Source organism: Aptenodytes patagonicus, chromosome 1, assembly GCF_965638725.1.
Source record: "Aptenodytes patagonicus chromosome 1, bAptPat1.pri.cur, whole genome shotgun sequence".
NCBI classification, from domain to species: domain Eukaryota; kingdom Metazoa; phylum Chordata; class Aves; order Sphenisciformes; family Spheniscidae; genus Aptenodytes; species Aptenodytes patagonicus.
Window position 1 is genome coordinate 127,191,654 of NC_134949.1, and position 141,670 is coordinate 127,333,323.

General features: G+C 47.7%; 4 protein-coding genes across 12 annotated transcripts; 1 reads left to right on the top strand and 3 right to left on the bottom strand.

Annotated features, from left to right (window-relative positions):
- Positions 1-345: 345 nt before the first annotated feature.
- LOC143155903 (cystathionine beta-synthase-like) lies at positions 346-25,048 on the bottom strand. The gene is made up of 16 exons (XM_076328879.1): positions 24,948-25,048; positions 23,040-23,194; positions 19,106-19,212; positions 16,474-16,608; positions 14,939-15,018; positions 13,562-13,693; positions 12,203-12,272; positions 10,820-10,911; positions 9,565-9,690; positions 8,453-8,537; positions 6,724-6,829; positions 6,066-6,137; positions 4,667-4,801; positions 3,997-4,105; positions 3,164-3,248; positions 346-633 (listed from the first exon to the last, which is right to left on the bottom strand). Exons 1-16 carry the CDS (start codon positions 24,957-24,959, stop codon positions 536-538), a joined length of 1,599 nt encoding a protein of 532 aa, XP_076184994.1. The 5' UTR covers positions 24,960-25,048; the 3' UTR covers positions 346-535.
- A 13,231-nt stretch (positions 25,049-38,279) lies between these two features.
- Positions 38,280-70,189, bottom strand: LOC143168322 (cystathionine beta-synthase-like protein). Of its 7 annotated transcripts, XM_076354687.1 has the most exons (19): positions 68,638-68,730; positions 62,065-62,195; positions 60,924-61,021; positions 59,634-59,845; positions 58,928-59,034; positions 57,821-57,955; positions 55,129-55,208; positions 53,657-53,791; positions 53,037-53,106; positions 50,520-50,611; positions 49,522-49,647; positions 48,781-48,865; positions 48,475-48,580; positions 47,552-47,626; positions 46,697-46,831; positions 45,617-45,725; positions 43,201-43,230; positions 40,463-40,577; positions 38,280-38,802 (listed from the first exon to the last, which is right to left on the bottom strand). In XM_076354687.1, the coding sequence occupies exons 4-19, from the start codon at positions 59,837-59,839 to the stop codon at positions 38,693-38,695; spliced, it is 1,716 nt and encodes a 571-aa protein (XP_076210802.1). In that variant the 5' UTR covers positions 59,840-59,845; positions 60,924-61,021; positions 62,065-62,195; positions 68,638-68,730; the 3' UTR covers positions 38,280-38,692. The 7 variants fall into 7 exon arrangements, with proteins under 7 accessions (XP_076210802.1, XP_076210773.1, XP_076210764.1 ...); XM_076354658.1 differs by lacking the exons at positions 60,924-61,021; positions 68,638-68,730 and adding an exon at positions 70,139-70,189; XM_076354649.1 differs by lacking the exon at positions 60,924-61,021 and having other exon boundaries at positions 68,638-68,731.
- A 9,577-nt stretch (positions 70,190-79,766) lies between these two features.
- On the bottom strand, positions 79,767-94,782 carry U2AF1 (U2 small nuclear RNA auxiliary factor 1). Of its 3 annotated transcripts, none has more exons than XM_076354717.1 (8): positions 94,698-94,782; positions 92,102-92,189; positions 88,362-88,428; positions 84,967-85,016; positions 84,274-84,372; positions 82,945-83,078; positions 82,512-82,604; positions 79,767-80,022 (listed from the first exon to the last, which is right to left on the bottom strand). In XM_076354717.1, the coding sequence occupies exons 1-8, from the start codon at positions 94,739-94,741 to the stop codon at positions 79,884-79,886; spliced, it is 714 nt and encodes a 237-aa protein (XP_076210832.1). In that variant the 5' UTR covers positions 94,742-94,782; the 3' UTR covers positions 79,767-79,883. The 3 variants fall into 3 exon arrangements, with proteins under 3 accessions (XP_076210832.1, XP_076210842.1, XP_076210851.1); XM_076354727.1 differs by lacking the exon at positions 88,362-88,428 and adding an exon at positions 89,251-89,317; XM_076354736.1 differs by lacking the exon at positions 94,698-94,782 and adding an exon at positions 93,281-93,434.
- A 24,987-nt stretch (positions 94,783-119,769) lies between these two features.
- CRYAA (crystallin alpha A) lies at positions 119,770-122,287 on the top strand. Its single transcript, XM_076328880.1, has 3 exons — positions 119,770-119,958; positions 120,877-120,999; positions 122,078-122,287. The coding sequence occupies exons 1-3, from the start codon at positions 119,770-119,772 to the stop codon at positions 122,285-122,287; spliced, it is 522 nt and encodes a 173-aa protein (XP_076184995.1).
- The last annotated feature ends 19,383 nt before the right edge of the window (positions 122,288-141,670 follow it).

Below are 141,670 nucleotides of genomic sequence, written 5' to 3' on the forward strand. Positions count from 1 at the left end.
CCAAACAGAGCCGGGGTGAGAAGGAGGGTCTCCCAGGGGTGCCTGCAGCCCTCCCCGCGAGGGGTGGAGAGGGGCAGGAGGGTGCAGCCGCAATGTGGCTTGCCCCCAGTCCTGCTTCTCTCGCAGCGGAGATGGGCTCCGGCCCCGGTGGGACCAGGGTGACTCACAGCAGCTGCAATACCAGCACTGCGTAGGTAGCTACTGCTAGCAAACACACACAAACCCCCGCCTGCTAAAATCTGGGCAATAACAACCCTTCCCGTCCCTCCCCCACACGTTAGCTCTCCAGCCCTGGGAAGCTCCGTGTAACCACACATGGCTATTAAACGCAATTTCTTTAGTTATCTTCTCTTTAGTGATATTCTGGGTGGCATTTAGCAGACAAATGGTTACTACATTACAATTTTCACCTAGTCATTTTGAGAAACTGTCAGCTGGATTAGACCAGAAAGCACCTTCGGCCGGGTGGTTCAGGCTCGGGGGGAGCAGCTGGCCCTGCCGGAGGAGCGGAGGTGGGTGCAGCCAAGCTGCTGTGCTACATCTTGTCGTTTCTGCTGACAAAGGTGAGGAGGTCCATCGCTGTGACCACACCAAACACCATCTGCTTCATGAAGGAACTGCCGTTTCCATTGACTGTAAGCACAGAAAATGCCAGTTTAGTGGAAGGAAAAAAAAAAGAAGAAAAAAACCCCCACAGCTGTGCAGAGGCTGCTATTTGTTTATTAAGAGAAAACCTGAACGGGGACAGCAGCTGTCTCTGCTCTGCCTCAACAGAAATGACTGATGCAGCCTCGGTCGGGTTACTGGGAGCACGTCAGGGAGGTTTTAGCTGCGAATAATGCACCCTTTACCAGAGCAGGAAACAATTTCCCAGTTGTTTTTACCCAACCTCTGTTCCAGTCCCGTTTCTGTCACCACAAAACTGTTCAGGCCAAATTAATGAGACTCTTCAAGAGCAGCAGTGAGACACTTTCTGCTCTGTTCTCATAAGGTCCTACATCACCATTCACAAAACAGCATTGCAACAATTGCTTTAACTATCTGATAAATGTTTTCTTAAATAAAAATAAAACTAACCACCAGAGTCCAAACACGAGATAAAACGCAACCTCCGAAGGTGTGGGAAGAAAGTAATAAATAAAGGGTAACTGTGACAGCATTAAAACAGGAGCTCTGGAAAAGAGAACGGGTGTTATTTAAAAACCAGAGCAAGAGGCACTGCATACAGCTGGCTGGTATTTTTTGGTGGGTACCATTTAATTTGCAGATACTGTTCAATTTATATTGAAATGTGATACAAAATAGATTTTCATTGTTTTATGACAACACAGCTGAGAAAGGAAATTCTGCCTAGCATTATTTTTGGTGAGAGAATTGGAAATGTGCATCAAAGACAGTTTTGAATGAGAGACTTTCGTTTGCAACGTTTTGTGGGAACACGGCTGGACTCGCAAGCCAGCTTTAGAGCTGATGGGGCTTCAGGGCGGCAGGCCAGGGAGATACAAGCAGAGGGGTTGGGGTGTTCGTGCACGGTGGGTTTCGGAGGCCCCGAGTTCAGCAGGCAGCCCTTTGCTGGCAGTCAATACAGCACAATGTTGTGTGTTGCTCACCACAGGAATGCATTGCATGTTCAATGTGTAATCCCATCACATCAGCATAATTACACCCTTCAGCTCTAATTTAGAAGACCTAAACATGGGTCTTCTGACTGCTTTTTCATGTTGCTAACATTTTAAACAAAGCAACTCCCTCGAGATAAGGTCAAATTTGTACTTCTAGAAGTTTTACGGTATAATTTTACTGGAAAGGTGTGTTAGATAAGATTTGCAGAATGGCACTTGCCACCATACCTGTTTTGGTCAGAGGAACAACAAGGTGTGGTCCCTGCTGCCATCAGGGATGGCAACCCTCATGTGTCAGCAACCCTCACGCTAACGTGGTCCTACTGCACCGTGACTCTACTGAGCTGGTTTGCTTCACCAGCGAGGCGGGTGGCTGTACAGTGGTTTGAGAATAAACCAAAGCTGCTGGTACGGCTGCTTTATTGGACTAGTCTAACGGTGCTCCCAAATTGGCAGAGCATCCCTTTATCCAGCCACGGCCCAGGTAAGGCTCATACACGGATGCCTCAGGCTGCACACATCAGTGTGCGTTGTGCCTCCTGACTCCCGACTCATGTGCCCCTGCCACAGGGGCTTGCTCACGGTCCAACACATTTGTTTTTGGCTTTCTCAACTTACCCTGGACCTCCAGGGTAGGTGTCTGATAGCACCCAGTGTGAGAGGTCCCTTAGCATATCAGTGTACCCAGCCCCCTTGGGGTGCACAGGCAAAAGGACATCTCTTGGCTGCATCTCCAGGGGTGGCGAGTGGGAACAGTGGTGTTCAGAGAAGATGGCACAGCCTCTGGGCATGCACAGCAGAAAGTCTTTAAGCAGTGGGATGCAGACTGTGTAGTTTGTTCCCTTGCACTTACATGCCTGAATTCCACCTAAGCTTTATATGATGTGCCCAAATATTCCTTTTGACCTTGCCTTTGGGCTACTAAGTCTATGGAGATCCCTAACTTCCCCCTTGTTTCCTCTGCTGCCCACAACCAGTAAGGTAGTGATTTGAATTCAAGGTCAAGAGGCTAAATGAGTACTAGAGGCCTGAGCCTACAGCTGTGCAGCAAAGGCACTGTGCCCCAAGCTGCTGCCTACAGTCCACCTTGGCTGTCAGAGGGGACCAAATGAAATCCCGTAATGAATATCTTCCCATCCCCAAAAGTGAGTTTCCATGGGAAACCATGAGATGAGGGGAGGGGATGGAGCTGATGGGTGCTTCAGCATCACTCCTGCGTGGGGGGACAACACAGCTCCCATGTCCAGGATGTGGGAAGTGCTCCTGCAGGACACACACCAGTAGCGTACTGGTCCCAGGCTCCTGTAGTTACGGTTTTCCCCCTCTCCCCTCATCCCTGTGGTGTCAGGAAAGGAAAAGGGTGAACAGTTGGCAGTTCCAGGGCTTTACGGAGCCACGGGGCAGAAATCCTTCCTGCAAAGGCTCAGGGACTGCATATGTGGAGCAGCTGTGCTGACAGCTACCAAGCTCAGTTTGAGAATTTCCCTCTCACCTCTCAAACATTCATGGAAAGCCCGTACAGTGCTTCTGCAGATACCTACACTGCATTTGCTTGTGTACAACGATAGCAAAATGGTCGTTCTCTAGGATGCAGGAAAGCTTCCCGAGGCTATCCTCCAGGCCAATCTAAACAGAACAAAAAGAGACATTTTATGTTTCACTTTACATTTAAAGAACAGTGGTGCAGAGCCTGACTCCTGCCTCTGACTGTAGCCATGAGAGGGCAGGGTGGCACCCAGCTGGACCAGGATCAGGTGCACCTCACCCACCCGCACCCTTTTGGGGAGATGGGAGGGGATGCAGGCAACCTGCAAACCTGGCTTTGCTGTAGCTGGAATACAGCGCTGTCTCCCCCCAGCCCAAAGGGCCTCCATGGGCCAGCATGAGGTGATGGCTCCAGCTCCCCTAAAACACCATCCATTTACCTCACTCCATCTCTGGACCATTGATGGCCATCCGACCCAGGCATCCCTCCCCTGCACACCCACAGGAGCTGCCCTGTGTCCCGTCAGAGCCCATGCCTGTTGCCCCAGCTGAGCCCTGGCAATGGCTGGGCTCTGATTTCAGAGGGTGCTCATCCCCCAGCTGGACGAAATCCTCTGACAATGTACGATTGGGGGTGGACATTCATGTACTTTGCTCCTTGCGTGAAAGCTCCCATGTCTGAACCCCACAGGCTCAGCAGCATTTTTGCAGGTGCCTGTCCTTACTCTCATCTCCATGTTGTCTCCACTGCCCTCCCCACCTCTCTCTACCTTCACCTCTCTGTCTTTTCATTGACCTTTTCTCCCAGCTCCTCTCACACCTCAGGGCGGTGGTGCACCCCTCCCCATCCCTGGACAGTGGTTGACACCAGCCACACCCTTAGCGGTACCTTTGAGAACTGGTCGTAGATGACCTTCGTAACGGGGTCCGAGAACTGTGCGTTTCCAGCCAGCACCGAGGTGAGGGTGTTGCTGAGGGTCACCATTCCCAAAATAAGTCTGTAAGGGAACAGGGAGTTTTCCAAAAGGTCAGACCTGAGGTAGGGCACACGTTTCATGTAGGGGCTGAACTGCTCCCTTTGAAGTCAGTGACTAAACTGCTGCTGCCAGCAGTGGGAGGCACCAGCTTTCTCCTCATCTGAGCAGGACAAGAAGATCCTTGTCCTCACCAAGCTGTTGGTTTAACAGTAAAGTCTGCTGTTGCGGTCCAGGACTTAGCAGCTGGGAGAAGAAAATCTTGTGGGCTCTCCAGCTGCCTGTTTGTGTGGGTTTCCCACCCAGCCCTCACCTCTCCTCTGGCCTCCCCTTGCCTGTGCACTGATCCAGCCTCCGCTGAGTGTGGTGGGCACTGGATTTGGCTTTGACTTTAACTAGCTCATATACAGGGAGTTTTTTTGACGAATCTTCACAAAGAGGCAGATGATATTTTAAAAATATGCATCACAGAATCTAACACAAGAGCCCCGTCACTGGAGCAGTAAATGGGACGTTCTCTTTAGCTTCATCATGGCTGCTTTTCCTATGTGAATGGCCATCTCTGTAACGAGTAAAAATAGTTACCCTGATTCAGCAACAACAGGAGCTTGGTCGTATCCCTTCTCCTGGAGGATCTCAATTGCCTTTTGACAGCTGACTTCTGGGAGGAGAATGAGAGGGGCTGAGAGATTCAGTTTCTGCACCTTGATGTTCCACCACCTGTTGAAAGACAAATGGCAGCACCAAGCTGTTACTCTCTGCTGCACGGCTGTGGGCCTTGCTCAGGGAGGAAAGGCCAGTAGAGATGAGACCAACCACACAGAGATATTCTGCCTGCCTGCAAATTCAACCCACTCCTATCCCCAAAGCAGTAACGCTACAAGTCCACCATGGCCAGGTCTTGTTGAAGCCAAGCTTTCCCTATGCCCGGTGTTCACACAACTCCAGAGGCAGGGCTGAGGCCAGCAGTCAGCAAGGTGCTGAGCTGTCCCGAATCCAAGGAAGCTACTGAGGGCTTCACTTCAAGCTCATGAGTGGAGGCCTACCAGTTTTGCTTCTTTGGTTTGTATCCTTGGTCCTCAAAATGCAGTGTTTGCAGCTCCTTCAGGAGAGAGCCTGGCAGAGATGCTCGTGTGACTTATGAGGGACAAGATACGCTTGTTTGCTGGGAACCACATGCAACTCCCAACTCATCTCAGCCCTTCATCCTTGCAGAAAAGGCAGGGCGATGCTAGAGGTTGGAAGGGCCTAAGAGCAGTTCTAACCAGGCATGAGTGGCCTTGGAAATGTATTAAGTTTTTAGGAAATATTTTGCAATAACCTTTGGTAATAGTAATCCAAAGGAGCAGGTGACACCAATAATACCTGCTGTCTTTAAAGTGAGACTAGGCACTTTCTAAACAACCAGCATTTGCCCAGCCACATGTCAGCTGGCACCAGCAGTTTGTCTGTGATTCCCTGCCTTGAGGGGACTCTTTTCCCATGGTGTGCAAAAGACAGCTGAGTTGGTCATCTTTTCTGGCCCGCAGCTCTGGAAAGTGGAAATTTACTGTTCCCTGCCTGAAAAGACCTCCAGAGCTTTTTGAAAGGGTGCTTGCTACAGGAGGGACCCACCTCCCTGCCAGCCCGATGTTCCTTTGAACATCAGCAGTGGAGTAGAGAGAGGAGGTTTTGAGTGGAGCTAGATGTTTACCTCAGCTGTTCTGCTTGGCAGGGTTTAGATGACTTGGACAATGACTGCCACGTGGGAGGGGATAGGCAACTTCGAGACAGAAATGGCTCCTTTATAGACTTTGATTGAAGAACTGGGATATCTAACCACTCAAAAGAGAGGAGCTGACATTACAGCCTCCCCAGAGGGATCCGGACTTAACTGCGTTTTTTCTACATACTAAAAGATAATACTTTCCTTTGAAGATAATAATTCCCAGACTCAGAAAGCTGATTCCCTTAGCACCGTTTATACTGGCGGAAGTTGTCTTACCAAGGCTTGTGCTCCTGGACGTCATTTAGGAAACCATTTTTTATCATCCACTTATCATTCAAAAATTTGGACCTAGAAATCACCAACAAAGAGCGAGTCTGTGAGCCTTCCAGAAGAAGTCGTGCTTTGTTTCATGCACTAGACCACAGCACTGCCCCAGGGCTCCCATGATTTTTGCAGCTGGCTGCTCTTAGCCCCTTTTAAGGTCAACGGGAGCTGCGGGTGCTCAGTAACTCTTAGAAGCATGCCAGCTATTTGCCTTCCTAACTTTAGGCATGCAAGTTCAAAAACTGTAGCTTGACTGATTCCTGCTCCGTGCAGTAAGTCAGTGACAAGAGGAAATAAAACCCAAGTGTCCCAACACCCAGCCCCTGGTGCTTGCCACTGTAGTACGCTATTTCTCTCTGTTGTTTATTTATTTATTTTCCTGGGAGCTGCTCGAGGGAGACTCCCAGCTCTGGCTCACTCCGAGTGCCATGCTATCACTTATTGGGGTGGCTCTCCAGCAACCCACATCACCTGGGCTCAGCAGTGCTACGCTCATGTCACCGAAGGGCCCCATGGCCCCAACCTGGGCCATATGCAGAGAGGGTGGGGAGGAGGCTATGGGAGCTCACACCCCGCTACTGGAAAGCAGGCAAGGAAGCGAGAAACTCACATGTAGTTCCTGACGGAGTCGGGCAGGATGACGACGCAGCGCTGACCTTCCTTCAGGTCCTTGGCAGCCCGCACGGCGATGGACATGGCACTGCCCGAGCTGCCACCTGGATGGGTACCAAGAAGAGAGAGACAAGTGTTGGGGCTGCCCAGGGTGTAGGGCCACAGTCCTGGTGCGCGGGGCACAGTGCTGCCCTGTCTAATGCTACCAGGGGCACTGAGACCAAGCAGTAGCAGAGGTGGCGCCTCATACACCAGGGCAGCTCAAGACACTGGGAGTGGGAAGACAATCGTCCCCAGTAGGTTTTAGGGTCAGGAAGAGGTAGGGACTGAAGGCATGTGTTCATATGGTGGCTCTTGGCAATGGGCTTATGAGGCAACACAAAAGTCACCTTATGAACTTCATGAACCACTTCTTGTGATGACTCTGAGGGCAGACCAAGGGCTGAAAGGTTCAATACGGGGCTATTCATACCACTGCTGCCCACACCGCACCCTTCCTTTGGGTGAGGAGAAGACCATGGCAAATCTAGACCTTCTGGTTGACGTATTTGGCAATCAAAGATTGGCTTTAAATGCATTGTAAAGACTGAAAAAAACATAAACATTACATTCATGCTTGGAATACCAGCCAACGTGATGAGAAGGCTTAAACGCTCCCTGTGTCTGTGTGCACGCATGTGGTTTGCTGCACGTAGGGAAAGCAGGTCCCTGCTTTACAGAGGCAATTCTTCCACGGGTAGTTCGAGTACTGGAAGTCAAACACATTCCACTATCTGTGTGCCAATTACACACTGCATTCAAGGCAGCACGTATTTTACAGCAGGTTAATTAGCACTGGGTCACATTTTTCAAACAAATAAGGAAAGACCCTGAAAAATGCAGTTCAGGGAACATGAAGCTATTCACAAATTATAGTTGAGTTCAGCAAGTGGTTTCTGTTGAAACACAGTGACTCTGTGCTGCTAGGCTAAATCAACATTTAAGCGTTTCATTACAAATGACCTGATCTTTTTCAAAACTCCCTGGATGTGAGCGCTCAGGACTTTTATCAGCTGTAACTACAAGCCTACATATTGTCTGGTCCTGGACGCAAACCTATAGCTATCTGCTTGGTGGCAGGGAAGGCTGAAAAACTCTGATGCTGTGTAGAGGCTGTTAGGGTACAGGCAGGGTTTGTCTGAGGGCACCTGTTCATTTTGGAAAGCCGGTGGGATCACTTACAGCTTGTTGGCACAGGGACAAATACTCAGTAAGAACATCTTACACTTTCTTTACTTTCAAACTTTCCTGGTCCAAACCTGGCATCTCTAGTGTGGCAACCGTTCAACGACAGAGAGTACAGCCTTGCAGAGTTGTTAGCGGAACGACAGTTTTAGCCCACCTGTCCTGCCCCGTGTCCCATTAATCTTCTCTTCATCTCGTGTAACACTACACCGCACAGACTTAGGCCTGAAGATCCAGTTCCATGTGCAAAAGTGCTCCAGTAAGAGGAGAGTTATTGCTTCTATAATTATTGTGGCCGATGAGTCAGATGCCAGACCACGGACTCACTGCCACACCTCTGAAGTCTACAGCGACCTACACACCAGCTCAGGGTTCGGCCATTCAGCCCTGTTAACCTAGCAGACACAAAATGCAGAGAGCACCTACCCCAAAGCATTTTGGTCCCAAAAGGATGAGGTTCAAAAAGTCTGTTAAGAGAAGCAACTGTTGTCATTGGTGCTTACCGCACAATAATCCCTCCTCTCTAATCAGCCTGCGAGACATGAGGAACGAGTCTCTGTCGTTGCATTTATACCACTGATCAACCACCTGAAATGAAAAGAAAGAAGGTTGGTTTCTGGAAGTGTTATTTCAGGCTGTCCCGAGCCTGTGAGGCATGCCATGGTGCTGATGCCTACAACACCTGGCAGCTTTGAGCTGCTTTCCACACTTGTTGAAAACAAATGCATTTGTCAGGGCATCCTCGGTCCGGAGGATGTGTCCTTGCTTGCAGGCACCTGCTCTAGCCTTTCCAGCCAGCACCCTTTCCTTGGAGAGTTAAGGATGTCTGAGAGGTCCAGAGTCAGGATGTGGTGTTCATGATGTCCTGGGCTAGGCTACATTAATGGTCAAGATTTTACCAGGCAAAATCAGATCCAACTACAAAAAGAGTTTTGGGTTACTACAGGTCAAAACTCTAAAGCCATGTGCAGACAGCAGAGATGTACTTACCGCAACACCTGAAAACAGAAAGAATCTGGGGTCGAAGGCTGTGGGGGACCTTTCTAAGAATGAGGCTGGGGGAGCACAGGCAGCTTGAGTTAGGGCTTTAAAGCTCTATGCCTGGTGGCAAGTGGTACACGAAGAAGCAACTTGACAAGAAGCTGTATGAGGTTCATGATCTGTTGTTTTACATAGCCTGGATCTTGTCTTCCAGCCCATAAATGGTGCAGGTTTTCTGCTGTGTGCGTGCCGTGCCTATGACAGCGCTCAGGAAATGCTAGCGTGACGAAGAGCAGCCTCAGCACTGACCTCTTCTGTGTGATCGTAGTACAAGAGGCACGCTCTGAACATTGGCGAGGCTGAGCTGGGGTGGCTGCTACTGTGGAATATTCCTTGTTTGCCCCTGTATTTCGGTTCTCCTTGTAGGTCGGTTATAATCAGATTTACTCAGAGAGATGCTTTAGTGCTGGGGTCCCAATCCCCCCACAACAGCTTGTTCTGCACTGGGAAGGTACACAAGTAGCCTTAGGGTTGGGCCACAGCCGGGTGCCAGAGCTGGCTACCTCTGCACTTGGGAGTAGGCTGGATGCAAAGCCAAAGTCAGATAGAGGCCTCTCATCACATGGCTACTTACTGATCTGTCAAGGACAGTAGGGATAAAGTCATGCCCAATGCCCTCCACTTCGATAGTTGTGGTGTTCGTCCTGTTCATCTCACTGGGCAGAGCGACGATGGAGCCGTCGGGATCTACGCCAATGATCTTTGAGGGAAGGAAGTTTTGTTAAACCACAAAGGGAGTTCAGAAATAGTCAAAGGAAAAATTACCCACGCCCTTATCAGCAACATTTTCCTTCCCATGATATTCATTAATATGCCTATCTACCAGCAGCATGGAGAGCTTCCAGGATAAAAGGCTACTGTTTCCCACTGGCTTTTTAAATAGATCCTAGGTAGTGTTCAGCTGCTGCAGAAGTGACTGGTGGCTTAAAATGTTATCACTCTCAAGGTGTTTGTCATCACCCCTTTGGCAGAGCTTGCTACTTCCAAAGCTCAACCCTCAGGATAGTGTGAGTGCTCCTTAATCTGCTCCAGTGCAAAGCCAGCCAGCTAGCTCAAATCTGTGGAAACCTGTGGCTACAGACATCCTTTCTGGATCTAGTGCTGGCTGACTGTGGCACCTCCCTGGTTGCTTATAGCTTTATATCTGGGCTGAGGTTGCCTCCCTCAGCACTCAGCTTGAGAAGGGATGGTGACACTGCCCCACAAGCAGCTTCAAGCAGTCAGCGACATTATCTCATGCCCAGGTCCCCCAGTGACTGGGTCCACACCATCTCAATTTGCCTCTGGTGGATCAGGGATCACTCACACGCTGGCTACGCCGGGGAGGCAGTAACCGTCAAGCCTCCAGTCTGCCTTGAAGCACAGGCTCTGCAGAATGGGCATCTATGACTGGTGTCAACCATACATCACGGAGGCTTTTGCAATGGCACATGAGAAGCACTTGCACAGTCTGCCCCCGGCTCCCTCCGCCCCCACAGAGCTGCCAGAGCAGAAACTTTCAGCAGGCAGGTTAACCAGGAGCAGGAGCAGTAATGCTGTCAGCTGGACCGGCCACTTCTGCGGGGGACATCTGACGGTGTCCTGCAAACGGCAGGGCACTGGGCAGGGTAGGATTAGTAACGGGGCTGTGGAGCCTTTGACTTCTAAGGCACTCAGATGGATCTAGGTCAAGCTTCCAACAAAAGCCAAGCTCGTTGTGAAAAAACAAATAGGTAGAGACAACAACTGCTAGCTCAGGTGAGCCGTGGGGTTAGGCTTGATCAAAAGCACAAGCAGGAAAACCCAGGGGGGCCGCGACTCCCAGTGGGCAGCCCTGCCTCCCAGCTTACCTTGCACTCTGGGCACTTCTCCTTCAGCTTCCTGGCGACGCCAGTGATGGTGCCTCCTGTGCCAGACCCAATCACCACCATGTGGACCTTGCCTGCAGGTCAGGGAAGAGAGAGGCTTGCAGGGACTCAGCATGTTCTCCAGCACGGTCTCCCCTTTATTCAGGGCCCTGTGCAGATGCAGAGCCTGTGTCCCTCGGCTGCTAGAACCCCGTGTGCGGAAAGGATAGGCAGAGGTCATGCTAGCAGCCAAAGCGTGGTCCTGTGGAGAAGCTCAGATGAGCTTGCAGGATCTGAGCGCAACTGATCCTGCCTCAGCGCAGGGGGCTGAAGGTGACCTCCAGACCTCCAGATCTCCCAGTGGTCTCCATGATTTCTGCGTCTCTGGCATCTACTGGCTTAAGGGGGAGGGAGGATCTCAGCACTTCCAGCCCTTTCAAACCGCACCACGTCGAAGCAAAGCACACATGTGAATAGCAGCACATATCAATAACAGGCACAACTTTTCAGCTAGTGTGAGCATCCACAGTGGAGAGATGGCAGAGCTCTGCCCTGGCACCTCTGTCGGTCAGGTGTAGCCCCACTGGCATCAGTGAAATTATACCGATTTAGGACTGGTAGGAGCAGAATCAGAGTCAGGCCTTCAGAGCCTTATGCTGCAACTGTATTGGGGAAAGGGGACTTGTAATTCACTGCTGGCAGCCAGCAGGAACAAATATAAACATTGTAGTAGAGGGAAGGCTGGGACTCTCCTGTTCCTGTTGCTACCCGACTGCTTTACTGTTATGATAACTGCTCTCCAGTTAAAACCCCTGAGTCCTGTTTGCATTTTGCAGTGCTCCCAGTACCGGCAATAAATTTCACTTCTATCTGCACAGACATGCACTGGGATAGTCCTTTATCCTCCCCCAGCCATCACATCAAATGCCATTAGTCTGTGAAGTTTCAGTCTATTTTGACTTGCAAATGAGTGTCCTGGATCAGACGCAGCCTGCCATGCCCTGATGGATTTGTATTCCCCAGTGAGACCTCTTGGGCCACCTTCTATTCCCAGCTGACATGTCACAGAGATGTTGTAGCCACCAAGAGACAGGTTCTTCCTCCTTGGGTACAGCCTGAATTTGTTAAGCCTCTGGTCTCCTCCCTCAGACTTTTGAAATGGGAGGCCATAGCAGGGAAGCCCTGCAGGCTCAGGTGTATCTCAAGTGGATTATGAGAAGTTGCTACACAATGCGTGTCAGTATTATTAAGGGTACCTTCACCTACAGAGGCCCTTTTGGCCGTTTCTAACATTTAGGTCAATAAATGATGTAAAATAAGCCTCTCAGAGAGGGCTATCGCCCTCTGCACATCCTCAGAACATCAAAACAACAGCACAGATGGTACCTTCACACTGCTCCAGGATCTCCTCAGCTGTGGTGTCGTAATGAGCCAGGGGGTTGCTTGGATTTCGGTACTGTTTATTGCAACAGAGAACAGCATGAGTTACTGTGTGAAGTGTAGGTCAAATACCAAACCAGCAATAGCTCCTGGTGAACTTTACCCAAAGCATGCAATTGCCCCCTCCTCTCCCTGGTGAGGGGTGGACTGCAACCTGGCCAGGCCAGGTCACAGGTATTCCTCCTGGTTGTCACTTCAGGACAGATTTCCAAGGACATTTGGTATTTGTCCACACTGGAAGATGAAATGTGCCCACAAATACTCACTTTCTGGCACTTGGTGCCCATTCGGTGTGGGGATGGTGCAGCTGTCCCATATGCTACTTTGCCAGGTTTTGTGGGATCTGGCAGTTTTGTTAAAGCTCTAGCTGCCGGGGGGAAGAGAGCTCCTCGATATTTTAGCTATTGCTTAGATAGAAGCATTTAAACCTTTTCTGTTGCCTTGAAAAAGTTGAAAACACAGCCCCACAATACTCCTAAAAAGCTCAGAAAACCAAACAAAAAATCCCTCCTCAAAAGCCTCAATACTAGAAAACTTTTTTCAAGTAATATATATATATCCGATTTTGAGAGCTGCTTTGTCATTTAGGGGCATTTGTGGTTGGCAGTGCAGCAAGTTAGGTGGCTGGGAACTGTGGGCCAGAGTAATTGTCCTACCTGTACAGTGGGATTTACCACAGGGGGTACACAGGTACAGCACTGAAATGTGTGCAGCCCCCGTGTTGACACCTGAAGCAGTTCAGGCTGCTTCTGAAAAGCGTATTCAGACATTGAGCTCCCTGTTGCTTGAAGGGAAGGAGCTTCCCTGACTCTTCTGCACTATAGGGGCTCCCTACTCTCTATAGGGATGCCTTCCTGCAGCGGGGTCAGACCGGAGGGAGAAGTGCCCTACTGTACAAGACCCAGTGCTGCAGGAACCGCTGGCGTGAATCATCGGTGTTTGCCCTTCACAGCATGAGGCTTATTTCTGAGGCAGAACAGAGGCTGCTAGCCAGGCATAAAAAGTGATTTTTTTCAGGTCAAAGTTAAATCTGAAGCAATTTGAGGAGTCTTTGAAGTGTGCAAGAAAACCCAGCCTCACCCACATCCAGGCTTTCGCAGAAGTATTACAGGTTTGGAAGTGTCCCTTATTTTCTTTCTGCCACCCTGTGCTTTACAGAGGAGCGATTAAGTTTCAAACACCATGAAACACTGACAAAATCTGCCTCCGTTGCCAGTTTGAACGAAGCCCTCAAACACAGGCACACTTGGAGCACACACTATAAACCGTGTTTGGAAAGCGAGTCAGTGGAGGAACGGTGTCTACCTGGTCCAGGATGTGAGAGTTTGGGATTTCACTTTTCAGCTTCCAGGCAACACGAATGTTAGACTCCGGGGCATCAAAGCGGGTGCACGGGGTCCTCACAATTTCAACACCCAGAGCCTTCAGAATATCGACCTTTGGGAGGGAAGAGAGTAGATGTAATGCAACTGATCCCATGTAGCGATGGTAATCCGAACCTGTGGGCTCATGGCAGCGTCAGATGCCAGAGGAGCTTTGCATGCGGGAGACATTTAGCATTTGGAGATACAATGTCCGATTCTCGGTTATACTATCTCTGACGCCCTCCTGGCACCCAGGGCCTCCTGCCTGAAGCTGGCACATGGATTCAAGCCTGGCCTCATGCCCTGTCCTACTCAGAGGGCAGGCTGGGAACACAGCAGAGGTAGGTAACGCTGTGCTGCTCATTGGTGGCTGGGGAAAGGGGCAGAGGGAACCGGGGTAGGGAGCAGCATCTCCTATGTGCTGTGGTCTGAGCCCCTGCATGCAAGGAGGAGGTCTTAAAGCAGTCTTTGCCCCAAGTCCCTTCTCTCCCCTCACCAAGCACGGGAAAGGAACAACTACAAAGCAGCCCTAGGGTATTAATCCACTGGGAGATGCAGCTGTCGGGGGGAGAGGGGGTCAAAAGAGAAGGGTGCGTGAGTGTCGGGGCACCTGGAGATGGAGCCCGTGGCAGCTGGAGGTGGCATCTGATCCAGACTGAGCTTAAGTGAGATTTAGGTTGAAATGAAGGTGGCGCTTTGGAGAAGGGCTCAGTTTTGAGCCAAGTCAGGGCCCAGGTGTGGCTTTACTGGCATGAGTTCAGCTGAGCAGTTTGTGAGACTTTTGGTTCCCCAAGGCGGAGATTTCTGCCATCTCTGGGATGGCAGATCTTGTGCAAGTGACTTGACTTCCACCATCTCAGGAAAGCAGCTCAGACAACCGTAAGTGTCTGCAGGTTAAAGAAAACCATAGAGACACAGAGAGACCAAGTGACACATCAGATGTCAGAGGGGAAGTCAGCAGGACCAGTAGCCGAGCCCCGGCACTTGCCTGCCTCTCCTCTGCTCCATCCAGCCCTTGCCCTCGCAGACAGCAGATATTGCTCCATTTCTCTGCAGCCACGTACCGTGTTTGGCTAACACATGACCCCAGCTGCACCGCTGATGCTAGATAATCAGCCAGGCCATCGCAGTGTGCTTTTTTTTCATCAAGAGGAAATCTTCTGAATAACTACAAAGCTATGTTTGTAGCTTTGTGTGTGCGGCAAGGCTCATTACCCTTTAAAGGAGAGGGCACTCCATCTCTAGAAAGGGAGAGGCAGAGAGAGACAGGGAAGGAGATGTTCCCTGGCTGCTGGGTAATACCGTACAGAGCTCTGACCTTTTCCATGCTCATTTTCTCCGGCAAGACAATGATGCAGCGGTAACCTTTCACTGCAGCTACCAGTGCCAGCCCGATTCCTAGGTAGTGGGGAGGAAAGGGAATTGGTTGACAACAGCATTTGGCAAGGCCGACCGACATGCGTTGCTTCCTACGTTCCTCTCCCCCACCAGTGAACATAACCTAGTTCACCGACGAACTACAGGTGAGGGCATCCTCTACGAGCCTCTCGGGATGTTCCGGGAGCACCAGGGAGCGCGGGAGGATGTGCTAACGGGCAAGTCGAGCTGCAGTATCCCTCTCGCTCACAGGAGTCTATTAGCGTGGCACAGAGCAAATGGCGAGGCTGGGGAGCACTTTCCTCCCCTCACCGAGGCTCAGGCCTCTTCCTTTGTTTTCCAAAACACAGGAGAGAGGTGATTTTGCTTCAGAGTGCCTTTCCCTCCCCCTCAAACGCTCTCAGTTGGGGGACACACACACACAAAGCTGCACATGTCACCCCGTGGCCAGCAGGCGAAGGGGACCTCTGCTCCAATTTCACCAGGGGTGATGGATGGAGCCAGCTGCTCCCCAGCTAGAGGAGGAAGGTGAGGCCGGAGCAGTGTGTCCCTGCGAGAGGCTGTAGGGAGCATGGTGCCGCTCCGCCTGCCCCAGGTGGGCAGGGAGCCAGCACGAGCCACCTGGGGAACAGTGCCGGGGGCACACAGGTCCCCTCGCCCCCGTGTCTGGGGGGTGTCCAGGGAAAGGGGGGCGGGCTCTGGGGAGCCTGCAGCGAACAGGCTGGTGAGGGGCAAAATTCCTAGAGACGAGCCCTGTTCTGCATGGCTAGTGAGGGGGAGGTGGTGGCACTGCAGCAGCAGAGGGGAGCACAGTGAGGGACACGGCCTCAACTCCGTCCAGAGCGTGCCTCGACAGCCTCCGCTGTGCCTTTTTGCAGGAAAGTACACTATGCAGACACACGTCCCTGACATGGTGGGGACACTGGTGCAGGCTGCAGCAAAGGGACATGGAAATTTGCACTGATGGTCCTGTGCAGGCTGCAAAATAGGGGGGAGGCTCCTCTGTTGTCCCCCCTCATTTCATACCCCACAATAATCTAGTGCCTGAGCAGGATGACAGTGACAAGGAAAAAAAAAAAAAGATTATTTCTCTTCCAGCCCATCAGGAAAACCCTCTCTGGGAACCTCTGAATATTCAAGAGCTTCCCAGCCTGAAAACGGCCGGGGTTGCTCTGGGCTCCTCCAGCTCCTGAGGTTGTTTGCCTTGCCATGAGGTAACTGCCATGCATGCCTGCACAGGCATGGGACCCTCGCAGGCCCTCGGGAATTTCAGCAATAAGGCACCTCAGCACCCCGGGCTGCCTGCGGCCATCAGGAGGGGAACAGAGGGGAGGACAGAGCCAGAGCCGCAGGGCCCCAAGCTGACCTTGTAACTGCAAGTGCAAGAGCTCCTCAAACCCCTGCCCCTCCTGCAGCCCCTCAGAGATGCCACCCTGCCCGGTACCCTGGCAGAGGGAGCATCCCTGCCCTTCCCACCTGTGTTTCCTGAAGTGGGTTCAATCAGTGTGTCTCCTGGTTTTATAATCCCGGCGCTCTCTGCGTCTTCCACCATCCTCAGGCTGATGCGGTCCTTCACACTGCCCCCCGCGTTGAAGTACTCACATTTTGCCACTGGAAATGAAAAGGGAGGCTCCATCAGGGACAAATTACAGCCGGGAGCAGCAGCTCCTTGCTCCCCCAGCCCTCTCTGCAGTCATTTGAGGACACCCATTCCTCCCCTGCGGGACGGTCCTTTGCTCAGGAAGCACATCCACCATCTGCTTATAGGGTGCCACAGCTTGTCATGGGATTATCAATCAGCGTACCTGCCCATAGCCCATCTTCCCCCCACGTTTCGTCTACCTGCAGCACCCTGAAGGCAGCGAGCAGGCCTGGTAAGTCCAGGATGGGTTTAGAACTGGACATAGAGTGATTGCTAGGTGGAAGGTCCCACACTGGTACGATACACCTCGCTGCCCTGCCTTGAGGACTCTTCTCTGTGCAAGGCACTGTCAGGGTTAACATCAAGATCTCACAGTCTTTCCCCGGGCATGGCAGTTATTAATAGGTATCTAAAAAGATGCCCTTCTGTAGGGATGATCTGTAGCCCTGAATGGGGTGCCATAAAGAAAAACAAACAATAGAAAGGGCACCTTGAAGTGTCAGCCAAAATTATGCTTTCTTCGCTGAACTACCAAAAAAACCCAACTAACAGAGACTTTCCAAGGCACGCTCAAACTGCAAGGCACACCTCTGTTCCTAATCAGGCCCTCCACACTGCTAACGCTCAGGGCAGGACTCTTCCCACCAAGGTTTTGATGAGCGTCTACATCTGCACTGGTGGTACTCTGCTCTGTTTTACAACAGGGCAAAACGGGTACTTTCAGGGTGTTATTCACTTCATCCTAGCAGAGACAGCTACTTCAGGCTGACAAATCAACCAGACACTTGAGCAGCCAAAGCAATGGGGCAAAAAAATCTTTTGCTCATTGTTACATTTTATAATGCAAAGTGCCAAAACTTCAGCTACTCAGAGATCCCTGGAGGAACAGAGATTACAAGGTAATCGTGTCCAACCGTAAATGCTTCTTTGATGTGACAGTGCTGCAAACTTTTGTATATTTGCTTGGTAAGAGGCTCTGTGCTGACCTACAGCTCAGAGGGGACCATGCAGCTGCTCTGCCTGTCCTACTCTCCTTCCCCTCCTGCACCAGGGGAGGGAGACACCATCCCAGCAAACAGAGTCTCCCCAGCTTCCCGGCTGCTGTTTCCACCAAACCCTCCTGCTCCAGTAAGGCACTTGCCCCAGCAAAACATCCTCCAAGGGACAGACTGCTTCAGAGGGGGACGAGACATTGCAGACCTGTCATCCTGCCTCTGCCACCTCTGCTCCGCGGTCCCCTACTGTCCCCTGAGGTCTCATTCTGGGAAGTGAGAGGTGGTGCAACATGGAGGTTGCAAGGTTAGGGGCCCGAGGATCCCAGATCCTGAGAAGGGATCTGGTTGACGAGCACAGCACCCTCCATGTGGCCATGTGCCCAGTGGAGGCTGGCTTCTGGGTGAATTCCTGGCTGCCACATAGGACTGCAAGGTTCCGCTGTGCCCTTTTATTGAGTGGGAGCACTCATCAAGTCTCTCCTTCCTACCCAGCTACGTGACACTCACGAATCTTACTGCCTGAATCTTGCTGTCCTTCTGCCCAATTTGGCTGAAATTAATTAAATAGGGTTAAAAGTTATAGGAAAGGAGACTGAAAGTCCATATACACAGAGACAGTCTAATCATATCATCCTTGTTTCTGTAGGGGACCCGGCTAAAACCAACTCTTACATGAGATACCAGCACTATGCTAACATCCCCTCGGGGGGGAGGACTTGGGTCCTGCTGGAAAACCTGGCCCCACAGCCAGCGCCTTGGCCTGGCTTTTAGCACCAGGGCCTGGCACGCGTGTCGCTGACAAACCCAGCTGTCTGCAGCCCCTGCTGCTCTGCCCGGGGCTGCGTTTTGGGAAGGTCCCCAAGGGAAGATGTCACTGCCCCCAGGATAGCGATGCAGCAGACGGCAGCGCCTGGCCCGGCTCCAGCTGACCTGGCAGAGATGATGCCACGGTAGAGCAGAGTCCCCCCTACGTGGGACCTCTGCCTGGCAGCCATTGGTGTGTGTCCCCTGCAGCCCAAACTGCTCCCTCTGCCCGGACAGGCTGCAGGAAGAGTCCCACCGTGCCCTTCGCCCTGACCCAGCCACCACATTTCAGGAAGGCTCAGCCAGTCTCTCCTGTGCACACTACATGCTACCCCAGGTGCTGCAGCATCCCTGCCCGTTGCCGTGATGTCATCCACCCATCCCTAAATTCGGCCCAGCTCTCCTCTGAGCTTATGCTGCAGTTATTTGGGGGGAGAGATGTCTCCACTACCATTAGCCCCCTACTCATTGCAGCTTGAAACCATCCTGTTTGGTCTGACAAATGACTGTAGTGTAACCCAATAAGCGGGAGTACCCAACACGTGCCACATCTGCCCCTCCCCATCTGTGCTTGCTCTCCACAGAGCCTCTTCTGAAGTCCCCTCCAACACCGCCCCTCACCCTCACCTCGTGGCATGGAAAAACCTGGTGGAAAGGGGACACTCACAGAGCTCACACTTGAGCCCATAGGACTTCCCAATCTTGTTGACTCGGACCATTGGGGTGCAGCCAATTTTCTTCAGGATGTTGGGCAAGATCTTTGTTTCTTCTGGCCTGAAATAATGCAAAAAGAAAAAGAAATATGTCAAATCAAAGCAACAGTTATGCAACAGGAACCACGATAAAATCTGAGTGAGGTTTCAGCAACTTTAGCAAGGCCACCGAGAGACACCCCAAGAGAAAAGGTCCCCATTGACAATCAATGGCAACAGGAGCTAGTTATGGTTTTCCATCACTCTTACAATGAGTTATTAATTCTTTCACATAAAAAAGAAGGTAATTAATTTTCAGGGCTGTTCTGAAATGTCTTGTTCTGGAAGGCCTTAGGCCAAACACATAACTAAGGGAAGTGAGAAGAGCTGACAAGCCTTGGGGTTTTACATAGTGGGTGAGAAAGCCAGAAGGCCGAGCACAAGGCTCCTCCTCTTTTCTCCGTCCTACCCAGCACCACCTCTGCTTTTCACATTTTCAGCTGTCTCTGGGCCAACTGTTGCTTGCCTGGCCAGGACTCCCAGACTTGCAAGGATGGCTCCAAGCCATCAGAAAGGCCCAAGCCACAGGGGACTCTGGAGATTTTTTTGCAAATGATTAAACTGAGCTCTTGGATCAGTGCAATCCAGCCTCCCGGTTTTACTAGTCTCTGTCAGACTCCGGCAGAAGCCAAAAACCACGTCACAGCAGTTGCAACCAGAATGAAAAAGACTTGTTTGCCCAACACACAACCAAATGCATTTTGCCACACAGCCAGGGAACTCGTGTCCTTGAACTTTTTAAAAGATGGAGGGAAAAGATTGACGAGGGCTGCATTTATTGGGGCCACAAAAGTATTACCGCTGGTTATAGCCAGCACGTCTCTCTCTCTCTGAGTGGGGTGACAAAGCCCCGCTCCATCACTGTTCAGCTCTCCTTTGCACAGCTCTTGCCTACTATCACCCTTTGAACCTTGAACCCAAGTTATCCTTCTCTGCTATCGCAGCCAGGCAGATGGCTGTCTGCTGACAGAAAGTCCATATGGTGCAGGGATGACATGCTGATTTACTTAAAGACACACACCTCCCTCCAGGTTTTGCAAGCATGATATAAACACTTCTTGCTTTGCATCCTTACATCTAAAGCCCAGAAATGATGAAGTATTACATGTGTGCTGTTACCTCTCCCTCCATGCACGTTACAACCTCTATTGAGTGCTGGTAAATGTGAGGCAATAACTCAATAAATGGGCTTCCCCCACAGCCGCAGCCATTTTCCATCTGCTCGAAAAGCCACTAAAATGCTCAAGGATTTCAGTGGGGCTGAGCCATAGCACAAGGGGACTCCAGCTCCTTCAGGCAGTGTTTAACTAAAGCCTGGCTTTCAAGAGAGTGACCTGTGTATAACATTACATGTCTAGATTTCAGGAAGTCAGCTCCAGAGAAGAAAGCAAGGCCATTTATTTACCTTCAGCCAGTAATTGTGGTAAACGAGATGCTACTGTGCCCTTTGAACCCCAGCAAGGTGTGATGTGGCAGGGCAAGGTGCCATGCGGCTCCGGGGTCTGCAGTGGTGGAGCCTGGCGAGGGGACAGGGAAGGGGAAGGCAACCTGCACTGCCTTGCATGCTGGGGCGAGCCTTGCTGGGAGGGCGAAGGTGGGAACCAGAAACTGGATGGCTTTTTTGCATTGCCACCAGCTACCATCCCCTAAAAAGAATAGCCTTTCTCTCACCCTGGGGCAAATTTTCTGCAGTTCCTATCAAATTCCTTTCCTAATTGCTACCATATTTTACTACAAAAATAAAATGAGCACAGTCAGCTTCCTTCACCAGCTGCGTGAAAGCAGTGGTGAGCCTGAAAGCAGCAGGTCTATGGATACAAGAATCTGGGGCAAATGCCTTTGATGCTTCTAAAGGATGTGGTGGGGACACTCTGGTCCCACAGCTGCTGGTATCAGTTCAGGATCGCAGTGGACAAGGACGCTTTTTCTCCAAGATTTCTGCTTTTGCTTATGGCATGTTATTCCATAAGGTGTCCACGGGAAAAACAGTCCTGGCAAACCAAGTGATTCTTGCTGAGGTTATAGCGGGTCAGAACTGGCTCAAGGGATATCAGAACTAGTCTACCTCTGTATCTTTGGAAAAATTTAAATAATTAATATTCTTAATTAAAATAACATCTTGTCTTCTCCCCCCCCCATCCTCTGCTTCTACCCCCAGAACTCAATCAGGTTTCACATGGGAATCTCAGAAAGTCCAGAGATTTTTGGTACATCGGCTGCCATCTGTGGTTTACCCAGAGCAGAGGAAACAAACTAACTCCCTCCGTGCACTTCTGCAAAGTAAAAGAAACCCTGTGACGTGTCCCAGTGTATTTTCTTCACTGCTATACAGTGGGTTATGTTCCAGTCCCTGCCCCAGCGATGCTGCATGGGCCCCCTCAGCCAGACCCCATCCCCAGTGAGGTGCCCGATGCCTGGGGCTGGGGCTGCCCCGGTGCCCCCCCTGCACCCCCCCCCTCTGCTGCCTACCTCCTGGCTGGGGGGTGGGATGGGCCCTGGCACTGGCCCCACCTTTCTGCTCCATGGCACCCTGATGCTAATTTGCTAAAAACAAAGAGTATTATCCTGTTCAGTGTGATAACTGAGGAAAAAAAAACCATTTTGACTGAAAAGAGCTGATCCTGTCCTCGGGTGCTAGCTGCAGGGACTGCGCTGGGTCAGTGCCTGGATGCACGTTTGCTGGATCAGCTCTGAGGCTGTGGAGCCCACTCCTCCTTCACGGGCCAGACCTGGAGGCTGTTTTGGGCTTCACACATGCTCTGTGCTCTGGCTGTGTCCTGCCTGGCATAACGTACAAAGCTCCCCCAGCCAGCTCCTGGCTGGCAGGCGTCCGCACAGAGCAGTGCCACACCTCCCACGGGCTCTGGTTCCTCACATGCTGGAGCTGAATTCATGTTTTACATCTTTGGCACGGCAGGGATGTGTCTGCAGTTCCCCTGACGTTTATAGGACAGCCTTATCTTTAATAGCTTGTCTGGGTCTGGTTTGCTGGGCCATTAAAGCACCTCTCGTCTAGCCTAGTCTGGGCACTTTGGCAGGCTTACCTCACCCTGGGAGGAAACCCGCTGCTGTGAGGACAAGAGCCACTCATAGCAATCACTTTGCCTTGCACTGCACTCTTGGGTCACTTACGCAGATTGGGAAACCTCTGCGTGGGCCATTTTCTACTTATTTAAAAGCCCAGGCCCTGGTAATCTGTTTTCATTAAAGTCTCTTAGCCATCGGTGAAGACTGTTTATTACTTAGAAATCTTCTTACAGACAGCCTCGGACTGTTTGAATGAACAAGGGCAGCCAAACTGCAGCCCTTCGACTGATGACCGTGTGGCTGTTACTGACTGTGCTGTACAACAGGATGGGTGCGACAGCTTTGGGGTGTATGCGTGCATTACACTACAGCCAGGAACGCCATTACTGCATCTCCTCGAGTGCCTAGCCGTTGGGAGTGCCTTCGCTTCTGCTGTGCAGCACCAGACTTCGCAGAGTCCACTTTGCAGAAGCGTACAAGTCCCTGGTTGAAATCTCTCTCTGAAATATCTTCAGCTTAATTCTTCTAAAATGAGATGCCCCGAACTAGCAGATGCTTTCAAATGTGTGCTGGAAAACACAGAGCTGAGTCTCGAGCCACCCACATCTCTCTGCAAGATTAAAGGGAGTGAGAAAGTTCTTCCTGGAGAGGAGATACTAGGTGGGTTTTGCCTTCCGGAAATAAACCATCATCAACATAACATATGGTCAAACTACTGACTTCTGGTCATGACCCTCCTGGTGTAACAATAGTACTTCATCTTCAGAAAAAGGTATTGATCTTCCTGCACACTGAAATAACCAGCAAGAAATAATTACTTACAAGGGCATACAGGAGTGTGGCGACTTGGTGGCAGGCGTTGCAGCTGTCCACGTGCACTTACTGGGCAAGTTGGGAAGAATCCACGTGCTGTCGGCTTTGCTTTCCTGACTTCCCACGCAACTGCCGTTCACGAGCAGGCACGTCTTGGTCAGCTCCTGTGTTGTGGAAATAGAGACGCACGGTCACCTGGGAGGAAAAGCGGATGGGCAGGCACCCGGGCAATAATTGTTGAAGGCAAGGGACGACTTCCATGTTTGGGTGTGCAAGCAGGGTGGCCAGCCTGCATGGGGCATCCCTACCACAGCATTTCAGAAACCCAGTTCTACAGATGCATCAAATTGCACTTTTTGGAGTGGTACACTAAACCGCATACATACATGGTAAACCATCACCTGGCCACCATCTGCAGTAAGTTTTCCCCTGCTCTAATGTACATTGAAGCATCTCCTCCACTAGAAAATTTGGTGCTCTGTATTTAATTATTTGGTCAAGAGCAGTATTTTTCACCCTAGCAGTAAAGAAACTGTAGATAAGTCTTTCCAGCAATAATCTGAGAACGCTTGTATGGTGGTAGCGGGCCTCGCCTCTGCTCTGGCATCCGAGTATATTAAAAGTGAAAAGAGAGAATCAATAGAAACAAAGCATCAGGGAAGGGCAGCAAAGGTTCTCAGGGGTTCAGAGCAAGTTCCACAGTAAAACAGCTTAAATAGAGGAGGATTCATCGAACTGGAAATGAGACTGGTGGCTGGTGGTGAGAGCAGGCTGTAAATCCTGGGAATCTGGAGAAGGTGACTGAGAAACACTTTTTTGTTTCTCAGCATCAAATAATAAGGCAAAATGAAATTATCAGGAACAACTATAGGAGCAGAGCAGGTAAAAGTGAAACGACAAAAGGGTTAAACAAGTTTGCAAAGGTCGGGTTCATTAGTGGCTTTTAAACATACTGTCCCTAATGGTACCTGTGCTCTGTGAACATGGTAATTTGCTGTGCTGGTTTCTTTCTATTGCTGGTGCATATACAGAGAAAAGGAGGAGTCTAGTTTTATAGTTTATTCTCAGCATCTGCTACTGACCAATAGCAGAAACAAAGGTTACATGGAGCTTTGGTGTGACCCTCTCTGGTGCGACCCTCTGCAATTCATCAGCCACCCTTTTGTGCTAAGGAGACCAGCTGCATAGATAAAAGACACATGATTTTGGTATTTGGAGGTTTGTTTTCTGGCTTGTTCACAGAATGAATTTGCCCTGATTCAGCCTTTGTTGAATAAAGGGACCTTGCGGCTCAGTAGGGTCATGGTTGGAGACTTGTGTCTTACTTCGATTGATGATGAAAGTTGGCGTTAACTTGCTTGTTGTAGCATAGCCTGCCCTATCTTCCTACACTACTGTGGTGGTGCATTTTGCAATTAGAGCAAGCGTAATGCTCTCGTTAACTTTACTGCAGTAGAAATTCTCAAGGGCTTCCTTCCACATTTAGCTTCAGATTGAGAACAAAGACGTCATTTTGAAATTTGATAGAACCGAAACAGTGACACGAAGAAGAAATACGTCATTTCTAAATGCAGAGGACTGCCTGTGGAAGGACCAGGCCTGCTGCCACTGTGGAGGGCAGGGGATGTGGGAAATCCACTCTAGCTATGCCCTGGGGAGGGAATTCAGGCAGCTGACAGGAGGATGCTGGAGCCAACATGTGCAGCACAGATAGCGGAGGCCGACAGGTCTGTGGAGCATCCCAGGGCATAAAGCTACCGCTCTGCCCCTCCTTGACACCCGGGCTGCCTGCAGTGCCTGCGAAACCCAGCTGACTCACAACGGCCAGGCAAGCAGCCAGCATGCTGTTATGGCTGGGTCCTGATTATCTAATTAATTTGTGGCTCGACATGTGAGCCCAAGGGCAGCCTTAATTACCATTTCTGCCATCCTCCTTCTGCTCTCTTGCTGCCTTCACCCACTTGGCAGGAGCTTCTTTGAAGCAGCACAGCGGGACTGCCTGAGGTCAGCGCCGTGCTTTCCCGGTGATTTCCCCACTGGCTGGGAGGATGGGGCTGCTTTTCGCTCCCTGTGTGTTGGGCTGTCCCTGAAAGACAGAAATACACCACACCTTTATTCTAGCCATAGCAGAAGGTTGAAACAGCCCGCGGCATGCAGCCGAGCTTTCTTCTCAACCAGAGGCACTCGGGCATCTCTGAAGATGGAGGTTGACAACCTTGTGACACTGCCTGGCCCTGCGACTGAAGCTTGAAGCAGGATGGCAGACAGGGGACACCGGGCCGCCTCCATGTCAGGCACTGAGCCGCCCTTTCTCCTCTGGAGACCCCGACCCCAGCCCCACAAAGCAGCGAGAGACCACGAGGGTGCAGGGTGGTCACACCAAAACGGCTTGGACCCCACAGCCGACAAAAACTCTCCTGGCAAACTTTGCCTCCCGGCGCTCTTCCCCGCCACTGCCAAACCTGTTGCTTCTTGGGGGGGATTAAAGGAAAAAAAAATGTTCATTTCCTTGCAAGTCAGGATTTGTGTCGGCCTTGAGTGTATCTCCCCAAGTAAATCCTTGTTTACCTAATGAATTAACTGGGAAGGAGCAAAAGTCACTTGTGGGTAAAGAAGAGATAAGCCACAGTGTATCAGAGGTAGTTATCACGCTTTCACAACTGAGGTCACCGGTTACCAACCAAAATGTTGGCAAACTAGATTTTACAAGTATTTTTTCTTTTCTTTTTTTTTCTGGTGATGCCCATCTCCACCGTTTTGCCGTGGGGTGGAAAGAGAGGAGAGGCAGGGGGCTGATATTATTAGGTCTGCTTTTGCGGGTCTTTTCTCTCTTTGCTGGCATGTGGCCCCCTGCCCCGGTGGGTGCCGGCCCCGAGGGAGGCCTGCAGTGGCTGCAGGGCCCTGCGCAAGCCCCTCTCCCCTCCAGCCCCGGCTGCGTGTGAGCGCTGCCTGTGCCCCATCTTTCCCCATGGGGCAGCTCGGCGGAGCTGCAGGAGCGACATCGAGCTGCGGGGATCGCCGGAGAGGGCCCGGTGCTACCGGTCCCCCTCCAGGCTGGGGTTTGCACCCCCACTTCAGAGCAGCAGTCCCAGAGCCACTTTGTGTTTCAGCTGAGCATGTGGGGAGCCAACGCCATGCATCCAGTTGCGGGGACAGCCGCCTGCCAAGCCCTGGGCGAAGGTGGGCGACCTCCCCGGGGGCTCAGGAGTGCCCTGACACCCCTTGGGCACCCGCCTGGGAATGGCAGCATCCGAGCACCTCCCTTGCCATCTCCAAGAAGTGCCACAGGCCCCAGCGTCGCCCCTGCCAGGAGCAGCCAACCCGGCCCTAAAGCCATGCTGAGGTAGCTACTGCAGGAGGACTTCATGGGGGGAAGAGCATTGCTGGCTTTCCACCTTCTAAAATAAGGTTGCGTTCTGCTCATTGTGTTTGGTTCCCTTAACATCTGACACTAAAAAAAGGCAAGAATGGGGTTTTCTTTTGTTTGCTCACCCAAAGTGGATACAGACGTATTTTCTAGATGCCCAGAGAACAAAGAAACAAGACCTGGCCCTTGGCTAGGTCAACATCTACATTCCTCTCTGCTGGAGGATTTCTCATGTGTCTCCTCAAGGGTTGGTTAATTCCTGGCGTGGTGCTGCAGGACTGCACAGATGTCCTCCCAGTTACAAATCACTCTAAAATCCCTGCATCGCTGTGCCCAGGGTCTGGATTCATATTTAAATTAAGATATGTCTAAAACCACTGTGGTTCTGAAGGTAACCTTAAAAATTGCCTGAAGTGTAGGAACCCCAATACCATCTACGCAAGACAGCAGATGACCTGAAACGGTACCAAAGGATGGGAAGAATCTGACCTTCCCGTATCATTTGGAGGCCTTGACACAACACCAGCAAGCTGCTCCCCCACTGATGGTCTCAGCAGTCACATCCCATGAACATGCAGGCTGGGTGGGAAGCGTGGGCAGAAAGGGGCATGGGGCCACTGTGGACAGTCTTGACTGCAGCCAAGGATGGCTGAGAGGAGCAATGTCCAGTGCAAATATCTCCCCACACTGCCTCCAGTGCAGTTTGTCACCTTACATCACAAAGCAAAGATACGTCCTCTCTTGATGATCAAAACTCTTACCTATAGAATCATAGAATCATAGAATCATTGAGGTTGGAAAAGACCTCTAAGATCATCGAGTCCAACCATCAACCCAACACCACCATGCCCACTATGTCCCAATACTCCTCCTAACCCCTGCCTGAAGCTTCAGCTGTCATCTGATCAGCCGTCAAATACATCTGACCTATTGTAGGTATCCTGCAACGGCCCTGTTCCTCTCTTCTAAATAGAGAAGCTTGAGATGGCATGAGACTGGACAAAGGATAAATGGAAATATCCACTGGAGCTGGGAGGCAAGCCAAGAGACCAGGCGTGCTAACATGCAATTCTGCAGCTGCTGCCACTTACTGAAAATATATGACAAAGAGCATAGGCTAATGTTTATAGAGTACTTTGCAGATAGGAGATTGCAATTATTAGGTTATCAGACTGCATTGATAACTTCAAAAGGAAGAAAATCGAGATACTCATTAAGTAGACTGAGGGAAAATAAGATGAACTCAGCAGGGCAGAGAGAATTACAAGCAAACTTGCCCCATTCAAAGTAAAATGTCATTTTCTTGCTTTATTTTAAAGAAATGGTATTGCTGTCACTGAGCAAGACAAACGCAACGTCAGTTTAACAGAATCATGGAGCGACCCAGGCTGGAAGGGACCTCGGGAGGTCCCCAGTCCAGCCTCCTGCTCAAAGCTGGGTCAGCACTAAGTTCAGCCCAGGTTGCTCAGGGCTTTGTCCTCTTGGGTCTTGAAAACCTCCAAGGATGGAGACTGCACAAGCTCTCCAGACAACCCGCTCCACCGCCTGACTGATCTTGTAGCGTAAAGCCAGAACCTCCCCAGTTTTCAGATTTATTCAGATCTTGCTGAAAGCACAGACACTCCCCGGATCAGAGTCACCCTTTGAACAGGCTGAGAAGCAGAGGCTACCAGATTCCTCCTCTTTTCAAGCCTCTCCGTGACAACAGAGTTACCTGGTTAGTAGGCATGGCTCCCATGCAGTCTGCCATTAGAAAAGCAGCGTGTTCAGTAACAGATAAGCCATACTTACGACCTTCGGTGTATCAGCCGAGTGCCTTCGCTGCGCTCCAGCGCTGAGCTTATATGTGCCTGGTGGCAGGGGACACCAATGAGTGGCGGTAAGCGCTCTGCGGAGGGACGCTGATTGGGTCCTGCCCCATACCTAATTATGCCCAGCACCTGATTGCTCTCCGAGCGTAAATGATTGGGGTATAAAAAAAGATAAGCAATTTGTTGCTCGTTTTAATTCATACTTATCTTCAGAAGTGCTCTCAACCCATCCCCCCAGCAATTTTGTGGTGGTTTTAGAATTTTGTTTCTGATCTGATTTTGTGTCTCATACTTAACCTGCTGCTTAAACCCGGCTCATCTGCGTCAGCATGTGCCTTGCTGAACCAGGCATAAACAATGACAGAAATGACATATTACGTTAGGTGCTGTCTGATATGGACTGTCTGTGTTCTCTGGGAACCTAGGGTTACCCTCCGCACCACCTCCAGCCCTAAACCTCTTTCTCTTTCTTATGCTAGCTCCCGCTCCTCGTGCAACTGCTTTACTATTAAGTCAGCCGAAAACAGCGAACAGCTTCTGCTCCGCGATGATTCCCAAATGCCAGCTGGGCAATTAGGAAATTATCTGGGTGCAGATTTACTGGAAGAGGAAATACCCACGGGAATTTCGGTCCCTCCTTCCCCTGCTCCTTCCCACAGCCGGGGCAGTGCACAGAGCTGCCTGGTCCGGGCTGGGGCCGTGCTCCCCCAAAACACAGTCGCGAAGGAAACTTCACCACTATTCAGATGATCAGGCGAGAATAAGGCTTATTGGAATGCTTATTTTGGAATTAAACCTTTCAAAGACATGACTGTTGTAGGTATTAGCAAAGGAATGACATTACCTTTGGTCTTTTTGCAATAAATGAACTCTCTGGAAAACATTGCCAGAGGTAATCTGTTGTAGAAAAATCTTGTGGGCTATCTGATGTGACGCAGAGCACGCAGGTCTCTCTTAAAGAGGCTGCAAATAACCCTAACCCCAGCAAGAATTGTGTTTTCTGTGCATTGCAGTTACAGAATAACCCAGCCACCCCTTCCTGGCTGCCTCCTGAAGCAGCATGTGCTCGAAGTGAAGCCACATTAAAAAATAAGATTCTTCCCTTTGGTGACCAAACTGCAAGAAATGTTGATCTTTTCAACCTAAAAGGAAACCGAGATTTAGATGGGTATTGGAGGGACAGAAGATCATTTTGAAATAAAATACTTTGTTTAGAGAAATCTTTTTTTTAATGAAAGATTTTCTTCAGAAAGGGTCTAAATGGCAAGTTTGGGGACTTTGGGAAAAAAAAATCCCCTCCATGTCCCCTTTTTTGAAGTAAAAGCTGTTAGCTGCATCTGATCAGAATGCTCAAGTAATTTGCCCACCACCACCATCCCGAGAGCTGCTACGCGGTCTGACTCTGTTCGGCATCACCAGCTGTACGGGCACACATGCAACTGATTTTGCCCCCGGCAGGTGAGGACGGCAGACATTTTGACATGGGTTTTCCTGCTTTGCCTGCGCCTGGGTTAAGAGCAGAGGAGAAGCTGGTCCGCGGGGGGCTGGCTGGGGTCTGCACTGGCATCCTTGTCGTGCTTCCACTCCACACAAGACGCACCAGGCACTTCAAAGCCCGTGCACATTATAAAAACATGTCCCGTGGGTACCTAATCTTACCTTGCTGTTCGGTGGTGCTTGTGTTTAAGCGTTACTAAGTTGAAAAAACACAGGAGAGCACATCGCATAGCTGCTTATTCCACAGCAGGCTTGCACCGCCCTGTCCTTTATCTCAACAGTTACCTTGCAGCTTTTACCCTGCAGGATCCCGCTGACTAAACGGCAGCGTCCTTAGACCGGGAAGCAACAACCGGAGAGAACTGGCCAGCCGGCCATAAAAAGAGAGGGAGGCACAGGGAGCGACGGAGGCGGCTGAGAGCACTGGGATGGCTCCTTGCTCTCACAAGAAGGTGTGATGGGAGAGTTCATGACCATGCACAGGGAGAGGGCCTCTGCTTTTTAAAGCATCATCAAAAAGACTCTTTGCAGAGGTAGTTTTATAGCACTCATCTCATCGGGGTCGAAAGGGATGCAGCACTCAGGTTTTACTTCTGGGCGCTTGGGAGGAGAGATCTTTCATGACCACAGAGCTACCCCCCTGGTTAATTTTTCTCCTAGAGGAGACAACCTGGTTTTAAAATGTTCCTAATTCTGCTGTACCAAGCGGGAAGAAATCCATGTTTTTCCCTCCCATGTAATTTAATAATCAAAACGGTTTTGTCAAAGCAGTTGAAGTTCCATGGTAGGGCTTGATAGGCTGTCAGGAGAAGAAGGGTTAGCAATGGTCTTAGAAGGCCCGGCAGATAATTCAGGGCAGAACAGGCTTTCCTTGGCTCTTGGCTTATCTTTGGCCGTCAGAGTCACATTTTGCTGTGAGGACATAGGGTTAAAACGGCTACTGGTCCAGCTGAATGGGACTGTGAGTTGGAATACTGGTGATGATACCTGCTATCTGAGTTACGTGGGTGAACTGGGAGAAAAGGAGGATGTTACTTGCTGTTAAACATATTTTTCACCTCTTCAACACACTTGGTGTAAAAGTCTTATTTTAGTGCAAAACTATTCCAGCTGAAAGATGACATGTGCCATCTGTCCAAAATATGGATTTTATGAAGACCTCCTCCCCCTAATTTAAGTCTTACCAAAACCAGATAAAGAATTCAATTGCTCGTGGCTAGACCCCATTGACACTTCTGAGCAGCGCCGCGTTTCGTGACTAGCCTCACCGCGGCAGGGATCTGTATGACAGAGCGAGGTGCTGGGTGTAAGGTGCACTAGCTCAAGCCTGTCACAGTCCAAGGCAGAAATGGGTTAGAAAAGTTACATTTTTGTTACTGCATTGAAGAAGCCGTTCACACCCCCCTGTTTCAGGAGAGGTCAGCATTTGCTGATACAACCTACGGATGTTTTCAATGCATCTGATCCTTTGATAGTGCATCTACTGCTGGTGGCTGTAGGGAGAGCTATGCTCCGGAGACAGGCGGGGAAGAGCGGACCTGCTAGCTTTTCTTAGGAGGACACTGGGAGGAACCCAAGACACAAGCGGCTACAAACACGTTGGGTTTCCCACCCTTTGCAGGTCAGACCCGCTGTGCTTGCCCCATGGGGCTCATCAGCGCATTCCCGTATCCTGATGGGCCCAAAAGGCAGCGGTGTCACTGTGAATCAGCACATTGCCTTCACTCCAGTTTCCCCATGGACGTGAAGTAGCTGTTGCATACCACACTATGCAGGGAATATAGGGGCGGTCGGTGCATGCAGGCCACTCGCCCTGTTTGTGTGGGCATACAAATCCAGCTGGTTACCACTAGAAGAGGCAGCGACTTTTCAAAGCCTGAGAGTTGGCAGGTGTGAAAGAAGAAGGTGCATCTGTTTGAAGAAGCTATGGCGTATTTTTAGCTACTGAAAGAGTAGTGCAAGCTGCAGCGTAAACAGCACTTGGCTTTTTCCCTAAATAGGGGTAGATTTTTTCTTAAGACTAAGGCAGGGGTGCATGGGTGGTGGCAGGTGGGTTAGCTGTTCTTCTTAATGCCACACCACAGGCCAGGTCCTGCAGGCTCTCCCCTCGCTCACCGTCCTCCAGCACTACAGCCGCTGGGTGACTCTCAGCATTTGGCACCTAACAAAGCAGTGGTTGGACATAGCCATGACACGTGGCTCTCCGCCATCGTTCCCCCTGACCTTGAGGAAGGCACAGGGACGGTCCAGATTTGCAGGAGCCGCTGTTTGATGCAGCAGCAATACCCAGCTGAGCAACCCTTGCCTGCAGTCCTCCCTCCCACCCCCCTGCCAGCCATCCCTATCATACATTGCCCTTTCCATTATGGACGCCTAGAAAAACAAATCAGAAAACCAATTTCACTGATGAGGTAATGTGGTCTGGGGGGAAAGCTGCATTTCAGCTGGATGTGGTCTGCAGCGCAGTTCACTGTGCAGAGCTAGGGCAGCTTTGAGGCCAAGCCAGGGCCCCGGCAAGCAAGATGGCAGCATGGGCAGCTGGGTGCAAGGCTGGGCACGGGCATGGCTGCAGCACAGCTTCAGCAGGGACTGAGGAAGAAGGCCCGGGCTTTGTGGGACCCCCCCACACACAGAGCATCCCTGCTGTATGTGTTTAACCCCGCGGCAAGCGGGGCCAGCACCCTGGTGCAGGCCAGGCTCCTTGCACCCTGGCAGGGGCTATGCTTCCACACACCTGCGCACAGCCACTTCCCTCTCCAAAGCTCCACTTCCTATAAGCCCGTATAGATAAAGAACGCCTTCAGGAATATTTCATGAGCAAAGCTGAAACACGTCTGCCTTTACCTTGCAGTGGCAAAAGGTAGTGGCACTTCCATCAGCAACACAAGTGTGGGTTGGTGGGTATTTTTTTTCCCAAAGGGAATTTATCGCTTTTGTAAGGTAGCTTTCTGGACTGAAGTCCTCCGTTTACCTCCAGAGCCAGTACGGTGGATTGTACCCAGTAATTTTCCCTGTGTCGGCGAACCATGAGGAGGGGCACCTCCACAGCTGGGGCCAGTTCAGTCCTAGTGGTGCCATTAGGCAGTGCCTCAGCAGTCGGGAAAGGTCTTGCCGCCTTCCGCAAAAACGGGGTGTGCACGGTCACCTGCATGCAACACCCAAACCTCAGGGGTGGGGAGCTGCTGCTAACGGGACGCCCTTGGGGCATGCTGAGGAGCCCTGGATGTTTCTCTCAATAGCTGCACTGGCTAAAACCACCCCTGATCTACCTTGCTAGGGTATTTTGTAACTGGTTCAGCTCCCTGTTCGGGACCGCGGCTGCAGCCTGGCAGCAGGAGCAGCAGCACGGAGCAGGGGCTGCGGCTGGGGCAGGCACGCCTTTAGCCTGCTGGCAGGTGGAACTTGATCCCGCGTGCTGCCTGCTGCTCTCTGTGCCTGGTTAGCCTTTGGCCTTTCTGCTGAAACGCTCTTTCCTTGCACGGGTGAGCCTGGGAGCAACGTCAGCCTTCTGTGTATCAGACTGCGATATCAGGATCCTTTTTGCCTCCTAGTAGACTGCCTAAAGGTAAAGGTAAGGCAATGGTCTGCAATTGCTGCCGGCAATGACAGCATTTCAACTAATCACATGAAAAGGATGTGTAAGGTAAAGAAAGTTTAGTGTATCATTTGCCTGCTGTGTCAGTCACCCCATGCTGCTGGAGAGCACACTGGATCAGGAGTAGGAAGATAAAGCTGAGGACAGAGCACTCTGTGTGTGAGGAGGTAGATGAACTGTGCCCCTAGAAGAAAACCCGACATGCGGGCGAGTGAGCCAGCAAGGAGTTCGGTGCCACACGCCCACGGGACTGGCCCTGGCACCCGAGTCAGGCAAAGGAAGCCCCCCCTGCACCTCTCCACCCACCAGCCTTTCCCTGGGTCTCTGCGAGATGGAACAACGTCCCAGTGAGACTGGCCGACAGGGTCCTAAGCTATTTGGATGGGGCTGAGCAAGGACTGACTGCATAAGGAAATAGGGACCAAAAAAACAAGGGATGAGGGGTTTATTCGCTTGCCTAGCAGATATAAACCACCTTCATCGTGGTTTAACTTGAGCAATCGACTAAGACGCTGAGCAGCAGCACAAATACATAGCTCTGAAATAACACAGCCAGCCCCTTCGGTTTCTCCCAGCTGCTCCTTATCCACAGAACAACACCCATGCACCTCACTTGAATTCATGCACCTTTTAGCGTTATAGCTTCACCATAATTCCCGAAAGACATTGCCTTCTCACAGAAACACAGGCTGCCCCATACCCCTTGCATTTATTCAGAAATATCTATCCAGTTGACTGCACAGGCCCTGTTGCTGTAGGAACTTCACCAGTGGCATCTGAGCCCTAGATCTACATCCTTCCTTTCCTACCCTGCACAGAAACACCAGGATTGTACTAAAGCTGGCCATGAGAAGCAGACCGTGGGCTGGCTCACCGACAGTCCTGCCATACCAGCAGCTCTCTGGAGACAGAAGAAAAGAACTGCAGAGCATGGCAGTCCACACACTGAAAGCGAGAGGTCTTCTGCAGCGGACAGAAATTTCTCACAGTCTACAGTCCAATACACTTTCAACTTGAACTGCTGTTAAAAAACCCAAGTCATTCTGCAGTCAAAGAGCTTTTACTGAACTCTTTATATTGTAATTTGTGAACATTTGTGCAATGCATACAGCACATAGCATTGATTTTTCCTGGCTCCTTAGAGCATAAGAAGTCTTCCCTTTGTCACGGTTGTGTGTTGACACTACGCAGTAAGAAAGGCTGTTAGATGACAGTGGCAACGCTAGGCAACTCCTGACAGTGAGCGTGTTGTGTGAAATTCGTAACGGCAAGCAGACGTTTTCAGAAACAATTTAGCGACGAGCTTGGTGGGCAGATGAGACTGGTCTGGCTGCTTAGAGGAACCTCAGCTAGACAGAGTTCTGGAGTCAGCCACAGCTTGTGGAAGCAGTTGGAAGTAATACTGGATGCAATGACTTCAAAATGATCCTTAAGTCATCGCCTGGTAACTGCTTGCAAAACATTGTACAGATTTTACTGGATAATTGTCTTCAGGTGAGAAAATAGAAGTATTTTTGCAGAGCCAACATTAGACCAAAAGGACTGATATTCTCTTACAGTGACAAACAAATACAGCACGAATTGTTGATATAAGCATCCATGTGCAAAATAGCTTCCAGGCTTAGTCGGCACTTGCATAACCAGCACAGGTAAACAGAAGATGCAGGCACCCACTTCAGAAAAAACAAACAGTTCTGCTCGAGCTCTGGACTTGAACTTCAGATTAAAGACCAAACCAACAAACTGCAATATCTTTCTTCGTCCTCACGGTATTTGAAACAGAGAGATGAGTCAAGTGTTAATCCAGCCCTAGCACTACTAACCAGGACCAGGCTAGTAACAACACTTGCACACATGCAAAAAAAAGCATCACGCTCATAAGCTTTTGCATCAGAGAAACTTCAGCTTTGCAGGATTCCCTGTTCCCTTCTCCTTGCTGCCTTCATCCCTGCTACAGGAAAGAGCTCAGGAAAGTTTTTCAGTCATTCAGCAACTCCATCTATTTCCCCAATTCCTCTGGTCAAACAGGGTTGCTCCTGTGAGTAAGAGTGGCTGGTGGCCACCGTTTCCCCCTTGTGCTAGTGTAGAACAGGAAACAGCTCCCGCTCTCGCAAACCGCGCAGGCAGAGCAGCGCAGGTGGATTTCTCGGATACTTTGGCTTACTTGGGTTGCTTTAGACTCACATCCCCTCTTCCCTACCAGCTCTAACCACCCCCTCTTTCTTAATCAGCAATACTACCTGATTTCATGACGCTACAGAGATTAATTTATGAACGGTAAACTAAAAAAGCAAATTAAAATCTTTACACTTTTCTCTGTGTCACAGGTAAAGCTACGCACTAATCTTCTGCTGCCCCAACTCTTAACTTCTCTCCTGTACTGCTGTTCTGAAAAGCAACTTTGGGAATCTCCTTCTACCCTCCTCATATTTCTTGCTGAATTCGGTTAGGCTGGGACACGGAGCTTTTACAGGCACAAAAAGAAAAGGAAAAAACCCCAAATACTTAAGCACCCCCCTCCCCGCCGCCATCAGTGAAGGTCAGATGGAAAATGGGGAAAAAATCAGACAAAAGCAAGTAGGGTAAATTTTCAAGAGCAACAGTAATGCCAAAATGTAGCAGCAGTGACAGCTACGATTGTAGCAAACGCTTCCGTTAGTAGCATCTAGTGTAGTACACAGGTTCTTTTAGAAGTGTGGGACTCAAAGGATGCAGTGAAAACACAAGTAATCAACGAAATAAGTCCCTCTCGGCCTTCCCTGTAAATTAAGAATAGATATGAAAATATATCTGACAACAGTATTTGAAATAATTGGGAAATGAGTTTAGAAGCTTGGCTGAAATACTAATGTCTCAAGGGATACAACTGACCATCGCAGGCTCTCTCTACACTCTCTCTACAACAAAAAGGATGTTAGAAGTGATCAAAGACTGTGCCCCTCACTGTGATGAGTTATTTATGGCCCCTTGGGAAGTAGCTAAAAAATACAGCTTGAAAGATGAGTTATTAGGCTCTGTCGAGCAGCAACCGAGGTAAGAGAGAGCTGTTCAGCCAAGAAAAGCTAATCCAGATTTGAAAACAGTGTCTTCAGCGCACAGGTACACACATCTGATACTCACACCAGTTCCGCTTCCCACTAGTCAAAGCGCCCACGCTGGGGCTGTCACTACAGTGAGGGGGAACAGCGAGAAAGGAATCACTGCCCAGCATAAGGGTAAGGGAAAAAAAAAAGAAAAAAAAAAAAGAAAACATTTCAAAAAATCAACCATCCTTTAGAACCAATTATTACTGAAGTTGCACATTTTTAGACTTCATAGTAGTTTATTCCAGAGCCTTGGGAAAAGTTGTCTTAAATCTTAAAGTAGTATATGAATTTAATGGTTAAACCATAGTTTAAGGTAAATATGGGTCACGTTACTTCAGCAATAGCCCTAATCTGAAGGGACAGCCAACGTCTAAGGAAATAAACTGAACAAGGGCAGAATAAACTTAGCAGTCACCAGCATGGCATTGAAGAGTTATCAGCAACCAGACTGAGGCTTTTTATTATTACAACAGAGTTCTTAACGTTCACAAACTTAAGGTGAGCGAGAAGCAGCTAGAAGACAAATCGGGCCGTCACACTGCTGGCAGGCAGACGCGATCGCTGGTGTCACTTCTTTGGCTTTGAGCTCTTGCCTCCCTCCTCCAGGCCAGCATCACCCGAGGCACAACTGCAAAGGCTCTGCTTGATGTTCTTTGCTCAGCACTGACATGGGACAGGGCGGCTTCCGCCGCCCCTCTCCTCTGAGCACGCGCTTCCAAAAGGTACAGCAAATTCCATTGCCACAGGGAGGCCAGCAAGGTAGAAAGAAATCTATATACAGGAGGTAGTAATTGTGATTTTTAAATAACCCCTTTGTTTTCTCTTAGCTGACTCACAACTCCCTTCAGCTTTTTTAAAAAAAAGAAACCAAAACAGAAAACCAAACCAAACCACAACTTTGCTATCCTACCAGCAATAGCCCCAGCCTAAATAGTGTTTTTCTACTTCAGTGGAGAGAGAGGCAAGCTAAGAAAAGTGTCACTCCTGCTGATCAAAAACTTTATTCTTGGCAAAAGGCCAGTCAGAAGGTGACTAGAGCAGTCTTTACGAAGATGAAGAACAGCTACTTTTCTCCTACAACCGCAGGGCGATTCCACTCATCGTTACCACCAACAGCAGTCGGCAGTCTGAGGACAGCCGCGTACGCATGGGGCTGCTAGCGCCAAACTGTGCCACAGCTACGCAAGTCAAACGTTACTGAAGAATCCAGAGTTACAGAAGTGGTGAAAAGTTGTAGCTGCGAACACCTACTGCACGTTACTCTTGCGTACGCTTGACAGTAACAGTCCACACCTTGTTTGCTAGTTACTTCCAAGCTTGGCTACAGTGAATTCAGTTAGCAGTAGGGTTTTTCTCCTGGAATAAGGCGCTACAGTGTAGGGGCACTTGAACAGGACTTGAAAGAGTTTACAGCTCTTGACAGATTACCTTTGGCTCTCCTAAAACAGGCATAAAAAGAAGCTCTGTAAGATAAATAAGAGGGTGGCGAGGTAAGGGGAAGGTACTAGCTGAAACTGTGATTTTCAAAAACCTTCAGGCAAGAAGCTTGGTCTGACCTTTTAATCTTTTCACTTGTGCTTACTTATCAGGGTACAACTGGAAAAAAGAGAGAGGTCTGTCTTCGCAGTGAAAGCTGGTGCACCGTGTAAAACAAAGTCACTAGTTTATGTTTGTCACTTCACTGTCAGGCGTCCACTCAAGTCAGTTTTTCCTCAGGGCAGCTGGTTGAAACAAGCCTCAACTCCAGCCCTCAGGATTTCCTCCACTGATGTCACCAAAAGGGAAATCCCCCCTTTCTTCTCTCCACGCTCCAGTCCCATTTTTGTCTCCACACAGGTATTATCTAGCTTAACACCCTTGCACGAAAAAAAAGAATCCAAAACTTTCCAGAGCTCTCTTGGGCCTCTGCTTCAGTAACTCTTTATTTCAACACAATTTATGAATCTGAAACAATGTTCTGGAAAGCCAGACTTTAGACATAACAAGTAGGGAACATACCAGTTAATTTAGGCAATATTTTTTTTTTTTTTTTTTACACACACACACATATATATAGGTAAAAAAATAAATTGTCTTGATAAGAAATATTGTGTAACCTGATTAAGAAACAAGTCCCCAGAAGCTGTGCAATACAGCAAAATGCACTGGCTGTACAGCTGACACCAGGATAGCTAACTGCTTATTTTCGGAATTTAAAAAAAAAAAAACCCACCCTAAGGACAGACCATTCTACCTAAGAAATAAACTGGATTCTTTGTTGGAGATTGCAAAATGTTGTTGAAGAGGCTCCACGTTGCTACTTGACTTTAGTTGGACTTTCTTTCCCGTTCTCGTGCAGTCACAAAGTTAAGCAGGTCGATGGCTGTGACGATGCCAAACACCATTTGCCGCTTACTGGAGGAACCATCAGTGTGATCTACACAGAAACAAAGAGGGATTTCTGGCTTTAGGAGGCACAAAAACCCACCATCCCACTTGGTTTTAATGGCACTGTTTGTAAAGGAAGGTGCCAAGCCATCCCAGCTCCACGTGTCAGGGCCTGTTGGTGGAGTTGGTTATCACTGATGACCCTTGTACATTGAGGGGGAACCCAAATGGCTTCTTGACCAACAGTCACACAGGAAGCGGCAAGGATTTTCATTTCAGAAAGGCTACTCAACAAAAGGGGTGCAGAAACTGAAACATTATGGAAGGAAGGATAAGGGTCCATCAGATTTATTTTTCTTGACGTGAAAATTCAGACCAAATCCTCTGTTATAAAGCGTACTTTCCTCATACATTAGTTTCTGTGGCTCTACTTGAAGCAGCTGCAAGCTGATATTATCCCGTTTGAACCAGGGGCCACTAGAGGAGGACATGCGACACTACCATCTTCCTACACCACTGTCAAATACAGCTTTAGTATAAAAATGACAATACAACATTTTCCCATTTATATCCAAAAAACTTATTAACCATCTAATCATTGCTGCATTGAGAGCACAGGTTCAAGTGATTTTTCATTGTGAGCATAAGCCTTTGACCTGGGAACCAAGTGGCCAAGTGACCTCTGGCCCTTTATCTATGGTCTAAGTTCCCTGTTCCTAAAGTCTGGCTGTATTGAGACGTTTAGCCTACTTATATACTCAGTTTGTTCAGCCAGACGGATTGTCCTGGACTTTTCATTTACTCAATCTTTGTTCCATTGCCAGCTTCCAGTGAGATTCTAGGCTTATAAATAGTTAGTCGGCACAGAGTCAAAAGCACATCCTTATGGAGATTATCAGGAACAAACCCAAATTTGATGACTATTCTTCATTTACAGTCATAATTGAGACAGCTGTCAGATAAATTTATCTGGTGAGTCTCAATATTGGTTTTAGTCTAGTTTCTCGGTATTTGTAATTTTGCAAGTTGCCTGCTATAAGGAAGATAAAACAGGAAAAAAATATTATTCACATATAGCAGTGATATACCTTAGCTTTGAAGACTTATTTAGTCATTTCCAGTTCATAAAGAAGGCAGTGTAAAGAGTTTTGAGAAGGATGAAGAAAAGTAGAGTTTGGAGGAAAAACATCAAGTGAAGGGGAGTAAGTTAGTTTAAACGAAATAAACAGGAAACAGAAATACTAAGCTGTCTTGAGATGGTGATGTCAGTGTTGACATCTAGATCTTACTAACTTTATGAAGTTGTAATAAAGGTGTTGCTTTAGAAAGGCAAGAAATTGAAGTGTAGTTAACCTGGGACGCTCACTGTGATGGAACTGCTGGAAGTTGCATGACAGGAGCAGGAAGAAGCAAAGATCAGTTGTACTGCAGGAGCTTATTCATTGGCTTACTGCTACTAACAAAGCCGCTGCACAGTGGACTAGACTCAGGCACTCAGTTCTGAGCAGTAGCTTGCTCCAAAAGCAGGTACGTTACAGTATGTGAGGTTATTAATGGATTTAACATCTGCTCCACAAGAACGACAGTAGTAGTGTCTTACTGAGTGTTAGCAGCACAGTGTTACATATGCAGAAAGAGGATTTGGGTTCTTCAGAACTTGTTTACACACTCACACTTGTAGGTGCTTCTTGTTACCACTGAAAGATTACCTCTTACAAGGCGCAGTACATCATACTCACACTGAATTTGTTCATGAACCACTAAAGCAAAGTGGTCTATTTCCAGGATATGAGAGAGTTTCCCCAAGTTATCTTTCAGGTTAATCTGAGGAGAGAGTTACAAAACTTAAATAAAATAGTCCTTTATGTGTTTAGTGGTCAATAATCCCCATATACTTTGTGCACTATTAAAAACAATACACCAGCATTTATATACTGCTCCCATCTGAAGTACTGTAAAACACTAACAAATCAAGGCCAACTTAAAAGATCAGTTTTCTTTGTTTCTAATTTCCAAGAAAACAGAACAAAAAAAATGAAGCACTACATGAAGTTATTCATTCTGATTCTGTAAACATAATGAATATACTGAACATACTGAAAATCTGAAAAAAGTTAACGATGGAAGAAGGTCAAGTGTTCCGTGTGTCTAACAAAAGAAGTTACCATAAAAACTCATTATACTTAGTGATTTTGCTCTAGCAAGACTGGGAAAAAGTGAATGAATCAGGCTTCAAATCATTGTGGAAGTGAATACAAACTGCAAAGGCAGCAGGGGAAGAGAAAAGCCCAAACAAGCCAAAAACAAGACCAAGGGTAAAGATTGCTCAGCTAACACTGTATTCAAGTGCAAATCAAGGAGCTGAGAATTAAGAATTCATTTTCTAGTGAAGTTCAGCTTTGCTAAGACTAAACAAGAAAGCACCCTGTGTTGACTCTGCAGAAAGAATACAGATCCTTCTGAAACACTTCGCCGATCACCTGCCGGAACCATTTGAAAGAATGCATAAAACTGTTCTTCCTACATGCTTTAACATATTAAGCAGCAGCAATAGGTCTATTACCCAGGTGACTCTCCCCAGGTAACAGCGGCACCCACCAGCTGACATACTTTCTTTAAAGGGTATTAAAGGAATTTACAGCAAAGAAAAAAGTCTTGCACTGCAGATTAAAACAGCCTTTGTCCTGCAGTGAGCTCAGCTTGTGACTGAGGAATAAATGCCGCAGCATGAACAGTTGGCCGGCACTGGAACACAGAGCTCTTGTCTCCATACTGTGAGTTAGAAGAGATCAAGAGGATTCCCAGCAGCCTGTGTTTAAGGGACCAGCAAGCTATAGTGCATACTGAAGCATCAATCCTTAAGCTTGTGGGCCAGGCAAGGGGTGGGGCAAAATCTGGACCTACTGCCACATCGAGTCAACTATCAGTCACCACCACTGACAAGCAGTTTTCTGCAACTGTACCTGCAAAGCCCAACTTTTGAACTCAAGTTCAAAGCTCGCTGAAGGGGTAGAGCCCCTTGCCATCTGATTGTGTGTAATCAATAGACCTGTTTTCAGGGACTGGGTAGGCTAAAGATAACCAGGACAAGCAGCCCATAGGGAGCACTGGGACAGCTATGAAGACACAAACATGTTTTGAAATGCTTAATGGAAATTTAACAGAACTCCCACAGAGTTTTCGCCTGTCTCACTACTGCTCATTCAAGCTCCCTAAAAATTTTGCCCACGAGTTTTCCCACATTTAGGCATTTTTTTAAACCTACTAAGTCTTTAAGGGTAGTGCACATGCTACTACACTACACATGAGTGGGACTGCTTGTTTGGCTCTAAGGATAAGTGAGATGGCACTGCTCAGGGCCCTACAACTAAACTCTCTCCTTCCCCAGAAGTAGGCTCTGGTCCACCGGGGATGCTGGGGACACCAGGCCTTGTGTTGTTTAGCAGAGTGCTAAATGGTTTAGGACACTAACCAAAATCACACCAGGGAACAGGCTAACAATTAAACACTAGGTATAGTAACAAGAAAGTCTCGGAGACCGTGCCCTGGCCCTATTTTCCAGTAAAGGCAGACAAGAAGTCTGCTAAGGCTATGTCTGCACCACACCTAACAGAAATTAGTAGCTAATGCAAAGATCCTTCGGGGAAGAAGGGGTAAAGAGACCCCAAACCACAGGAACTAACATCTGACTCCACAAGAATGGCTGACTCCACTAAAACACAGCACTTGTTTGGATTGGCAAATTATCCTGTGACTAGTGTTTCAAAGCCCGAGAGTACTATCCTACTGGAGACTTTAAAAAAAAGCTATGACCATTACGATTCCATTCTAAGAGATCGCCACAAAATAATTGTGGTGATCATATCAAAGCAAGCTTCCTGTGTTGCCTAAAGATAGCTTTGCCTTGGTAGTCACAGGCTAAGCTGACCTCTTATTGATGCATGCTGTGGTACAGATCCTAACCGTAGGATATCCTAAGTCATTTCAGTGACATAGATCATCCGTTTTCCCAATTTCACCAGTAAACAAGCCAAATAAGCTTGACTAAAGTCGTAAGAAAAGCAAAATCCACAATACTTCTGAGGTTATGTGCATTTAACCATGTTTCTCCATTAAATCATCAATTTAAATGGAAAATAACCAATGAATGATGCTTTTAGTTAGCATGTTAGCAACACCACTGCTTTTGTGTCACTCCCCTTCCATCCTCCACCAAGAAAAAAGTCAGAACTAAAGAGGAAAGAAACGGTTAAGCTGTTCTTCACTGAAGAAGCATGAGAAACTTCAAGCTGCCCATGGAAAAAAGTCACAACCTCAGAAGCGCAGAGAATTGGCTACTACAGCTAACACCAGCATAGCTACAGAAATGATTGCACACCACCAGCCCCAGAAACTCTTAAGGTGTCCAAGTGAGGGAGAACATGAACTAAGCAGTTTTGTTACGCACCACATTTCCACCTGATGCTTGATAATCTGTCTGGGAAGGAAAAAATATATTTACATTTGTCCATAAAGAACTAGCATCCTTTCTCAACCTCAGGGACTTGGTAGTTTGTAGATTGAACGGAAGCATTACATACACTTCCGGAATACAGCACCTCATCTACTATGAGACCGTGCTGAAACTAAAAGCCTGGTGAAAACTAGGTCAAGCATTCCGTGTTAAAAACAAAATCCTTTTCCTGCAAGAGAAGCAAAGCAACAGCAACAATACTTATATATTTTAGAAGAGCTCCCATACAGCTGGGAAGTTGTGGTATCTTGGCACACCACATTGAATGGACAGGTGAAAGTGGCTAACATCAAAATTCACATATCTTGACAACAAATGTTTTTACAAATATATTAATGACAAAAAGAGAGCCAAGGAGAATCTCTATCCTTTATTGGATGCGGGGGGGAACATTGTCACCGAGGATGAGGAAAAGGCTGAGGCACTTAATGCCTTCTTTGCCTCAGTCTTTAACAGGCAGACCAGTTATCCTCAGGGTATTCAGCCCCCTGAGCTGGAAGACAGGGATGGTGAGCAGGATGAACCCCCCATAATCCAAGAGGAAGCAGTTAACAACCTGCTACGCCACCTGGATGCTCTAAGTCTAAGGGGCTGGATGGGATCCACCCGAGAGTGCTGAGGGAGCTGGCGGAGGAGCTCGCCAAGACACTCTCCATCATTTATCAGCAGTCCTGGTTAATGGGGGAGGTCCCGGACAACTGGAGGCTTGTCAATATGATGCCCATCTACAAGAAGGGCCGGAAGGAGGATCCGGGGAACTACAGGCCTGTCAGCCTGACCTCGGTGCCGGGGAAGATTATGGAGCAGTTCATCTTGAGGGCACTCACAAGGCATGTGTGGGACAACCAGGGGATCAGGCCCAGCCAGCACGGGTTCATGAAAGGCAGGTCCTGCTTGACCAACCTGATCTCCTTCTATGACCAGGTGACCCACCTAGTGGATGAGGGAAAGGCTGTGGATGTGGTCTACCTGGACTTCAGTAAGGCCTTTGACACCGTCTCCCACAGCATTCTCCTAGAGAAGCTGGCGGCTCGCGGCTTAGACAGGTGTACTCTGCGCTGGGTAAAAACCTGGCTGGGTGGCCGGGCCCAGAGAGTTGTGGTGAATGGAGTTACATCCAGTTGGCGGCCGGTCACGAGCGGTGTTCCCCAGGGCTCAGTTTTGGGGCCGGTCTTGTTCAATATCTTCATCAATGATCTGGATGAGGGGATCGAGTGCACCCTCAGTAAGTTTGCAGACGACACCAAGTTGGGCGGGAGTGTTGATCTGCTCGAGGATAGGAAGGCTCTGCAGAGGGACCTGGACAGGCTGGATCGATGGGCCGAGGCCAACTGTACGAGGTTCAACAAGGCCAAGTGCCGGGTCCTGCACTTGGGTCACAACAACCCCATGCAGTGCTACAGGCTTGGGGAAGAGTGGCTGGAAAGCTGCCTGTCAGAAAAGGACCTGGGGGTGCTGGTTGACAACTGGCTGAATATGAGCCGGCAGTGTGCCCAGGCAGCCAAGAAGGCCAACAGCATCCTGGCCTGTATCAGAAATAGTGTGGCCAGCAGGACAAGGGAAGTGATTGTCCCCCTGTACTCGGCACTGGTGAGGCCGCACCTCGAATACTGTGTTCAGTTTTGGGCCCCTCACTACAAGAAGGACATTGAGGTGCTGGAGCGTGTCCAGAGAAGGGCAACGAAGCTGGTGAAGGGTCTGGAGAACAAGTCTTATGAGGAGCAGCTGAGGGAACTGGGGTTGTTTAGCCTAGAGAAAAGGAGGCTGAGGGGAGACCTCATCGCACTCTACAACTACCTGAAAGGAGGTTGTAGCAAGGAGGTGGGTGTCAGCCTCTTCTCCCAAGTAACAAGTGATAGGACGAGAAGAAATGGCCTCAAGTTGCACCAGGGGAGGTTTAGACTGGATGTAAGGAAAAATTTCTTTACTGAAAGAGTGGTGAAACATTGGAACAGGCTGCCCAGGGAAGTGGTTGAGTCCCCATCCCTGGAGGTATTTAAAAGACGAGTAGATGAGGTGCTTAGGGACATGGTTTAGTGGGCATGGTGGTGTTGGGTTGACGGTTGAACTCGATGATCTTAAAGGTCTTTTCCAACCTTAATGATTCTATGATTCTAACATCAGCTTTCAGCAGCCATCCCCCTGTTTCAGCAAGGCATCTGATACAAAAGGCAAACCTGGGAGCTATTGAGTGACCTAGGACAGAGTTTAGAGCACATCTGTGCTCAGTAATAGCTGCTCTGTATGGTCCCAGGTAAACCTTACCGAACCTGATGCCATCGTAGTGTTAGGACACCTACAGTAGTAATTTAAACCAGAGAACTAGGAGTTGTAGAATATACCTGCTTACCTGTTTAAACTGCTTGTAGATTACTTTGCTGACTTCGTCAGAAGGCTGAACTTTTCCAGCAAGCAGTGAAGAAAGCATGTTACCTAGGGTAACCATGCCCAAAATTACCCTGGGGGAAGGAGAGAGAGAAGATAGGGCTAAACAACACAAAAGCCTCAGGTGTTTCTGTAGATAAAAGCATCCACTCTCAGCCAGCCCAGAGACGTCAGTTCAACTGCTTCATGGTATAAAGCAACATTATTGATGGTATACTTGGATTCTGTGTCTCTGCAGGAGACAGAGTCCAGCTCTCAGAAGTTCTGGAGACTCACAGAGAAGTCAGTAGGTGCTGTGGGTGCCTGGCCCTTCTGAGCATCAGGCTCTTTGTATCTCTAGTCCTTGCATCTGGAGAGCTTCTTGCAATCTGAGAGCTTTTGAAAAGCACAACTTTGTTGTTTTACGCCCTCATCTGTCCTTTTGAAAGGTGTGACAGGACCAGAGACATGCTCACCTCAATTTTGCTCATTCCCCTTCTCCATGCAAGGATGTTGCAAGGACCTGCAACAATTAATTCCTTGAGGTAGCACTGTAACTGGAGAGTCACTGAGCAACTCTTCGTTATTCAGTCTCTCCTACAGGAGACCTACAGGGTAATAAGGCAATCCAGCTTGCTGGGGACACCCTGGTTTATAGGGTTCACTACAACATTGCACTATAATGCAGTGTTCTGAAGAAACTGGGTGAAAGCTGTGGTGGAGATGGGTAGATTTGGGGTTGGTTGTTTTAAATATGAATTTTTGCTTTGTTTAACTTAAACAGCTATTATAAAAAACAATGAAATTATCCTGCAGAGACACACTGAGTAAGTATATCATAATAATCATTAGAAGCTTATTATGTGGAGGGCAGGACAGTCCTGGCATGACAACATATTAAGTCCAGCATTGGTGTGTTTAAGGTAGCATTTTTGAACTGTGTTACTATAACTGAAGAAAGATGAGTGAGAGGATATTATACTTCTGGTAAGCATTTAAAGACACCCCTTGGGACCTGGTGAGGAAAGAGATACATATGGATGAATAGTGATATATGTGGACATACCCAGATTCGTCAACAACTGGTACCTGGTCAAATCCCTTCTCCCGGAGAATTTCAACAGTCTTTGCACAGGTAACAGTTGGGAGCACAGTCAGGGGAGCAGAGAGGCTTAATTCCTGAACACTGATGTTCCACCACCTGAGGATGAAATAAAACCCAAACCCATGCAAGTCTTAAGGAGAGAACAGAACCAGTTGTTCACGTACAGTGGCCTTCAGCACTACAGGAATGACAAAAGGCTGCAAGGAAGAGTCAGGATTCAGCAGAGTCACTAAAGCTTCAAGCCTTTCAAGTTTTCTCCCCAATATCAGAAAGTCATTGAAGTGTGAGAAGGCTCTAAGACTAAAACTCTTTTCCTCCTTCATGTACTTTCTAGGATTGCAGATAGTTAGTGGAGACTACTAATCTCCCTAGCTTCATTATTTATATCTTACAGAAAAAATTTTGTGCTCCTGCTCAAAGAGCTAGCCATATTTACAGTCATTATAGGTAGCAATTTAGGGAAGATCCCCCTCCACCTATGTAGTCTTGCAGTGCTTTGCACTCAAGAACTCTGATCTCGGAAGGGTTCTTTGTATACTACTTTTTCATTTGAGATACAACCCTTTTCATAATTAAAAAAAAAATTAAAAAACCATTAAGTACAAAGTTTTCTTTTGCTGCCATGCAACTCAAAGAAGGAAATCAACTAATTTAAGCAGATTTGATTAATAGCTGCAATTATACATCAACACAATAGCATGAAAGATTAGCTAAATCAAAGGAAGTAGTGTAAATTGAAATGAGCTTTAAATTAGCAACTGCCATAAAGTCAATTGAATAGACTCATGAAAATCCAAATGGATCTGACATGCTTACCAAGGTTTTTTGACAAGGTCTTCTTCTTTCATGAACCCTTTCTGAATCATCCATTTGTCGCTCAAGAACTTGGACCTGGAAAGCATCAGGAAGTGAAAAGCTCATTAGCAGGCTGAACATCTGACAGCAAACCTAATAGCACACAGAGGCAACTGTTTACAGCTCACTACCACTAACAACTTAAGCAAAATTGAAAATATACTGCCATTTGCCATCCAAGCTTACCAGCCAGGGACATTGAGAAGAAATACTCATAGGAAGAAAAAGGAATCCTGTAGGAAACAAAGCTTCAACTACATCAGTCCCTTGCAATACAATGAAGACACAGCCTGGAACGGAGAAGTGCCAACCTGTACTCATGCAAGGTCTGTCTGCGGTTTCTAGTCGTCTAGTATTGTGTTGGATGCAACAGAAGTCATGAAACACAGCTAAAAACATCATGTTTTGGGATATGTTTCAATGCAGTACGAGAAAAACTTCTCAGCACAGCTCAAAGCCCTCACACTTCCTCCTGTAAACTCACCCCAGCACTGGCTGCTGCTACAGTAGTGCTATGTTCTGTTGTGGACACGGGCAGAGAGAGCGGACAGCCTTACAGGGACCCTTCCAGGAATGGGATAATACCAATGGTCCCCAATAAATAAAACAGTGAAAGCAAGTCTTTTCCTGTGAAAGATGCTAACCAGTGATGGTTATATACTGACGTCAGACACAAGGAGGAGCTCAGTTTTCAGAGGGCTAAGCTCCTTTCTACTCCGTGTCAGACCCTTTCTCGATACCTCAGAAGTTGTGCCCCAAACACATTCCTCGCTTTGGTAACCACATGCTATAAGAAATATGTATTCAACGCGCCACTGCTGTAAGGAGGAGGTCTGAGCGACTGCCTCACCCTTTTCCCAGAGAGAAAACAAGCAGGTTCTTACATGTAGTTCCTGACAGAGTCAGGGAGGATAACAACACAGCGCTGACCTTCCTTCAGCTCTTTGGCTGCCTTCACAGCTACAGACATGGCACTGCCTGAGCTGCCACCTGCCAAAATGCAGATCAGAGGCAAAACTGTCAAACCATAAGTGAAATGAGAAAGAATGAAAGAGAGGAAGAGAGACCGTAGAGGAGCCCAGGGTGAGGAAGCAGCTTCTGAAGTGGAAGGAGGTCCCCCTGACTTGCACAAGGCTTCAGCCTCCCACATATTATTCAGAGAAACCCAAAGGATTCGCATCTGCTCTTACCACACAGCAGTCCTTCCTCTCGGATCAGCATACGTGCTAAAGCAAACGACTCCTCATCATTGCTCTTGTACCACTGGTCCACTGTCTGGGAAGGCACAGAAAGACAGAAACAAGGGTCTATTTAAATAAGGAGGGCTAGGGGAGCAACACAGCTAGTGTGAATTCAACCCATGCTCTTTGAGGTAACAGCTGCCCTACTGAGCCATGTGCCTGGGTTTCCATCCTCCAAATGCCAAGTGGGGTTTTTTTGCCAAGGTAAGACGATCACATTAGCACAACAGGCTCCTTATTGAAACCTCGCTGTAAGAACAGGCTGTTGTAAGACAGCCACAGAGAGCATCAGTTTCCTCCCCTCTTGGAGGGCTTCCCAGGGACACAGGCTCAGCTCAGGACATAGTCATACCACTTTTGGCTGGGAGGGGTTGGGGTGCTTTGTTGTTTTGTTGTTTTTTTTTTTTATTGGTTGGTTGGGGTTTTTTTAATTAAAAAGAGGAAGTATTATGTTCTAGGAAAATGTTATCTGCTCACAGCATTTCCACCTACCATTGTAAAGTAAGTGCGGCCAGTGCAGAAGCCCTCTGAGGACTGTTTTTATTGATGGAAAGAAGAGGAATAGTTCTGTCTGCTAGCCCTCCCCTTTCAGCTCCAAGAAATACCTCCCCAAGTTTTTCCTCCGCCTTTCACCTCACTTCTGCATCCCAACAGAGGGCAAAGGGCAGTAAACCAAGAAGCATGACTTACAGATCTATCCAACACTGTGGGGACAAAATCATATCCGATTCCTTCCACTTCATACATTGTCTTGTCAGTCTTGTTTAGTTCTTCTGGTGTAGCAAGGATGGAGCCTTCAGGATCAACACCTATAATCTAGAGAAGCAGTTTCCACTTTGGCTACCGTGACACACTGCTTTTGAGAACACGACTATTTACTCAAGAGCGCTGACCTCATTACAGCTGTTGGTGTCACACTGGCCACACACACAGCCAAGCTAACAGCAACCTAGCCTCCTATTCATTTCTTCCTGGCAACATTCACCTCCCCTGTGAACAAAATGCTTTGCTGCTTCTGGCCCCTTGGCAACCCATCCTGTCTCCTCAGGCTGTGGACACTAAGTGAGGGGCACCACTTGTTCTACATGGGTTTTGTTTGGTTTAAACAGAAGACAGGGTTTCCCCAAGACAAAGTTGTCCTCATTCACATGTCAGGCATCATTACAGCAAATACATTTTGTGCCAAGTGTAAGCAGGTTAAGTTTTATTTTGCTTACCGCTCCCTGCCTCTGTAGGAAAATATTCACGATTGAAACATGGTACCAAGTCCTGTGAGGAAATCTAACACAGCACACAGGTAAACACACAGGTTGGTGTGTGCAGAGGAAATTTCACTTGGTAAAACCTCAGCAGCTCCAGACAAGTTAGTGAAGGTACAGTCAGACAGGAAACAGAAGGCTGCAGTACACACCAGAGAAGGAAGTCTCTCAGACACCCCATGAAGGGATCTGAGGGCCAGGTTTCATCTGCTGAGCCAAACCTGAACTCTGGTCACCAGTGAGACCAGAGCATGATGATTTCAGACGGTCTGAAAATCTTTCTTTGCTGCTCAGAACTACCTTCTAACTGAGAACATCCAAGAGCTTCCCATAGAGACCCAGGGAAGGCTTGCAAGGAATGGGACGTGCCAAGTGGAGCAGTTTGAGGTCCACCCCGCTAAAGAGAAATGCTTTAGGCTTGCCACTTACTTTGCAACCTGGACACTTCTCCTTTAGCTTTCTAGAGATGCCAGTGATAGTACCTCCTGTGCCAGCCGTAGCCACCAGCATGTCTATTTTTCCTGTTTAAAGGTGAGGGATAGAAGGCAGTTGTGAAATCTCCCCCAGAATGATGGATTAAAAACCCACTTAAACCTAAGTATGGACTTTCTTTAACAAAAATGGGCAAGGTAAGGCTTTTTGCTTTCCAAGAGCTGTGTTACGAGACCTACCTTGAGACCACCTTGCTCAATCCCCATTTACTTCAGCAATGGTTTTGAAGTCTCCATCCAGTAGCCTGGCAAGGCACCAATTTGTGGTACTTTGGACAGAGCTGGAGGTAGCCCATACAGTAAGAGGAAAACTACAGGTGTCAGCTGTATTTGCTGATGTAGATAATTAATTCTTTAACTTAAAATGAGCAGCCCATTATATTAGTTAATTTGTTAATTTACTGAATGAGTGCCAAGAGCATGGGACAGGTACCCATTGAGAGAACTGTTAACACAACTACTCTCTCATTTTCATGTGAAAAATACTATTTTGGTCACGAGCACTCAGAGTGAGTGCGGGTATGATAGTTCATTCTTTTGCCACCCCCTACAGTTTCCACGGTGCATCCACATGATAGCTTTGTTAATAAAAAAATACACACATCAATTCACGCACAAAAACAAATGCTTTCCAGTCAAGAGAATAACACCCTGCCAAGCAGGGGTATAAGCTCAGTAATAACTGAACAGTGACTGGCCTATGAGGAAAAGGAAACACAAGACGCCTAAAGCTAGAACTCATCTAGACTCTCAGTTTGTGGGATGGCAGTTTGTTAGAGTATACTCATTTTAACTCAAACTTAAAGAAAGTTTGCCACAGAAAGACAAGCCAAATCCTCTGAACAGCTAGAGTTACTTTTTTTTTGGGGGGGGGGGGGGGGGGGGAGGGGGAGGAGGAGGTGGGGGGAGAACCATTCACATGGTCCTCACCTTAATGAGAAGGAATTTAATAGCCGATTTTCTTATTAGAGGGTCCCATCAGAAACTGTACTGTTTTATAAAGCAGGTCAGTAGGCTCCTAAAAGACTTCCTTTTACCACCTATAGCAAATGCCTACATGGTAGGCTGCAGCATCACACTGAATGCCTCCAATAGCTCACAAACCAATTCGTCCACTCAGTGGGTTAGCCCAGCTAAAGCTCTCTGCTGCCACAGCTCAATCAATTCTGGTACTCCAACCTGGCTGTCTAAAGCTAACTTGAAAGCAACCCCTGCAGAGTAAACAGGTCTTACTGGTGACAACTGCAACACAGAGCAGTTTGTATTCCTGAGGATTCCTAAGTGAAAAAGCTTCCAGTGTAATGGAGTATTTGGTCTGAGAATGTAAAAATACCTAAGTGCCAGGTCCTGCACTTGGGTCACAACAACCCCAGGCAACGCTACAGGCTTGGGGAAGAGTGGCTGGAAAGATGCCTGGCGGAAAAGGACCTGGGGGTGTTGGTCAACAGCCGGCTGAACATGAGCCGGCAGTGTGCCCAGGTGGCCAAGAAGGCCAACGGCATCCTGGCCTGTATCAGAAATAGTGTGACCAGCAGGACAAGGGAAGTGATTGTCCCCCTGTACTTGGCACTGGTGAGGCCGCACCTCAAATACTGTGTTCAGTTTTGGGCCCCTCACTACAAGACATTGAGGTGCTGGAGCATGTCCAGAGAAGGGCAACGAAGCTGGTGAAGGGTCTGGAGAACAAGTCTTATGAGGAGCAGCTGAGGGAACTGGGGTTGTTTAGCCTGGAGAAGAGGAGGCTGAGGGGAGACCTCATCGCTCTCTACAACTACCTGACAGGAGGTTGTAGCAAGGAGGTGGGTGTCGGCCTCTTCTCCCAAGTAACAAGCGATAGGACAAGAGGAAATGGCCTCAAGTTGCACCAGGGGAGGTTTAGACTGGATGTAAGGAAAAATTTCTTTACTGAAAGAGTGGTGAAACATTGGAACAGGCTGCCCAGGGAAGTGGTTGAGTCCCCATCCCTGGAGGTATTTAAAAGACGTGTAGATGTGGTGCTTAGGGACACAGATTAGTGGTGGACTTGGCAGTGCTAGGTTAACGGTTGGACTCAATGACCTTAAAGGTCTTTTCCAACCTAAATGATTCTGTGATTCTATGATTCTGTATTTGTAATCAGAGAAAGTGACGCTGTTCTTTCATGCCACTCTAGTTATCGCCTTTTTTTTTTTTTTTTTTTTTAAGATAACTTAAGCATCACTGCTTTCTCCACCTGGTCACAAGCAGAGGAATCTAATAACCAAAGCACCCCTCTTTAATGGGGGAAAAAAAAAAATTCATTACTATGACTACTGAAAAAAAGTAATTCTCTAATGACACACAGCATATGTATGGGATTTGCTGTGTCAAAATCCATGCATTTCTCAACAACCGCAGGTCCCATTCTCCAGGTACCTAACAATAAGAGAACACTAGGGACTCATTGAAGAGGGGGTTAGTAGTAGAGCAAACATACCTTCGCACTGCTGCAGGATCTCTTCAGCTGTGGTGTCATAGTGCGTCAGGGGGTTGCTGGCATTACGGTACTGTATTGAAAGATAGAAGAGCCATTAAGTAGACTAGAAAGACAATAAAATTCACATTGTGAGGCATTTCAAGAACATGACAAACATCTTCCAAGCCCCACAACAGCTACATATACTCTTTCCAGACTGCTTCCTTGTTATCTGTACCTAGCCAGAATGCCCAAGGGGAGGTACAACCTTCCTAAGTGACCTAATTTAAGAGTAGTTCTAAGGTGCCAGCACCCTCCAATGCCAAGATCTGTCCTGTCTGTGGGACAATTTTTTTTAAGAACATGACCCTTGTACCTATTCTTCCCCACAGGACTGCCAATTCAGTGGAAAGCCACCCATGTTTTGCAGTTTCCGCGAACATAGGCTCATTGCTGCCCTCTAGTGACTACAAAAGCTTGCTACCCTACAGCATGGTGATGGCTCAACTACAGCTCCAGACCTGAGACATCTTTTCCTCCACACACCTATGCTGTTGAACAGTCAACCAAGGACACTAAGGAACAAGGCTGCTATACCTCCTCCCACACTACGCCTGCACCTCTGATGCTTTGACTCTTACCTGGTCTAGTATATGTGCATTGGGGATTTCGTTTTTCAGTCTCCATGCTACTCCCACGTGAGATTCAGGAGAATCAAATCTGGCAGTAGTTGGCGTCCTCACAATCTCAGCACCCAGAGCTCTCAGGACATCCACCTGTAGTAAATAAAGGTGGTCACAAAACCCAAAGCTGCTCTCCCAGCACAGAGACTTCATTGAGATGCAGGGGAAAGAAAACATCTTCCCTTTTACCTGGTCTGCAATAGCCTCCTTAGCAGTTCTCCTACACCCCAGCCTCACAGCATCACTGAGCCATGGGTCCAAATCCTTAATGTAATTTGGTCTCAACTAATCTTTACTTGGGAGCTAGACATCAAATTCCTATTTCTATTCTAGGCCTTCAGGCCTGTAGGGACTATTACTGCATATTGAGAAGCCTCATTCAGGCAAAATGCCATCTCCTCTCATGCCAGTCACATATGCTCTGCACTCCATCAGTGCTATAGACGAGTATTTTATGTTTAAGTGCAAATTATGTGTATTTACCTCCTTTGGACACAGGCAGCAAAGGAGATCCTCCAGGGCCCTCTGCACCACTCAAGTGCTATGAGGGCAAGAAAGTTTATGACACTGAGCTAAGGCAAGGCCTGTCTTCAGAGGGGAGGCCTTTGGTGCTGCGTGGCACACAGCAATGGCCATGCGGCACCTCTCCCTCCAGAGCAGGTAAGAGCAAGTAGTGGGTATAGGCTTTCAGGGGACACTGTTCTCATCTGTGCTGCTGCCTTTCAGTTGGAACACTGGAAGTGTCTGAACTGAGGTAAGAGCCTTTGCTGACAGTGATTTGTTGCCTCAACTGTGAAACACAGGGGATCTCTTCTCTTCTTTTGGCTGCAGGTGCAGCACCACCCCAGCGGAGTGCAGGACAGGGCTTGCTCTAGGGCTGGATGTTTTGTGCTTTCCACAGTGAAGGTAAGTGGACATTACCCAGGTGGCTTTTCCTTCCCCTTTGTTGCTGTGGTGACACAACTCAGATGCTTGCCAGTACCCCCCAGTGTAACCTGAGGAGCTCAGCAGGCTCCCTCATGGCCTTGCTCAGCCCAATGCAGAACAGAAGAATATTCAAAGCTTCAGCATTGCCTTACTTTGCCCTCCTTTGCGCAGTGAGCGACAGCTAACCCAGGGGCATGTAGTTACTTCAATGTGCTAGGTAAATCTCAAGTTCCCTTGACATTTGTATTTAACACAGTTATGACAGTTTTCCAAGTGCCAATGCTGTGGGAACAGGTCTTAAACACATTTCTGTCCATGGCTAACCAGCCTGGATTTCTCTTGGCACCAGCAATAGGCCCTCAGCAGAGCTCTGCATGGCCAATGACTTGGAGGCCAAGAGCCTACACCTTCGTTGCTAAAGCCACAGCACTCATCTGCACCAGGAACTCTGCAAGTGCAAACACGCTTGTTTTTTAATTCTTGAAAATAAAAGCAGATCTGACCTTCTCCATACTCATTTTCTCTGGCATCACAATGATACAGCGGTAACCCTTCACTGCTGCAGCCAAGGCCAGGCCAATTCCTGGAAGCAAGCAAAGACACGTAGAGCATACAGTGAGGAGCAACAAAGAACAAAACCCACAATATTAGCTTTGGCATGCCCTGGCTTTAATCAGATTTTCACCAGAGGCTTGAGTACAATGTCTCTAGAGGGGTGGCAAAGGGAAAGTTTCTGACTACTGGAGAGATCTGGATTTACAGATGCTGCTAGTTCTTTGAGGATCACAACCAACAGAAAGTTTAGCCAAGCGTGGGAAAACTTGACATGTGCAAACTGCTAGCTTTGCCACATGCATATCACCTTCCTCCTGTCTCACCCACTTCATTTTTACAGAAGTAATTTGGGAAAGGAATGAGCTTTAAGCTAAAGAAAACTAGAGCAATGATTCTGATACTGTCAGAAGAGCATTAGAGCCTCTATTGACTCACTTCTGCATTAAATCCCTGGTTTGCAATGTGCCAAAACTAAGTCCTTTCTAAAAAGGCGTGATTAAATGCTGTTTGCGATTGAGGTTCTAATGCACTACATCAACTTGCTACGACGGTGAAGTACCCTTGACTGAGAGACAGACACCTCATTTCTACTTTAAAAATCTGCACCCTCCAGCCTGATTTCTGCCTTCCAGCTTGCCACTGTCTGCCCACCTGAGGAACTAAGCTCAGAAGTGCCTTCCCCATAGAATAGAAGCTTACACCTGTTATCAAATCCCCTCTCTGACGGATAAGCTAGACAGATCAAGTTAGTTGATATGTGTCTGAGGTCAGGGTACATGGCACCTCCCCTGCTGTTTTGGGTAGCAGGCACAGTACCAACACATGCCCATGACAATGCCTCACAGACAGTTTACCCTACACAGAGACTTTCTTGTTCAAAGCTGGCTCTGCTTCTACATGGTGCTGGATTACGTAGGAGTGAAGAAAAAAAAAAAAATCGTTAACTGTTCCTGTAAGAGAAGCATAACTTACACCTCAAGTAATTCAAGTAGTGTTTAAATATTTGGGAGGGGGAAAAAAAAACCCAACAAAAAATTTTCCCAGTATATTATAGATAAATATGGATGCCCAAATAAAAAAATAAGACAGCAAAGGTCTCACTAAGGCCAAAGACTGAAGAGAAGCCATCCAGCACTATCCCTTATGGTCTGTGATGAAGAAAGCATTTTGAGACCTGAACTCTAACACTTTGTACTTTCTGCTACTGACCTGGAAATGCAGCAAACATCAAAACAGGACTTTGGCTGAGGGAGAAGTGGGATGCAGAGAGGACAAAAATATAACACATTAGCTCTCACATTTAACATACTCAGTAGCTCTGAGCAGTAGCCTAGAGCAAAAGCCAGTTCTCTCAGGTTACTGTCTGCCCTGGTCTTTGCCTTTACATGCAAAGAGACAGCTTTCTGAAGTAATTGTCCTGTATCTCCTTCAGTTCTGCCTCCTTTCTATCTTTTGGATTCTGTGGCAAGGAGAACCATTTTTCAGATACTGACCCAGAAAGCAGGATGTCATAGTATAACCTCAGATACTGGAGGAATGCAATATATACGGATATTTTCCACTACATGCCATTTTTCAGGCAGGAGGTATAGCCACAGTCACAAGGGCTTCAGTTGCACTGCACCCCCCCCAGAGCAGCTGCTGAGCAAACAGCAACAGATTTTTCTGCTGAAGGCAGAGGGGAACTGGTCACAGATCAGCTCATCATTCCAGTCCCTCCGTTAACAAGGCTGGATTGGATCAAAAGAACAAAAGAAAGATCTGCCTGGCCCATGTCTATCAGAAGGCAACAGTGGATGCCAGGAAAGAGTTTGACAACAGGACAGGACACCTCTCCAGAACACATCAGGCAGAAGAGTAGCTTGTAGCTCAGCTCAGGAACCTCCTCAGAGGAGGCAGTGTATTTTACATTTAACTAGCTCAAGGGAGAGTATTCCGGGTATGTTTACTCCCCACCAGTGGAACAGCTTAACAGAAGTACAACAGCTTTGATGCAGGAGCCCAGAGTTAAGTCCAGTTTGCTCGGATCATCAGATGCTCTGCCCTGGCTCCTGACTAGTGGGACTCTTCCTTCCTCCAGCCCTCCAACGGGGAGACGCTGACTCAAGTGGAATCTGTTGAAAACCTAGGTGTGCAAGGGCTATGCCAGGAAGCAGTGCTGTGGGGATGCAGCTCATCTCCCATCCCAACTGCACCAACGTGGGAAAGGCTGTTTCTCAAACCAGGCCCACCTCACCTGAGAGTGGGACCATGGGAATTCCCAAATAGAACAGGAAGATCCAGATTCACACCAGTCTTTTGGTGCTTTTTTCCCCAATAATTTCAGTCAGACTTTAATTCCTGAACGGGACCTAAAGACCCTGGTGAATCTGGCCTAACGCTTTTTTTCTTTTAAAGCAAAGAGCCCCTGCAAATTTAGCAGACCTCCTTCCCAGCTGTTCCGGTCAGCACAGGACACTACAGAATTGTTCCTTGTGCGAGATGGAAGAGGCACTGCTCCCTACACCATGTAGGCAGGAAGGGATCCCCTTTCTTCCTTGCACAGGCAGCCTCCATGCTCCAATCTCAAGTCTGTCTCTTCCAGGAAAACCACCACAGCATTTTCCCCCCATGCTTTGCTAGGGTCTCTCCATCCCCTACCTGTGTTTCCAGAGGTTGGCTCTATGATAGTGTCCCCAGGCTTCAAGATCCCAGCTTTTTCAGCATCCTCTACCATCCTCAGGCTGATGCGATCCTTCACACTGCCCCCAGCATTGAAGAACTCACATTTTGCCACTGGAAACAAAGAAACCAAGCAAAGTTCTTAAAGAGCAGTCATTTGCTAAACAGGCTGCTGATCCCCAACATATCTGCAAGAGCAACTCTGTTAACATGTCTGCCCAATTGACCTCCCTACTTTACAACACCAGAGATGGGGATTCAGTTGACAGCATCTCCATTGTTATGGGTCACAACAACAAAGCAAGTTCAGTACTTGATGCTGGTCACAGAAGCCGGGAACCCATACTCTGTCAGTCTCCTCAAAATATGACCTCTCCTTTCATCTTTCCTCTTTATTACAGCCCAGTTATTAGGATAAAAAGCCCCAGGGCTCTTCCAGTGCAATAGCACAGGGGAAGAGAACTCTACCCACATGCCTTGCCTCTTCCCTGCTACATTCTCAGCCAAAGAGTTTCTGATCAAACTGGAAGTTTCTCCCCTTGTTCAGCCTACGCTTTCACTTCAGTACTCCCAGCATTAATCCCTTCAATGGTGTTAAGCACCACCTTTCAGGACTCTGATCAGAGCCTCCAGATATCTCCAATATGGTTGGGTTTAAAACAAAAACAAAAAAACATTCACTGACAGTTTCATCCCTTCCATCATTTTCAATGATCTTTAGTGGTAACTGCAGATCTGCATTTTACACACACTGATGAAGACTCTGAATATGAGAAGCAGTCAAAAACTTCATACAACTTTTTTAAAATTAAAAAATTATTTTCTATGAAAAAAGTTTTACTTTTTCTATAAAAATGGAAAGCTGCAGGAAATGTTCTCATGAAGTACAACTTGAAAGATGTTTTAGATGACCAAATCCTAAAAACTTGAAAATCTGCCAAAGAAAAAGCAGAATTTTTCTCACCATTTTCTGCAGGGTACCTGCACTCCTCCTATGCCCAGGTTACATGACACTACTAACCAGGACTACCCAAGTTTCTGAAACAGTGTTTCTTATTTTGATTTTTTGCCTGCAGCAGTACTCACAGAGTTCACACTTGAGCCCATACTGCTTCCCAATCTTGTTGATTCGCACCATGGGTGTATTGCCAACTTTATTCAGGATGCTTGGCAGGATCTTCAGAGGCTCCGGCCTGGTACACATACAAAAAAGTCAGTGTATTCACAGAAGGGGCCACAGGCGGGTTGCACAAAAGCAACACAGCATTTCCAATGCTTTTTATTTCAACCAGCTTTCTCCCTCCCCTTTACCACGCTAGTTATTTTAGGCATTTTAGTTTAAAAGAATATCCATTGGATACAAATTCAAAAAACATGAAGTCCTTGATCCAAAACAAGGATTAATCAGACATCAAGCCAAGTGCTGAGGCAAGAATGAAGCGCTCTGCACTTCCTCCTGGCATGAAGTAGCTTAGCACTGCTCAGAGTCAGCTATTTTACAAGCAAAAGGCATTAACAACGCGATCTTTCATCTAGCCAGGGAACTGCTTGCCAGGTTACTTAAAATAAGTTAGTTCCAGTCCATGTAGTTTCACATCTTTGGTGCAAGGCCCTTTGTATGCTTAATTTGGATTCTTAGCTTTGCTTACACACAGAAGTTAAGAAGCACCAGCATATCTACATGCTAAAGAGCATAAATTTAAATCAGTCATCTTTTGTTAAATCCGCGTGGCTCTGAGGGGACCTGGATTAGTGCTGTACTGAAAAATCAGGAAATACAAATAATACTTACAGAGTGGTATGACGATGGGGGGAGGCAGATGGGGGTTTCCCAAGCTTCCACGTGCATTTGCTAGGTGTATCAGGGCGGATCCAATCCATTTCCTTCTCATTAGCCTTGCAGTTCTCATTGTCCATCCCACCAGGGAGAAAATATTTGCCAGGTGCATGAGGGCATGAGTTCATATCTGGCTTCTCCTGGGAAGGAAGTGTAGGCATTTCATCCTTGGGAGAGGGAGAAGGAAAAAAAAAGGAAAAAAAAAAAAGAGAAAAAAGAGGAGGGGGAAAAACAAACAAACAAACGAGAGACAGTGATTCATATGCCCTGCTGTAACAAGGTCAGAGCACCTTTTGAGACTATCAAAGTTATTCAAGTTCTGCACCATGGGAAACCACCCATTCACATCATTGCCCCCCCTACAATAGCTAAAAATCACGTTACTAGTAAGTCCTTATTCTTGTCTCTGTCCCTTCACCAACATATCTATTTCCAGTCTAGTGTTTCAGCATGCAGTTTTTCTGAGGGAAGCCTGAACAGAAACTACCCTGGTGGCAATTTTCAACAGAGCAGTATTGCCTACAAGCCAAAAGGGGCAATGGCAACAAGTAGCTTTTAACACCCAAGAAGAAGTTCTGCCACTGACTACAAGAGATCCTGCCACTGTACCTAAGACCCAGGTATTAGGGGAGAAAGCATAGTATGTCTCAGACAAATCCCATCCTCGTGTCCCAGTCTTGTTTTTCCCTTATATGAAAAAGGTCACAACAAATGGGTATTTTAATGGTCAGTTGATGTTTCCATAGTACTGTGAAGTTGGGAAAGCATTTCAGCATAATTTTGATTTGCCAAATCTTTATCACCAAAACGAGAATCTTGCACTGCAACGCTGAATGCATTTATTGGGTTTGCGTGGCAAGGTTTTGTAGCTGGGGGCTACAGGGGTGGCTTCTGTGAGAAGCTGCTAGAAGCTTCCCCTATGTCCAACAGAGCCAATGCCAGCCGGCTCTAAGACAGACCCGCCACTGGCCAAGGCCGAGCCCATCAGTGATGGTGGTAGCGCCTCTGGGATAACATATTTAAGAAGGGGGAAAAGTTGCTGCACAACAGCAACAGCAGCCAGAGAGAGGAGTGAGAATATGTGAGAGAAACAACTCTGCAGGCACCAAGGTCAGTGAAGAAGGAGGGGGAGGAGGTGCTCCAGGTGTCGGAGCAGAGATTCCCCTGCAGCCCATGGTGAAGACCATGGTGAGGCAGGCTGTCCCCCTGCAGCCCATGGAGGTGAATGGTGGAGCAGATATCTACCTGCAGCCCATGGAGGACCCCACGCCGGAGCAGGTGGATGCCCGAAGGAGGCTGTGAAACCGTGGGAAGCCCGCGCTGGAGCAGGCTCCTGGCAGGACCTGTGGACCCGTGGAGAGAGGAGCCCACGCTGGAGCAGGTTTGCTGGCAGGTCTTGTGACCCCACAGGGGACCCACGCTGGAGCAGTCTGTTCCTGAAGGACTGCACCCCATGGAAGGGACCCACGCTGGAGCAGTTCATGAAGAACTGCAGCCCATGGGAAGGACTCACGTTGGAGAAGTTCATGGAGGATTGCCTCCCATGGGAGGGACCCCACGCTGGAGCAGGGGAAGAGTGCTCAAGTCCTCCCGCTGAGGAGGAAGGAGCAGCAGAAACAACATGTGATGAACCGACCGCAGCCCCCATTCCCCATCCCCCTGCACCATCGGGGGGAGGAGGTAGAGAATTTGGGAGTAAAGTTAAGCCCAGGAAGAAAGGAGGGGTGGGGGTAGGGTGTTTTTAAGATTTGGTTTTATTTCTCATTATCCTACTCTGATTTGATTGGTAATAAATTAAACTAATTTCCCCAAGTCGAGTCTGTTTTGCCCGTAATGGTAATGGTAGAGTGATCTCTCCCTGTCCTTATCTCGGCCCATGAGCCTTTTGTTATATTTTTTCCTCCCCTGTCCAGCTGAGGAGGGGGAGTGATAGAGAGGCTTTGGTGGGCACCTGGCATCCAGCCAGGGTCAACCCACCACAGTGCAAAAACTCAATACAGTGCTCTACATGAAGATAACTTAAACACACTGAAGCATGTGCTTACTGTAACTAGCCTCCATAAATATCAAGAAAACAGGACTAATCTCATGGGAGACACCCCTCTTACACCAAAAAACAGCTCTCTGAAATAAAACCTCCCCATTCCAAGCAGAGAGGAACAGAGTAAGACTACTTGGTGACTAATTAGAAAATGGTGCCAAAAGACTCTGCGTTGCTACTTGTGGTCATGAAGGAGAACTCTTCCAGAAAGGCCACCGGTTTCAATGGCACCTACCTCCACAGTATTCCAGAAAAAAAACTAGAAATCCCTCTGAAAACAGGGTTTTCCCAAATTCTGGTGACAGAAAGACAGGCAAACAGTATTCCCCAAAGACCAATGAGTACCTTAGACACAGAAACAGGCCTTTCCAATATCAACTTCTCCATGTTCTTTGGTGAAGGTGACGGCACAGTAGACTGGACTTTCTTCAGGAGACCAAGTACTGTGGGTCACGAGACTGGAATCCTCTTCAAAGCTGCAGATCATGCAAGTTAGAAAAAAAAAACAACTATCAGGAAACAGTTTCTTGTAGGGGCAAGATACATGTCCCACTTTCATAGGGAAAAAAGAAGCTGCAAAATAAAGTAAAGATGGCTTGTATAAACAGGATTAAAAAAAAAATTATGCAGCAGAAGTATTGTGCAAGACCAATGGAGGGTCTCCTGACCCTGTTCTTTCTGCATTACCTAATCTTCCCTCTGCCCTGGCCTCCACAGCTCAGACCCAGTAAAGTAAGCAGAAAACACCTCTACTGGACTGTCTGCAATTCCATAAGCTTGACAGCCACACAAAGTAATAGAAAATACTCCAGTCCACAGGATATATACTTCTAGAGACACCAAGAGTGAAAGGGCTTCATGGGGCCATCACCAAAAGACCCTGTACGCAACTTAGGAAAAGGCTCTATACAGGAACACTTGCAGAGACCTCTCTACCCTTGAGAAGACCTAAATCTCACTAGTTCCTCCCAAGACTGAATCAGTGTTGAATGCACAATTACAGCGATGCTGGATGTAATGCACACAGCAAACACTTCAACCACAAGGAAGCCTTCCAGCAGGCTTTTTGTTTCAAAAATTAGTAAATGTAAAATGGAAGCAGTAAGTTCATTTCTCTTACTCCAGCCAGTTGTTCACAGAGCCTGCCTGCTCCTACAGCTAGCTTCCTTTCCTTCCATTGAAGGCAAAAATCTGGCCGAAGTCTTGGAAAGCATGGTGGGGTTTTTTTTCCTAATATTTGTTTCTCTCATCACCATTTTGCAGCAGGATTCATGGCTCTTTCCTTTACTGAATTGTGCTAGGCCTGGAAAGGGTCCTGGCCTCATCCTCCTTTTTCTGACAAATGCACACAAAACGGATGCAGCTTAGATCAGGCAGAGTTGATGATCTGGTGACACATTGGACAAAAAATCTGAATCACAGGATCAGTGAACTTTAGCATTTGATCCTGCAAGTTAACATGCACCACTAACCACTACTGCCTTATGCATATCAATTCCTTTCTTGCATGCTGATTTTAAGAAAATGCCTAAGGCATTTAAACTGCCCTCCTTTAGGGAAAAAAAGCCTCTGAAAGTGCCAACTTTCCAGATTAAGGCTTGAAATAATTCTCCTTCTGGATGTAAAGACTTCCATGACACCAAAACAATACCATTCTACTTTATTTAGGTTAATACATGCCCAAGAGCCAAGATGGGCTGCATCCAGTCCTAGTCTACTGACCAGGACTAGACCGGGAGACACCAGTTCAAGAAAGCTAATATCCCATAAATATACATAATCTTATGCCAACCAGTCTTTGTTACCAGAAAAGAGCTTACTTCTAGTTCCAGAGTGAAACCCAGGCTTCATTTCTATTTCTAGAATGTGCCTGGTTCACAGTTCAGAGCATCAGCACTTTTTTTAGTAAAGAAAAAATACTGGAGAAGTTTCAAGGCTTCCTATGAGCCACATCCACATGCTCCTGCAGACAGCTGGCATGCAACACTGGACATAGACACCGACTGCCTCTGCTCACAGGTAACACCAACAATATTTATAAAGTCCATCTAATAAGGGTACCTTGCTGCCAAAGCATCAAACCATTTCAACATGCAGGAAGAAAGCAGCAAGGGATTATAGGCAGGAAACAGCAGATTTTGTTCATCTTCTAAGTTCTCATAAAATAGGAGTGTAAAACCAGACTTTAAATCACCAATACTCACTGTCCTTCAACAGGGTCCAAAAATTGAGGAGAAAGGGGAGAGATTTGTTGCAGTAAAAGTTTCAGAGGTTTCAAGAAATAAGTACTTGTTCTTTGTATTGATGTCAGGAAAGAAATGAATGTGGCTCTCTTCAAAAGCGTCCTTTTGGAGGATTCCCTCCGAACTGGGCAAGACAATACTACCTCATTTCCTCTATTGTAAGACAAAAAATCAACAATCCACTAACAGCAACACCCATCACCTCTTGAACTAGAAACAGCAGACGGAGGAAAAGCTATATTTTTTACCTTCAACTAAGCTGTGAAATTCTCTCATGTGTTTAAAGGAATGGCAATACTCTGATGTTTGATCAAAGCTTCAATAATGGGACTAGAACTTTGGACAAAAACGAGGAGAGAGAAAAAGCTAACTACGAGCATTGCCAACAAAAATCCTGTCACCAAGTACTAACCTTAAGCAACATCATTCATTGGAAGGAACACAAGCTCCTGTTCAATAAATCCCTTCAAATCATTTTATTAGGCATTATTTTAAATAACCCAACACCCACCCAGCCCAAAGTGGATGGGTACGCATATATACATTTATAAAGTCAAATTCTAACCATGCTAGTAGAGAATCAATCTCAGCTATGGTCAACTTAATATCTTAGGGTTTTGAAGGAGGACAAAATCTTAGGACAGACTTAGTTGCTCTCCAAGGGGAATTCTTACTACAGCACTCAGTGCAGACATAAAAGCACCTGCGGTGGCTTACGGTTATACCTAAGAAACAGGTCAAGAGCCCAAGAGTGACTTGTCATGTTCAGAACCAACAGGAAGATCTCAGATCTTTGAGCTCCTTCAGTGCTACTGATGAGCTTCCTGACACACCACCCAGAACATCCAACTGGTGCTTCCAGCCCTAGATGATGCAACTTCAGCAAAATAGGGGGCAGGGGCAGTCACTCTAGGACATCCAAATTCCCCCCACGATCCTGCCTACAGGCCCAAATCATGCCATAGGAAGCTGGTGTACCTTTCTGCTGGTGAGATCTCTGGGGGACAAAGGAAAGGGGGCGAGCAGAAATCACCAAAACAGAGCATGACAGCAACTTGTTTGCTAGCCTGACCATCTTCTCAGTCTTTCCTCTGGGAATGCTGACTGGGGAGACAGGACAGGAGAATGGCAACTCTGCTGCTCTAACTGCAGTTGAACGCTGTTCAGAGGAGTGAGGGAGATAAGCTGCAGGAAGAGTTGCCCATCTTCAGGAGAGAAATTCTGTCAGCCTGAATTTAAGTTTGCTGCAAAAGGGAACGCTCCCATAACTAGCTAGAGGCGTGGGCAAAGTCTTAACTAGAAAAGCCTGACTAACTTCTGCCATTATATCTGCAGAGCATGAGGCAGAAAAATCAGAAAGACAATTTACAAAGTCACTTAAACCTAAACCATGAAGGGGATTAGGAGAAAGGCAGAGGTATGAAGTCCAGAAAGCCTCATGGACAAGACTCACATCTCTAGATCCATCTCCACAGGGACCTAGACTATTTCTCAACTCCTACAGAACAGGATTGAAGGCCAGCGACTGAAATTAAACCCCAACCAGACTGAGCTGAACTCATTCCATAGATATGTTAGGAGCTACAGTTTCTAAGGCTGTTTACAGTATATGATCAGCACTAATGTAGATATTTAAAGAGTATCATGTATGCAAGTACCTAATTAACTCGAGTCTTGTCTGAAGCAGAAATGAAGCTGTCTAAAAGGCAGGTGTAAGAGGTGGATCAGAGAGAGATGCCCCAAGGGCTGACTACTCAGCAAGAGATGAGATACAGGATTCCATTTTGCTGCGGCCTGAGAATGCGAAACTTTGACATTCAGCAGATACTTTACTCTGTGAACAAGTAAACCACTACAAACCAGTTGTTCTACTCACTCCAAGTATCACAGGGTCTTAGAGAGCTTCAGGATTTTTACAGGTTACCAGATGTAGCAGTACCCATCCAGCCTTTGGAAGCTGTTCGGAAACACCACAGCTGTAAGTGATTCAGGAAACAGTCAGCCATTTGGGGTTTTTTTTGTGTGTGTGCGTCCCCTTGCTACTTCCTCAGTAGCAGGCAGCCATCACCCATGTCAGGAGACATCAAGTGACCTGAAGTAACTGGGGTATGAATTAACAACACTGTGGCTCTAGGAAGAGATCCTTCAAGAATCGAAAGTCTTATTTCCGTATTCTTCTACAGAGCAGATGAGCACATGCGCATCCTCCCAATAATCACTCTTTCTTTCAAGGCCAGACTGGTATACTCATAACCTTCCCGATAGGAAATGGGTAGTTCTTTAATGCCCCCGCCTCTGTAACGTCGCACAGGTATTAAAACTTTAACAGCAAAGCAACTTCCACCGCTATGGTAATTATTATGCTAGAGATCAGCCAGTGAAAACATGAAAGTGTTCAGTATGCCTTCCCCCCACAGAAGGGAAGCTGTGCATGCAGCCCTAACGCAGGTGTCTTCTGACATATCCATTTCCCAAGTTCACTCCAACGCTCTCTAGACTCACCTGATAAGTCTTCTGAGTGAAGACCCATGTCTTCAAGGAGCACAACAGCATTAGAGAAAAACTGGAGAATGCCTTATCTGCATTTTTACCTGCTGCAGTCAGAAGCTTTCATTATTTCTTTCCCTGCTTCTAGCTCCCTCTCCTTAGTCAGTGCACAAAGATGGACCAACGCTACAGCCTGAACAGTGTTCTTGATCTGCCAAGCTCACCACGTACAGGGAGAGAAGCATTACAGGTAGGGTAACAGAAGCTCAGAGATTAAGCAAGTTGCCCAGCATGACAAAAAGAGGGAGTTGGAGCTCTACTCTCAACTTCTGACCAGGTCTGTAAAACAGGTAGAAGCACAGCTCCCCTTCCCCAGCGTTACGGTGCGCCCCCACAAGGCATCACATCTTTTGTTAGCCCAGGGACCTCTGATAAAGGCTGGCAGAGAAACGCTGATCACCACCGCCTGGGCAGGAAGTCAGCTTTTTGGCTAATGCATGTTTTGTGGGAAAGACCAGCTGCCACCCACTCTGGCTACATCTGTAGAGCTTTTGGCAGGCATTCACAGTGCAACCATGGGCATGGTACACCCTGCTGCCTGCCTAGTTCCTATGGATCTCACGTGTAGACAGCAGGCACCTGCAAAAAGCCAGAGGCCAGCCTGTCCCAGCCGTCCTGGCAGCCTGCTATGCTGCCAGCGCCAGATTAGTGACGTACCTGAGCCAGCATGCACGCTCCAGGACATGGGCCCCCTATGACCCTGGCTACCAACCACAATTTTCAGAAGTACTGCTCCGGCTTCAGGAAAGCAGGCTGGTTAACTCACATGCAGAGGGTCACAGTAGGATACTAAAGAGCCACCAACTAGTGTCAAAAAGGATGACCTGTCCAAACGCCCCAAGTACTGGACCTAACCTAGCACCTAAACCTTACTTCATCAGTAGCGATCTCACTACAGCCATTTTCCTGCTGAGAAATACCAGGTTCTCAGCAGGTCGCAGTTTCCCAGGAAATACATCTCCTCCTCTGACGTAAAATCCCCAGATTTCACCTATCTCCATACTCTGAGTTTTCCCTCCTTTCTGCAGCACAAGTTTTGCAGAACATGGAGCTCTCATGCCTCAGCTCAGCAAACAGACTTGTTTAAAGGGTAAACAGCCTCAGCAACTTTGCTGGAACAGGGCCCAGCACTCCAAAACCTCCATGGTCAAAGGCTTTAGGATTTAAAAAAAAAAAAAAAAAAAAAAAAGAAAATTACACGGAAGACTAGATACTCAAACAGGAATAGGAGAGGAATTGCTTGTCTTTCAAGTAATGGCTGGTTCAGTAATATGCCAGCAGCATTACTAACCGCTATTGAAGTAGGTCTCACAGGTCTCAGTCAAGTTCAGACCCTTCCTAATAGGGGAAGGGCAATGTATGCAATAAAGTGTAATAGAAGAAGCTTCTTAGTCCACTGCATTGGCCAGACTTGCCAAAAAACATTGCAAGAGACCGCCATGGTACCCATGACAGCAATGGGTGACAGGCCAAGAACGGCTGAAGAGCTGGTGCCAACCCCAGAGAGAAAAACTAAAAGGAACAATGTCGTCTTGCAAGCCTGTGTAAGAAGCAGAAAGCCAATCTTTCCTCCTCCCGCTCCCCGCCCGGAGGGGGCACTCCGCCGGCACCCTCCGGCCGCCCAGAGCATCCCCAGCAGCCGGCACCCTCCCGAGGCCTGCGCTCCCGTCCTCCCCGCAGGCGCGCCAGGGCGCCCTCCGGGGCTCCGCTTGCCCGGAACAGCTCCGAAGCCGCCCATTCCTCTCTTTTCTTAACTGAAAAAAAGAAAGCAAAAGCCCACCCGTGTAGTACAACCGCGTTCACCCACCCGCTCGCAGCCCTCCATCCGTCCCCGCCGCCCGAGGCCGCAGCGGGACGAGCCCGAGGCAGCCCCCCACGCCCCCGCCACGCATCGTTTAACGACCGTTTAACGGCCGCCCCCGCTGAGGCGAAGGGCGCCGCAGCCCACCCCACGCGGCCCCGCCGGCCGGGGGGGGGGAGGGGGGAGGGCGCGGCCACCCCCAGCTCTCCTCCCCCACCCCACGCCCGCGGATGATGCAACGGGCGGCGAGGGGGATGCAGCCGCCCGCGGTGCCACGGTGCCACCGCGCCACCGCTCCCCCACCCCCCGCTACGGCCGCCGCCTCACCCACGCGAGCCGGGCGCTCCCCAGGACACCACCGCCGCCGCCCACCCGCGCTGCGGCGCGGCACACGGGCGAGGGGGGAGGGAGAGGCGCAGCAGCAGCCGGCCGGGCGCGGGGGTTAAGAAGAGCCCGCGAGTCCCGCGGCCCCGCCCCGCCTGGCGCCGGCCCCGCCCACCGCCCTCCGAGGGGAGGGAGCGGGAGCGCGCGCGGCGACTGGCCGCCACGGGGGCGTTGGCGAGTCAGAGACGGCCAATGGGGAGGCGGCGCGCGGCCGCGGGGCCCTGCCGCCTGCAGCCGTGTGGCGGCCGGGCCGGGCCGCGGGGCGCCCGGCGCGGCGCTGCCCGGCCCCACGCCGGAGCTCTGAGGGGAAACCGGGGGCAAAAGGCCCGGGTTTCTCCAAATGGCCTTCGCGGAGCCCGGGGCGAGGTCTCTGCCGGCGCCGGGGGCGCGGGCCGGAGGGGGCGTGCCCGGGCCCCGGCCTTCGAAGGCGACATTTAGTCGCGCGCCTGTAGGCACCGGAGGAACGGGCGGCGTTGTAACTCCCGAGCACCGCAAGCCTTACTGGTTACCTGCCTAATTTGGAAAAAAACCCCGAAACCCCCGCATCAGAGGGGGCTGCCGTGAGGGGGGTTTCACGGCTGGGTCTGCAGCCAGACAGCGTTCCCCCCATGGAACCCCCCTGAAAAGGCCTCAGGGCTGCGCTGCGTCAGGGCACCCGGCCGCCCACCGCCAGCGTTGCGGGCCCCGTCTCGGCTTGCCCGGATCGGCATCAAGGGAGAGGGAGGGCCGAGGCATCCCTGGGGCTCATGTCAAAGCCTGGAAATACCCAGCCCGTGGGCAGGGAAGAGCTGGTGAATCCCCCCCGGCTGGGAGATGCAGGCTGGAAATGGTGCTGCAGGAAGTAAGTGCAAGTGTCCTGCTGAAACAAACCCACACCGGTCATTTTGCTAGCGGTAGTTATGCCACAAACCAGGAAATGGGTTTATCCCAAAAGGTGCCCGGCCCTAAACACGTCTCTGGAAAACACCTAAACGCTTTCTCTGTTTTAAGCTCCCGTGTTGCCTACAATTTGGCACCCCTCTGCTGGTGCGCTTGCCGGCACAGAGGCAGGCTGCACGCTGCTCGTGAAGAAGGAGCAGCCCTCTCGAGCCTCACGGGGGGCTGTGTCCTGGCCGAATTGGCTTCATCTCTGTGAGTCCTTGCGGCACCAATGCAATGGATAGTTATTACGCTCTGATGTAATTATTACACTTCTGATGGTGTCTGAGAATGTGATAATGAGGTATTCGCCTGGGGAGTCGTTCACTGTCACAATGGCTGCATCTGCATTGTTGTGAATGGAGCTTTATGATGTATAACACAGAGTGCAGGTGAATTTAAGATACTCGGTGCAAATTGTCTCAGAGTAATTCTTGACTACCACAAGGTGCTCCAGATTATGCAGAAAGTTAAAAAACAAAACAGAAATCCTTGCATGAAAGCATGGGATACCGAAAAGGCTTACCAGAGTGAAATGTCTCGAGAACGTGGCTTGTTGCTGTAGAAAGTCCAAGCAGCAATTTCTTCTCTATAAAAAATACCAACAAAGAGAAAAGCAATTCAGGGTAGCTGTATTTCAGAACATGATTCACCCTGAAGAGTTCCACGTGCTTCAGGTAGTCAAAGGAGTGGAGACAACTGTATGTCTCCACCTGAACATATAGATACCACATAGTATAGCTATTTGGGGAGTATTGCATGCTGTATAAAAATAAAAAGTAAGGAACAGGATGTTTTAATCAAGTGGTAAAAATGACAGAGGAGACTTTACAACTGGATGTGACTGGTCTGAAGCTGAATAGGCAGTCTTAGGGTCACAGAGAGTCGAGGATCTCTCTGGTAAGAAAATGGACCGTGACTAGAATGTGGGGTGAAATTTATGAAAAAACAGGAAAAACACTGAGCAATTAAAAACAAATCAAGAGAAGAGCCAGGTACTTTATATCAGCCTTAAATAAACAGCAACACTGAGGCAGCTGTTTCATTACATATGCTAAAAATCCACATTCAAATTACACAGAAAAATCTACATTGATGACAAATTACATTGCTTTTTCCCTGCCCCTTTCTGGATCAAAGTAGATGTAAACCTACTTTTAATTCCACGTTGTTATTCTCATTTTCCTAAAGAAAGATTTACTAGAAAATACTGCTGTTAAACAGGACAATTATTTACTTTAAATTGCAATTTGCCTAGCTAGTTATGTCTGAAATATACAGGTAAAGTGAGGTTTGCACAAGTAACCATTAGCCCCACTGGAAAAACATCAATTAGAAAAGCATGTGGAATCAGATTCTAGCTTGCATTTGGTGCAGGTAAATTACAGAATAGCACAAGAGGAATGTAGAGTGTGAAAACAGTGACGTTAAGAACGCCTGGTCCTTGAAACGGGTATCAGAAAAACCGTGAGACACCAGGGCATACATGAGGCCCAGCCGCAAAGTGCAGCGAAGCAAAAATCCATGAATATTTGGAACAGAATGGGTGCAAGCGTTTGAAAACTGCAGTTGTACCCACAGAGGGTACCCAAGGAAGGATAACCATACCTTTTATGCCTTTCGGGAGGGACGGAGGGAAGAGGCACTGAGTCAGCTGTTCTGTCTGAAAAAGTGCCAGCCTCACAGCAACCACTGCAACTTCAGGCAGATGGGCATCGAGATATGAAATCGGCAGCACAGATGGATTTGCCAGACCTTGTAAAATGTAACACAGATACCTCAGAGGAGACTGGTAAGACCAAGTGACAGAGCTAGGCGTGTTGGAAACTATCTGAACATAATGTGTGAGGCTAATGAGAGGTATTTGTAATCGCACCACAGCTCTGCACTCAAAATTTGACCTCCTTCACCGTGGCAGCAGCCAGGTGAAGGTAAACTGGCAACATTTACAGGACAATGTGAGTTTTGACTTAAAAAAACCCCAAACCTTAAAACATATCCACAGCAACACCTGCCCACACTGTGCCATTGGCATTAGTGACATTAAAATCAGTCATGGTGGCTAGGAATGAGTACACAAAGCTTTTCTCTACCCCACTGCCTGCTAATTAGACCATTTTGACTGAGCCCAATCAGCGGGACGCTTAGATTAATCTTCAACCCAGTCTTGCAAATAACTCCCATAAATCAGCAGGCCACTACCAATTTCGTAAGTGGAGCCACTTAAGCCATTTCCTGAGATCTGACAATGCTTAGGATTATTTTTCTCCCAAGACACAAGAGGAGTTGCAGTGAGGGTTGGTATATAATCAAAATTATGATTTGATCAGCTTAGTGGTGATGTGACACCGACTGGAATATTAACATAGAAATAAACAGCTTGTTTAGGAACGGCAAGGAGAGAATGTCGTTTCTTGTATCAGTGATGAGTGGACATGCTGAAGACTGAAAGGTCGAGGAGAGAGATCCCTTGGACATCTGCAATCAGTGATCAAAAGGAGGGGGGGAAAAAGGTAAATGCTGTTGCGGTAGGATCACTGAAGGGGGAAGATCAGGTGGAGGAGGCTTTTTGTGAGTAATTAATGCAGTCACCCAAAGAACCAATGGTGCTTTGGTGGTACCCAGAGCCCTTTTGGGAAGGGAGATCACAAGGTTATCACACAAGCTCATGGAAATGTTTTTATACAAAGGGAGGAAAAAGCAGCCCAAGAAGAGCCACTCCCATATTTTAACTGCATGGGAGAGGCCGCAAACAATTTGGAGGACAGAATCATAGTTCAAAATGATCTGTGACAGACAAGAGAAATGAGATGAGAAAGTAAAATAGGAAGTTGGCTGATAAGGACAAATGCAAAATTTTACAGCCAGGCAGGAGCAATCAACTGCTCGAGTAACCACTATCTGGACAGCAATTGTGTAGAGTGGAAGGTATGACTGTAATGCCATGCAAACTCAATGTGAGTCAACAAGGCCCTGCTGTTGTGAAAAAAGCAAACGTCATACAGGGTTATGCAAACAGGAATACAGCCTGCAGGACACATGGCACTCTCAGCACTGGTGCACTTTGTTTAGGTACCACGTCCCATCTGGAATACTGCATTTCAAAAAAGATATGTCCCATGTGGGACACGGCCTGAGGAGCACAACAAGAAGGTGTAGAGAGAAACATGGCCCAGGAGTAAAGGCTGAAAGAAGTAAGAGTTGTTCAGAGAAGAGAAAACTGAAAAAAGGCAGAACTGCCTTCATTTAGCTAAAGGGCAATGAGGAAAGGGATAAACCATTTCTCATGTTCCTTCAGAGTGAGAGAAAGTGGAAAAGGTCAAAGTTACAGCAACGAGGATTTAAGCGGAACATCAGAACCACAGCATTGCTCAGGCTGGAAGGGACCTCAGGATGCCTGCAGTCCAGCCTCCTGCTCAAAGCAGGGTCCGCCTGGAGATCAACCGAGGTTGCTCAGGCCTTGTCCAGTCAGGTCCTGAAGGCCTCCCAGGAGAGAGACTGCACAGCCAGCCCAGTGCCTGACTATCCTCGTAGGGAAAATGTTTTCCTTACACCCAGCCGGAACCTCCCCTCTTTCAATTTATGACTTCAGTAAAGATCCTGACTTTACCTCTTGCTGACCTCCCTGTAGGCACAGGGAGGTGGCTGTTAGGTTCCCCCACAGCCATCCCTCCCCCAGGCTAAGCAAGCCCTACTCACCTGGCCTGTCCTCCAGCCCCTGACTGTCTTGGAGGCCCTCTCCCCTGCCCCAAACTCACTTCAACTTGCTGATGTCTTTTCCACACTGGGGGCCCAAAGTGACAGACAGCATTGGATGTTGACTAATGGGTGCTGAGTAGGGGGGGATAATCACTTCCCTCAGTCTGTTGGCTGTCCCTGTTCATCCCACCAAGGGTGCAGTTGGCCCTCTTTGCTCCCAGGACACACTGTGGCCTCACGTCCAGCTTGCTGCCCACAATGACCCTCAGGGCCTTTCCTGCAGAGCCGCTCCCCTGCCAAGCAGTCCCCAGCCTGTGCCCTGCCAGGGGTTGGTCCACGCAAGGGGTAGGACTTTGTCCTTGCTGAATTTCATGAGGTTCCTACTGGCCCATCGCTCCAGCCTGTCCAGGTCCTTGTGGATGACTGCCTTGCCCTCTCATGTGTCAGGTGCAGAACCCCAATTTGGTGTCATCCACAAACCCGATGAGGATGCACTCATTTTCTCCTCTAAGTCACTGACAAAAATATTAAAACAGGACAGATACCAGCACAGACCCATAGGGAACTTGTAACTGGTCTCCAGGGAGGGTATGAACCATTAATCATTGGCCTCTAAGCCCCATGACCCAGCCAGTTTTTCTCCCATCTGGCAAGTCACCTATGCAGTCTGTCATAACCCAGCTTGGATACCCGGGTGGAGTGACAGACTCTGTCAGAAACCTTGTTCAAATCATCTACAAGTAATATAAGGACAACAATCTGCTGCTCCCTCTTCACCTACAGATCTATTCCCTTTGCTGAAGATGGTCTTTCTGTAAAGTGTTACAGCTGCCACCACGTGTGTGAGAATCACAGAGCTGTCCAAAAGACCAAAGGCTTGCCTCCTTGGAGGCTGAGCAAGAAGGGCAATTAGACGTCTCTTTGTTGTGGTTAACACAGTCACATGAAAGGGCCAAAAATCATGAGTCAAACCCCTCCAGAATGAAAAGACTAGCCCGGACATTAATGAGGCTATTACTTGGTCAGATTTTGGCCTGCCTTAGACTTTGGAATTTCCCTTGCCCATCCCCAGTCCAGCAATGCAACAATTAATGTTGCATGCAATCCCAAAGTCAGTAAAGCTGTCTGCTCACTTTCCACTTGTGCTTTGTCCAGAAATCAGCTCTTCATGTCCTGCCTCGGAGTCCCTTTATCAAGTCTCTTCCTCCTGCAGCTCCAGGACTTTTTTTCTCCACCAACACAAGAGAAAGCAGAGAAGAAGTGTCCTCCGTGTTCACTAGAGAGGAAGGAGGAAGGAAGAGGAAATGATGGAAGATGCAGGACTGTTTTGATCCGTGAAGCTCCCTCTCATCTTTCTCTTAGACACAAGCAGTATTAGCTCTCAAGGGAAGCGGGTGGGTAGAAAAGGGAGGAGCGGTCGCTCCCCCTGGCTCTTCCTGCAGCTCTGAGGCCCAGGAGGCAGGCTGGTGCACAGGCTGCAGTGGGAGCTGCTCCCTCCCTCCCTCCCTCCGCCTGGCTGGAATCCCAGACAGCTCCAGGAAGAAAGTGAGAACGATCTGAAACATGGCCAATATTCAGTTGCATAGGTAGCAAGACTTGAAATCAAGCCAGGTGCTGGCAAAAGCACAGCAGGCCTAAGCCTGGTAGACAAAAGGCTTTTCTGTGAAAAACAGAGGCAGGGAGACCGGCTTGATTGCTATCTGCTGCCTTTCTCCCCACTTCGTTTTGCGGCTCACTGAATCCAGAGCAGAAACAATTTCTTTTTCTTCCTCCAGACCTAACTAAAAGAGCAGCTTTGGAAACAGAGCTGGAAGTGGTCTACAGCACACCGATTTCACAGTGCTCAGGAAAATAGCACTGCATACTTTCGTCAAAAATGCATGGGTTTGTCCCAAGGGAATACCTGAATCATATTAATTTTCTCTTCCTAGCGGGAACAGCTGGCAGAGCTCTGAATGTTTTTAAGATACTTGGACCAAAGGGGCAACCATACTCACACAAGCTGCTACAGGGCTCCAGCTCACCCGAGAAGTTGCTGTCCCCAGCATCCCACCGCTTCATCAGAAGTCATCACCTTTCTGCTCTGCTGATGTACGAATGCATGTAACTTGCCTTTGGTCCTGTCAAAACGGTCTAGTTAGAAAGCAAACACCAAAACTGAAATTATGAAAAAGCACCAAACCCGAGGATTATCGGAGCACTGCTAAGAAGTAGGCATTTGCGTCTTAACAGTTCGAGATAAGCACAGCCTTCCCCCTCCCACTTCGCATATGTTGAAATGAAGCCACTGGCTACCAGAGCTGGTCTGTTGGCAGCAGATCTGGTTTGTTAGCTTCCACCATTCAACCCGATTCCACATATCCAATTTACAGCTGAAACTTTAGACGAACTGAATTAACACCTTTTTTGGCAGTAACCTCCAGCAGGAAAACGAGGACCTTCTAAAGTGTTTCTGCCGCTGCTGCGGAAATACTACAGGACTGCGGCATAGGATAGCAGTGTCCTTGCACTAGCGGTTCCTCTTGCTGGAGGTTACAATGTTGTAAGAAATAAAACATGACGTGCATTAACAGGTGATTAGACGTTTATGACTGATGAGCACCTTGCTGACAAGGAAGGATTGTCCACATAGTTCGGCAGACGTGCTCCCATTTCCATACGTGTGGGTTTAACAAAGTGAATATTGCAAAAAGAAAAATAACTTGGAGACATTTGTAAAAAAGGTAACATTGGCTAATTGGATGAATTCAGAAATACTTGTGCATAGTTTTAGAATGCATCACATATCAATTCAACATGAAGATATATTGATTTATTCTACAGGCATTTGGCTGCAATTTTGATTTTTTCAAAATTGAAATTCATGCACTCCAAGGTCAAATTGTGCTCTACGGTAATACAGCTCAGCTTCATCCTTGCAATAAATGGCAAACACAGCTACAAATATTCTCTTCTATGACAGCCTTACCTATTAGGCATTACTTCCTTACAAGCTGAAGCGAGTGCACACCAACTCAGTTCCATTTTTTAGCTCTGACTTCTCCTGAACGGGACTGTTTTTTTGGGGCAGTCAGTGCAGCAGCATCAGCAGTTACAAGCGTTTGGAGAATGGCGTGATTAACACCTTCCCCAACTGCTATGAAAGCAGTTTCATTTCTAATATATTAAAGACAGTATATTCAGTTTAAGGTGCTGTTGTGGAACAGCAGCAATGGGCACAGCCGTTAACACCCAAAGTTTTGCAGCTGGAGCGATGCAACACTAGAAGAATCATCTTTAAAAAGCCATGACCCCTCTCAGTTACTCGTTTCTTCAATTAAACATGCTCCTTCTGTCAAAAATGAGCCTTCTTGTTCTCTACAGACCACCACAACAGAAACTTGCAGGATCTCTCAACCTGAACCCTTACTAATTTAAAACCAAAAAAAACCCCCAACTCCCAACCCCAAGTCGCACTCTTTTGATACTTCAACTTTACCAAGTAAATACGGAGGGGTTGGGTTTTTGGGTTTTTTAGTTGAAGACATGCTCCACCAGCTCAAAAAAACCAGAAGGCAGAGAATCACTCAAAAAATAGCTCAGGACAAGAGCTAAGAATTTGAAACTTGTAGTCTATGTCCTCATTAGTCATTTAAAGAGCAGCATCCCATCTAAAGGAAAGGGATAATTTTTGTCAGATTCTTATAAAAAAAGGCTTTATTTTGAACAAGTTTTCTCCATTTGGTTTTACAATCTCAACATACATCATATTCATGGACAAGCAGCATTTTCACAGAATAAGAGCCAAATACAGAGAAGAGGAAGCCACTTGGGATTAACAGTTTCAACCTAATTGACTCAGACTTCAGAAAATACTGTATGCTGTCACTTATTTGAGGTAAAGGAATTCCATAAATTAAAATCCACTGTTTAACAGAAGAGTCAACAAGGAAATATTTGTGAGAAGTAGGTACCTTTGGGAAGGAGGGGAAAAAAAAATTACCCTAAGACATTGTGAGCAACAATAGAAGGGGGAGGTCGGATTTCCACTTAGTTTGTATTGGTAAACCAATACAGTTTGGACTACCGTGTATAAGTGTTTAACCAAATTTGTGCAGTTTAAATTTCAAGTTTGATGAATTTTACTGGTAGTATAATCTTAAAAGGTGATCCTAACTGAAGATATGTCATAAGCTTAGTTTATATGCTGAATGCTGTCACTAGGGAATCATTACACAATCAGGTAATGATCAATGCGCGAGTTTTTTCCTTCCGCATATCCAGTAAAATCCATTGCTTTCAGTGCCTGTTACGACATAGTCCAGTTACATGGTTAATTTTTGGGTAGCTGTGCAATCAGACCATAAAATGATGCATTTGGTGGAATTCAGGAGTGCTTTCTTAAGAAAAATTGTACTGGGGGGAGATGGAGAAATCAACCTTCTGCTATCTGTTCATGCAAAAACATACCTGCAGTTTAACAGGGTTTAGATAAACAGATGAAAGGTGTTAATAGGGACATATTAATACTAGTTTAAAATTAACCCTTTATGGAGCAAATCAGCTTGTGTCATTAATCTGTGAAAAAAGATCTTAAACCTTTTTCAATACTACCCACGTTATACTAGATACCGTTTTAAAAAAACAGAAAGACTATTCTCACCTTTTTGAGCTTGAGATTTAAATTAGCTCACTAATCATCCTAAATCTCACTGAAGAGGAAGTGGAACTAGATTAATATCCTGTAAACCGCAAGAACTAAATTATCAATGTTAAATTCCTAATGCCTAGCAGAAATACCACAGGTTTCAGTTCAGCCATTTATTGCCAGGCACTGCTCAATTCTTCCAGTGAAAAGAAAGCATAAATTTATGTACTTGCAACAAAACATAAGCAGCGAAGCCATCTTCACAGCGAGATACATTTCTTTAAAAAGGTTACTGGCAAAGTAAGTTCCGCAATCTGCTTGGCCAAACCATCCAGTGCGAAGAAAATAAATTCAAATTGAATTGGTGCAAGAAGTTAGTTGTAAGAGGCAAAGCAGATTCGTTTAGAAAAGCTCATTTTTCAGTATTATTTTGTTTGCCAACTCCAAGTTCCAGTGAGCAAAATGGTTTTATACTTATTTTGGAGGCAGGGAGAAGCTGGTTTGTTAATCTGGCTATGTAATGCTTCCATATCCTTTCTGTTTCTTTCCTTTCTTTTTTTTTTAAATAATAATCAAGGAGCAGATGTATCATTTAGCAAGTTATCTGACTCAACTAAAAAAGCACTAGTAAATTCTCCCCCCCATTGGAAAGCTATATTATATTACATAGCTTCACGTACATAAAGTTGTATCGTGCAGAAATATGACCACTGACCAAAATTTTACTATGTTACGCGTTGAATAAAAGCAGACATGAAGTTAAACTGCAAGTCAGCCATTGTACAAATTGTCTCTCAAGATGTTCCAGCAACATTTCAATTAGAGCTTTAACTCCTTAAGAGATACACAACCTACGATATATAGCCATTGCGCAACTCAATTAAAACTCAGACAGAAAAAGAAAGATGTCTTGTTTGTGAAGAAACTGCCATCTGTCCATTAGCTTTTATCGCATTTCAGACTATCAGAAAGCGAGTAAAGGTGGTGGTGGTGAAATTATTTTCCACTAGCATCCAATTAGTTTCCTATGACCTTGAACACTAATGAAATGCTTTTCATTAAATGACAGCTAAGAGCACACAGAGTGAAAAAATCAGTCTGTTAAGAAATTTGGTCCTTGTATTCAGGACCTTGCATTTCCTTTAATAGATCTTATGTATCATGTTGCATGGAGCATGAGTTTTTTTAAAAAACCTCACCTGCCTATTATGAATCATTGCGATAAAAAGATTATTTTTTTTCCACACTGCACTAGGCAACTTTCTTTCCAGCCAAAGACAAGGAATTTAGTCAGAATCATAAAAAAATTGAACTATGAACTCTGGCACAGCCAAGAGTAGCAACTCAACTACTCCAGAGTGCTTAGAAAATAGGCTTTAGATTTTACACCAAGAAATTGGATTTATTGTAAATGCCACAGTCACATTGATAGACAGAGCACAGACTTCTGGTAACAAACAAACATACATTTTTGTAACTAAGCGTTTCTACTTGGTAAATAAATGCATTTTGCACAGCCTTCCTTTTAAATGTGCCTAAACTAACCTAAATAAGCAGACAGCATAGCAGAAAAGGGAAACTTATGTGAGTAACTGTTTCTTAAGCAGTATATTATTTTTACTATGTATATAATATTTTATATTATATACACACACATTTTCATCAACAGTTCAAATTATACCCGAATAAAAAAAAACAAAACCAAAACTGGCGCTCCTCCAATACATTTACCACCTTTCCCTCAGGCATAGTTAATCCAGGTATTTGTCAAGATAGAGGAATGACAGTTAAAAAGACTCCCCCCACAAGAAACAAGTTACACAAAGAATACTGTATCACTACAAATTTTTTATTCAGAAGCCCATCTTTAAAAAAAATCTCATTATGAACTTGTTTGGTCAAACTACAACACTTTCTAGCAGACATACAGTAAAAATGGCATGGCTCAGAATCGACCAGATCTTTCACGATCTCTTGACCGCCTCCTATCACGTTCACGTCCTCCTCCTCCTCCACCACCACCTCCACGACCACGATCTCTGGATCTAGACCGGCGTTCACGGGACCTCGACCTGGATCTATGCCTTCAAAGAAAGTTTGAACATTTTATTGTTTCATCACATTCAGCAATTTACTTGCAGTACCACACAGTAGAACACTTAAGGATGTAAGCAACGGGGGAGAAGACAGACAACATGGCATTAGAAGGATCGGTAAATTGGCACTCAGGCTGCGAAACCATGCATTTACAAACAGAACAAACTTAATACCGAGGAGCCAACACATACTGTTAAAAGACTCAACTGTTCACTGCCAGTCATCCATTATAACAGGTGTGCAAAACTTAAGGAAAGGCACGTAGAGGAACCAAATGCACTCTTACACAGCTGTTAAAGCAGCAACAGAAGGGGACACCTGCTTTTGCAGTTATGAACAGCTCTTAACAACACACAGCAAAAGCCTACAGCTGTTTGTAAGTCCACTCCTACTGGAGAACTGAATTGTAACTGCTAATTAATGCAGATGATTTCTTTTTTCCCCCCTTCTCTCCCCCACCCCCCCGCTTCTAGAAGCTATCAACATTTGAAAATAATCTTCCCTGCCTCTGAGGTCAATGACTTAAATTCAAGAAGAAAGCTAAAACCACCCAGAAGGTACTGCTAACACAGCTACTATGTATTTATAGCTTATATGGCACTTGCCAAGGAAGGGTGGTTTGAATGTTTTTAAGCATTTTAGAAAAGTCAATTTTATTTAGTTTATTTATTTACTGTTATTTTAACCAGTACAGTTTTAAATAGGTGTAGAAATTACAGCAGAACTAAAAAGCTCAGGGAGACAAATGCTACAAGTCTTAAGTCTGCAGAATATCCTTCCATGGTGAGATGTTTTGGGGTGGGAGTGTGTGTGGTGACAAATTTCACTATGACAGAGACACATACATAACTCTTGCATACCACTGAACTGTCCAGAATTACTAAATTAACCTATTATTCAAAAGTTCTGGTTTACCCTCCTTTTTTCTACTAGGAAAAAAAAACCCCAGCTTTGATGTATTTCATTCTGTGTAGAACTACTTTCAGGTCAGTCTAGTTTATACAATCTACCTGTGAAATCCCACTGACACAAGAACTGATTTTTTTATATCAAGCCTTACTGCTAACCTGTGACAGCTTTAGCTGCACAAAGAATTTAAATAGGGCCAAGAAAGACAAAACCAGATGGAGGATTCAGCTATTTTATTTATTTGCTTTACCACAGACTCAAATTGGGCTATGGGTAAAACAATCATATTCCAAAGCCAAATACATAAGTATGATCTTTCTTGCAGTAAAAGGTGATACCTTTTAATTAGCCTTACTAAGTCCGAGAGATCCAGATTCATAGAAGTGACCAAAGGGCTAATACAAGAGCATACTTTCTCTTTTTCATAAATCATTCAAACATCTTAAATATTAATTTAAACTTAAATGTAAGCTTTAATTGGGATATTTTAGGAAAGTATTTAGGCACAAATACATGTGCCTCAGCAACACAATCTACATTTTCCAAAGTTAAATTCATCCTCACAAATTCTAAGACACTGCCAATTAGAGACATTTATAGGAAAAACATGTTCACAATCCCAGGCTCCTTCTGTGATTGAAAGAAACCTACAAAATTGTGCTCTATATAAAAGGAAGCTCAACAATTTTATATGCCTATCCTAAATAGCAAGGTCCTAAAAGCAAGCAGATTGAATCCAGCTCAAAGTGAACCATCCACAAGACAGGTGTCATAGTAACAGCAATGGTATAAGCCTTTCTACAAGGTACCTTAATAAATAATTTAATATAAATATTTAATAAAATGTATTTCACAATCTTTTTTTTGCCATTAAGCAAAATTACTATTCCTTTGCCCTACTGAGAATTCCCATCAAGAAGGGTCACATTGTGAGGCTAGCGTTAATAAAAAGTGAGCTCAATACAGTGATCGCCCATTACTAACATTACGGAATGAATACGGGCTAGGAAAGTTAGCCATTAAGTGTTAAAACCAAATAAGGTTGGGTACTGAATATAATCTATAGATATGCTTGATTGTGCATAATGCTAAAAGTGGCCAATCTGATCCTGCCAAAATGCCCATTAGCCAAGTAGCCTGCTTCTAACAAAGGCCACGAGCAAATACATTTAGAAGACGCTAAAATAGAGAAGAGGCATAAAGCAATACTTCTCCCAACTAATGTCCGTCTGTAACAGTTTGCAGTTTGGAGATTTGAACCACAGGTAGGTCCTAAGTACTTAGTAACTCAGTGAATATTCTTCCCCTTGAACCCTGCCTTCTCTTAACAGCATCCACAGCACCACAGAGCAAGAAGCACCATATTTTTTTTTTTTTTTTAAAAGAAAGACCTATTCCTTTGTTCTAAACTGGCCACTCGCTAGCTTTACTTGATGCCCTTTCATTGGCTTGTATCAGAACTGCATTAGAAAAAACGAGAGGACTTAAGTTTAAAGGTTTGCCTTCAGAATTTTCAGCAACTGATCCTTAATTTACCTGGTTTAATCGTGTTTAAAAGCAAACTTACTTTTTACGACGACGCCCATACAACTCACGTCTTAACTCTCGAGAAATGGGCTTCAAATGCATAAAGTTGCAGAAACCTCCTCGTGTACACTCTCTGAAACAGAATTCAAGAGACACAGTTGAAACTCCAAGGTCTACACTGTATCTGTTTGCCCTAAGCCCTAGTAGACCTCTAGCCATCTAAAAGTTAATCACCTCTAACGTTAAAACCAGTAAATTGCAAGCATCATTCACCAACACCGACTCACTCCTAGATCAAAATCCTGAAGAGATGGCAAGAGTCACGAGGCTGATGGCAGGTCCTCCATATTAACATTACCTGAAGTGGCTTTCTTCCTACACTAAGCTACACAAAAGCCACACCCAAGCGACCACCCTGTCTGTGCAAGCATTTTAAAGATACCGTCATAGCCAAACAGGAAGCCACTTTTTACCCCATTTCATATTGACGGCAACAGGCCTCTCTGAAGTCAGTCACAGGTGAAAGCTCAGCATGAATGGGCTGTCCATTAAACCAGCGATTGTTCAGGTCAATCACAGCCTTTTCCGCATCTTCTTCACGGCGAAACTAAAAGCAAAATTAACATTTCCTCATGTTATAGAGAAGCAACAGAAGTAGATCGAAGATTACTGTCAAATCAGTCGTGTGCTATCTGAGGCTTAGGACTAGCAATCAAACTAGAAGTGACTTCAGAGTTCCTGGGACAGTCCATCAAATCAAGGGTAAAGATGCTAGCTTCTCATTAATCAGGACTCAGAGCTAATCAAAACATTGATAATTCCTCTCAATTATGTTATATTTGGTCTTTCAAATTTTGTGGCTTGTATTAAAAGACACAATAGAAGATACTGTGTTTTCTTAGTACAACTTTAAACAACAAGAATGCTTAGGAGTACTTTCTAGAACACTAATGCTCCAAATGTAATGGATTTTTTCCCAAACATTTAAGAGAAATCTTCATGAGAACTGAAGCTCTCATTCATTTAAATTAGAATTTACAAGAATCTGATCCTGTTTACAATGAATGTAAAACTTAAATTTGAAATTCCTTTTCACCGCTAACCACTTGCAAATTTTTAAAAACAACTTTTATTTCTGATTATGACCTACACAGCTGAGAATTTTAGGCATGAAAATACTTTCCAGTTAAGGGAATGTACAGTAAAAATATTCAAACAAACTCTCTCACACCTCCCCAACACTGTGTAGACACAATAAGATTTCTGCAGGTGACAACTTTGTACTCATTATTCAAGAGATACCAATGACTTTTAAGAGCTAAACCTAAGTGCTCCAGTTTGCACCTTACACCACCCAGCTACTGCCAAATGTAACGGTTACAAAATGTTTTGTTCAACTGGGAAGTTAGAAAATAAATGCACCTGTTGAAAATGAACACACCTGTTGCGAATAAACCTCTGCTCATAACAAAGTACTTAAAAGGCAGTGTGATGGGAAGACAGACCCCACATTAATCCTGGCAAACTAAACAGTGCAGCAGTGGTGACTATTTATAACAATGTAAAAAAGCGTTAACATTTATGAAAATGACACAGATTTTGACTATTGAGAAAGCTTCTCATCATCTCTTAATTTCTTTCAGATTCCATGCACATTTTCACTCTTTCTACTTTATATTGTGAAGTTGGAGAGGAGCTGGAGAGTCACTCTCACAAAATCTACAAGCATACAGTAGCTTTTAAAATTGTAAATCAGCAAATACCACCCCTATTGATTACACAAACATGTGTCTCTATCCTACCTTTACATATACATTTCCAACTAGATGATCTCCAAGGTTATCACAAACGTTCATCTCCTCAACTTCACCATATTTTTCTTCCATTTCTGTGAAGACCTCCTAAGCACAAAGCAACCAATTACAAGTTTGCAGCACATTACTCATAAGTACAGAAGTATTGCGTTTAGCTGTTAGTAAGTACAAAAGAAGGCCTTCCTTAAAAAAACCAAACCAAAACCACCTTTTTTTACATTTCTGATTTTAAAATTAGTACTTGCTTGGCCTGTACTGTGTCCATCTGCAAGTACAGCACTAACAGGATACAATAAAAAGCTACGGAAAACACTATGCATACAGTATTTACAGGATACATAAGATGCAGTGAAAACACTACATATAAGCCTTAATGCTATAGTTTTACTTAGTTTGCTTCTATACAAATAATTAAGTATATTTTAAATTCACAGGAAAGAAGGGGATTATTGAATCAAAATCCTACATCGCTTAAGTTGCTGATCTTTAAACAAAGTCTATTATAAACAGTAAAGTTAAAGCCAAACTAACCAAAGGTTATACCAGGAAATATTTAGCACTGAAAGTTGTAAGTTGTATACGAACACCTGAGGAAACAAGCGCTTTTCTCTGAATCCATCTAACTCATTTGTGTCGACAAATCCACAAACACTTTAATGCATTTTTACATCTTTTACATACCTCAAAGAATTCATCATAATGTTCCTGCATCTCAACATCGCTTACAGCACCTGTAAAAAAAAAAAAATCAAGAGTCATATCGATTAGAGCCTATAAATAAGGAAGAAGAGATTTTGATCATACTACAAAACAATCTAGAGAGGCCATCTGGAGCATAAAAGACACCATATAGCATAGAGCTAACTAATAGGAATATTAAAAATAAGTATGTGTGAAGAGCTTTGAGTCCCCAAAGTATATGTCAAAACATTACATTGACATGATCAAATCAAAACAAGTTTTAATCGGAGCCAAACTTGTATGCCACAAATTTAAAGGAAGGGGAAAGGAATTACTTTGAAATCACTTAAATTTAATGTACAGTCCCACCCTCTATCTACCAACAATTTTACCTAAACAGAAGGCAAGTGCTTTGTTACATTTGCATACTTTAAAGCGTGATTACAATTTAGTGTTCCTCTTCCTAAAGGCAGAATTTCATTTTAACATGTCCACCTCTCCAGCATATACACTAGAATTTCAGAGTTCACAATGTAACATAGCCCCGAATTTTTTTTTTAATTTGCTCAGAATAGTTACTGAAATGACACACTTTTCTCAGTGCCCTCAAAGAAGGGTACCATAATGCTTTGCAATAGAGAGCAATTTTTTAGTTTAATTTTGAGTATCACTTAATTTTTCTGTAGTCCTGCAGAACACCTTTTAGTGCAAGACAAGCCAGCCATATATTCAGGTTAGATTATTTTCATGCTCCAAGCTGGACTTTACAAGTGAGCGCTGCTTGCCTGCTGCTATAAAAAACAACATAAGTTTGGCTGATTTTTCAAAGCATTAAGAATATAAAAATCAATTTCATTTGTTTCTTCCAGTCTACAGATTTTAAACTACATTAAGCTGTATACATTAAAGCCTAATGTATTAGCTCTTCAGCAGTTAAGTGGTTTATTAAGATCAAGCGGAGCAGTTTTAAAATCAACCCTGCATTTTAAGCTAGAAAAATATTCTAGCCTTTAAATTACAAACACTACTGGTTTAGTTTACAGAACGTGAAAGACAAGAAACTGAGCCAACAAAGCTGAGTTTGTTCACTTCAGGCTGCTATGAAAGAAAGAGATGCTTTGGGCTCAGTCATTTTTGGCCAGTATTACCATTTGGACAGACTTTACATTTTTCTTCAAAGGCTCTAATATTAACCAGCCACACTCTCTGGAACTGTAACTACTTTTCTTCCACCCAGCTCACCTCCTGAAGAAGGCTAAGGGGCATTTGTTATATAGTTTAGGCTAACAATGTTTCTGCAGTTGAAACATGCTTGCTTTTAAGAACTTTCTTCTTCCCCACTGCTTCCCCACAGTTACATAGCAAATTAAGGAATATCAAACATTAAACCAGTATTTCTAGACAGTTTAATACTTAACTATATTCCCAAGGTTCTGCCAACACCACTGATAACGGCTTACTAATACCTAAGGGTTTTTTTTTTGTTTTGTTTAAAAGATATCAGGCAGGGGCTCTGTGAGCCACACTGGGAGTAACTACTTTTTACCAGATGGACAAGTGCTAAAAACTTGTAAGGAGATTCCATTGTCAAATTAGGAGATGATAAGCAACAGTTAGTTAACGACTACTTGAATGTCCTTCTAAAGTGGGAAGCATACATATGCACAGGCTTTACAAACATTCATATTCCAGGGCTACCGGTATCTGAACCTTGAGAAGCCCAATTACTAATTAAAATACTCAGGAAAACTACTGCTGTTCAAAACTAAGGTTAATCCTCTACGACGGCAATAGAAAGGAAGACAGTTAAGCAACAACAACAAAGCATTAAACAGCTACCCAAGTTATCCATTTAAAATACATGCAATACTTAAGTAGGGACAAATATCAAAAAACCAGGGAGCCAGGAGTTTCAGCAAACCTACTGGTAACAGAGCTCCAGCTCTACCACAGGAGGTACAGCTGGGCTCTGTTAAATAGCTACCCGCTTGTCAAGACAAACTAGAGTTGGATACCAGCATTTAGAACGCTAGAGAATCTATTCAAGACTCTTGGAGCCGTACAGTCTAAACGGCTCCGCAGACCAAACTGCTGTAACTCTGTGCAAATTAGTTACCAGCGCATTGAGAGTTTAGGGACAGAGTGGAAACACCCAACTGTGCTTTTTTTGGTTTACTGAAACAGCATTAACTACTAAGCATCTGCAACAAGAAAGCCTACAAACCAATAGAACTCTTTAAGCATCTAGACAAACTTACATAGCTCATTATGTATCTAGCTTGATTGTGTGACAAAAAACTCAAATTACTTAATTGGGCCATTATTACTTTTAGAAGCAGAAGAGACAGTGTTGACTTTTAAGTTAGTGGCTGATTTCACAAAGCATGTCTAATCAAATGCTGGTAACTAATCTGAACTAGTCTATGATCCAACAGTCAAAAAAAGGAATAGCCAAACAAAGCTTTATTACCACACAGTCAATATTCACTTCACCAAGAAATATTAGTCAGAAACACCGATCCTTTTTGGTCCTAAAACTTTTTTTTTTTTAAATTTTATTCTAATGTTGATGATTCAATCACAATGATATATCAGTAATCGCCGATCAACAATCCTGGTCATTTAACTTCTGCCAGTCTCACAGTAGGTGTGTTTTCTTATGCCCATTCCTACCTCATGAGGAGTCATTAAATTAGTCCATGACCATACCCAAATGCCTTCCCCTCCTCAAAAGTACTTTTAAAGATATGTTTTCCTAGGTAAATATGCAACTTGGTTTTGGAATTTGAATTTTCAAAGCATGGAAGGAATTTTAAGCATGCACCTATCCAAAAAGGACAGCTGCCAGAAGGGAAGCGTTTGTCAGTCAAAGTGTATTCTTCCAGAGTAGACTCTAAATGGAAGCTGCATTAACCTAGGACAAATTTCTGCATGCAGTCTGAAAACTTTCAAGTTCTCTTAACATTTACGGAGCAGGAAATTTGTTCTGGATGAAGTCAACGTGTCATTGTCCTGCTCTTTTAGACAGTGGAACCTAAGGGATAGCACAAGACATACAGAAAAGCATTCCTAGGATGCAGGCAACTGGCAGGGAGAAAGGGGGAGGGAAGAAAGCAGTGCAACCAGGACTGCTTTACAGGGGAAGTACAATTTCAACCCTTTTTGATTTAATATATGGTATTCAGATTCCCCTCCTAGTTTTGGGAGTAGGGAGGAAGGTGAATGGGAGAAAAAAGTTTTTTGGTTTGGTTTTTTTGTGTGTGTTTGTTTTGGACACATTTAATGAAACGTGGTCAGTTTGATCTGTTAAACTAAAATGGTAGACCAGCTTAAGTCGACACTGAGCTCTGACAATCAAGCCCAGGGAACCAGTGAAGGAACTTGTATGAACTTACAGCGCAAACCGTCAGCAGACTGGGAAGAGTTTTGAGGGTTACGGTAAATGTTCAAGAGGGCAATGGTCTGAAATACAAAACGCAACAACTTTATATTATGGAAAATAATTTTAACAAGAAACCGGTTTCCTTTAGGGTCGCTTTAGCCGAGTCTGTGCTGAAAGAGAGGTGGTTATTCTCTCCCAAGAAGGAGAACTTTCACTTAGCTGGTGACCTTTCTGAATCAGCCTAACACTGTAAAGTAATAGAGACCTCATGATACTCCATTATTGTATTTTTTGTTTTATTCACCAATATTACTATAGAGGGGTTTTGCATGATTTCAGGCAGATATGTAATAGATGGCATCCAAACACAGTATTCCAATTACAAGCGTAATAATTTGTTTGAATTTGGTTTTACTGAATGGTTTCTTAGTAGCAAAACCCCAGGAAAGGAAGTAATACAATAATTACAGCGTAACATGAAATCTCCATTTTCCTAAAAAAGTTAAGATGAAAGAAAACCCACAGTTTTGGGAAACTTACCGTACATCACATATACACCTATTTTTGTTTGTTTTTGTTTTTTTTTTTTTTTTGTTAAATCAAGAATTTGAGAAATGTCTGCAGTTTAACCCTTTAAGAAGAATGCAGTTACTAAGCAATCAAGTTTCACTTTGCAGTGCAAAAGAGAATCTGCATCAAGTCCAATTTATGCAGTCAGTTCTGCATTCTGAATTGCATACATTTGACAAGTTCTTGATCTATGCGCAAGAAGAGTTCCGTCACTTGTCCTGTTTGCAACAGCTTTATGTCAGCAGCTCAGAAGCCAACATTATTTTCTCATAATTAGGAGTGGGCTCTTTAACACCATTCTTTAAAAAAATTTCTCCAACTGTGGGACTTACAGTGTGAGCCGTCAGCCGTCTGTGCACTGTTTTGGGGGTTACGATAGATGTTTTGAATCAAGATGGTCTGCGGGGAAAAAAAATAAAAAGGGGAATTCTACTGGCTGCTGTGCATATAATAGACAATTGCAAAGAGACAACTTGTTTGCAAACAGCTAAAAGTAATATTTTACTCTTAAGACTTCCTTTTGTATTTGCAGAATATCTTCCAAAATTGCATCCAGACCATCATATTATGAAAACAGTTTTAATTAACCACCAAGAAAGAGCTGCATTTGTCTCAACAGCTATCCTCAATATGGGAGTTGTGAGGCACAGTAACCTAAAGCGTCAAACTACATGACATTAGGGAGATGCCTAGCTTTCGAGACCAGATTCATTATTGTAACTCTAGGGGGAAAAAAAAAAAATAGTGTTATGTGCACAGCATATAATACATCATGCCACAGAGTCTAAAATGTTACACCAGACAGTAAGGTTTTTAGGCAAGAGCTACGTCTCGTTTTGTGCATCAGGAATTTCTTGGTGGAATTTCTGTTTAAATAATATAATAGCATCATGGGTTCACATGTTTCCGATCCTTCAAATAAGGACAATATCCTTTTAGCCCTTCTGCTTTTTACTTGAAGAATTAGCCCAGGCAGACTTGAAACCTTACATTTGTACCGTTCTTCTTAAAATCAAGTTGTCTGAAAAAACAAACCATGTTTAAGTTAGTAAACTAATATTACAAAAAAATTCCAAACGTCCATATCACTGTAAGCAGCTCAAAAATTGAAATTTGATTACTTAAAACACAAGCTCGATGTTAGTTAGTATGAATCGCAATCCCCAAATAATTTTAGCTTACACATTATTATTAGTCATAGTAAGAATTCAGAGCTTAAAGAAGTCACAGGACCAGCAATGTCATACCTACATATGCTGCCCACTTAACACATAAAAAAAATCTGTAACATCACATTTAAAAATCACACACTTGTTTTACAACGGGTACGGTCATACCAACCAAAGCTTTGTGCTCCCGTGGCCCAGGTTTAAAATAACTATGTTTTAGCCTACAATTGGAGAGAGCCAGAAACATGCATATAGTTACAGTGTTTCTGCTGATTGGTGGTAATTTGATCACCCTGGATCGCACGACCTTTCCTAACACAGCTCTTCTATAAAGTAGCTGCACCAGCAATAGCAACGCAAGATAAAAATACTGTGCCGGTAACTTCCCGTTAGTAAGGTACCTGTTCTTCTATTTTCTATCACAGCTGATTATCAACCCGCATACAAGTAAAGATTTCTGTAGCAAACCCTACGCACCTGCCAGGTACACTGGAGATGTTACAATACAGCCCGTCTGGCAGGTGCAATGCTGTAGTGGTCCCAGGCACCACGGGATGACTCTGACACGCCCCGCTGACCCACTTCACCTGGCACTGCTAACTGCAGGTTCTAAGGCAAAGCTAAAGACTGCGCTGACAGAGGAAACCGTTGTTGCACACAGAGGTTTTTTTATTAAAAAAGATGTCGTTCGGGGTTTGGGTTTGTTTTTTTTTTTTTAACTTAAAGACAACTAGTGTGGAAGTTGTCTAATTTAGAAATATTTTCTAGCAGCCAATGACCTAAATTCAGGTCTCTAAATAACCAATCACATTTCAGCGCGCTCTCCATGTAGGTCAGCAACATGGAATAGTTTTGAAAACAGACAGCATTCTTTTTGAGAGACAATATTACATTAAAAATTATTAAATTCCCAGAAGTGGAAAACTGTTTTTGCAGATGAAGTACCAGCAGCGGTCCCCATCGATCAGTAACCTAGGCAGCCCCCCCTAGAACTACCCCGCCCACCCACGCACTCACAAAGTTTAACTTCATGAGCACCATCGCTCTGGACCCCAGCCACGTGGATAGCACTTGCCTCCCTAATTCTCCCCAAACCAACACCAGTCCACCAGTCTAACCAATCCTGCTCCAGGTCAGCTAAAATGAACTTGCAGAGGACTCCGCTGCTATGTAAACTTTACCTTTGTAGGTAAAACTGCTGATAATGCAACAACTTTCATAGGCACCACTTACCATATACGATACTCCCAAAGAAATCTATTTACCTGTATACCTTGACAATCAGCAGTGATAGAAAAAGGCAAAGCATACAGTTTGCCAGGAATGTAATTTCTGAAAACTATAGCACTCATAATAATAAAAACCCTATCACCCACTGCACCTTTTTTTTTTTTTGGCAGACATGCAGTCACACATCATGTCTCTAACAATATTCACATAGCCAAAGATTAAATAATCTGTCATCAAATGACATATACACCCTCAGCAACCAGGCAAGTTGTTTTCAAGAAACACTTCTTTCACATTCAAAGCAAGTACTTAAGTTACTCTCGAAACTTAAGGGCCTGGATCAGAGAGCAAATATAACGACAGAAGAGTCGCTTTTATTTATTAATTACTTCTATTATATGCATAAAGGACTTAAGTTGACACCTTTGAGATAGGCAGAACATGCTGCCATTGTTTGTGATTAAAAAAACCTGGGATGGTTTAAGTGCCTAAACACCACTGAGAAGGCACACTCACCTGAAAGTTAGCACTGGTTGGTCTCTACTACAGGCAAGCTTACAACAGCATCGCTTCCTGCAGCCATTAAGGGTGACAGGAGATAATTAGAAATGCTGGGAGAAGTAAATGGAATACCCCCAAAAAAGCAAAAACCCATATAAACTGGGGCCAAAAGTGAACTAGTTAATCTGGAGCTCGGTAATTATTCACTTGTATCTGAGAATCTACGTTTTAAAGAAGCAAGAATATACTTCCACAAGAAAGAGAAAACAAAAGGAAAACAAACCTGGCTAAATGTTGGTTTGTTGTGCAACCGAGAACATCTGTCTCCATGACGACAAGCTCCAATTTTGAAATAAAATGAACAGTTGACTCTGCAAGTAAAAAAAACCAAAGTAGTTACGTATTGGAATAGAAAGACATTAACATGCAATTCCTCTAAAACATATGCCATAAATGCCTTTATCTTGATGTGGAGAAGTAACATAAGAAAAAAAAAAATCAAAACAGCATAGGAAAGCATTACAGCAAACCTGCTCACATTCATTCCTCTTTACCCCTAATTTACAGGGAGTCATCTAATCAACTTCACCTGCTACTCAAACCCAAAGTGCATTCATGACACCACCAGGGCCAGAAGCCATCACTACTGTTTTACCCTTCCAGTTCTCCGCTCTTGGCTTTGTATCGGTTTCACTGGGTGATGGGATGGGAAATAATGTGAAAAACAGTGAAAAGTTACACTGTGAGCTATACGGTTGTGTCTTAGTTCATGCAACCCCCTAGTCTAGGCAATATAACCTGCTTTAAAGCTGACACAGCTGCACCTACCTAATGTTTTATAAACCACCTGTTTAGTCATACTCTAAGGGTAACTCAGACTGCTGCCAACACAGTATTTGAAATAATTCAGGTAAGAGAAAAAATCATGTTACAGAGAGAATACACATAAGCAAAATAAATTCATTTAATTAAGCCATTTCCATGAGTGTAATTAATAATTTTAAAAGGAAGCATTAGTATTTTTTTTAAACCATAAGCTTTTCTTGAATTAACTGTCATCTAACAACACCTTCAAAACTATGCTGGTTTAGGAACACCAGTAAAACTCTCACATATAAGTGTAATTCACACAGAATGATGAAAGAAAACCATAAGGAGTTTAGTTACCTTGACTGGGAAAACTGAACGCAAAATTCTGAAGGGCGAGAAAACTATTATGGGCTATATATGTGTAAGTGAAATATAAGAATTCTCCTGGAAGAAAGATTATCACTCCCACGTTCACAGTTAACACCAATTCTTTCCACAATCCTGTGTAACCAACATCAACTCAAGGAAGGGAGAAATATTAAAGTACTAAAGCATATCTGATCTCTAGCAAAACATTCTACTGTAAAATTGTAACATGCTTACTCTTCATTACGTTTTTGAAAATATATACTTAGCATTACAGTATACTTACTGTCTTTTCTGAACTCTACCCTGAAACAAAAAAAAGTACCTAACTATAAAATTTCCAATAGCGCCTCCAATTTCAACACTCTCTGGAGAGTTCTGCTTGCTTTTTGAATAGCAAATAAGACCAGTACGGGAATTTGACGCCCGCTGTACCGGCGTGCACCAACGCTGTTAAACCGTGATGCATTATATCAGAAAGGATGCTACGGTAACAGAGCTCAAGGGAGGCTGCCGATACTGCTTTTCCCACAGACGAGCGAATTGGAACCGGCACGTAGCACTACAAAGTAGAAGGAAAACGGGAGCCTCACGGCCAGAGGCTGGCAAGGGTAATTTTAGTCCAGTAGCACATCGACGCCCCCTCTCATTTTTACGAGTGGAAAAACACGTTGGTTTGGTCAGGCCGACGGTGACCAAATTTTCGTTAGGAGGGTTTTGTAAGCATGCTTCCAACAACCGGAGAAACTAGAGGCGTTCCCGGCGCGTGGAAGGCCGCAGGCAGAAGCCTGAGGATCGGGATGCAGCAGTCGGGGAAATCCTCCGCACCCTGGGGAGGGGGGAGAAATAACCAGTCGCTGTCCTGGCGGCAGAGCGGAAGCTCTCGGGCCGCTGCGAGGCGCAGAGACGCGAACAAAAGGGGAAGAAGAGGCCCTTTCTGGCGGGAGGCGGCGGGAAGCCCGGCACCCAGCGGCCCCGACCGCTCCCGCCCGCCGCCAGAAAAGCGCAGCCGCCGGGGGGAGGGCGGGGGACGGCAACGCGCCACGAGGCGCGGGCACACCCGCATGGCGGCCGGGGGGGGGGGGGGGAGGGGGGGAGGAGGAGGAGGAGGAGGAGGAAGTCCCCGAGGAGAACAGACCCAGCCCGGCCCGGGAGGGGAGAGGGAAGCGCATGGGCGGGGCCGGCGGCGCGCGGCGCGGGCACGCGCAGGCCCCACGCGGCGAGAGGCGCGCGCGCGCGCCCCCTCCCTCCCCCCCCCGTCCCTGGCGGCGCGCGCACGCGCGCTCCAGCGAGGGGGGGAGGGGAGGAGGGCCGCCGCCGCCGCGCCGCGGGCCTGGGGGAGGCGGGGGAGGGGGCGGGGGAGCGCGCCCGCCTCGCTTCCTCTTACCCCCGCGGCCGCGCGCCGCCACGTTCCAGCGCGCGGCGGTGGCGGGGAACTCCCGGGCGCGCGCCCCGGTCCCGGGGGTGCCGCAGGCCCCCGAGGCGGGAGCGGAAGAAACGGGCCGGGTCCCCTCGCGGGGGAGGGGGGGGGGGGGGGGGGGGGAAGGGCTGACCGCCACGATCGGTACAGGCCGCCCAGGCGGGCGCCGCTCGTCCCCGCGCCCCGCGGAACCCGCCACCAGCCTCCGGCCTCCCTCGAGCTCCCCCCCCCCGGGGCGCCGAAGCCGCGGGAACGGCGCGGGAAGGGGGGATGGGCCACTCACTTGTCCTTCTCTGTTCCGAAGATGGAGGCCAGATACTCCGCCATCTCCCACCGCCCGCCCGCCCGCCGGACAGCCCGGCGCCGACCGCGCACGTCACAGCCGCCGCGCCGGAAACACTTCTACCGAGCCCCGCGGGCGGGGGGATGGGGCACGGCTCGCTGCGCGTGCGCGCGGGGCCGCCGGCCCCTCATTGGGGGAGCGGCGTGGGCCTCTCCTCCCCTCCCCCTCCGGCGGCGCGGCGCGGGCGGGGCGCGCGGGTCCCGCTCGCGCCACGCGGTGCCGCTACCGCGCGTGCGCGGCGGGGCCGCCGCGCCGCGGCGGAGAGGGCTCGGCCGCGGCGGGGAGCTGCCCGCCCGCCCGGCCGCCCCCCCGGGCCGGTGTCCGGCGGCCGCCGGGGCTAGAGCCCTGCCTTCGGCGGAGCAGAGGGAAGAGCGGTGCTCCTTAGCGCGGGAGTCCGGGAGGTGGCGCTTTGGGGAGGGGCGGCAGCTGCCCACCGGGGACTGAGCGGCCTGTGGCGGGATGGAGACCGCCCTGCGGGAACCGGGGGCCGCTCTTGCGCCCGCGGAGACCGGCATGTATCTCGTCGGGAGCGTTGCATCGGTCGTAAGGCACGTTGTGCTCTCCCAGCGGCTCGGCCGGGGGAATTCCTGCCGTGTGCTGTGCCTCCGTGTCCGGATGCGCGCCCAGATTCCCGAATTACACCCTCCTCCCGCTCTGCAGTTTTGTGTGGCCATCGGGGTGTTGTACCCAAACTTCTGAAGCAAGCGGAACGTTGCCGGAGTAAGCTCGGAGCAGAAGGAGGAGGTCACCCGGTGGTTCGAGGAAATTGGGAAGCCTCTGGGGGCATGTCGAAGCACGTGGCTAAAGTGCGTGACGACTCAAAAGTCTTGGGGGAGAAAAAAATGACTGAAGGCAGATGTGACAGAAGGGCGTGCTGGGGCACAGCCGTTAGCAGAGGTCTGTGTGACTGTAGAGAAGATAAGGATGCTGCTTGGAAGCGAAAGGGTCTTCCTGCAATTAGTCATCGGTACAAAGGGCGCTGACGAGAAATCCGAACTAGGGCTTTGTTACCGTGCCTTCGAGTGCTGGAATAAAGCGATTGCTCAAAGGCAGGAAGGTGCGGGTTCTGAAGGAGTTTAACTAGAAGTTGGATGAGCTGCAAAGAAAAACACGCATTTCAGTTAAAAGCGGAGTGGAGGGTAGGACCAAATTCTTTCTGGTCATTCTGGGAAGTTTCATGGAATTATGGGCCAAAAGCTGCAAATTTGAACCAAGCGAACTGAAATTTTTGAACGAAATTTTCAATTTCAAGTGAAATTGAAATACGGAAGACTCTTGACACTATACAGCCTGATCAGCATTTGCAACAAAAGTGGGTTTCCGTTGCAGGAAAGCGAACTTACTTATTTTGTTGATGCAGAAAATAAAGACCGAGCACTTGGGTGTGTTACAAGTAAAATTGGTCTCTTGGATATTTCAGAATTCCCTGAAACATTTACCAACGCGCTTTATTTCACATGGCGTTCACAGCCCCGGTTGTAGTCAATAGGATTATTCGCAAGCAGAAGGGCTCACCGCGTTGTGCCCTAGCACAGTGCAGTTGAAACTTCACAGCAGGTCCGGTTCTGAGGAAGTAAGCCGAATGTTTTTCTGTCTGACTCCAAAAGATTTTCAAAATGCATCTACTTTAAAAATGCAACAGTAATTTTAGTAACGTTTCACTACTTTGACAATAGTTACACCCAGTGAAGGGAGTCCAGTAGCTTCCTATGTCACGTCCTGGAGTTCCTCAGTTGGTTTGAACTGATCCAAAGATGACGTGACCCATCACAGGACAAGGACAGTCCTCTTGGCAGCGCTGTACGTCCCGCCATGTTCTTTCCGTACGTACTCTTTTGGGATGTAAAGCTCGCCTGCTCTCCGCTGCTCCTTACTGAGATGACAAAAGCTTTCTGCTAGGACTTCTGCCATGTACAGACAGATTAACTTCCATTTGCTCCTTCCTCCTGCGCCCCCCGACTTCCCTTCAAATTCACAGTTGTGATCCAGGTGCTGGAGGCAGAAATCCCTGGCAAAGTCTGAGAAGATCTTGTTACCAGAGAATCAGGCACTGCTGCTTAGCTTTGCCTTGCAGCGTACGTGCCCAATAAGGTTTGTGTGTTAGAGGATGTACTTCCTTTGCCTCAGTTGCTCGCTGTTGGTCTGCTTCCCACGTAGGCTTATGTCGTGGTTTAACCCCAGCCGGCAACTAAGCACCACACAGCCGCTCGCTCGCTCGCTCGCTCCCCCCCGTGGGATGGGGGAGAGAATTGGAAGGGTAACAGTGAGAAAACTGGTGGGTTGAGATAAAGGCAGTTTAATAGGCAAAGCAAAAGCCGCGCACACAAGCAAAGCAAACCAAGGAATTCATTCACTCCTTCCCATGGGCAGGCAGGTGTTCAGCCATCTCCAGGAAAGCAGGGCTCCAACACGCGTAACGGTCACTTGGGAACACAAAATGCCGTAACTCCGAACATCTCCCCTTCCTCCTTCTTCCCTCAGCTTTATATGCTGAGCATGACATCACATGGTGTGGAATATCCCTTTGGCCAGTTGGGGTCAGCTGTCCCAGCCGTGTCCCCTCCCAACTGCTTGTGCACCCCCAGCCTACTCGCTGGTGGGGCGGTGTGAGAAGCAGAAAAGGCCTTGACGCTGTGTAAGCGCTGCTCAGCAACAACTGAAACATCCCTGTATTAACGACACTTTTCAGCACAAATCCAAAACACAGCCCCCTACGAGCTACTATGAAGAAAATTAACTCTATCCCAGCCAAAACCGGCACAGCTTGCCACTGCAGTTTAAACTCACTAAACCAGCAGAAGCCAAACCCTGCAAATAAAAGCGATTTCCTGCTCATGTAGTGAACTGAACTGGGTTACTGAGCAGTTCAATGAGTGCCAGGGCTAGCACGAGGGAAGATCGGGACTGCTGCAGCTGTAGCTTGGAGTGAGGGTGATGAAGGAGTGGGACAGCCCCTTCCGATAGCAGGTACTGCTAGATCAGCTCAGTCACCTGGTGGGAACCTGCTGTGAGTCTTGACCTAGCCCACGTTGTTAAGGGAACTACAACTGCAGTGTCCTGCAATGAGCTCTGACAAAGTAGAAGTTCCTGGTGATTTTCATTCATCACTGAAAGCAGCCTGTAATGTGTGTTCACAGAGTATATGCTTTACATAATAAGCAGAGCAAAATTGCATTGATTTTTGCTTTAGTGTTTTTGTCAAAGCCTTCGGCTAAAATACGGTGAAATACATTTTTCCTGAGGAATTAAAATCTGTTTTCACTATTTGAAATGCACTGGGTTCTCACTCCTGAACTTGTAAAGACTCCATTCACTTTAGATTTCCCTTTGCTCTAGCTTGCGGTGCGTGGTGTACTGCTGAGAGCAAGAAATGTTTTCCAGAGCGTGGCTTTAACTTAGACACTCTGTAAGTCAGTTGTCGTGCTGAAGTCTGCTGACCCTGGGATCCGTGTTTCACAGACAAGTAACTTGACCTGGACATGCTATTAGAAAACAAAACAAAACAGCTGCTCCCAATGTTGGAAATACGCCTTTGTACGTGACAAGCAGATATCTTATGATGCCTCCAGCAAAAGTAGATGCCTAAAATAACTCTTTAGGAGTACAAGCTGAAAGAGAAAATTGCATGGAGTTCTGCTTTGTGGCTTGTGGAATCGGTACGGCGCTGGCAGTGGTTGGCTGGGTAGAGTGCTTGACTAGTATCTTTTCTCAGTTTTGTGAGACTAGTCCTAGAGTCAGGACTACGCCTTACAGGTCATGGAACTATTGAAAAATAAACCCACTCGTATCTTGCTCTTCATTTTCTCAGCAGTCCTCTGTACCAGGGGTGCCCCTTACACTGGTGACAGCGGAGTCCGTCCCCACCAGAACTTTATAACCCTCTGCCTCTTTCGGCGTCCCATTTCCCTCCTGTGCTCAGCCTGGCCGTGCACATGCCAACAAGACTGGCACCGCGACACACCAGAGCAGGAGGGTGCTGCGCCTGCACAGCACCCGTGGCAGGGGAAGGGTGTCTGTGCTTTGCATAGCAATAGCGGCCAGTCTTTTCATGTTTCTTCCTTCTATAGGTATCTAAGAATGAATCAAGAAATGAAACAAAATGTCTTTTTGTGTGTGATTTCATGAGACGTCAATGAGCTTGTAATGAATCCAGTGTCAAAGAGCCAGAATTTCATCTCCATTAGAGGTGTTAGCAGTATTGCAACTGATTATCTGAGAAGGGGGGTGTCTTCCCCTTGTGTCAATGTAGCCGAACCATTGTTGGAAGAAAGAGATGCTGCAGTACATCTGCCTGACGGAAGGGCAGCGGTGTGGACAGAGCCTACGGACGCTGCAGGCAACATCGTGTGGACGTGTCACAGTGAGGATAAAAGGCTCCTTCTTAGCAACCGTATTACTCGGCTTCCTCAAGTGGCTTCACCTGGCGTACAGGGCCACACTTAGAAGAAAGAAGGGGACCTGGGACTGAAACTAGGGAGTGTGAGAAGAGAGGGAGAGGGAGGAAGACCCTTTGAAGTTAATGTTGACAGCACAGCTAGAAAGGTGGGATGGAAGACAGGAGCCAGCAAAGTAAAGGGAACATGAAGGAAAGGGTCTCCAGAGAAAAGCAGGAATCAAAGGCAGAAGTCCGTGTAACTACTCATTATTGCATATTTTATTTTGCCCAAATCTAAATGAGGACATTTGAAGGACTCGGGAGAGGGAAGCACAGCTTGGATGTGTTCCCTGGCTTTCCACATACTTTCCACTGCTACGGGGTTGTTCAGGTTAGTGACTTACTGCAGGTTACTCCCCGCCCCCAACTTGCTTAGACCTAAGGGGTTAAATGCTGCCACAAACCCCCTTCTGTTTTGGTCTGCCTTCTTAAGTCCAGTGTCATCACTGCGTACCAACTAACATGTGGTGAGGAGAAAATGGTGCCACCCTAATTTGGTTTGGAGATAAAGAAGTGGGAAAAAAATATGGCGGTAGGGAAGCAGCCAGTTTTAAGAGAGGCAGAGCAAGGAGGAAAGGGGAAGAAAAAATGGTTGTGAAACAAAGGACTGCAATGCTTGGATGTAGAAAAAAGAGATTAAAACAAACACAGAAACACATCCCGGGGGTCAGTACATGAAGTACTTAATGCATTCACTGGAAAATAGCACCTTCTTGTTGCCAGTGCCCAGAACTCTGTGTTAATTAAAGAGGTACCTGGAGTTCCAGGCCAGTGCACAGGACTTGGTTTCTCAGGTTAAAGGGATTTTGCTAACAGTGCGTGTGTAGGGATAATTAGTAACCCACAGCCAGCAAGCCCTTTGAACAATTTTACCAGCTCTCTGCTTGACACCTCTTGGAACAGGGCACAAGCATGAGAAGAGAGAATCAATTTGAGATGTAACGTCAAAAAATTAATCGGAGAAGGCGACTCGTGTACATTAGAACAGAGCCGTAGTGTACAAAGCCGTAGCTAGTAATCTCATCTAATCTACTTCCATGCCTATACTTCGCTAATCACCATGGTTATATAAGCAGATCCTGTCAAAGATCCTTAACTATAGCAACCCCAGTAAATGCTACACAGCACAGCACAGAGAAGGGTGAGGCCTTCGTAGCCATAGTCGCCATATGGGTCTGGGGGAGGAACGTGCCTGGTGCAAACTGGCTGTGGCTTTGTTTCACGTGTCAGGGTGACATACGCGGGCATGAAGGACTGTGCCACTGAGGGCATGGGGACGGACCCTCTCCGAGTCCTCCAGGTCACCCACAGTTGAACGCTAATCACCGTCAGTGGTGTAAGGGCACTGCTTTTGATGCTGTGGGTTAAGGTAAATTTAATTAGTCTGGTATGAGGGACAGTCAGTGGGGTAGGATGAACGGCAAGGGAGAGGAGAGGAAACGCTGAGTCGAAGAACAGTATTAGAGAAGCAACGGTGCAGAGACTGCAGAGCATGGATGAGAGATTTGGGTGTCCTATGGAAACTTTTCCTCAGAGAGTGATCTAATCCCGTGATTAGAAGCACTGCTGATTTGTTAACTGTTGCTATTAGAGAGTGCCTTACAATTGAAAAACAGGAAAATTAATAAAGCTGCAGGACTTTTAAGTTCAACACATTATTTGATGTTGTGTTTAGCACTTTGGTCCAGCAAGCTTCTGTGCGGTCTGGGGTCATGACCCTCATTATGCTGGTTCCTTTATATAAAGGGCCCTCTCTCCCTGCCCAGAGGAGCTTACAAGCTAGACAAAAATGCCATCCTCCTCCCTTTACAGAGGAGGCATAGAAATCAGGTGATTTTCCCAACAGCAAGATGGACAGGAGACTTTTGGAGTCAGGATAAGAATTTAGGAACAGCCTTGGCGGTTCAGACAGAGGGTTCACCAAGCCCAGGCTCACAGGGAGGGAGGTCTTACGTCCAGCCCTTCCACCTCCAAACGGTGCTGTGAAGGCACCTCTCCACACTCATGCTGCACTCGCTCCTTCTCCTCGCTCACACACGAAGTGGTGGGACCTCTTAGCTGGCAGTGAGGGTGAAGCACCCTGGCAAGGGGCGCAGAACTGGTCCCACGGGCTGGGGGGCAGAAGGGGGAACATTCTGCATGCAGTGGTGATCACTGGTGTGTTTGTGGCTTCCCCTCATTCATGCCAAGAGGGAGACCTCAGCGCACAAGTACATCCAGTGCCTGAGGCTGCAACCTCGCTTCTGGCTCATTCAGAACCGCTTTTTGATACTTGATTTTTTGCACCCCATTGTTTACACTCTCCTTATCCGGGTGCAAATCACTTGATTTCTCCCTGTTTTCTTTCGCCATAGCCCTCTAGGCCCCCTTGCTAGGCAGGGATTCAAGTTGTGTTCAGGACGTGTGCTAGCCTGACCCTGAAGAGAAGTCAGTGAGACAGTAGCGGTACTGACCTGGCAGGAGAGCACTAAGACCATGAAGGTGGTTTTCCCAAGGTGAGCCTCATCCCTTGCCCTCTGTCTGTGCCGACCCCTGTGCTTTCCCCAAATATGGGCAACTGGGTGGCATCACCGTGCTGTGGCTGTGGGGGGATGGCATCCCTGTTGTTCCCCAGAAAAAGAAGGAGAAAACCCTTTTTTCTTCCACTCTTAGTGCCTGCCCCTGTGAGTGTAATCCTGGCTCTCCTGTCTCAGACCTCCTTTCCCAGCCTTCTGAAGTGCTGCCCCAGGGCCGTCCATGATCCACCTCGCCCCTGTCGCACACCCCAGCGGCCAAAAGGATTGACTGGAAGGTAATCAAAGTCCATCTGACAAGCAAATCCAGCCGCTCCTCTGAGGGAAATTCCTCTCTCTGTTGTCCTGGGCAGTTTGGATGGAGCATTTTGTGGGAGAAGCTGATCTCTTTGGACCCTTCTGAGTACACCTGGAAAACTTCTCCAGGTATTGCTTGCTTGCTGCCCCCAGCTACTTAGCGGCCGTCAGAGGACTGAGAGGACAGCAAGGCAGCGAAAGGAGAGTTGGTGGAAACCTTGGCAAATTTGGAGGGAGCCCCGCCAGTCACACTGCTGTGTTCTGTGGTGGGGAGCCCATCACCACAGTTGTCTGATCTGGCCTTGGCTGGAGCACCGGGGGCCCTCCCAGCTGCCTGGCTATTGGAAGCAGTCCCCCGGGGTGAGGCGCTGGGTGTGCAGCAGGAGCTTGCCGATAAGGCTACGTGGACTGATTCATACATGTTCAGAGGCTGCTTCCAGCTGGGTGCAGGTGACTGTGCACATGGAGGTGCCAGCAGCAGAGGTGAAATATCTGCAGGTCCTCCTGCCAGCAGCTGTTGCAGTGTGGCGGTGGAGCACAGGCTGGTGCAGGCTCTTCTGTGGCTGCATGGTTATCAGGAGGGATGCGTCAGTCTGCATTGAAAATGCTGAGAATCCCCTCCCTGTCTGGAGGAGGATGCGCTATCTTCTGGCAGGAGGCAGCAGATCGCAGATCGCTAGTGGGTGTGTGTGCCTGGTGAAAGAAAAGGCATATCCCCAAGAGAGAGGAAGAGCAGGGTATGCATACATGAGCTGCCCTGTCTTCTCAGGTACGCTCCCAGCCTCCAACTTTTTTCAGCTCAGGGGACCTCCTGAGCCTTCAGTGGTTCATCAGTTTAGTACCCCTTATTATATCTCTTCTCCAAGGACCTGTCTAGTGCCTCTTGAGCCCATGCAACTTCTTTGCATATGCTGTCCTCCGGAAAGCAACTTGCAAATCTGCTATCCCCGTTGCATCATTTTGTTTGTTTTCAGCCTGGCTCCAGCTGGCTTCATTTGGTTATGGTTTCCAGATACAGCAGGAGCTTAGCTAACATTAGCTCAGCCACGCTGTAAGGGGCAGGTTTACCTCAAACCCTCCCAGTGCTTATTTTGTTCCATCTCTCATACTTGCCTGACTGCAAGGTAAGCGGATTGAACTTGCTCAAATGGCTGGGTTAATAAGCTGAATCATTTTATCTTGCAATCAGAATTTGCAAGGGGAAATGAGGCTGCACTGCGCAGATGGGAGCACAAGGCGGGAGGAGGGAGGGAAAGCAGGAAGGATAGGGTAGAAGGAAGAAGACAGAGTGTAAGGCTTCTCCCTTTCTGTAGCAGCAAAGTTGTTCAGCTCAAGCCCGTCATGGGACTGTACCCTCACAGTGGAGCTTTTTTATCAGCAAATATTAGACCTAAAAATAGCAGGTATTTCTGCCAGTGAACTAGAGCAGGAATATCAGAGCAAGCTGTTGGGGGGTGAGGGGGAACCCCCTGCACATTCCCTTTGCTGTCTGCAGTTGAACTCGGCTCACAGCTTCACATTCACAAAAAAAGGCACGAGCCAGATTTATCCTGAAATACATTTACAGAAGATGTTTTGTTTAGGAAAAGAGCCCAGTCATAACAGCCTGCAGAAAGGCAAGGCACAATACACCTACAACAAGCTTCTTGCTGCTTCCCTGTGTCACACAAACCTCCCACCAAATCCAGCAGGAGTTCTCCTGGGCCAGACGTGGGTAAGAAGCGCAGGTGAACAGGCTGTTCCTGTTACCCTGTGGCACACGTACTCAATGGCGGGCTCTAGAGCTTTTCTGCATCACCGTGCCCTGTGGTCTAGTAAAGAAGCAGACTGATGTGCAGTGATGGACACCTCCTGACAGCAGACGTGCTGTTTTCGGTTTGCTTTCCGTGACACCCCCCCCCCCCCCCGAAATAATCCCCTGACTCTGAAGGGCCTGGGGATGACCCGGTGAAAGCCACTGCTCTAAAGGATGGATGCAGAAGCTCCCGTGAGCCTTCATTTGCTTTGCTGGGGCTCCCTCCGGTGGCCTTCAGCTAGAAGGGCTCACCCAATGCAGCGCTACAAATCCTTGGCAGAAATTGAGCTGGACATGATCCAGGGCAGTGTTCCTACGATGACCCTGCTGACGGCATGAGGCGCTCAGGACGTGCGTTGAGGGGCCGGCAGAGCACGTCGCATGGCCCAGCGCAGGGTGGCGAGTGACCCCTGCGCTCCAGAAGCGGGAGAGTCGCTTCAGCAAGGTGGTGGGCCCATGCTCCCCTCCTGTGAGCCCCAGCAGCCTGGGCAGGAGACCTGGGCTGCCCCAGTATTCTCATGTTAAGCGTGCAATTTGCTTCTTTGGAGTCTGCCTCTCCCTCTTCTGCAGCGTGGCCTCTCCCTGATGTGGCTGCAAGACGGGTGCTGCAGCCCTGTCCTCCCCTGGGACCCTCTCTGAGCAGCAGGGAGCCCCCGGCAATGCACTGCCCACGGGGGGAGCTCTCTGCTGGCGTGTGAAACAAGGCGCCGTGGGTTGTGCCGCCTGCATTCACCTGAGTACATAGATGCTGGGTGATGCCAGGGGAGCCTGATGTATCATTTGGAAGGTGTGGAGATCTTGGGGGGGGACACAGAAGATGCCTGTGAGGGGACTTGAATGTAGGATCCACTTTGGGGGAAGGAAGGATAACTTGAGAAAGGCTGCCTGACCCTATACCGGCATGGGAGCGCTTAGAAAAGTGTTACCAGACCAGCTCGAGTTGTGAGGTGACATCTCTGGGGAAACTCCTGGTGCAGAGAGAGGAGCAGGACGATTGCAGGGAGGCCTTGAGAGGGGATGGGAATGTGACACCTCAGGAGCTTGTAGGAGGAAAACGGGAACCCCTTGCCTTGTGCAGTGCGCCTGGCCTAAAGAGGCTGTGGCGTGACCTCTGCTTTCCCGGCTCTCTGCAGAGTCCTGCAGCATCAGGCAGCCCCTCCAGAGGCAAGTGAGCTGCAATGGAGCCTGCTTGCAACCCCACTTGCTTCCCCAGGGGGCCAGGGTTGGGCAAGGGAGGCTGTGGTTTTGCCACGGGGTTTTGCTCAGCTCCCAGGTGTTCGCTCTGCCCTACACAGCTGCACTGTCAAGGTATCTGTGCTATGGTGTGCTCATCCTGCCTTCACACAAATCGTTCCCTGACGTGAGCAAGAGGTGGGGGCCAGCCCCGCTCAGGCTGTCCCCGTCCGATATGAACACACAGGTACATAACATGGAGGGCAGACAAGCCTGCGCGTGGGACTGCGTTTCTGGCCTTTGTCAGAGAGCCTTAGTTACCACAGGTAAAGAGGCAGAGGAGGAGATTCACCCTGCAAAAGCAGTTGCAGTAGAAACCTACCAGCAAGCAGGCTCTGAGGGGTAGCATGAGGTGAAGCCCAAGCTACCATTTCTCCACTGCCAGCGTCGCCCTCCAGAGGCCAGGTAAGCTGCCACGGGTCTCCTGACCCATGCCGAAATCAGGCTCTGCTCTCTGCCTCGCATAGGTGCCTTGGAAAATTTTGCCCAAAGCCAAGCTGCTTATTTTCAAAGCGAGAAGCTCTGATCCTGTGAAAATATTATTTTCCAGCTATGACTTGCAGAATGGCTGATGCAGATCTAATCGATCTGTTTAGTCAGTCCTGTGAAAGCACAAGCATCAAAGCTGCTGGCTTTGACGCAGCTGAAGAGCTGTGTTGCCTCATGTGAATTCTTCTCGTTGTTGTTTTAGCCCTTAATTTCAGGGCAGTAACTGCAACAACAGAGTTCTTTGCTACCACCTGACTAAGGAACTGATGAGACTTAGAAAAAAAGGTCAGTATTAGTAATGCTAAGTTATTTGCTATCTCAAAGCATTTCCCTGGAGCTTAGCAAGAAATAAATGTTCACAACATCCAGCAGGACTGTTTTTTTCAGAGCAGGGGCCAAGATCGATAGTATTTACAGTGCAGATTTTGGCACTGTAAAGTAGCTCGAGCTGAAATAACACTAGCTCAGTAAGTAACACTAGGGGTGTAAATCTGCTGCAGGAAACCTACGCAACACTGGATAGCTGTTGAAATGTCCTTTAGGTGTAGCACAACCAGGGTCCTGGAAAGGACCTACCTTCCTCGTCTGCATTAGTAAAAGACAAGGGGGGTTTCCCCGGAGCCCAGTTTTAGAGTTAGTTTTCACAGCTGAGCAATACTGAATGCTGGAGTAATACCAGACAACTATTTTCCCAAAAGATTAAAATCTATTTAAGACAGCCACAGCAAGAGCATTAGTTTCTGCTAACTGTGTTGGTATGAGGTAGCGAGAGAGCTGGAAGGTGACAGTGTGATGAAAAGCGAACCTGAGCTCTGCTAGGACAGGCAGCGTAGCTCAGCGGCTCAGCAACTGGCATGAGGATACTCGGGCATTTAACTGATCCTAAATTAAAGTGGCTCGCCTGTCCCTTCACTGATGCTGCTGAAAGTTTTTTTACCATTGCGCCTCCTGTCACTTGGACCAGCTTTCCTGTAGCCCCTGGCACTCATTAGGCTCAGACGTACGCTGCTGATTTCAGTTCTCTAGCCCATATTGCCTCTTGTATTGAACGGCTAAAAGCCTCCCTGTGGACCCGGCGGAGGAGCCCGGGCAGCTGCCGGCAGTGGGCTGGCAGCTGCAAAGGGACCTGGGGGTCCCTCGCCTCAGCCGCCCATGCCTCGCTCGCCCCCAGCTCCCAGGCTGCAGACACCCTCCAGCTTGGTCTCAGAGAGTGGGAGGGTGGGCTGGGAGCACGCTGCAGCCGTCAGGAAATTTTACAGCCATGGCGTTGCAGTCTCAATGAGCTGGTGTCACAGGTCCCAGTGATTTTCCAGGTCTCATCTACAACAAAAAAGGCCTGAATTGTATTCCTTTACTCTCCTTAACAAAACGAGAGACAAAAGTACTGCTAATACTTGAAGGTGCACTTAGATTGGAGGGAGCCTGCAGCGAGGGGCTCCCAGGCTCTACCTGACTCCTTGGCTCTGCCTGGGACTCCTCCCTGGGCCTGACACACCTATAGGGAAGAGGTTATTATCCACCGGTTGAAAGTGGCTGGCTGTAACCTGACCTGACATGGGACATCTGAAATTATTTGAAAATGGCTGAATTGTTGGCTCAAGAAGTGCACGCACTTGCTACAGTTTTTGAAAGAACAGTGTGAAATAGGTTCTTTTGAAGCAAGTGGCATTTGTGCTGTTTAATCAGGGTGTTCACCACCTTGAAATGGATGTTGAGGGAGGCATCTCCACGAGATGAAGAGGGATTGCTGGTCCACCTTTGTAACAGCCATTAAAATGGACCACTTTCATCTTTGCAATGGCTGAACGGCAGCAGATACCCATCCAAGGCCATTTCTGTGCACTTTTCCACACATGCTCTCTCTGCCCTTTTTCTCTCTCAACAAATCGGCAGCTACAATGAGCACCCTAAGGAAGATACATGGCACTTGAATCAGTATGCTAATGCCTACAAAAAAGCCTGCTTGTTTTTTTCCCCATATAAACTGCTTTCCTAAGCAGTTGTCTTCACTGGAATGTCATGGGAATTTTGCTGTAGTGTGTTTCTAGACCAGAAGTGGTTTTAAAGTCACAGCTGCAAAAAATGTCCTGTTAGCAGTGCTTGGTTATTGAGCAGGTGTATTGATGCAGGCTCATTAACAGCTGCTATTGACTTGCACATTCTACTAAGCAGCTGGATTAACAAGGTCAAATCATACAGCAGTCATTCTTCACTCTGTTTTGATGTGGTAGATGCTGTGTGTCTGGTCCTGAGTACTCCTACAGTCCAGCTAAAGGTTGGGGAAGAAAAAGAAATTGCTGCTCAGTTCATCTTTCCTGCTGATTCCCCATCCTCAGTATATCGCTAGCTGCGACCAGTCGAGCACAGAGAGCCATCTCCAGCACGTATCACTGGGTGGGGGTGGAGCAGGCTTGCAAATATGGCTCTCTGATTAGGGGGCTGATGGTGTGCCAGTCCCTCTTCCAGCACCGAGCCCCTGGGGCATTGCCCTAAAGTACACTCCTGGCCTGCAGACAGTAGAAGTCCGTGCAGCAGCAAAGAGCTGACGGCTGCAGTGAGGTCCCCTCCCGTCTCTGCGCCCTTCTTGCAAAAGCATGATGCTGGATGTAGCGCGGGGTGGGTGTGCCGCTTCTGGGCTAGTGGAGGACTTGGTGCAAAGGTCAGGAGATGCCACATGCGGGAGAACAGGAGCCTCCCTGGCCATGGATGCAGCAGCCATGCTTAGAGAGCTGAGGAGGGCTCAAGATACACATTTCAGCTCTGGATTTTGTACAACATAGGGCCTTTAGACTGAAGGTCGGATAACATGGCTTTGCTCTGGAGTCGAGCTTCCCTTCGCAGTTGGAAGAGTTTAGCTTTGGCTGTTTGGGCCAGGGAAATGCACTCAGCTTGAGACGTAAGCATGCGGGGGCAAGTTAAAACCAGTGCTTGCCTCCAAAGACTGCTGTTGTCTGGAAGATAGTAAGCTAAAGAGATGTGAAACTAGGCAGCAGCACCTGTGAAACCTTATCTCTTTCCTTTGCACCTTCTTTTGTTTGGCTGATAACACCACTTCCCTCCTCTTGCCGATCTGTGCTGTAGGCCAGGTGTTAGAAGAACATGGCACATTGCCTGGGGGCTGCTTGAGAAAATCTAGTTGTCTGTGGCCCAGAATGAGCTGGAAGATGAACACTTTGAAAATCAGGTCCTGGTGTAAGGGTGAAAATGAAAGCTTAAGCTCATTTGAAAATGAGCACCTATGTCTGTCCCTTATGTAGAGAATAACGTTGGTAGAGCAAGCTGATGGGATGGATGAGATTCCTGACTAACTCAGGTCATCTTGCAGGCAGTTTGGGTGTTGGTGCTTTTCAGAGGTTCAAAAAAGTCTTTTACATGTGACTGGGAACGGTAACAATGACCCTGCTCAATGACCCTTCCAGAGTTGCACAAATTTTCAGACCCTAGAGCATGTTTTGCCAGAGTGCTTTGTAAAGGAAAAGCCGACTCTGCAGTGTGGCAACCTATGGGAATAGATGCTAAATGGACGTAGAGCATATTGTGATCTCACGTGAAGACTGCACTTTGCTTCTGATATGCTGTGAACACACTGGAAAAATTGCCTGCGCTACAGTTTATGGAGATAAAAAGCACTTGCCAACTGCGGTAAGCCGTGGAGCGGCCATGTCAAAACCCTTGCAATAACATTCACTGAAGAAGGGCAGGTTTTTTCAGAGCAATGTCTCTTCTGCTTTGTATGAAGACATTTATTGCATGATGTTACAAGGGCTGCACTTTTACTTACGTGGCCTGAAATTCTCAGGCTCTGGGGATCCCAAAGGAGGGGAGCAGTTTTCAGGAAGGCTGTCGTCATTTTCTCAAAGATATAAGCCAATCTTTTTTCATGCTTTTATTGATTACAGCAGGTATTCTTTTTGCTGATTGTTTACTTCTTCAACCAAGCTGGATCCTTGCAGGATCCCTGGATCAGGGCAGAGAGTTGAAATGAAGTGGCACAGCCGCAGCAGTGCACAGTGGCTGAAGGACTGGCCCATTCACAGTTGCAGCCTTTTGAAACTCTTGTCTTCAGAAGAAAGAAATCCCCAAATTCCAGAAGAAGGTAGTGTAAGAGAGGAGGAGCAGAGTGCACAGGGACTGACGTGATGGCTGGTGTTGGTAGTGTGGGTCAGAAGAGCAGGGGGAAGGGTGCTGTGTGCCAGGCTGAGTTGTGAGGCTCTTGGGAATACTTTTCCCATCAGGAAACATCCCTTTGCCCTCTGTGGATGCTTTCTTTACACCCGTTCTGGGGGGAGCACAGTGGGCAGTAAGCAGGTCCAGTACTATAGCCAATGTGGTTGTGCCTGGTTCCCCTTTTTCCCTTTCCAGGGTAATTAGTACCAATGTCTGAACATCTCCTTGCAGGTAAGACCTTCCCAGCTGGGAAGTACTGCCCATCCTAGAGAGGAGCAGAGCTGATGCTGCTGTCCAGGACCACACTTTGTTACCACAGGGAAGATTTAGTGTCTGCCCTCTTTCTCTTATCCCTCTTACCCTCAGATCATCCCTGGGGCAGGCGCCAGCTTCCGACATAGGCTGGGACACTGAAAGAGGATGGCCACAACAGGGCCATAAAAGCAGTCAAATCTTCATGCCCTTCAGAGGATGATGGCCTGCTTTTTTGCTGGGGTGTTGTGAAGAGCAAGCAGCTCTTTGGAAGTAACAACTTTTTTAGGTACCCTGGAACAGGACTGTAAAGCAACACAGGCCCAGAGGAAGACTGAACAGCATTGACAGAAGGTTTTAATCACTCAGCAGCACAGAAATACAGAGGTATCCTGGTGAATAAAATTGGGGAGTCAGAGGGGAGAGCCGGACAAGACTTCGGAGTGAGAAAGGAAGGTTGGACGCACTCAGTCAGTGGCAAAACAGTGCATAGCACTAGAAGAGAGTCACTTCTCAGGTAGCTCAGTGAGGCTGTAGAGCATTCCTCTTGTCATGCAGTAGGTGGAGAAAGAACACCAAGCATTGGGCAACATTACTTAGTGCAAATTTTTATTTGCTCATCTGCCCGAATGCTACCAGAAGCCTCCAGAACCGCTCTCCTACATCCACAGCTGCTCATAAACTGCATTACTTAAACCTTTATAACTGAGAGCATCCTCACTGGGTCACTGAAAACCTCCTCTGTGATCTACAGATCACTGTGCGACCCTTGTAAGTGAGAAATGTTGTGCAAGGACTTTTGTGTTTGCATGCTGTGAGTTTAGATTTGGGGCCCTGCATTTAAAAACGATTGTTCTAAATTTCCCTCCTATTATTGCACCCACAGCTGCAACTCCCCTCCTCTGCACCGCTCTTCCCAGCTGTAACATACAAAATTCCTTTATTTCTTTTACTCAACAGCTGCAGGGGGGATTTTTCTGTTTGCTTGTTTTCCCTCACCGTATTTCGTCCCCCAGCTATGACCTTTTGACAAAATGCATAAAGCATCTGGGGAGAAAAAAAAAGAAAGGGAAAAGAGGGGTTGTTTTGTACTGCAGATGCTGTGACGATCTTTATCATTTAACCTTAATTATACACAGCAGAGCCACGGTCGTTGGTGTTGCATCGACTATCTGAAGTCTTATCCCATCTGCTGTGCCTGAGCGTGACACTTTCCTATGGGTTAAAGTCTGGGAAATGTGATGCTCTTCAGCTTGATTATCCCTTTGTTTGCGGTCTTCTCCCCAGGAGCGTGCTCCAGTCCCTGGCCTGTGTGCTCTATTTACCTTGCAAGATCGTAAGAGACATCAAGGGGATCGCTGGCTCATACTGACTCCTTCCCCTCCTCCGGTGATGCAAAGCAGCCATAAACCTGCGGTGCGTAACAGCTGAGAAGAACTGCTGAGAGCGGGCCTTGGCGTTGTTAGTGCGCGCACACGGTGACGCACGCAGAGCCCGTCTCAGCTTTTTGTTCACCAGCCTATCGCACTAATCTTTTTGCCGCTAACCTCCACCACCCTCATACTAATGCTCATCCTCACATGAGTGCACATAAACCCAGCAAGAGGATTTGGGAGCAGCTTAGACAAACGGTTCATTAGGGTCTTTCTCTGCCAAGTGATTTTTTTTCTGAGGTTCCCATCACCAAGCTACTGTAAAAATAAATTCTCCAAGTCACCAGACAGCTGCCACCGTAACAGACTCGTCTGGCATCCAGGCGTAAGGGCCGGGGATCGTTATCCCATCAATAGCTAGCTTTTTTGCTCTCGGTTAGGCTGCTGGATGAACAGAGTGGATCCCTTTGAGCCAGATGAAAGCTGTGACTATCTTGTGTTTCTCCTCAGCACAGGGAGATTTGCAGATCCTATGGTGCTACACAGGTACTTCTGAACCCGGTGGAGGTTCAGAGAGGTTCACCCCCATGGTTGCCTGTTAAAGGACGTGTTCCCTGCAGTAGTATCTGGATGCTGTTTGTGTTGTGCAGTCGCGGTAGGTTATCTAGGTTAACTTTACGTAACCTAATTATACAGGTAGCCTGTGTACACACAGTACCTGGTGGAGAATCGTGTTGGTTTCAGCCTCTGTAGTACATCAAGGTCTCTTGATGCCTCTCACTCTCTAACCTGAATCAATAATATGACTTGCCTGCCCAAACCCCCTTTCATCAGTGTCCCTTTTAGATCTGATACCGCCTTCCTGCCCTGCCTACCTCCCATCTTCTCTGTGAGCCAGTCTCCACGGTCCCTTTAGCACCGACAAACAGCTCAAATCCCAGTGCCAGGTTACACCTGAGCACTAAACAACTACTGCAGCATCACCTGCCGTTAGGCAATTTTTGGAGCTTTCCTGGGTGGTTTAACAACTCATGCAATGACGTCTACCTTCGCTGTCTAGTGTTTTCCCTCCAAGCCCTGCTCAGACAGTGAGAGGCAGACTCAAACCAGGACTGTGTGGTTCACTGCAGGATTACCAAGTGGCTGCAGGGTTTGCAGAATGCCCTTTACGGAGCTGCTTGTCCTGGTCAGACCACCCTCCTTCCATGATATCATCTCTTCTCTTCCAGTCTTCTTCCAGTGGTCCTACAGACCTCCTCCTCCTGCCTCTCCCTCCCAACTACATCAGCACTACTTGTTCAATTTCCCTCTTTCCCTGGACCAGCAGATAAAGCCACTTTTCTTCCTGGGCTGAAACCAGGACGCTAACGCCTCCTGCAATCTCTTTTCCTCCTCTCTAGACACTGCCCCTAGTCTCGTCTGCTTCCCGAGCCTTCCACATTGCCTATTTGCCGAGTGAATATCTGTGGTAGAGCATTCCCTGTGATACCTGTGCTCCTTCCTGTATGCCATACCTTCCCAGTGCAGAGGCTGGGTATCGATCCTGTGGAGAAAAAAAATCTATAGGATCACTCTGCTATAGGCTCTGTAGGATGATCTGCTCAATGCAGGAATGCTCATGTTGACCATGCAGAAATAACTCACATCTAAACTGTCAAGAGTACTGGAAGAAAAAAAATTATTTTATAAAATCAAAGAACCACATAGCAAGTTTGTTTGTTTTTTTTAAAGAGGTCTCAATCTGAAGATATATCTTATTTATTTATTTATTTATTTATTTATTTATTTGGTAGACGTTCATACCAAAAAAACAATGGACATAATTTCTCCTTTCCTCTGAAAAATAGTCAAGGTTTTAATTCCTCAAACTGTTATAGCACTTAGCGTAATTATTTGCTTTAGATGAGTAAACATCACGTCACAAAATAACCCTAGACTCTCAAATTCTCTGGTCTGAAAAAAGTGTAATTTCCAGAGCAAGGGAATATTTTATACTGCAGGAAGAGGGGCCATGGAAAGCTCACGGTGATGAGGTCTGGTGGCAAGGCAGAAGGACTCTCAGCAGCAAGCTCTGTGGCACTGCGAGAGAGGTGCTTTTATTCACAGGAAAGACTAGGGGAGTGAAAAGGGCTCAAATTGTACCTCTGCCTTTCTGGGTGAGAAGTCATTTTACTTGTTGTTCCCAGTCACCATGATGATACGTACCTCCTCTGGAAAGTGCTCTGAGATCTACAGATGGGGAGAAGCATCATTGCTTAGCAGCTGTAAATTTCCAAACCTGCTCCTGTTCCGGTTCTCCTGCTCTCTGGGCGTGCTAGATGCTCTCTTCGCATCTCCTGCTCTCTGGGCGTGCTGCTGCAGACTGGGAGGCAAAGAGCATCTCTCATTCCCTATGCAAATCCATTGATGAAAACATAAAATGCATTGTGCTGCTAAAACTTGCTGAGCTCGTTTGAATAAATGCCAAGGATTAACAGCACGTAAATTCACCATTGATTTGACAACAATGATGTTATGTGCCCTAAACACTGATGGGATTTGTTCAGTGTTTAGGATGTGGGCTCTGAGGTGGAAAAAAGGGATTGCTAGTAATTTTTTAAGCCTCTTTGGCTGCACCAAAGCAGACTGTTGGTATTATATAAATTCTTTAGATAAAATAAATATCAGTCTTTGTATGAGGAGAGTGGATATTTAACTTTTCCAGTATACAGCTGAATAGTAAATCTGACTGTGGATCGCTATAAGCCAGGAAATAAAAATTGCCCCATCCCTCTAAAATAGGGAGGAAAGAGATGTTGGAATGGAAAAAGAATTGCAAAGGCCAGCAATAAAACAGAGGATTGTGCCTTAAAAACAGTGGGACAAAGATTTCATTTTAGGTGGAAAACTAGAAATGTCACCTCCACAACTTGTCCCCTCTGTGATCGCTCTCTCCCTGGCTCCGGTGTTCAGCAACTTCGAAACCACGGCCCCTGTGGGACAAAAGCTATTGTGAGCAAGAGCGGGGACCACCTGGGACAAAACTTGTGGTACAGGAGTTGACCGTTCATTAAGCAAGAGTTGCAGAGGCGAGGAAAGGGAGAGCTATGATGACTTACACCGGGATAAGCTTAGCCCCTCAGTCTTTAAGCCAAGCTGCTGGAGTGCAGTGGGTTGCTCACCTGCTCCCAGCTGGGCAGCTGATGGCTGTTTGGGAGGCATGGAAATTTGCAGAGTTCTCTAGGGACACGCTGATCTCTCTTTAAAAGAAAAGCAAGCCAAGTTTCGTCGTTGTGGTTTTTGGTTTGTTTTTTTTTTTTTAAATACACTTGCTGAAAGTTGGGCTTCTAGATCTGTATTTAAACTTCTTAATACATGGCCTGATTTTCAAAGGTGCTCAGCATGTAGCAACCCTCCCACTAACTGGCTTCTTTCTTGCTATGAACTATCCTCAAAGACGGGTTTTCAAGTGTTATCTTTGCTTTTAACAAGAAACGCTTATTCATCTAATAAAAAAAGAATATAACATCTGCCTTCTCTCATGTCAGCCCTCCCACTGCGTTAGCCCTGCAGCCCCAACCACAGTTAAGCATGGTGTGCAAATTGCACTGATAACATGGCCTCACCTCCTCCCATCCATTATAAACTTTAGCAAGATATCAACAGCATTCAAACATTTTTTTCCTCCATGTCTTGAGGAGGGATTGATCTCATTTTGGCACCTGATTTTAGAAAAGACGGCAGAAATCACTACTTTAGTGCTTCCCATGGTATTTGGGGGAGTTGAGTGCAGAGGAAAATGAGTCTAACTGCAGTTATAATCAGTTGCTCTTTCTTCCATCAGCGTTCCAGGTCAGACATGGTAGAAAGGTTTGGAGCTCCTGACCATGGCACTGCCCTGGGTGGCGTGCATATGTTTGAGGAACAGGACATGAGTCTTCTAAAGAAAATACTCTTCCCTTAAAAAGAAAGAAATAAATGATCTGCGTTCATTTCTAGGGAGAGTTTTTAGTAAGTGCTTAGCAGTTCATCAGCCAAAACTGATAATGCTGGCTCCCTAGACAGCCTACCCTAAGATGCTCTCTCAGTATGCAAGCAATCATAAAGCTTGACTGCTTGCATACTGAATTCTATCGACTTCTTGCATCCTTTCCAAAGCTAGGTCTATATAAGATTAAGAAAAGCACCGTCGTTTATTCCCACTCACCAGCTCCCTCACACACATTATGTAGTGTTTTCCGCCACAGCAAGACTGGTAGGAAGAAAACTTGCAACAAAATCACATTATTACCTACCTTAGCTCTGTGTGGCTGTCATGAACTCCTTTCTGTACCTCATAGAAATGTTCCTCCAAAGGGAAAACTTAGTTTGATTAGCATGCTGCAACAATTTTATCATTAAATATTGGCAGAGATTATTCACTCCCTTATATTGTCACTAAACAGCTTACATCTAAATGCAGAGGACCATCTAAATGAGTACAGTTGTACCTTTTTGGGTTGACAGGTCTATTCGAAAGAAAAAGCACTCATTCCTGTTTTCTGTAAGAACTATCTGAAGAGTTGCACCCTCTGCGGGTTGACAGAGACCACTTGACTCGAGAGGACATGCAGATCAGAGCAGAGAGGTCACCCTTCTTGGCTCTCCTGGGGCTGCAACACACCCATTGGAAGTAGTAATCCCAGTTATATTAGCACTTCAGAATCGCATACAAACCCTCCACAGTTACACCTGACCAGTCACTGCTCCACTTAAATACTTGCTTTTCTCTTCACATTGGGCTTGTACAGAGCTTGGCATAGGGGTTGGAAACAGTGCTGGACTCACCTAGAAATTGGCAGGTGAGAGTCAGTCATGTGGACAAACTAATAGCAGCTAAATACAAGCAAGGGCTGTGCTTCATCACTGATGCCTGCTTTACCCAGAAACATGATCTAGGATTTCTGCAGCTTGTACTGGGCAACATCCTTTCCTAAATGTCTCGTGTGCTGGCAATTATGCATGATAGTTTAGGAAGGGATTCTTTCAAAGGTAAGCTAGGCAGCAGATCCTACTGGAAGACCTTTTGAGTTGGACTCGCATTCTAAATTTGCAGTGAGGCTTTGGGAGAACCTGCCTTTGATGCATTGCTTTTGGGTGCACTCATGAGCATATGCACGAGTTCTTCTTCCTTTTATAGGAACACCAACAAGTCTCACTGCTTTTGCTCAGTAGGTGATAATGATGCACAAATGTTGTGCATCCTGTGAGAAGTCTGGTCCCCTGAACTGGTGCAACATGATTGCTTTCTCCTCTCATACCAAATTCCCACTGGATGGGATTCATCTCACCAGCTCTGCTTGTCCAGAAGGGGGTTAGAATTAGAATTGCCTCCCCTAAGCAGCTGTCCAAGCTCTCTCCTTAGTCAGTCGAGATGTAGGCACTGCTGAAAGGTGTCTCATTTCACCTCTCCTACCCGCCTCCGTTATAATGTGAGCCATCTGGAGGCATCTGTCTCTCTCCACTGACTGGACAGGGAACCTGGACAACTCATTTGGACTGGACACCTAAGTTTTAGACCGTTGGAAGTGAGATGTGATGAGTCTCAGGAGATCGCTTGTTGCCCGGAAGCATGCAGGCAGTGCGAAGTCTGTATCAGAAAAAACTTCTGTAAATGAAATTTACATTTCAGTGAAATATTTTGTCTATAAAAGACAAAAATGTCCGTCAAAGACAAAATGGATATGATTAATTCAAGGGAGAGCCATGAAAATGTGGGTCCAGAAGAAACTAAAGACATAAACCCATAAAGCCGGCTGCCACTTCTCATTTCATTCAAGTATTTGAATGTGTAGTAATATACATAATTTTAGATGAAATTTAGGTGAAGACATATTTGTCATTTTTCTCTCAACAGCCCACTCCCATCATCCCGCTGAACATACGGGGTGCTTTGATCACATGTTGAACACACACATGCTCTGATCCTGGAGCAAGCTTCAGGCCGTGGGCACATGATGGATTTTGTTGGGCTTCCCTGTGAGATAAGTGGTGGTGTGCAGGCAAGCAGCTGCTTTCCTGGTGCCTAACTAAGAGCACTGATGTGCTGCTGGTCGGTGTTGCTGAGAGAGGTACAGTGTGCCTGGGATCCCTTCTTCCTCCCCGCCCCAATAATCTGCCCCCGTTCCTGCATGGGGAACATGCTGGAGGTCAGAGCTCAAGGGTTTGGCAGTTTCTTAAGGACTGAAAGATGCTCAGAGAGGAGCCTGCCATTGTTTGCGTTGCTCCCTGTGTTTCTGGTAGAACCCCTGGTTTGGGAAACACGAAGGGGATGTTCCCAACACACTGCAGGGATTGCATCCTCCCCTCACGCATGGCTGGGGCCCAAATGGTATGTCAGACCCCCAAATCTGCCTCACTTTCTGTGTCAGGGCACACTTCCCACCTGCTCCTCTACCAGCCAAATAAATCATTTGCTTTGTGTGCTCCAGTGAGTGGCTTGGGATTTGAACCTGTTCCTGTATCTCTCCTTTCATTCTGCATATATCAGGTCGTTACTGCCATTTGGTTAAATACAGGTTATCAGGTCTCTGGTACTGGGTGGCCAAGGAAAGATTTTCTTCTCTCCTGCGCAAAGACCCAAATCTCATAGGGCTCCTGAAGAAAAATCTGGGTAGCGCTTTATGACTCTTGTTTGCTTTCCCTTCATTTTCTCAAGCAAAATGACAGATTTGGGACAATGGGACTGAATGGGAGGTTAGGTCTGTCTGTTGTATTTTTTTCCTCCATGTCTTGAGGAAGGATTGATCTCATTTTGGCACCTGATTTTAGAAAAGCCTTCATGCCCGAGAGCCATGGCCGGACCACACGGCCTTTTCTTGCTGGAACTAGGAGAGGTTGAACCTAACCTCGTCTGTCGTTTTAGCTGTCCCTACTGCCTTTTTGGGTGTTTTTCTGCTCAACTTTTTGCTTTGCATGAAGGAAAGCCTCTGTAACGGGATCTTCTGGTTCCCACTTTTCCTTGCCTGCCTCCATGCACTGTGTGGGGAGGGGTCATGTGTGGGAGTCAAGGCCAAGGACTTTCCAAGACCCCATGGCGCCTAGATGCCAGGCGATGCTCAGCTGAATGTCACTTTGCCTCAGTGCTTTTCTGAGTTTAGCTCCTCTGGCCTGGATTGATCCTGTTTCTCCCGAAGCACTCATGCCAGGATCTCAGCCACCCTCAGTTTCTTTAGTCCCTGGCACCATAAGAGGATGATTCAGCCCTTCAGCTCTGAAGTGCCTTTTGGAGGTGCCCTCTCTCTCTCCCTCGCTCTCTGCTGACTGCAAAAGGTGCTGAGACGAACAAGACTCCTGACATAGGTGCTTCTGCTCTCCAGAAGGTGCCTAGGATGCAGTCCCTACATCACTGGCTCCAGTGGAAATGGGGTTTTGGCTGTTGCTGCAGCCTCGTGCCGAGCCTTGCTGTGGAGCTGGGCAGCCTCGCTGCCCTTTCGCCACCCAGCCACCTCAGCTCTCTGGCAGAGCTTGCTGCTCCCGCAGTGGGCTGTCCATGTGCCCCTTCCCCGGTCCGTCCAGGATGGTGGACGACCCGTTAAAGGCGGCTTTAAGTGAAACAGAAATGCAAAGCAGCCGTAACCAGAAATGCATGTTAAGCAGGATCTGTGTCGTGACACCGACAGGTAAATGAATCTCCCACAACACTCCTAAATCAAAACAAGGACACTCTCAAGAGCAGCTTTGGGACTACGGTCGGTGACCAAACTTATTTTTCCTTCTTTCTTTTGGCAAAGTATTTGTTTGTTAAAAGTTTCTGGTTCGTCAAACCCATGTTCATGCTCTACATCATGCGTTAGTCCTGCTTCCCTGCCAGCCCTGCCAGGATCCCCGCGCCAGGGGTGTCAGGCCCCTCTCAAGTGGCGGAGACACTTTATAGTATGTCACAAAGAAAGTTTCCCTTTCTTCAACCTGAATCAAACTCTTTTTCCTCACTTGGAAGAAAGCTGTTTCATTTATGTGGAAGAGACTTTGTGTCTCCATTTCAAGGAGGGGCAGAAACAGAAGCAAATTAACGAAAAGCTGGGGCGGGTTACAAAGACCCACAGAGCAGACCTCCTTCACAAACATCCTTGAGAGGCCCACCGGGGTGTCCTGTTTAGCCTGCTTGACCCCATAGGGGACCTGCCAGTACCCCTGGGCACCCTGTGTCTCACAGCCTGCCGCCTGGCATCATCCCTCCGGGAGATCTGGCACCGATTCCAACCAGACTGTCATTTCCAGGTCAGTCTCCGCATTTCTGCTGACCATGTTGCCTCCATCATGAGATCATGTCTTTCCAGAGAAATCCCGCTAATGCCTTCATTCTGCGAGACTGGTATATATAGGGGGAGCTTCTCTGGAGCTGCACTGCACAGTCCAGCCAAGGCATTGCTGTCTCCCCAGCGGCTGCACTGCCCCCATCGCGCTCCCCTTGCAGCCACAGGTCACAGCAGTAGCAAGCATGGACATTACCATCCAGCACCCCTGGTTCAAGCGTGCTCTGGGACCCCTCATTCCAAGCCGTTTGTTCGACCAGTTTTTTGGAGAGGGTCTCCTTGAGTATGATCTCCTGCCTTTGTTCTCTTCCACTATCAGCCCCTACTACAGGCAGTCCCTCTTCCGCAGCGTGCTGGAATCAGGCATTTCAGAGGTAAGGACCCTTCGGCTTCCTCTCTTTTTCCTTCCTCTCCCTCCTTATGCCTCCACCTGCTCCTCCCCACCCGGTGCTGGGGTGCGAGGGGGCGAGGAGGACGTCTGGCCCACCGCCGAGCACAGCCCGCCCGCCCCTTCTTGGGCACGGAGGGAAACCCTCGCTGGGGAGAAGGCTTCCCTTTGAGAATTGGAAACCATTTTGGCTCCTGGAGGTTGTTTCCGATACGTAAAAGTCTGACTTTGCTGCCCTCATGCCCACCGGCCGTATGGCGAGGGAAGAGCTAGGCTGCTCCTGGAGTAAGCGCCCTCAAGGGCAGCTCGGCGTGGGAGAGGACCCCGGCGAGCGGGAGCTTCCTCCAGCCCCCTCCTCCACCTCAGGAGCTCGGTGGTTTTTGCAAGCCCACGCTGGAGGACCCAGGAGCAATTCTCTGAAGGTGGCATGTAGGAGGAGCACGTAGCCTTGGGGGCTGTGGTCCGAAGCTCAGGGACTGGTGCTTTCTCTAGCCCTCTTTTACCGGTTTCCTCCCAGAGCTAAGACCATAAAGAAACCATAAATCACTGAAAGGATAAAACGCGTGCTATCAGAGAATATTACACTGGTTTCCATCCCCTCTCGCTGCTGAGCACAAATGCCCGGTGCATCTGGCAGATCGTTGAGTGCAAAGAGGTCCCCGGCACAAGAATAGCAGCGAGAAGTGACGCCTCTCTCCAGAGCAGTAGCAATGGCGCAGATGCCTACTGTGGTGTCCCTGGGTCCCCGCGATGGGAAGAAGACCCCTGCTGAGGCCCGTAGTTACAGAAGGAGAAACTGTGCCGCCGCCAGACCACCCCTTCTCTGGCTTTTAAGCTGCTGTGATGCTGGTGCTGCCTCCGCGCTTAGAGCTCGGGTCTTACTGTCTAACAATGTTCATTTCAGGTGAGGTCTGACCGGGACAAGTTTACAATCATGCTGGATGTAAAACACTTCTCTCCCGAAGACCTGAGTGTGAAGATTATCGATGAGTTTGTGGAAATCCATGGCAAGCACAGTGAAAGACAGGTAAGTGGAAGTGACAGTGATGGTGGAGCAACTGGGGAGTCGAGGTCCGTTTTCTTTCTTTACAACGGTCATCAGCTGAAGGGGAAAAAAAAAAATCAGAACAAATTATTTATCCATTGTCATTATCGGCATGGCCCATTCCCATAGAACCCCAACCTGATATCTGATAATAACGAGCTAATTCACTGCTCTTTTGTTTATTTTCAATCATCTTCCATAACCGTCAGATGATGATGTCCATTGTTCACTAATAACACTGGACCAGACAAAGAACATCATCTGGTGCTGCTGAAGCATGGCTGAGTTTTCATAAGCCAGAATCATTAGTGAAAACAGAGTTTTCACATGCTGATCTGGAAAAGAAAAGCAAGAGCGAACAAAACAAAAGAAAAATAACCGAGTGCCTCAGGCTTGGAAACTTTTAACACATATGTCATGGAAATATCTGTGGGGGTCGAAAAGTGAATTATACCAGCAGGGGTTTAATTCTTCTCATACACTTTTTTGGCCAGACAAAGCTCTAGCCTGGAAACAGTATGTATTTTTTAATATAGTTATTTTTTCCAGAGGAAGAGAGCAGCCGTTTTCGTGGCTGACTTAAAAAAAAAATGCATTTCTCATTCTTTTGGCCAAAGAAAAAGGGGGCCAGGACTGTGTACTTTGGCTGACACAGCGTTGCTGCCTAGTAAGGAAATACATGGGCGCACACGCGCGTACTGCTTTTACCTTCACAGAACCCCCGACTTTCTCTCCAAGCATCCTTTGAAATCGGAGGCCATGGCAGGGCCCCCATCCAAACCAGATCCCAACCTATAATATGGCCAAAATCACACCCTGCTGCTCTGCTCAGCTCTTGCAGCTTCAGGGGCATCATGGGGGCACACCTGCCCCTACAAACCTGTGAAACAGAATAAAAAGCAGAGATGCACCCGGTGATACCGGCAGTTCAGTGTCACGATAAGCCAGGGCGAATGTGGACCCCGCTCCGACGGAGCTGTGGGGTCGGGTGGAGGGAGGCATGGCGTGGTGCTGGGGGGTTTCTTGACGGGCCTTCCCTCCTTTCCCCGCTGCCTCTCAGGATGACCACGGTTACATCTCCCGTGAATTTCACCGCCGGTACCGCCTGCCTGCCAACGTGGACCAGACTGCTGTCACCTGCTCCCTGTCTAACGATGGCATGCTGACCTTCTCGGTGCCCAAGGTGCCCTCCAACATGGATGCCAGCCGCAGCGAGAGGCCCATCCCTGTGTCCCGGGAGGAGAAGCCCACCTCCGCGCCTTCCTCCTAAGCCCGCCTGCCGCTGCAGTACGCAGGCTGCCACTGTCTGTGGGTCTCATTCCCAGAGCCATTGCGTAGATATCAGTGAATATCTAGAGGGGTTTATTTTGTTGGTTCCCCCCCCTCCCTCCCTCTGTTTCTTTTTTTTTCCCCTTTCCCTTGGATGGGACGATGGGCTGGGTGTGCGGCTGGTGGACTTTGAAGCTTAAACCTGCAAGCTGTGCTATGGGGATGGCATGGATGGTGCGTGCTGCCACGCTGTTGTACTTGCTGAAAGGGTCTTCGTCCGGTGCTGTAGTCCATAACCACCATCAGGTAGGAGGGGGTGCACGAGTAACACTGGCTCCTGGTGCACCAAGTCTTAAGGCGAGGCTTGGAGCAGGGGAAAAGCCCTGCAGACTTGCTCTACCCCACACAGAGTTAAACTGGTTACTCTTAAAAAAGAGCAACAGAGCCAAGCCCCACAATTGAGATCCTGCATAGGTGCGATGAGTGTGCCACGAGTTCCTTGCAACCGCAGGAGAAATAATAACATCTTACCTTCGGGAGTTGCAACATATATTTTTTTTCAGCGAAGTGTTGAAGTGTATCTATTCACACCACTACCCTGTCGTTTCCCTTAGGGACAACTGACACAAGGACAAGCACGTCTTTCCACTGTCTTAGTAGGCCCTTGGGGGAGAGAGGGGGGCTCACCGCTGTGCAGAGGCTTCACATCCCCAGCCAGCTCTCCCCAGCTTGTGCATAACACACCATGTCCCTTGCTCTCGCTGTAATTCTAGGGTAGCTCCACCTCTTCCACTGGTATCTGGCACTCAACCTGAGAACGCGGTCAGTGGCGGTCAATAAAGAGATATAGGAAACACGCAATTGGCTTTGGGGGTTTCATTTGTTCCTTTCTAAGGTTTTTGAAGTTGAAAGGTTAGTGCGGTGCCTAACACTGCTTGGAGGACACGCTTTCCACCACTGGAAGTACATTTTGTGATGATGACTTGCCCTTTCTTTCATGTTCCTGTTATCCTTCACACAAGCAAAACAAAAGGATCAAAACCAGAACAAAATTCAACAGCCCAACAACCACGCCGTTTCTTAAGTTCATTGCATCAGCAAAGACGGCAATGCAGACCTCATTTGCGTGATACAATGCGAGGGATTTCATCTGAAATGAATGATTAAAGCTGTTTGATGGCAGGGCGGGTAGGGCGTAGGTACTAGCTCTCCCTGCGATTGCCATGCATGAAATCGATGGCTCCCAAGTCTGCGTAGATGTGAGTGCTCAAGATTGAAGGTTGCAGCACTCATGCTTGACTCAAATAGCTTTCCACATGGATGGAAGTCCAGGGTGTTTAGGAGAAGCATAGCATCACTGATAACACCACATCCCCATAGTTAACCGCATAGGTAAAATCAGTTTGGACACCGAGTGCTTCTCATCTTGGTAGAGATCTTCACATCCAAGACCTGCAATGTGAGGAGGAGCTTCTAAGGTCCACCTTGGCTCCTAAGTAGAGAAGGTCACTTCTTCCCCAGGAGCAGACACAAGTTTGTCTCAACTGGCATGTCTCTGGGGGCTCCTGGATCATGCCTACAAAGCAAGGCAGTGATCACGACAACAAAACAAGCACATCCTTCCCAGGAAAGAGCACAGGTCCATGCCCTCATTGGGAGGTGAGGACAGCTGGAGAAAGAGTGTTTGCTCTGCCAAAAAGACGAGCCCACCAACCTCCTCCCCTTGGCTGCGGATTAACTTAGAAAAAGAGAGAAAATACATGCAGGGTTTTTTTTCTCATGGCGTGGGTTTAAATGTTAATATGAGCCATAAACACAGGAGCTCTGGGCCTATTTAAAATTGAAAAGCACTTTCTTCTGCCACATCTAGGCCAAACCCAGGGAGGGCTGGGAGTCAGGAGCAAGGACATTGCCCCTTATCCGGAGAAAGTGAGCGTGCCCCAGGGCTCAGCCCTGTCCCCTGCCTGAACCCCCTGAGGCCAGGGGTGCTGGGAGCGTTACTGGGACCAACATCACAGCATCTGCGGCAGAGCCTGCCGGGAACAGGGCAGCTGGGGGAGAGCCGGGGAGAGGGGCAAGGCTGCAGGAGGGTGGAAGTGTCGCAGAAGCAGGGGCGAGAGGGAAAGGAGGGAGATTACTGTCTGGTAATTAGAAAGCAAGGAATCCCCTCGGCATCTGACACTATTTTAAACCTATTTTTTACTGAGATTAATTATTGGGCGATCCCAAAGCTTTCTACCAAAAAATGTGCAGCCTGTTGCAATTTCATCTCCAGGGGAAAGGCGTGAACGAGCGTGTTTGGGGAAAGGGCAATTTCGTACCAGGAGGGAGCCGTTACTACCGGCAGGGAAAGGGCATTTTAACAGAAGCTGCCTCTTGCTGCTTTGCCTGACGCTAATGGCCCCCCGGCCTCTGGTCCTTTCTCCTTGGAGGCATCTCCCCGCCAGAGCCTTGGCACCTGCCCGCCATGTGCTGACGCCTCTCTCCTTACTGACACAAACTCAGCAAAGCCAGGAGGAAAAAAACCCCAAACCCAGCCCCAAACATTTAGCCCCCATTCAAACCTCTCAGAGCTGTAAAAATAGGGAAACATATTTTGAGCGTGATCTGTGTGCAGATGTTACCTGCAGGTGTCTGAGCAGTGTGTACGTCTGTCCCATGAAATGACACTTGAACCATTTTTGGGCTCCTTTTTCTGTCTGGATGGCCGAAAGTGAAAGTTTTGATGATAGGAAAACAGGGCAGGTTTAGGGCAAGCCGGGAGCCATGCAGAGGGGGCAGCAGCTCTTACAGTGGCTCTGGTGCTGCAATGCAGCGGGTGCCAAAGGACTCATGCAGCCCCTCGCTTTTGGGGTAAATCCTGGGGATACCAGACCTTGACTGTCTCGCTGCTCTGAGAAGGGCTGCTTTTAAAGGCCTTCGCAATCCATCAGCTAATTAAAAACGTGAGTGACTGCTAAAAGCCTCTGTGAGAGGACACACCAGGCAGCTGGCAGAGGCGGTGTTTTGTGCAGGAGCGGGGGATGTGCTGCCGAAGACTCCCCTGCCCATCCCCAGGCCCAGAGACCCCCAGCCCTGAGGTGTTTGTCCGCCCGCAGAAGAGCTTGAGCATGGGCAATAATGCCTCCCTGCTTACTAGTCTCAATGTGTCACTCAAAATATTTCAAATTTTTCACCCTGAATTCCCCCTAGTCATGTCGCTCTGGGATACTCCTCCTCTTTTTCTGTGCACTTGGCCTTGCAAAAATTATTGTTTCTCTTTGCTGGGATTAATTTTCATTTAAAGAAAGTCTCGTCATTCAAAGCCTATGATCACAGTTTCAAGAGGCAGCTCTTCACCACAGCTTTCTACACAAACTCACCTGTTAATAAGGTGTTGCTAACACTCTTCAAGGATTAACAAAATTTCTTGGAAGTTTTTTGGTTAGATACTCAGTCGATGATTTTACCATGGAGAGAAAGGCAGCAGGGGACCCTGCCTGCAGGGCACTGATGGCACCTTCCAGCGTCCGGGCAGTTTGGTGTAGGGTGGCCTGTAACCAGGGGTTTCTGCTCAGGGTGACTTTTCATCCTTATTGCACTGTGGTTTTATTATCTGCTGACTGTTTCCACTGAAAGTGCTAACCTTGCTTGCCGAAAGCAAAGCCGAAATGACTTTAGCTTCCCCTCCAGAGAAATTGTTATAGTGTTAACCCGAGGGTCCTGAGGGCTGATGCATCAGACAGCGGTCCTGGGGGATGCATCCTCCTCCGAGCAATTCTCCCTTCTCCCACAGGCCCCGATGACACAGTGGTGGTGTCAGCGACACGGTGGACAGCAGCAGCTCCTGGTGCTGTACCTATACCCTCCCTTCCTTGGTACGACACTGCTTGGGCAGGGTAAATCACCGCTGCCAGGATCCCGTTTCCTCCAAGAAAAAGCTGTGAGCAAGGGCTGACAGGATCTGACCTGCAGGCCTCCAGCCATGAAGCTGTTCCTGAGCATCTCGGGCCAGGGCTCTCCCCTTGTCGCCCCTCTTGGCAGGGGTATAAGGAGGACCCTGCTCCTCCTTTTCGGGAAGAGGCGCACAGAGTTCACACAGCCCTCTCTGCAAGGGCTTGGGCAATCAGCAGATGCTGCTTTCCCCCCTCTCGCCCCGGTTTATCCATTAGTTTTGGACTTTTGTCCCCTGGCTTCTGGCAGAAGGACAGCCTGGGGGAGAGGGAGGGGTTTCCTGGCAAAGCCCTGTCCCCACAGGGTGGCAACCTTTCCTGCGCTCTGGCATACCGAAGGGCTCCCTTTGCCCCCCCGCCCCGTGTTTCAGCATCTCCCCAGAGAGACAGAAACCCAGGGCACAAGGCAAGCAGGCACATGGACCCAACGAGGGTTGCACAACTCTGGCATTTCTTGGTTTCTGATTGATTTGCAAGTTAGCCAGTGTTACATAAAGATCGGGAGTAGTCAAAGTTTACCAGCATTTCCCCCCCCTTTTTTTTTTCTTTAAAGCAAATTCTGTTACATGCAACTGCTATAACCCCTCATCGCCTTGGCATTGTCATCAAGATTTGGGCTCTGCCACACAGGTCTCTACGATCTGAGGTCAAAAAAGCAGTAACTGCCTCCACTGCAACAAAAAGGGCTCCAAACACATCCCAAAACCCCCAGTATTCTCTGAAAAGCGTGTAACACTGACACACTGGGCACACCTCTGCAGTTTATCGCTGCTGTGTCAGGCACGTAGATTTGGGAGACACAGCCAGAGGAGACTGCGATGACGTGGGCTCTGCTACTCCACCCCAACCCAGACTTTGTCCCTCCGGTGTGACCTTTTATCAGGACCGGCTTGGAAAACCACCAGCTTGCGTGAGAAGAGCAGGTAACTGCCAGGTCCCTCATTTCACAGCTCCTGATCCAGCCACAAGGCTTTTCCCAGGGGAAGTGCAGTCGGGTCTGTACACAGCCCACGCAGCAGGGCTGGAGGCAGGGGGCAGCCCTCTCCTAGCTTGGGTTACGTGGCTGGCACTGAGCTTGCAATTAACTGGCACTTTAATGGAAAAATGTGAGGTTGGGACATGGCGCAGATGTTTGTGGCATATTTTAGAGTGCAGCACAAGGGGGGGGTGAAAATGAAATCTCAGTCGGAGAGGCTGAGGCAAGATGATGGAGTGATGTAACTCAACCAAAACTCAGGAGACTTGTCCCTGCCTCAAAGGCCATCCTCCAGCTGTCTTGCAGAGACGTACCACAAACCATGAGGGCCCTGAACTCTTCACTAAATAGTCCTTCTGCTCGGGAAGGGTGGCTCAGCCCGGCCTGGAGGAGCTGTCCTTCCTCAGCAGAGGCGCTGACAGCTGGGCAGGGGCTCGGCAAAACCCGGCGCTGCTGGGGAAATCCCTGCCAGCCACCGCACATCGTCCCGTGGCTCTGCCTGACGTCCTGCCCAGCTTGCCCTTTCACAGCCCACATTTGCCCAGACTGCTGTCGGGACGGGGTGCCAGCGGGCGCTGACACCACCACTGCCGTGCTGGGGGAGCTGTAAATCAGGGGGGTGCCACCGAGGGAGGGAGCAGGGTGGGGGGACACACCACCCACCAGCTCAGGGCCGCTGGGAGAGCCGTCAGCCACCACCTACAGGCATCTGTCATGCCTGGCAGGGTGGCTGCCACCTCCAGCATGCTGCGGAGCACACAGCTACAGATGTGTCTCCTTGGCCAGGCAAGGCAATGATGGGGGCTTTAGGGGCTTTAGGAGCTCTTTGCGATCCTGACACATAGGAGCAGTGCTTCCTGCTATGCCCATTCCCCTCTCTCAACCCACAGCGTGCAAAGAGGTGATCTACCTAAACTGCAGTGACAGTAATGAGGAGGTCCAAGGGCCATGGGCCAGTACATGTCAATCAGCTGCTTTGGGGTCAGGGGAGAGACACAGCTACCCCTGGGGTATAGGCAGAGGCTGATCTGCAAGGCCCTGGCGACCAGTGCAGGAACGCTTCTCCTTAAAGCACTCATTGCTTCCAGAGTGCGCTGCCGTAGCTTGCTGGAGCTATTTTGGGATGTTTACTTGGTCTGTGTGAGGGTCCAAAGGTAGGGAGGCCCTGCGTGGGGTAGGTTCAGCACGAGACCTCTCGAGGGGCTCATGGACAGCGTGCCATTGCGTGGGGTAGGCTGGTATGTCCCAGAGGAACCCAGTTGGCAGTCAGGTCCCTGTTGGGAAAAAGGGAATTTCCGTGCTGTGCTTGCAGTGCTTTCTCTGTGAACATTTCATAGTTGGTTAATCATTTCACCAGCCTCCTGTCAGGGGAAAAGGCCCGCAGCTTAATTCAGTCTATGCTCCGTCTTTAAGGACATCAGCGTAGTAAAGTTATACTTATCTGAACATACATGTCTTTCAGCATATACAAAATTTTGCATAGCTGACATAATATTTGCACGCACACAGTTTTATTTCCTTGCTTTAAATGCCGTGCTCAGAGATGCCGTACCGAAGGACTTTTACATATTCATCCAACCATTCCCGCTTCCTTCCAAACAAACGGCGCTGGCCTTGCGTCTCGGTCCGTCCTCGGCGGGCTGATGCTTTCCTCCCCCGGCCGCCCGGCGCCAGCGGGGCCGCTCCCCGGCACGTCCCGGCGGGGAGGTCGGTACCCGGCTGCGCTCCGCTCCGCTCCCCGGCGGCTGCGGGAGCCCCCGCGGCCGGGAGCGCCGAGAGGTGGCAGCAGCCCCTCGTCTTTGGGACTGAATGGCCTCCCCTGCTTGGAAGGAAACACCCAACTGAAAGGTCACGCTCGGTATTTTTCTGAGCATTCCCTGTATGTTCCTCCAGAGATCGGTGTTTTTTTATTATTATTTTAATTTCCCCCCCCCCAGCAGCAATTATTTCAGTTTTCTTTTTCCTTTTTTCTTTGACAATGTGCTCAAAAGGAAGCAGAGCAGCACCATTGTCCAGGCTGTCTCGGTTTTCCACCCACTCAGGCTGATGTCAGCCCCTCGCCGCAGGACTTAATGCACTGCTGTCTGCCCTCCAAATTGCTCATTGCAACGCTGGTTGGGTTTTTTTTTTTTCCGCTGGAGAAGTCGCTTAGAGCCTCGCTCCCACCTTTGACAGCCCTTTTCCTCCCCGTTGAGCCCGAGCCGTGCCGAGCCATGCCGCGCCGTGCCAGCACCTGGAGGACAGGGTGTGCAGGGCTGCCCTGCCACTGAGCCACCCGGGGGGAAACAAGGGGAAGCTGAGGGGGGAAATGCCCCCCAAACTCTTTTGCTCTGCCCACATGCAGGCCATTGCCATGCGGGAGGCTCTGATCAAAGGGGTCCCTTTTCGTCCACCCTTGTCCCTTGCATGAGCCCGGGACGCCCGGCTGAGATCTCACACCAGGGCGGCATTTGGCTCCGATGGTGTTTATATTGAGATAACTCACCAGGCGTCTGTTGCCAGAGCTCAGAGGTGAGCTATAAAGACCTTCGAAAGAAGCCTGCTTCGTAGTTTTCGGTGCTGACTAAGGAAGGTCTGGGGTTTAATTTCCTGCTTTTTTTGTTGTTGTTTGTTTTTACTTAAGGAGAAATATTTGGGATGTCTAGCCTTGTCTCTGCTGGTTTTGCTGGAAGGCTCCTTGGGCGTTTCAGAGGATTTGCATGTTGAACTCTCTTGCACTGTAAACAAAGCATGTCAAATCCTTCCCAAAGATGCTGATTTTCCAAGGCATTCATTAAGAGCCTGACCTTTCTTCTCCGATAATTTATGAACTACTTCCAAACAGTCCAAAAAACAGTAATGCAAAATGCGTGACTTATTTATGTGCTTCAGTGGGCCATAGGGGTAAGAAAAGCTATACATAGCTTTGTTTCAATCTCTGGATATGTCATTATTTCCCTTGTCAGGTTCACGACTCCAGAATATATGACCCTGTCCGTGGGACTGAAACCAGGAAGCCCAACAGGCTCATTCAACTCTCCAGCATTTTGGCTTCCCCTGATGATTTCCGCTTCTCATTGACTTTCAACATGTCAGCTCAAAGTCTCACCTGAATTTAATGCAAAACAAATACCCTGTCACATCAACACAGAGAAAATGTAATACAATGAACTTAATTAGCAATTGCAGGGTGATTCAGTGGAGTCTGGGAAAGGATTTTGTAAAGAAAAGCAATCGTTCACAATTTTTTGCTAGGCAGTAGTTTCTCTAGCAGTACACACCAGAGGTGACTTGTAAGCCTGCCAGGCTGGTTTTTCTCTTCCAGGCACTACTAATGCCCTATCATTTTAACTTATTAAGAAAGGGAGCATAGAATAAAAGACATATAGACTGGGATGCATGGAAGGCCCAAACAAGGAATGGTACCGATAGGTGAACCGGTGAAGTTGGCTATAACAAAGATTTCCATCTTCCTCGGAAAAAGCAGCCCAGCCACACTCCACCTTCTCCCCTGGGGAGCAGACAGATAACTCGGAGACAAAGTCTTCGGCTAAAGTAGTAAGTATAGATCAACTCGTTTATGGTTCAGTAACACAAACTTAAAAAAAAAAACCACAACAGAGGCTAGAGGCATTTTTCATCTCATTCCTCCTTCGATAAGATAAAGTGCGGGAGCCAGCCTAGCATCTGAAATACTTGTAAATGCTCTCCAGCAGAGTATAGCAGAAATCAGCATGCGGTCGCTGTGCAGCTGGACTGTACTGCTCTCCCTCCCTGCAGCTGATGCTGGGAGTCTGCTGCTGATGGGGGCCTAACCGTCATTTAAGCTTCTCATTCACATTGGTGCCTGGCAAATTGCAGAATGTAGCCTCACCGTGTGACTTGCACATTTAGGTCGTTAACCAAGCAGCTGAAAAGGCATTCATTTAACCAAGAGATTAAACAAAAAACCAAAAAACTAAGACAGCAGAATCTGACAGCATTTTACCTGTAAATTTTAGAGTAAGACAGCATGAATGGAAGGAAAAATGCATATCCATAGCATTTGTGGTTTCATTTGCACGGGCCTTTCCTCGCCAGCTGCTGCAGGAGGGGTTTATATGCAGGGATGCTTTGGTGAGAGGGAGTCAGTCTGAGGCGAGCAGTTACTGTGGCGAAAAGCCCTCTCCCTGTGACCCCCACAGCCCTCGGGGCACAGAGGAGTTACTCACCGCGTGTTTGCACCACAGAATAAAGTCCCCCAATAAATCAGATGTGGACTCACGTTTCTCAAGCATCTGAGGTGAAATGCTCTCTTTACCTTGGAAAAGAACCAGGCACTGAGGTCTCCAGCATATTTTGCTGTAGCTGCAATGTCTCAGGACACAGCCAGGTCAAAGGTTTGTAGACAGAGGGAATATTTTTCATTATATCCGCTAGCAGAGCTGGAAAAATTAGAGGAGGTTTTGGGCACCGAAGCCAATCTACGAGTCAGTGAGGGCTTTGAGAGATGAGCCTTGACCGTGGTTGTTATCGTGGGTTAGACATTGCCCCCTTCCACTGCTGTAACCTCTGGTCTGCAGCGCTTGCCTCTGCAGAGGGCAGGGTGGCACGCAGGGGACCAGTGGCAGCAGCAAGATTTGCCGGACTATCTGCTGAAATTTTCCTCTGCAATGCCTACGCTGCAGCCCTTCCAGGGGTTCACAGGCGCTGTCAGCACTTGGGTAACACAAGGTGTCGGCCGGTAAATGGGAACAGAATTAGGAGACCGTGCAACGGCAACAAAAATCTGGTTTAATGTCTAGCTCACTTCTCTGATAGATCTTAAGGAAAGAGAAGATGGAAGTCTGGAGAATACAGAGGGGAACAAAGACCGGTATGACTTCAGCATTACTTCTTAAGATAAGCATGAAAATTAGGCATAATTTTTTATATTAAAAAGTGCTCTGTAGACATACAATATACAGGTGCTGGAGAGAAAACTCTTCTTGTACGTGGGGTTGCTTTAAGCCTCGAAGCGCTTGGTACAGAAACTGCATGAAGCACTTCTGCTCAGATGGCTCTGTGCAGAGAGATTACAGGAGCTCAGGCGGCAGCACGAGCCCTGTGTGGGCAGATTCAAATCGGAGAGAGGGAATTACTGAGCCCCTTGACAGTAGGGACCAGAGCTTAAGTGTGACAAGATTTAAGAAGCCAGTGGAGAAGCAGAAGAGGAGTTGCATGAACAAGTGCCTGGGCAGGAAGGGGGCTCCTGGCAGCTGCATTTTCTTGTACAGGGCCAGTCTGCGAGTTAGCTCTTGCCAAGGGCACCCAGTGCCCAGGAAGGTACCAGAGCTGGGGAACTCGTTACCAGCACCCAGGAGGATATTAAGGAAAAAAGATCAACCAGGCTGAAGTTCCTCCATTGGCTTCATTAGCACCAATGGGGCACTGGCACCAACACCAGCCGGTGATGCTCGTGGGGGTTTGCTGTGCCCACGTGAGCCAGGCACAGCTGTGCCTGGAAGATGACTTTCATGGTATTTTGGATCTGGTGGGTGGGTACCCCGGGAAAAAGTGTGGGTGTTGTTACTCTCATTATAGTCAGCTTTTTGGCAGCATCTGCTCACACGGGGTGGACAAAACTTCAGACGCGTCCTGGTGCAGAGAAAAAGCTCCCAGGGAAAGTCCCTGTAGCTAGCAATTTAGAGACTCCCTGGGAAACCCCCAAACTATGCCCAGCATGAGGTGGTGAAGAAGAGGCCTCAAGGGAGAAGACAAAGTTATGCATAGGTGGAAACCCCCCATCCCACCTCAGAGGAAGGGCCCAGGCCCTGACTTTGGGCTGGATTTTGTAGGTGAGGGTACAGTGATGCTACCTGGGGCATCTCGGGGGCACCAGCTGGGCTCCTGCAGAGAGAGCACGAAGAGAGGGAAAAGCCACCACTTTTTTTTATTACTACGTGCTATGTGCTCCACAGCAAAGCACCAACTTTCCCTGTTCCAGGGAAGCTCAGGGGTTTTTTTACTGGGTTCCCTTTGAACCTTCCTTCTGGCCAGCGTCTTCCCCCTAAAGGCCACTGCCTTTTGATCCACCCATCAGTCCCTGGTACTGCCCCGCACCCAAACTGGCGCAGCCTTTCTGACTCCAGCTCTCACTCTGCCTCTGCATCACCTCCCTTCTGCAGCCAGCTCCCAGCTGCCCTCCAGCAGCTCGCTCCTGCTCACCTGGTGGTATTGATTCTTGATGTTGCACTCCTGGGGCAACTGCTCTGCAGGATGAATTTGGCAGCAGCGCTTTCCAAAGACTAGAGCCTTTCCTTCTGAACTGGGAAGGAAAGATGGCAAGCAATGAACGGACACATCTGGTATGCATAATGGAAGGCACTGATCTGTATGTTGTACACATGCAGTGGGAATGCCAAAGAAGTAATAGACATAGCATGGATGTACCTACACGTATGTGCAATGCACTTCTACTCCGCATTGGTGGCAACCAGGGGTTGCATCTCTAGGGGAAACGCACAGTCTTGCCACTCTCTTGCCCATGAAGGAGTCAGATTCTCCCCAGCCATGATCGCTTTGTGCCTATGCAGCCGATCACTCATATAAATGCTGCGAGGTCCAGGAGGCAAGGCTAGCTTTAGCCATGTATCTGCCCTTGTGCAGAGCCCTGCCCAGCCCCAGTTTCTCTGGGCATTCCTTGCAATGCCTCTGCAGGTCCCCAGAGCACCTCTGTCAGACCAAAGCTCACACAAAAAGCCTGCCTGCAAGTGCAGCCAGGGCTCCAGCTGCCTGCACGTGCCCCGAGGATTAATGCTGTACCCGTGGTGGGACCATACCTGTCAGAACAGAGGCACGGCAGCGCAGACCAGACTGAAGGATACCGTCTGGAAAGCGGAAAGCCTTCCCTCCAGAAACGTATACGGCAGAGGTGTACGGGAGCCGTGGAAAATAGGAGGATGGTGAATAGCAGCTGGTCTCGTGTTAATCCCAACTGAATCAAGGCAAGAAAATAGCCCTGCAGACAGTGTGGTTTATTAAAGCCTCTAATACAGAAGAAATATGTTCAGGTTGCAACTGGAAACCAAGAAACACGTCCACTCTAGGAAGAAGAGACTGATCCGGTGATCTTTTAGAGGGCCATTTTGATATGCCTGTCAGATCGAAACCGTACTTGCTGTTGACCATTAACCGTACAAGGCATCTGGCTCTTCCTGTTTCTTGCATCTTAGAGACAGCATCTCTCTGTCAAAACAATAAGCAGTTTTTTCCCCTCCTTTCTTTCCTCTCACCAAGTAGCTGGGCTCAGCCGGTTCTCAGGATGCGTCCCTGCCGACTGCTGAAGAATGACAAAGCTGTATTGTTTTTCAGCTGAGGAAAGAGCAAAGACTGCACCTTCACCAATGCCAGACTACTGACATTAATCAAACTATCACTTCACCCTCATTCGCGTGGATACAGTGACACCACCACGCCGGGAGGACTGTGGGAACCAGCAGGCACAAACAATTCAGCTAAGCCCTGCAAAATGCCAGGGCCCCTATTCAGAGCTTCCCCTTTTCAGCTAAAATCCACTACTGAAAATAACCTTCCCTTCCAAAGGATGGCCCCGTTTGAGTACTGGGTGTGCCCATGGTGCACGCCAAGGGGGTTATTTATTGCCAGCATGCCGAGAATAGGATTTTATGGGGAGAGGAAGGGTGGCAAAGCCTATTCCTGAGCAAGCTGGGACTTTTTAACACCTGTTACTGAGGTAACCATTGCGTACACATGCACCAGTGGTGTCTGGAGTCATCAAGGTCTTCTGTAACACCAAGCAACGTCCTTCCTGAGCCCGCAAACTTACTGGCTGCCACCGACACGCTGGCTGGCATTCAGCGCTCCCCTTGGACCCTGGTTGTACATTTACTCTGCATGCAGTTTGTTCTTGCTTGGCAGCAAAACTCATGCGTGCTTAGAGGAGGCCAGCAATAACGCAAGATTTCCCTCACTTGTCCTTTAAGAATCAAAGCCACGGGCAAAAATCAGAAGATAGTTGCATGTCAATAGGGCAGGTAAACTGGAGGCTGCCAAGCTGCTGACCTGTGCTACCGGTGCACTTAGGAACCTCGGTGGGGAAGTGACCACCTGGGTCACCCCATCCAGTCCCCTGCTGTTACGAGCAACCACATACAAGCCTGTCCTGCCCAGCAGTCTTTGCAGAACATTTTCTTCGCATGCCTCAATGCACCCTAGACCACAAAGCACTTCCTGACCATCCTTGAGCCAACTTAGGTCGATAGGACAAAAGATCAAAAGCCACAAACTCTGCTGCACTAGAGGGGGACGGCAGAGGAGCTGAAGGGCCTTGCCAGCATCCCAGCAGCTTGGCAGGAGAAGGATGCTTGTGAGATGAAAATGCAGGGAGAAGTCTGCAGAGGAAGAATCCTGGGAAACCTGCTCTCAAGTTGCTCACGCTTTTAGGAAGTTTGTAGGAAGTGTGGGGAAGCTCAAACTGCGTGTGCAATGCACAGCTGAGAAAGGGCTTGGGATCAGGTTGTGAATGGCAAATCCCATCACCCATGCATTTCCCACCCCCATTGCTTGCTCTTCTCTGGGCTGCAGGGATAGGATTCAGCTCACCTAACTTCAGAGGTCTACAGAGTAGACATCTCAGTCTGAGCTTGCTGTCCTTGTCTCCCTGGGTAGACAATGGAGAGAAATAGCCACTCCATGGGCACACTCCATCTAACCCATCTTAGCCATCTCCATCAGAAAGAGAGGTATTGCTCCCAGAATGGGCTATGTCCATTGCCTAGGGGGCAAGCTCAGAAGGGGGCAAGTGTCTACATCTGAGCAGATGAATCTTATCCAAAGCACCCACCATGTGCTCAGGAAGAACCGAGTTCAGAAGACCTGCTGGAGGACTGGGCTGGAGCATACTTTGCTTCTCGTCTGAGCCCCTTGAACCCTTCCTGTGGGTTGAGTGAGAGCTGGGCTCTCCCTCCTCGTAGCATCCTGGAGGTCAGCTGAAAGGTGTGCCCAAGCACAGCCTCATGTGGAACCCATGAGGCAGTGGAGAAAGTTGTGATAGAAATGTGAAGATTGGTACAAAAGGAGAACGAACGGGAATATTGGGATGCGAAACTCCAAAAGGAGCAACTGGCAGGAGGGGGACAGGAGGGATGGCAGTTGTTGGTGGCAGCTGAGCTAGCAGGTGTTTGAGAAGCACAACGAGGCGCAACCCCTCAGGACACCCAGATCAGGAGACAAGGGACTCAGGAGACAAAATCCTGATGACTCACAGAGAGGTGTGGCAGGATGAAGAGACTCATCACTGTCAGCTCTTAACGGGTAAAAAATAGCATATCTGAACCTGGACAGTGTCACTCGGAAGACCTGGTGAGGACTGGGTAGCCAGTGTTCCTGATCCTCTGTGCCAGCACAAGGAATCCTGGCCAGATAGGAGGATGCATGCTTCGCAGCGCTTAGGGTTATGTGGGTATGACAGTATGAGGGAGTGAAATTAATTTTGTTTTAAAATGAATCACTCTTCCCCTCTTACACCAGGTCTGGCATTGAACTTTGTTGCATTTTTATTCACGTTGCAGCACTATTTCCTACAGGTGAGAAGCAAGTCTGGACTTGGAAATGGGGTTGGACACATTGTTCTGGGCTTGAAAGGATCTCGGAACAACCTAATGGATTTGGACTTCTAACCCCTCTGTGCTGATAGCTCTATCAGAGTCTAAGGTTACCCTGCACTTTCCAAGTGAAAGGCATTGGCTCAGGTTTGCTTGAGACTTGGCCTTGGCTTGACTGAAAAATCTGTGAACCTCCACAAACCTTCAGTTTTGGCTCACTCATTTTATAGGCTTATGATGAAGTACGAGAAATTCACTGCTGCATTTTGATGTGCATAGTCATGTATGCCAGCGCAACATTTGCAAGTGTGGGTCTCGAACGCTCGGGCCGTTATGGAAGTATTATGCAGGTCCTTTGTCTGTAGTTCCCATCCCTATGGAGAGCCTGGCTCTGGGTTTCCAGTTTTTACTTGAATCTCCTTTTCCCTGAAGGTTTAAAACACAGATTTCCATAGGAAAGACAACCTTCCTTCTTTGGTCTGAGGCTGGCTCAACATTTTCTGAGTAATGACCTGGACACAAACCCATAGTTTCCCAAGGTGGAGGAGAGGGGAGAACTGTGGGAAACTGGATTAGACCGATGACAGTCGTCTTCAAGGAAGCAAACAGCAGATTGAAAGTTGAGGGCGATGCAGCCAAACACACGACTGCGACCCCGTGTCCATGGAGAGTTTCTTCCAGGGGAGGATGGGAAGCATTTGTGCTCTTGGAGGGAGCTCTGGATCCTGCCACCACAGGACAACTTAAAGTACCTCCTGGGTCTGCAGTCACTGCCAGGGCACAGGAATTAATTGCTCCCTGGGGGTATACTTAACCAGCATGTCCTTGACCAGGAGTGCTCATTTTCGAAGTCCTGCTGAAGAGTATCCTGCAAAGGTTTCAGATGCTCTTGGCTTCTCAATAGATTGCTGGGGTTTTTGCATGCTGGGATAAACAAGCCAGTGTAATGTATGCTCAGTATGTACTCCATGGCTGAAGTTTCTGTTTCAGTGGTCTGTTAAAATCCTGCCCTATTCAGCTGCACACCTTTACCATTAAGAGTGTTGCCACATTTTAAACAGCATTCTCCATATGGGGGTATATGGGACTTCCAAGTTTCTGAGTACCGCCCCAAGCATTTCTGAATTTTTTAACACACATACACTTTAGAAATGGAGAAAAGTGGCCCAGAGAGATCAAACCTAGACCAGCTGAACCAATTAGGCATTCAGTTCACCACAACCTTTTTGTGCAAAGGCCAGGCACAAAGATGGTTTTGCAAAAATCTTACCAAACATGAACTCAAAGCAGTGAGATTAGTTTGCAGACTTAGTTCTTGCTTGTTCACCTCACCTGCCACATGGTGCAAGGATCAAAGACTTTTGACACATCTCAGTCACACCTGGAAACAGGCTTAAAAGGAGATGAATCTTGGTTCTGTAAAGCCTGAAAACCAGAGGGCTGTTTGATCAGGGCTTTATTCGCCCAGCAGATGCCAAGATCCAGAAGGAGGCAGGTGGACTCTTTGGCCCACTTGTAGATGTGGTGAGGAACATCGTGGCTTCGTGCCTCCCATGGATGCCAGAGAGACCTCCTGAGACATTACCTTAATTCCCTCAAATGGCTTTGGCAGACATGGGTCAAATGAGGCGCCGCCAAAGAAATGAGGCAGGATGCCATGCCTACGGGGCTGCATTTTAAATGGTGGGCAGCTCGAATGTGGCAAAGAATCAACAGATAAGCGGGGAAGAGAAATGTGGGTTAGGCTGTTTGGTTTAGAGGAGACTAGAGGCACAATCGGGGCTTAGATGTGTTTGTACACACATGGGAAGAATCTATATAGCTGTTAAAATAGGAATTGCTGCTCTGTCAAGACATTATCACATTGGCTCTGGAGAAGTGAGGCTGCATACTGTAATAGGCTTGGGAGGTTTATTCCATGGCTTGCAGATGAGGGACTACTGACACAAACCTAGAATTGGTACCTCTTTTAGAAAATTGCCATTATGAGAAGACTCATTAGAGACAATATTCTCATTTCCTTTCTGGCAGCAAGTCTGCCAACTGAAATAAACAGTAGGATGCTTTTCACTGATAGGGAAAGACATATTCCTGTGTTGTAATCTAAAGGGATAAAATGTATTCATTTTTTAAAGCAGCACAGGTCATTCATCTGCATTGTGGCTTTAGCATAGGCAAGATTTTATTTCGTGTATTTCCACAGCGCAGCCTTAGGTCTTGATGGGAGTCTTCCAGTGGACAGGCTGAAGCTTTCATTTCAGTTTTGAGCCATACTCTGCAAGAGTCCCCAAATTTCAGATCTAGTTACTAACCCTGGAGTTCCTCAGCCTTACCAAAGGGTTGGCTCATAAAGGTAAGTAAGCCTGAGGTGAGAATCACATGATTCTGGGCCAAGTTTAAGAAAACTCTCTGGATCTTAGGAAAGCAATATTACCTTGGGTCAAGCCAGGCAAAAGGTCCATAACTGTTTCTGACTGAGACAAAACCAAATGCGAGGGACGCGTGCCAAGTCCCAGTGCCCATTGCCTGTGTTTTGTTCAGCTTTGGTCGCTGCAGTTCATCTTAAAATGAGGATGTTTACTTCTCAGTGGTGTAACTGAGCTTTGCCAATGGGATTTTGGAGAGACTTTAGAGGACTAAAGCTTCTCCCTTGGCCAGCAATCCCTTCTGCCTGGCTTTGGCCCAGGACAGCTCTTTTCTTGTCCCAGTTAGAAGATCGCCTTGCCCTAAGGGGAGAGATGTTTTCATTGCTTTCCTCACGCTGCAGTGCCCTGAGAACACACGTAATGAGATAACATTGTGTTCGCATTAAAAAAATGCCCCTAATTCCTGATACTGCAGATCTGTGACAACTCACCAGCGAGTGTGTGCTCTTTGGAAAAGAAAAACAGCACTGACCCTGGCTTGGGAGCACGAGCCCAGCTCATGTCACCAGCCATTGAAAGCTGGGAGCAGCTAGTGCTTCTTGAGCCGCCTGTGCAGGGAGGACCCGGGTCCACCGGTGGGGACCCCCCACCGTCTGTTTTTGCCCTTGGTCATCCAGGCTTGGCACTGCTGAGGTCTGCCAGTGTGGCCACGGGTGGTCGCCTGTTGAATACCGCCTCCTTCTTGCTTGGGAAGGGCTGCAGTACGTGGCCAAGGGTGAGTGCTGAGCAAACCACATTGCTGTTGTTTTGTGTTTGGCACGGGTCACTTAATCCGGGTGTTTATGGGCACAAATATCACGTGGGAGGGCCCGGAGATTCCTCTGGCTCAAGGTCATGGGCATGGTCAGCTCAGTTAAGGTCGGTGAGTTTAACTACACTAAAAGCAGGGCTTGTCTTTTCTCTGAAGAAGGGCAGAAGTTACGGTGAGATGATTTTCAGAGAAGCGAGGCAGCCCCTGCTCGCCATGCTCTCTCGCTCCCGTTTTGCTGTGTGACGGTATGTCTGGCTGAAGCAACCAGGAAAAAATATTTCCGGTTTAAAAACACCTGTGCTCAGAAATATTCAGGCTGTTTATTCCCCACCAAAATCAAAGCAGGCAAAATACATGCATTTGGGGCTTCCCAAGTGAAATGTTGGGAACCTCACCCCGCCCTAAGGACATGTATGATTGCAAGTGGAGGCTGGTGGCTCCCAGTCAAAACCCAGATGCCAGTATAAAGCCAAGGATGGGCCACACTCTGCTGTGAGCATCTGCCATGTGGCTCTGGAGTCGCTGTGCAGGCTGGGTGCCGGCACAACTGCTGGAGTGGGGCCAGAGCCCCAAGCCCCAGGACTCTGCCATGTCTTCTGCCTACTCTTTGCTAAGGCAAACCTTTCAAGGTAACGCGGGGAAGAAGTTTTGCCCGGATAGAGGTAAAAGTCCTCAGGATTTGGATTCCTTGAGAAAGAGAGAGATTCCTTTTAATTGTGTTCTTACCTTGGATCCTCTTACTTGTTTAAAGAAGGTATTTGAAACAAATGAGGGTTCCTGCTTTGCTTCAACTAGCTGACCCATCTCATCCTCTGTCATCCTCCCCAGGGAACCATGCTGGCCCTCCTGCAGTGAGCTGGGCTGTGGCCCCCTTCCCCGCTGTGCTTTTAACTGGGGCCACAACTCACTGGAAGCCTTTATAAGGATTCCCATGAAAAATAAATCAAAACGTGATTGAAAATTAATTGCTTTTCCATCTGTTGAAAGTTTAAAAAACCCCAACACCCCCTTTCATTAATCAGTCTGTTTTCTATCTGCTTTTGATCCTCACCCGGTTTATTTAAAAATAAAATACAGGCAAGTGTTCTGATTATCTATTGTTGAAAAACTATTAATTCAAGGAAATGTTTGCAGTGGAAGGGAATTTAAGTCAAGTAAGATTTAATCTTGGAGTAGTGGGAGCATCTGCAGGGCTGGTGGTGCAGGACATGATGGCCGTGACACCCTCCCCTGCCTCTGGGGTCAGCTTCACCCTGGTCCAGCACAGCCTGGGAGATGGCAGGAGGGGAAGGAGTTGTCCATGAAACACGCAGTTATCCCTGCTTGCCGTCAAGCCAGAAATCCCATGGAAAAAGGTCCCTTTCTAGCTGATCTGGGGTCGTTGCTCTGGTCCAAAAGAGAAGAGGGAGACAAGAGTGAGAGTGCCCCGCTGCTCCACACCTTTATATAGGATGGGAGCATTTTCTGATGTGCAAAAGGGTTTTGACGTGAGCTCTGTTTTCCCAGTGGGTGTCTGAAAGCAACTGATTCCTCAGATTTTCTCTGCTAATGTCTGATATATGGCGCTAGTAGATCCAGATGGCAAACATTGCAGTGCAAGGTGGGATCAGAGTCTGGGGTTTTGATCCACCTCATTAGTATTATAATGACAGAGGTCGTTTGGGTAACTCAGGCCTGAGTCAGATGCCACAACCATCGTCAATAGTTAGGGATATTCAGATCCAGACAACGGGACC

Excerpts from the sequence above, each read along its gene's own strand:
- CRYAA (XM_076328880.1), top strand. The coding sequence starts at position 119,770 with ATGGACATTACCATCCAGCACCCCTGGTTCAAGCGTGCTCTGGGACCC. Across the intron at positions 119,959-120,876 it reads TGGAATCAGGCATTTCAGAG|GTGAGGTCTGACCGGGACAA; the intron begins GTAAGGACCCTT and ends TGTTCATTTCAG. Across the intron at positions 121,000-122,077 it reads GCAAGCACAGTGAAAGACAG|GATGACCACGGTTACATCTC; the intron begins GTAAGTGGAAGT and ends GCTGCCTCTCAG.
- U2AF1 (XM_076354717.1), bottom strand. The coding sequence starts at position 94,741 with ATGGCGGAGTATCTGGCCTCCATCTTCGGAACAGAGAAGGACAA. Across the intron at positions 92,190-94,697 it reads TTCGGAACAGAGAAGGACAA|AGTCAACTGTTCATTTTATT; the intron begins GTGAGTGGCCCA and ends TTTTACTTGCAG. Across the intron at positions 88,429-92,101 it reads ACAAACCAACATTTAGCCAG|ACCATTGCCCTCTTGAACAT; the intron begins GTTTGTTTTCCT and ends TTTGTATTTCAG.
- LOC143168322 (XM_076354658.1), bottom strand. The coding sequence starts at position 62,106 with ATGGAGAAGTTGATATTGGAAAGGCCTGTTTCTGTGTCTAAG. Across the intron at positions 49,648-50,519 it reads AGAAGTGTCCAGGTTGCAAA|ATTATAGGTGTTGATCCTGA; the intron begins GTAAGTGGCAAG and ends CTGCTTCTCTAG. Across the intron at positions 43,231-45,616 it reads TCTACAAGCAGTTTAAACAG|ACAGATTATCAAGCATCAGG; the intron begins GTAAGCAGGTAT and ends TTTCCTTCCCAG.
- LOC143155903 (XM_076328879.1), bottom strand. Across the intron at positions 6,830-8,452 it reads AGAGGAGGGATTATTGTGCG|GTGGCAGCTCGGGCAGTGCC; the intron begins GTAAGCACCAAT and ends GTACCCATCCAG. Across the intron at positions 3,249-3,996 it reads TCTACGACCAGTTCTCAAAG|ATTGGCCTGGAGGATAGCCT; the intron begins GTACCGCTAAGG and ends TGTTCTGTTTAG.